This window comes from Charadrius vociferus, unplaced genomic scaffold (genome assembly GCF_000708025.1).
Source record: "Charadrius vociferus isolate BGI_N301 unplaced genomic scaffold, ASM70802v2 scaffold19, whole genome shotgun sequence".
NCBI lineage: Eukaryota > Metazoa > Chordata > Aves > Charadriiformes > Charadriidae > Charadrius > Charadrius vociferus.
In genome coordinates this window covers 1,236,392-1,361,852 of record NW_009650173.1, presented here as the reverse complement: position 1 = coordinate 1,361,852, position 125,461 = coordinate 1,236,392, and the positions used below count along the sequence as shown (strand labels likewise).

The following is a 125,461-nucleotide window of genomic DNA, read 5'->3' as shown; positions in this document are numbered from 1 at the left end:
CAGGAATCAGTCACATAGCAGGAGTGACGGGTGCTTTTGTCTCTAACTAATCATTCTCGTTCTTTAACAATTTTTATTTGTATTTGCTTCATGCATAACAAGCACATCTTGGACTGAGAGTCAGTCTGACTTGCACAAAGGGAAGAAATGGGATACTTTCTTAAGCTTGAAGCACTTATTACACAAACAGCTGATATAGGCAAGGATGAGTAGTGGCCCAATACTTTACTAAGAAACAGAGGCCACTGCAAGAGTTTTTTCAGAAACTCTTTGTGTACCACCCTTTAATTCAAGTATCCTGGGCTGCATCAAAGGAAGTGTGGCAGCAGGTCGAGGGAGGTGATTCTCTCCGTCTACTCTGCTCTCATGAGACCCCACCTGGAGTATTGTGTCCAGCTCTGGAGTGCTCAACATAAGAAGGACATGGACCTGTTGGAGAGGGTCTAGAGGAGGGTCACAAAGATGATCAGAGTGCTGGAGCACCTCTCCTATGAAGACAGGCTGAGAGAGTTGGCATTGTTCAGCCTCTGAAAAGACTCTGGGGAGACCTTATAGAAGCCTTCTAGTATCTGAAGGGGGCCTACAAGAAGGCTGGAGAGGGATTTTTTACAAGGGCATGTAGTGATAGGGCGAGGGGTAATGGCTTCAAAATGGCAGAGGGGAGATTTAGAATAGATATTGGGAAGAAATTGATCACTATGAGGGTGGTGAGGCACTGGAACAGTTTGCCCAGCAAAGTTGTGGATGCCCCGTCCCTGGAAGTGTTCAAGACCAGGCCGGATGGGGCTTTGAGCATCCTGGTGTAATGGGAGGTGTCCCTGTCCATGGCAGGGGGGTTGGAACTAGATGGTCTTTAAGGTCCCTTCCAACCTAAACCATTCTATGATTCTATATAAGGCTTTCATGCTGTGAACTCCACTGAAACAAACCTTTGAGTGGCACAGCCTTGCTGAGGATTGCAGGCTGAACTTCTGCTCAGAGGAGCTCCAGGAAAATAAATACATGCTTCTGAAGTATTCACATACCATAAAGGCCTTCTCCATGATACAATTAATGATGCTAAGGCCACCTGTTGACCAGTGAAGATGTGATAAAGTATTAGAAAGCTTGTGCTTTCAGATGTACCACCAAAACCACTAGCATCCATTTGGAGATTGTACTCTGTAGAATAATGTGTATATATGTGGAACCTAAATTAGGGCTGGGAGGACAGTTTTAATTTAGGCATGCCCTAAGACTAGGTGCTCGGTTCCCAGACTGTAATACCTTATTATAGCTTTTTCCACTGCAGAGCAGTTGGCCCTTCTGCCTGTAGTGTCTTTTGACATACAACTTGCATAAAGTCAGAAAAAAGCCCTGATTTAGAAATGTAATTTTATAACATTTGCACATATGTTTCCACCGAGGGCTTTGAAGCCCAGTAAAATGGATAAGATAGAAAAGAAAAAAGAGACAAAGAAAAAATAACCTGCCTGTAGAAATACGACTAATTCCCAGACCTGTCTGTACTTGTTAAAATGTGCTAGAATTACAATGTTAACAGCTTGGCCAAACATCAGAAAATCACTGCTTCATCTGATGCTATTAGCTGAGTTATTCAGTAAAGGCAGAGTTGGAAAAATAGTGATGCCTCCCTGGGCCTCAGGGTGGAGCAGCAGAGAGATCTCACACGTGTGACTAAGAGATGCTACTGCGATTCTGGCCCCTTATACAAGCTGCCCCACACTGCTGCCACCCTGTCTTGAGTGTCCTGGTACCACACGGCCCAGAAAGCTTGCTGTATGTAAGCAGTCAGAAGGTGTGTAACATGAAGGGCCCTTCCTGGACAGCATTTCAGAAAGAGACAAAAATGCCATTTTATGTTTCACTGTGTAAGACTATGTTCAGGCTGCACAAGAAGTGCCCAGGGTGGGTCACCAGCCACCCTGAGAGTGAGCTGTGTGCCTGATAATCGCTTTCAAATGTCCCACTTCCCTGAGGGTGGGATTTTTTAAGAGAAAGACAAATCCCCATCAGCTTTTGTGGTATAACTTGGACAGATATATTTCTACAGCATTGACACCAACAGTGGGATCTGTCTCTTTGGTGTTTATTTATGCCTGTTCCAAGGCACACCTTTGGGAGGTGAAGGAGTTGGTCTTTGGATTTGTGCCTCACAGTTCTAAAACGCAGTGCACTGCCTTCAGGTTACAGGCCCCATCATGTCTGCCTTCCAGTGAGGCACGACTCTCACCTGCCTGGCTGAGAGAGGGGGAGATCTGCTGGGTTGTGTTTGTGCTAAATCCTGTCTATCCAAGTGTCATCCCCTGAGCAAAAAGTGACGCAGAAGAGGGATACTATGATAAAGCCGGAGGTGCTTTATACCGCAGCTTCGTGTTTCCTGGAAGTGTCTGGAGGAATAAAGCACTTGCTGTAGGCATCTACTTCATTATGTTCTTCATGCAAGGACACACTGAAATTCAGTTCAAAGAGAGAAGAAAAACCATTTTGCAGTAACCAGAGATCAGATTATTTGGTAAGCACAACAGCCTTTTGAGTAATAACTTTCCTGTGGAGAGTCAGATGGTTTCTAAACGCTTAGTAGTCTTAGTTTCCCTTGAACTGCGTAATTCAATCGAGGTGCCTCACTCAGCTTTTAAACCATTTCATGCCAATGTATCACAGTGTAGCTGTATTCGCAGACTGACAAAGCCACTGAGCATCTCTTGCAAGCCCAGTATCTGCAGCGTTTGGCCTTGATCTTCTTTGAGGGTATACAAGGATAATCTAAGTGACTAAAATCCAAGTCTATCTCCTCCACTGACCTACCTTCAACAGTAGTTGGAAGCAAGGCTGGAAGTAAATTGGTGCTTTAAATTTCTGTTTGTACTACTCCAGTGGTACATAGAGGTCTCCAGGAGAGACAGGGCCTCTGTTATTTTATGTGCCATATGACGTAGGGTATCACATAGGCCAGGCGATAGAGAGTTCGGATCCAAGCCAAGAGCATACATGGTTTACTGTATTGGCAGTGATAGAAATACAGAGAAATAAGCAATCGACTTGAAACAGAACTAAAATTAGACGTGCTTTTTTTTTAATGTTAACTTTGCTGTCTCACCAGAAGCCAAGAAGCCAATATGTTACGGTAACTGGTACAGTTTTCCTTCTTTTCAGCAGAGATGAAATGTTTAATTGACTTAGCAACTGAAAGTGACAGGTAGGATGCTGCAGGTACACTGGAGAGCTTTGGAACAGAATGGAAAAGACAATGTATTACATTTGCTTATACATTAGTAGTTCCCTAAAAATACATACAGACTAAGGTAGTAGATACAAGCTATTCCCAAGTACCAAACTGTGTTGCTGAACCAGACTATAGTGAGAAAAGGATGAACAGGTATTTTTTTGTAGTAGTTGTCCAGGTGGATCAAATCTTTCCAACCTTAGTGCCTAATTTATGTTGATGGATAATTTTCTACATTATGTATTCAGACTGTGTGCTAGAGAAGACTGAGAAAATCAAATATCTTACCAAATCCTGCTCACCTTGTGCTGAGGGTCCCACTCAATATTCTGTTTATTAGGCAGGAAGGGATCAGCCCATCTCCAAAGGAGACTCAGAAAGTGTTGCTGTTCATAGTTATTCATGAAGAAAGCTGCAGCTGTTCTTTCTGAACACAGATCCAGAAAGTAAAAGGGAGATGACCTTCGAGATTTACAGCAGATCAAAGGAAGGTCAGTGGCTGGCAGGAATAGGGGAGGGGGTAAGAAAGGTGGAAGGTTCTGTTAAGAAACAACAGTGAATCCCTCTGCCTGCAGGTCACCAGCGTTTTTAAATTGGTAGTTCTTTTCTCTTGTGTTAATTAGTAGGGGCTACAGTCGAAGTGCATATTCTGTCAGCTTAAATTCAGTTAGTCAGGAAGGTAGACTGTGCCTTTTAGGTATTCTTCTAGGGAAAACTCTTACTGTTAGGCACAATATATTATCTAGGGATCCATCCTTCACTCACTTGAGATCATGGAAAACTTCCTATGCCCCAGCTGGGATCACAAGTGCATCCAGAAAGATGAAGAACAGAGGCCTATTGCTTTCCAGGATATACTAGCATTGAGTGCACATGTAAACAGAGCACACTGGACAGATGGGTCATGATTTGTTTGTACTACCTATGTGTCCTATATATCTCTATGTTTCTTATTTATCTTTATATATATTTATTAATTCAAAGACCATTTACAATGATTCCCTTTATTTAAACATCATCTAGATTCTATCTGCTTGTTTGTGCCTCCAGGAAAATCAATCTCTATGGGGTACTGAGCACAACTGTAATAAAGGAGAAAGAAATAAAATAGACAGTGAAATACGATGTGCTCTCTCCAGAAGGGAAAGTAGGAGCCTCAAGCCAAAGTCCAAAGGTTACATACCGTGGTAATGGTCTTATCTAACCTGATTATACCTAGTACTTGCAGGTAAACAGATTGAGACATGCTGCAGTCATGAAATGACTACAGCAAACCTGATGAGACTCACCGTCACCCCACGCTCTGCATTAGACTGCATTGTAGAAGCAAGCAGCAGAATCCTTCAAGATCTCGCTGTTGTCTTAGGGCCATACCCTTCTCTCGGGCACCCCCAAAGATTTGGGCCACTTTGGAGTGGGGTCTGAGGAGAAAATTTGGAATGTGCGTAAGACTCCCGAGCTCCTGGCTGAGGGACTTTGGCAGATGTTCAGATCACAAAGTGATACTTTGTATAAGCACAAACCCCAACTTCATTATCACATGGAGGCTTAAATCCAGTTATTGTAGGGATCGATATAATCTTGAAAGACTTTTTGGGTTGTGTCTTGGTCAGACTTTCAAGCTCTTTTGTTCACTTGCTGGCAGAGAAGTTTCTACTCTTCTGCCTCTTACCATGGCCTCTCTGTATGCCTGGCATTTTCAATATGATGTGGTGCTGTGCACACTTTCAGTACTGAGGCTGTTTCCTAGTTTTCAGCAGAGCTGAGCAGTGCATACTCTGAGCTCGGGGTCCCAGCTTCTCATCAGGTACTTTTTTAATGGCTGAACAGCATCTTTGTGTTTAACCTTTGAACAGAAAGCTTAAATATTATACAGAATTTCCTCTTTTTCTGTTAGTTAAGGAAACTGGACACCCCCCCATGACATGATTACATGCCTGTTTTGGGGGGCTACGAGGGTAGCAAACCATTCACACTGCACAAATTTCTAAATTACATTGTGCGGGTATCAGTGTCCATAGATCTCCTTTGCAATCATGACCATCTCTTACGCATAAATACTCGTCTGTCTTGTCAACAGGCAGCCAAAAACGAGCTTCAGATGACGTGTTGTTTTTTCAGCCATAAGCGTGTGTTTGGAGAGCTGTTAGTCTCACCACTTCCCTGTTCACCCTGTTTTGCAAACACAAGCACACCACACTGGCTCCTACCACCACATGCTCTCCTAGTAAGGAAGAGCTGGTTGCTGGAGATGACGGACCACTTCACAGGTCCATGCTGTGCGGCTCTATCTCCATGGCTTTTATCTCCTCGCTCCCCTTGACCTCCCATCTGCCTCTCTCGCAGGGAACCCGTGGGCAGCCCTGATCGTGAACTCTCTGCCCCCTCCCAGATTTTTCTTATCTGTAAATCTGTCTACTGCTGCATCCACAGCTTTCCCATGCATCTCACAGGCACACCTGAAAAAGCCTAATGTGTGCAGTAACTTCTGACATTGGCAACTGTGACTTGCAACTATCCAGCCATGTGAACACTCAGAGCTCTGCACCTGTTCTTTGAGTATTTCATGGATTATCTGATGTTCTTCTCCCCTTCCACCACTAAGCGGTTCCCTACCAGGTTTTTGGCCATATTAATATGAATTCATATTAATGAGCACACTGTACACTTTCCTTGGTCTGGTCCTCTGGGTTCATTTCTCTTTCTTGGATACTTTTCCAGCTGCTTCCCATTGATTAACACTGACTTTTGTCTCTGCTCTTTTCTGTGTCTGACTGGAGGTAGTAGAAAAGCCTTCTCCTCTGTAGTTCTCTGAAACAGCCTTTACCCTATCTCCTGCTTCATCAGCTTCATCTTTAAATCGTGGCTAATCCCTGTGGCTAATGCTTCCTTTCTGTTAGTATTCAGGTATCTTCAAGCTAACTTTCTCTACTGTGCTTGTACCTGTGCCCTTGGTGTTACAGTTTGAAGGGGTAGTTGCAGTTCCTCCCGAGCTGAGAAACCACACTGGCCTAGAGAGCAGGCACATGGAGAGAGCCTGCCTAACTACCCATGGCTGCCCTGTTTGTCTCCTCTCAGTGGCTCTTGAGCCCTTAGACCTGCTCTCTCAGAGCAGTACCTTTGTACCATTTCCAGTATTGATGTTCTTAATGCGAAGACATCGTGTTTGCACGGAAAAAAATATGTTAAACTGATGCTATAGTGGTGTCTGAGTGCTCTGTGTGCCCTGCAGTGCCTCACCCAGAGGAATTGTGAGCCTGGTGATCCTAGTCTCAAGTAATAGCCTTTGAGAGAAGGGAGCAGTTGGAGAAATATTCTGCAAAAAAGGGGGGGGTCTTAGACCTGGAGACTCCCCCTTCATGTGTTAGTTCACCACCCACATGACATAGTGTCCTTTTGTTGGCTGGGAGACAGGTGAAAGTGGGCAGGAAAGCCAAAAGGTTTGGCGTGTGCTTGTTACTGCACCACATCTACCTGCTCCCTTGTGCTTATCCAGAGCCTATCGCTGGAGAGTCTTGGGGCACCTCCCAAACATTACTCACCACCACCTCCCTCAAAACAGGAGATCATTGGGGGAGATAAAGGAGTGGGAACCCTGCTGAGACTAGTGTTCTGTCTCCCACGTTATTGCCATAAACTCTGGAGGTGAACTGCACTGTTGAGTTTCCACCCATCATGGTGTTCTGATGATAAAGCTTAGATTAAAACATATTAAAAATGCAATATAGTCACATTAAAACCAATACAGATATTTTACAATGAAGCCATCAAATTTTCTGTGCTGTGGAATGGTGTAATACGTGCACAACATGGTTGATTCTAGTGCTTCATTGCCTGAGTTTGTCATATGTGGGTTCAGTTTAAAACTAATGGAAAGGCCAACCATCTCAAAGACACAGGTATTCCCCCCTCATACCCTTCAATTAACGTAGAGCTGCATCAAAAAGGAAGTGTTCTCATACTGTACTGAAGGGGGAACAGTTATAACCTGAATGCTGTTCTTTTACATTTTGCCAAGTGTAATGCTCATTGGGAAGTTCAACATCACAGGTGAAGGGATAAGAAAAGACAAGTATCTTGGAAAAAAAAATTTCCCTGGTAGGTAAAGAATATATGATCTTAGCAGAAAGGAATTTTTAAAAGTCTGGAAAAAATCTTACTCTTTAGGCTCTGCTAACAAAAAATAAATTGAGAAGGATCTTCAAATATGGCTAATAAACTTACATGCTTGGGGCAGAAAAAAAAATCAGTTTGTAGTTTCTTAATCTACTGGCAAAGTCAGCTGCACATGCAGCTCAGTGCTCTGCTCAAACAGAGTATGTCTGAAAGGCACTGCCATGTACTGTCTCTGCTGGCGATCCAGAAAGCAAAGCATTAAGGTGCATTGCAAGGTAAGTATAACTAGCGAACTAATCCCCTCTTTGAACGGTATAAGTGAGAGGAATTAAAAGGGACATGTGCATATTAATCACGGCTCCCGCACCATTTGCTCTGCTGGCACCAATTGCCAGCCTTAGTGGGACATTGACTTTACCGGTTAGGGAAAAGCAGTAACGCGGAAGGCTCCAAAGCTTCTCCCTGTGTGTGGACACCTCTAACAGCTAATAAAGATGTTTGGAAGCAGACTTGCGAAAAACTGGTTGGTTTTTTTTTTTGGCTTTCTGCTCCTATTTAGTACCATCAAGGTTACCTGTTTTTGCTCTCATCTCTAGGATAGAGTAAGGGGCACAGAAAGCAACATTTTTTAAATTCGTCAACCCTAAACCTACAATGGACTCTGCACACGCACCCAAAACCACACATATATGGAAGGAAGATGGCTTGAGAAATCACCAGTGCTGGATAAATTAAGACCAGTCACTTGTACTCAAGCGTCTTTGCTCAGCTGATTGTTTCAGGTACTCTTCTGGCTATTGCTCATTCTCACTCTTGCGCTGTTTTCCAATCAAAACCAGGCTGACAGCTCTTCATCTATCAGCGAGGCTACAGGGTGCCTTGCTGCTGAGATTTTCGGGCTTTATTGATTCTCCGCAGTGAGGCACACAAGAATGGAGGCCTACAGCAACCCTTTCCCTTAAGCTTAAAGAGGATATGTCCAAAACTGGAAAGTTCTAATAAGGCAATACAGGAGAAAAAAAAAAAAGCAATTCTATTCACTGACCTAGAAAGGTGAATGTTTGTCTGTTCTGTTGTAGCCTTTTTCTTAGTCTTAGTTCTCCTTCCCTCTTCTGATGGACTTTGGTGGTGGTGGTCTCCAAATGATCCTTTTCTTCCTATTTTCTCCTGTCCTCAGCTTTTCATTTTCTTTGAAAAGCAATACCCCACTACTCGTTTTTTCACAATCACTTGCACTCTGGGTTTATACAATTTGCCTTTTCCCTCCACTCCTAGTACAGTCTCTCTACCCACTCCCTTCTGCTCTTCCCACCTTCACCAAGTTCCTAGTGTCTCCAGCACAGCTCTAGCTCTTGCAGAACAGCAGCAATCATATAACGATTTACAACCATTAACCAATTAAGTGTCACACCTCTCTACAAGGTAGGCAATTATTCATTAACATTGCTAGCTACCGCTGTTTGGTGTAACAGATTGTTCAGCTGTTTCTGCTCAAAGGGCCTCAGACAACAATAGGAAGGCTGCGAAAGGTCAGGGTTGGGATGAACAGCTAGAGCTGTATGGGGGAACTATAGACATCTGCTAACATACTGCTTAGCACCAAACCCTCCTTTTACTCTTGGGTTTGTGAGCGTTAAATGTGTTCTGTATTTGTAGCATCAATTAGGCTGCACCTTTACAAGAAAAAAAAAAAAATCCACAGAAAAGCCCACGGACCACGTAGAGCTCATCATTTTACACTTCATAAATGGCACAGAGTAACTGGTCTGTCTTCTCCGTTCCCTGCCCGTGTGGCTGCGCTCGCGTAGACCAGACTGTGCCTAGTCAGGGAGAGGCTGTTGCTTCTGCTCAATGCAGCTTGTTAATAAACTGATGGTGTGACGTTACAGGGGGCCTCTCAACCTGAAATGCTGCATGACATTTTTCCCAAAGGTGGAAGATATATGTTTTTTTAACCTAAATTAATTAAGAAGCAGAACCTTAATTAAGAAGCAGGTTGCTTCTGAAACAGCTAACCCACTTCAAAGGGCTGAAGCTGTATACTTAATGGGGAACAAAGAAGAGAAAACAGGGTCAAAACAGACGATGGCTGTGTGTTGTTCTCAACCCATTCATCTTGCACATGGGGGGTGCTCTGCTGGCATTTTAAAAATGGCAGTGGAACATCTGCCACCCAAAAGGAGAATTGGGGTGTGTGGGAGGGACGTGTGGTTTATTCAAAAGCCACTGCTCTCCTTTTGAAGCAGAAGATGAGCCAGATGTACTTTTTTTTTTTTCTCTGTCAAGTCCTGGTCATGTTCCCATTGATTTCAGTTGATCCAGGATATCCCTCTTATTTTCTTTTTTTTTTTCTATTTTTTTCCTACTTAGGTGGTTTCATTTCATGAATGCAGCAGGCAAGTTGATCCTGTTTCATCCTCTCAATCGTACCAGGTACAGCTGCTCACTGAGGGGCAAGTGGTTTGAGAAAAACTAGAAATTGGTCTCTTAAAAATGCCACATTTTTAGGACCTCAGTTCCCACAGAGCTTAGTGTCCTTCTGGAAGAAACACCTCGACCTCAGGTAACTACCATGTTCGTCAGTCAGTTCTAGTTGCCAAGTTAGTGATGTATTTGATACCATTCATTATGTAAGATTTTGAATAGGTCATTCCTTTATAACACGGGATGGGTGGCTTTTCCCATTAAAACAGTATGGTTTAAATGATGCTTCATTAAAATTCACTGTTTCTTTAGGAAGACACACAAGCTAGAGGTAGTCCCCTTTCTTGCTGATAAAATGCCAGAAAGCACATGGACTCATTGTTAAACGTGGTTTCCAGATGTGCCAGCCTTGAGTGACATCCCTACAGGGTTTTTTAAATCCTGCTGGATGTCCATGGCACCTTTAGGGAGGTACACAGATAGTGCTGCAAGTCTGGCCTTGTGCTACTTTGGAAACTGCTTTTGAAAGTTGCACCCAGCAATAAAAAAAGAGATTGATGTAAGAGATTAAGATAAATGCACAAAACACTTTCATTTTCTTTATTTTCAATCGATACTGTATGAATACAAAGTTTCTAGAAAGCTACAAAAATTCTACCACTTTATCAAGAAGGCATCAAAATGTGTCACTTTGCAAAGACATGAAAACACCTGCAGTAACCGACACAAAAATAGCATTTTTAGAGTGATGAAATAATTGCACTTAACTGTCATGGATATTAAAGTTATCACACATATGTACCGCGAAAGCTAGAATACATTTTTTTTTTTTACAAAGCACTTTATAAAAAAATTCTCTGCACACAAAACCTATAATTTTCATATTACTATCATACTAAAGATAAATTCACTTTAAAGCCAACACTTAAAACATTTTAAACAAAAAAAAGGTACCAGTACCTACACACAGACAATAACAAATACAAGAATACTGTACTGCCAAGAGGTTTGACTGAAACTCCTTTTGAAAGCTTCTGCAAATATGTTAAGAAAACATTGGAGAACATTCACTTTTTTCAAAGAGCCTTCCCTCCCTGTCTAACCTAGAGGTACTTTATCATCAAAAGGCAAGTTCTACATCAAAAGTTACCAGCAGCAGTACAATATTAAAGTAACCACTGACCATATATGAATATGCTTAAGTCACAAACCCATTTTATACACATTACACAAATAAACATAAAGTGAGAATTCCATTAAGTCATTTACAAATGTGAACAAATGCACATGGCAAAAAAAACCCAAAACAAAACGAAAACCCAACCTGTTTTACATAAAATGTACTGAAGAATTAAAGGCTATTTAGGCTTTCAATGTTATAAAATTCTTTTGTCTTTTTTTTTTTCAGGCACATATTGTATTTTTTGTCTGCAGTCATGAGCCTGAATCAGAGGCCCATAAAACAAAACATAACGAAAACAAAAACACATATTCTGTAAGGAGGTAACAGGGATCCATCTCCTTTTAGTCAACTGAGTGCATTTAAGATTTAATTTACATGCTAGAACTAATTACATGATCTTAGCAAGAATGACCTGAAAAGTTAAAAGATTAAGATGTCCAAAGTGTTTCTTGTACTTTGACTTAGCCAGCCTCAAGCTTTTTTAGGGGCTAAACATCTCGTTATGAAAGATAAGAAGGGGGAAAAGAGATCATCCTGAGAAAAGTACAAAACTGGACTCTATTATACACATTTGCTGTGTGACTGGGTACTACGTGTAGCAGTATGGGTCAAGTAAAGGGCAGACAAAAGGTTTCTCAGTATGAGTGATGAGTGATCCAGGAAAACTATAAGAGGAACTCTTTCAGAAAGCAAGTATGCCCTAGGACTTGCAGTGGAAAAATAAATAGATATGGATTAGTACGTCAAATGTTGTATCTGCCTTGAACTGGCCAGTTACTTACATTCAACATTAATGTACACCCTTCATTATTTCAAATAGCCTATACCGTGGCGGTTTTAACGGAAGAAGCTACTGCCAAACTTAATGAGCTGTAGCTGCGGCAGAAAGGGAAAGTGAGAAACAGGCATTATATCTGCAATTCCTTCAAAATAGTGGTGCAGTACCTAAATAAAATCATTTTGGAATTCAAGTAAGTAAAACTACATTTGTTAGTAGTAATTTTTAACAGCCCCAAATGGTACCATTATGCTTATTTTAGTATTTTAACCAGACAGAAGTGTAGTCTATTACGATTATTGACTAGCGCAGCTGAAATGTTTGGTAATAACTGAAAATATATGCTCTACTTGTGGGGCAAAAGTGTCTTTTCCCGACCTCAGTCTCATTGAGTTCAACAGGATTGTTTGTGTTAGAGAGGTAAGTGAGATTTAGACCTTGAAGGAATAACAAAAATAATATTTTAGAGACAGGGAACTTGAATTATCACAATATTTACCACACAGTGTCACAATATTTCTATATATAAAAAGTTAATCTTAGTTTTCATCAAATACTTTAAAAATCAAGTTAAAATTGTATTCACAACTATATTATCCCTCTGACAGCTTTTGGTTTTGCTGATATTTGTTCTTTCTTACATCGTTTTCTTAAAATCTTGCTCCTCTTCCCATCAATTTTAGTTCTAGTGTACAGTATGGCCCCCGTTCACAGAAGGTATCAAATACAGACACATTATTAAGAGGAGCTAATTATTATTTTTTTTCCAAGACATCATCTGGGAGAAAAACAAAACAAAACCACCCTGTGTTTTGAATTGTGCTGGCCAGAGTTTCTCTAACAGCACCTTCATCCACAAAGCTCACACTCAACATTTCAATGCTTAAAACCACACGATTGCATTTACCCTAGCTATTGTCTGTTCTCCATTTTCACCTTGTTTTATGCATCTGACTTTCAGCATGCACAACTTTGTAAACAGAATCTTCTGGCTAAACAAAAAAATCTTCACAGATACCGAAATATTATTAGAGGAGAACAATAAAGTCACATTTGTCCACTGTCTGAAATTCTGCAGTATATGGATCTCTCATTATGCAGATGCACAACTGGATGAAGAGAATATAAACGTGAAACATTTTCATTTTCCTATCACAGACAAATCAGTTGCTGGTTTGCAATGCTGTCAGAAATGGCAAACAGTAGATTATTCTTCAGCAGGTGAATCATTAGCAAAATTACTTTGCTATAAATGGTGCTCTTTTGTGAATGGAGGCCTGTAGATTCAACTTATTCCAATAAACCAAAGGCATTACGGTGATAACTAAATATTTTTGGTCTCTCTACAAATTGTCATTATTATGGCAGCACTTTTCTAAGCTGGAATTTCAAACCAAAGGCACTTTCATGCTAGAGTGCAGAAGAGTCACAATTAATTATTTGGTCATGAAATTTAAAAAGGCAGCATTTATTAATACAATTCACTTTTCACGGAGAACTAAGAATCTGTAACCTTTTCTTTTGGTATAGACATTTAACTGTGTAGTAATGGGACTGACTTGTACAGAAGGTTGGTTGAGACCAAGCAGTCAAAGAGCGTTTCTGTGGGAAAAAATACAGATATTTTTAAAAATGGAACCAATTCATAAAACAATATATAAAATTTATGTTAAGAGGCTAAAGGTACTTCTAATATAATGCTAAGGCACTGCATATTGTAATGCTTTGGCAGCTCTCAATTAAAAGGTTCCTACAAAAAAGTAACAGTAACAAGATAAGTACTTCCAGCTTACAAAAGAGCTCACAGTTTACAGGCAGCCTGTTGGACTACACACCCCACACTGAACAGTTGAAGGATTAAGGCTTTTAAGAATTAACATATACAGGGTATGGTTCATTTACAGAAGTGTAAAGAAAAGACGATGGAAGTAGTTTCCCTAATATTACATATGTGAACACCAATAAACATTGTGACTTTTTATACCCTATAGTTATGGCATATGTAGTGTGCCAGATTCTATTAAAAAAATGTACCTGGTTTTGCAAATTGACTTACATACTTTATATGCCTCAAAGAGTTTGCTTGTTATTAAAAAAAAAAATTAAAAAATCACCAAAACCACAATTCAAACCCTAAATAAAAGACAACTTTAGAACAAAATAAAACAAAAAAGTAGTTTTTGACTTGTAACACCAAGTGCTTAGAATAAAGGGCTACCGTTAGGCTGTTACAATGCAGTGCTTTTCCTGATGTGATTGTTAGTGTTAAAAACAAGTGTTAAAAGAGACCTTACCATGGACATATTTCTCTGTTCAGTTCACGGAATATAAACCGAAAGATCATCAGCCCTAATATCCATAAGCAGGTAACAGCTAGACATCACAGCAATCATCCACCTACTAGTGTTAGATCAGAGGAAGGCTAAGGAATTTAAGCAGTCTCCCTTCCCCTTGTGATGTTTTTATCATCCTCTATCTAACCTGAGTCGTCACCAGTGTTAAGGATGAACCTCATCTGATGCAGACGTACAGCAACCCACTACCTTGTCTAGGCTATATTCTAGTCTAGATAATTCAATAATGGGCAATTCTAACAGAGGGTACTATGCAGAAATGTAATATCAAAAAATTAAGACTGGCTTTTTTGAAGACTACAGCACCGTGCCTGGGAGTAAAGCCTAGACTTAACTGTGCATGGGCTCACGTAGGTAAAGGGCAGGGAGGAGGAACCTGCTAAATGTTACCTTCTCTGATTCAGGACTGCAAAAGACCTTCCCAAGAACGCTCTTTACCGATACATTGTGACTGATCTTTAAGTTGGCTTGTGCTTGGCCGGGCAGCCCTCAGCACTTCAGACAAATGTTTCACGTGAGAACCTGCTGCTGGCCCAGCACCTGCTGAAACAACTGCTGCTTGAGCAACTGCGGGGCAGTGCTGGGTGTGCAGCAGAAGAAAAGAAACTGAGCAACGCTCTCTGGTGTAGCCAGGAGGGATGAGACTACTTCTCTCACGTGTGCGTACCTCAGACAATCACTCACACCCACATCCATGGTTTGAATCCTTACAGTATTAAAATATCTCCAGCTGCACTTCACTTCCTGGAGTCTTCCCTGAATATATCAGAAGGATGAATGCTACCACATCTGGATGCAAAAGGACATCAGACCCCACGTGGTACGTACGTGTTTATTTCAGATAACGTCTTCACCAGTCAGAACTGGAGAGACAACTGGGAGAGGTGTAAGAGCACCATGATAAAGAGGAAAAGGAGAAAAAAAATCTCCACTTCCCAATCTTCTTTGCCTGATGTTGGTTGTGATTTTCTAGCGCCTCATAGATATTAAAGCTGTTGATCCTTTCAGAGGTGTACTTCAACACTTCTTCTTTCAAACACATTAGTGTTTTGCTTTCAATTTACAAATTACTCAATGCTGTCGCAATGTCAGTTGTTTCCATTCATCTGTTAATTTCAGAGTTGCAAGTTTTTCGCTCGACTTATTAGAAAACATAGTTGTCCATATAAAATATAACTGCACACACAAGACTACATATAATGCGAGTCTAAATCTTCAGTATTTACCTACTTATTGCAAAATGAGCCATCTTTTTCATTAAATAATCAAATTTTCATATTAGTACAATACAACTTTATACTCTTTTAAAATACACTAGATATGTTAGGGATAAGGGATGATGTTTTCTTTCTCTGCAATACCTGTTTGAAAGTTTAATGGATTAGAAGATTAGTTTTAGTGTTGAGAAAAAAATACAAAATTTGCCTAATTTCAGGACCTGTCTGTTTCTATCAGGCATTTCTTAAGGCTATATTTTTCATTTGGTTTCAAACAGAAAAATGTTTCATTTTAAAAAATAATTTAGTGAATTACATTCGTCCATATCTTCCACCCTAATTAGTTACAAAGATAATTCTATAAAGTTTATTAACTTTGTGTACTCATTTACAGTTATAGCTAAAGGTTCATTTTAATTTCACTTGCATCGTAAAACAAGTATTTCATGTTGGAAAAAAACCCAAAATAAATTCTTATAAATGTTGTCAGTTTTTTCCCATGGCAAATGCTCTGTCATACATTTTTCTATCAGAATTAAAAATAGGCCTCCACAGACAGAGGCATTAGGTTCTTAAATACAGTCTTTCCAAAGAACTGTGGTTTACAAATTTGAAGAACACTTAGTTTTAGAAATAATTTTTACAACTGTACCAGAATTTCACAGCTACAATTATATATGAACACATTAAAAATGACTTCACTAAAACAGGATTTAGAAAAATGTGGGTGAAAGTTGGGCCAGAGGCACTGCCACTTAGTGTTGAGGTTTACAGTCTGTGTTTTGATAAAGAAGTGAAATGAAGTGTATATATAAATAACTGCTCAGTCCTTTACAAGCCTGTAGATGTGATGCTGTGCTCCATGTTCGCTGTTCGACACTTCAAATACACAAGCCATGCAGAGCAGGGTTTCTTGTGTATCCCTGTTTGTTACAACCTGTTTGAGGGGGAGGAAGAGGTAGACAGCGCATTACAAAATTGGAAACACTGGGGCCAAAACAAGAAATGACTGGCTTAGTTAAAGACAATCTTTAGATATGACTGTTTGAAACATGTGTCCTCTGGCTCTCTCTGTGGCAATTTAGCCTGTCGTCAGTGGCTGTGCTCACACACTGCGCTCTGGGGCTGGGCTGCGGGGCTGTTGCTCCCAGCCCACTCTGTGGCTGCTTGACCGTGAGCCGCCCTCATGAGGTCTTGGCTCAGCCTTCCTCAACCTCAGCCGCACTCCAGGAAAGGGAAACCAGCACACCCTTGTCACCTCGTGTTCGCTTGCCAAAAGGCAGCTGAGCGGGGTGCACATGGCTCTGTGCTCACGGCCCTACCTCTTCCGCGTCCCGCCAGCCCTTGGTCCTGCCCGCATCCTATGGTAGCAGCAGTGGTGCATGGCTCTAAGTGCTTGGCTGAGATGCCGCTGCAAAGCCACAGTGAAGACAGACTGTGTAACTGGATGGAACTGGATTGAAGGGTACTATGTGGACCATTCTTCAGGCTTTAGATCACCTGATGGGTGTACCCATTACTGCATGCTGTCCTGGCCCAAGAACTAATTAACACCACTGACATTTGCAGTATTACAACTGGCATCTCAGTAAGAATACATTAGATGAATGGGACTGTTCAAAGTTACTGCCTCAGGCTCACTACAAACACCAAAGAGACATGCATGAAAAAAATAGGGAGAAGTAAGCTGAATTTTTGGAAAGTAGCAAAGATGTTTGTTCATGTTCTCAGCCAGCTTAGCGTTTTCATCCTTAGCGTCTATAGTGCACAATTCCAAGAGTATTACTCTGGAGTCAAGGGGATGATGTGTTTAGTAACTAACATGACTAAGGGATTCGGAAACTGTTTCTAAATATTACAAGTTAAGTAAACCATACAAAGCCTAAGAGTATTTTATAAATGGAAAAATAAAAAAGTGAGTCCATACCAATAAAATTGTAAAATTTTCCAACACGCTGTTCATCATGTATTTCTCTGGTAAATGCTTCAGCTTGTGTATGAAGTTGATCATATATTCACACATTGGAGAGCGATTTATTCTGTACACAAATCGGCCATTCTCAAACCTTGCATATTCAGTCTAAAAAAAAAAAAGAGTATTTAGAATAGGAAGAGTAAGATAATTCAGAAACAGCAAAAAAGTGAATACTAACTCTGTTTTTTTCTTTCTTTGTGTAGACAGAAAAAAGAGAAAGTGGCTCTCAGACACGCCCTCCCCCCCAAAAAAACCCACACTTGATAACTCCCTGCCTGAGCTATGCAGTGCCTTGCTAAAGAAACAAGGGCCCTTAATTATTAAGTTATAATATCATGACTTGTTCTCTAACCTGTGAATTAAAAAGATGAACAGGTGAGGATTACACACAAAGGTAAGTCCAAGTCAAGTAAAAATGAATTAAGCAGAAAACTTTTGTGGTAAGATGATTTTAGTTTTGAGGCAGCTGTCTGCAAAGGGAACAGCAAAAATAAGCTTCTGTATTTATGCACAAATATACACATGTAAACATAGCTATATTATTGCATGATTTAATAGGCAATTTATGAATTACAGAAAGATGCAAGACTACAGTCGGAAGAAAACCAGACTGATTTAGACTGCAGGGTCTCACCAGGGGCTGAAGGAGGGTCAGGCTGTGACTCTCGGACTCCTGCTGCCCCACTACCAATTGCTCAGCTCAGGTACATTCAGCGGTGTGTGGGTTTTTATGGCTTTCTCTAAGCTTGGAACAATGGAAATGATGGAAAACTTTTTTGTGGTCACTATGCACAGAAACCGTATTTAGTATAAGAAGGACATGAACAGTGACCAAGGCATCTGTGAAGGCTCAACCTGCAGCTCTGGGCTAAAATTCCTGTACAAAACCTATATTGCAGATAACGGATGGGGGTGTGGGGGTTAGTACACAGGAGACAAGTTAAATAGCTGCAGGACCATTGTACAATAAAACAACTAGCTACCGGACGATGCAGCTCTGTGCTTAGAGAAGTTAAAAAATTTCACGTTAAGAAAATATATAACTTTGTATTCAAAAGCTGCTGGTGACTGAGGAAAGCATGCCTCTCTGTGCATAAAAGAAGATAAAATAAGCATGGGTATAGATGAAACATAGCACACCATCCAGGGCTTTAAAATGTTTAAAAAAATCTAGATGTAGAGGGTAGCTCGTTAGTGTGGTATGGTTCCAAACAGGCTACGTGGCTGGCCAAGTATTTGGCAATGGGAATAAAAGCATTTTTCATCTCTTTTCTGCCAGGTGATGGAGGAGGCAGCACTGACATTGATTGCAGCTTCTCCACCGAAGGGTGCCAGAGGGAGGGTGCAGGAGGGTCTCCAAAGCAACAGGTAACAAGGTTTTTATTTAACTGTAGTATCACCATTTGCATGGTGATTTAAAATGAACCCAAACACTGCTGGGAAGGAAAATACTCTTTCAGGAAGGATTAGAGGAAGGAAGGAAGGAAAAGACAGATAAGAGCAATGTAAAGACAAGAAAGAGAAAAGCCTAATTAAAATAAAAAGGAACCAGAGAATCATCCCACACATCCCATCACAACACCCACCTCTACTTTTTCTACTACTTGCTTTCCAAATGAGCAGACTTTGGTGGAACAGGTGATTGTCATGTTTTCTGAGCTCTCGTACTGACTAGTGACTCCATAAAACGCTCCTGTATCATCTTGAATGTTGCAGTTTAAGTCAGCCTGTTGGGAAAAGGTAATAGATGTTGAAGATTTTATTTTTGATTTGACAAAATCAGTAGCATAAGCTATAATTAGCTCACCGTTCTCAGAAATAAGAGATGGACGGGGGAGTTTTATAGTGACAACAGTGACAGTGGAAAAAGTTGTCAGCTAAGTACCTGCCTAATTGTTACAGTATAAACCTTAGGGAAGCAGCAATTTCTTCAAACTTTGAACAACAAAAGACAATCCAGTATTTCTCCGGGCTACAGGTGACGTTCTTGCCTGGCAGATAGCTGATGAAGTCCCTGGAGCAAAGGGAATGATCGCCTGTGAGGATCCTGGCTCCAGAGCTGACTCCTCTCAAGGGAACCTGCCCTGTGGCCTCCAATGCAACTGAGCCATCCCGCTCTGGAGGAGCCACAGTTCACTTTCTCCTTTTCCTTTCTTAAAGCAATGAAATCCTCACGGCAAAGGGAGACAGTGGCGCAACATGGGAATCGATCTCTGATAAGACTCTGTGAAGCCATATGGCCTTGATTCAGCAAAATACTTGACTTTGCGGAGCTGTATGACGCAACTTAGGCTTCACATGAGCTGTGCACGCGCAGCGCCGTGCCTACTGCTCCGATAAAATGTTACTGCAAGCATTTGATTTCTTTCAGTATTTCTCTGCAGCCTGAATAACTATCGAGCTGCCTTTTGATATCTAGCAACAGAGATTGAGACTTGCAGGATCAGGAGAGGAACAGTGCTACCTTTAATTATTTATACCCAAATCCAAGTCCTGTGCACAGCATGATTAATGTGGCTACAAAGCAACAGCACAGGTCACATGCTGAATCCGGCCTCCCCAGCAGCATGGAAGCTGTTCTGCCAGTGTGCTCTTTGTCATCATGAATCCATTTTCAAAAGCCCTCAAATTAAAAGAGCACTAATATGGACACAGGCAGAGTCTAGGGATCTCCACAGCTGGATTTGTTGATTCAGGCATTAGTTCTGCTGACATCTTTGGTGCCCAAGGAGAGAGTGGGCAGGGTTTTCTTTTTATGTGGAAATAGCCGATGAGCTACTGCAGCATAACATCTAAGAGTCGTCTGAATTTTTGAGATGAGCATTTTAGCAGGGAAAGGCACTTTTGCAGCTGTTTCACTTGCAAGTCTAGCTCTGCTTGTTTTTATTGCTAACACAGAAATATAACACAAACATTTTGACAGATACTTTCCTGTCTACCTTGAGACTTTTTAAAAAAGCAGTTTACAGGTATGTTTATTCACTAGTTAGTGTGGAACATTTATAATCCTGCTTCCACTATAGTTCAGGTCATTTGTAACTGCTATTTAATTTTTAACTAGGCATCAACTCATTAATTCTACTTAGTGTCTACAGCCCTTATTTGTGGTACAACATTCTGAGGCAATATGCTGATAATAGCACATACTGAGCTAGTTTGTGGTATGGAGAAGACATAGGTCTAAGATTACTTCAGGGCGGCTTTGGTAAATTAATCAGTGGAGAAGTCTCCTGAGGTTTACACACAGTAACACAAACAGCCCTATAGTCACGTATTTTGCATAACAGAAAGAAATCCTATCGCTATTACACCTTGTTTCTTGCACATGTTTTGCATGAGGTCAGCAGTTAATGTTTAATGTACCTCTAAAGCACTGTGTTCACAGTGAGCTGTAAGAAATTGTTCCGAGCTAATAGTAAATAAGCAATTTGCCATCACAGCTGGCTTGCAATCGAAACATGACAAACAGCTAAACATGGCAAACTGTAGCACAGCCATCAGCCATGCCACAGCTGCTCTACCGGAATTTCTGAAGAATATTTAATTTCTGATAAAACAATTGCATTGTTTTTAATAATAACAATAATAATAACAACATCAATAACAACAACAACAATAGTAGTAATAGTAATAATAATATCTTAAAAAGTGATTATTTCTGCTGCTACCACAATTACAATTTTAATATCAAAACATTTTCTTTTTTTTTTTCCTTTCAGATATGGGCAAAATATTTAAGAAATAATAACTAAAACGCTTCTCGCAGTTTCATAGACCTTATATTTCAAGCCACAATAACAATTGTTCATAGAGTTAAAAAATAATAAGTTTTTATCTGCTGTCTTTGGATATTTAAGCCCACTGAAAAAAAAAAATCTAATTGTTGTATTTACATGCTGACATTTAACCTGGAAAAGTAACACATGTGGCCATCTGGCACCCTGTTGATCACTCCCACAGCTCTTCCAACTCTTGCTGAAATCACCAGGAGCCCTGTGTACACAAAAAATACAGGCTGGGGCCCTGATGTTTGAATGAGGAATCCTTGAATTTATCACTCAAATGTCATGATTTACTCTTACGCAATCACGACACTGTTGCAAAAGTCCCATGGTGATAATATAGATGTGAATGATCTTTATTTGCTTCATTTGCGCTTCGATTTTTTTTTGAGTCTAGCACACAACAAATGTGTTTTCAAGGAGAGACAGAATTTTCCTTTTAAACAACAGTTTTCATGTTCAATTACAAACTGCTGAGGGCTGAAGCCTTAGACTCCTCCATAAAGTGTGACACCAACATAAATATCATAAGAGTTGGCAATGACAAATACCCTTAAATGAAGGCTTCACCAAAGCCTCTTTTAATACTGAAAGAATTTTGTCTGTTCTCACACACTAAAACAAATCTTGTCCCTCAGTCTGGGTTGAAATTTTGTCACTAGAGGCCGAGTACATGAACACTAGGAAGGAGCGGGTATAATTGCAAAGAGCAGATTGTCACGTCAAGGAAGTATTCTGAACCAGGTGTTGAAAGCTTTGTTCCACGCTGAATACTTTTAGAAAAGAAGGAAAGACTATCACTTCTGGTAAATACAAGACTTTGGTTAAAAAATGATAGTGAAGGACTTGCTAACTATATTGTTATGGCTTACATAGTAAGGGGTTCGTCTAAACACATATGCCTGAAAACAAAATTGTATTTCTTGAACTGACAAAAGCGGGTCCCAATTAAAAGTCAGGGGATTCCACTCCCCCCTCCCCAAAAAGGTTATGAGACTACAAAAAAAAAAAGCAAAAAAAAAAAAAGCTGTGCTAAAAATGGGCATTGCTGTGGCTATGACAGTTGTACATGTAGCTTTGAGCAGGAATAAGGCGATGTGTTACTCCGGTATTCAGTTTTAGCAGGATCCTTACTACACTATTGATTGCAGTTTTTGTGTCTACATTTTAGAAAGGATGTTGGAAAATTGGAAAGTGTTCAGAAAAGAGTTACAAGAATGATTTCAGGTCTGGAAAACATCCTTTGTAGTGAATGACTAATGAAACTCCATCTACTTACTTTTTCCAAGGGAAGTTTTTCCACGACTTTGTCATAGCCTACAAGTTGCTACATGGGGAAGAGTCTTCTGATAGATTAAATCTTGCAGAAAAGGACATTAAAAGACAGAAAGCTGAAGCTATGCAAAAGCTAAATGAGAAACAAAGCAGAGGTTGGCAACCCTGATGGCAATGAAATGCTGGCATAATTTACAAATGTGGTGGAATCACCATTACTTGGGGTCTTTTTTTAACCAAGCTAAATGTCTAACTAACAGGGGTGCTCTGGTTCAAGCAGGCTTATTGTCTGGGGGCAGACATTACCTGGTGAGATTCACTGCCTGTATTACAGAAGAGGCAAGACTAGATAAATATAATAATAGCAAAATTGAAATATAGGAATTTATCTTATTAACCTCAGTTAACCCTCGCCTTATAATTTCCTTTTCCAATGATCCCTGTGAAAAAAACCCTGTGACAACAGTCAAGCTTCTGGAGCGCTGTGCTTGCAGCCTCTTATGCTGCAACCAGCTTTGTCTCATTATTTCCTTGGTACTCTGGCTCTAGCTGTTCTCTTGCATTTTAGACTTAGATTGAGAGTCTTCCTGGGCTGTAAACCAGCTTTCCCTTCTGTATGGTGTCTCGTGCAACTATGCTCTGACCCGTGGCTCCAGGACTTAGGGCTGATGAGCACTATCATAGCATATACAGTATAATAATCTTTTGAATGGAGGCATGATCACATGTGATAAACAGGAATCCATTTACTCATTGAATTTTAAAATACAAGATGATACAATTTAGGAAAAAAAACCTCCAATTTAAAAAACACAAATGCATTTTTTTTCTTTTTTCCTTTCAAGAGTAAAACCCTAATTTTGATTTATTTCTAAGAGCTGAGATTTATATTAGGCTGAATGCATTTGGAGGTGGGAGAGGCTCTCAGCTTTCTGGCACCCTATCTACAGTGGTTGTGTAAGAGCATGATTAATTCATTAATAAAGCATAGCTTGTCAATGGGTAGCACTGAAAATATTACATATTAAAAGTACGAAGTTTCCGACATGCTACATGAAGAAGCATCTGCCAGTGTGCCAGAGCAGGCACCAAAACAGAGCTGGCTGAAACCAAAATAAAAAGTAAAAATAAATAAAGACAAATAATCTTCACATTCACTTCAGAAGAGCTCTCAGGCTCTGTGTTAAAGGCGGGGGGCAGAGGGTAGAGCGCTTGTGTAATAATAACAGCTTTGGCTAACAAAAAAGCAACTCCAGCAAAAATTGCTGAGAAGACTCTAAATCCTTCCTGCTGAGTAGAAGGAAAACAAAACCTACTGGAAACAGTGGGCTCTGGGGAGGGCCAGAACAATTTACACTGGCATTCGGTAGTTAACATCAAGCACATAAGGTCACTTATTAACAACATATAGGTTTTAACAACTGCTGACTGCAGGGAGGTGTGTTCCTCATATGACAGCACCATGCCTCCCCTCCTCCTCTCCAAAGAGTGATCAAAGAGCGGAGATTCCAAATTGTGAAGCAATTTTTTCCAACGGGAGCATCTGGGTCGTTGGCACGTTTCACCGCGCGTTGCACTGCAGCTCAGGAATTGCGTCCAGCTCTGCCACATGGTTGGGCTTGTGATGGACAGGCCAAGCTGCTCCGGCTTCCCAGCTGCTCGGCCCCGTCCACTCATTATCTAGCCCAACCGCTAATGCCCTTGCATCAATTTGCGAAGGGGTCCCTCCACAAGCACCACGTGAGCTCCCTGTGCCGAGAGGGTTGTGATGGGGAAAAGAAAATGGATGTCTGCTTTCTTCCATATCTAATTTGTTTTGCATACATTTGCATGCTGGCCATAGACCCATTCACATTACGGATCCCATTTGTGAGTTGCAGATCATTTGCCAGTCAAAGCTGGCGAGTGTGTGTGTGTGTCTGAGCGTGTGGAGGGAAATCCAAGATTCTAGATTATGCAATATAAATTGCATGTAAAAATAGAGAGAAAAAAAATAGCAGTAGCCACAATGCTCTGTGCGTGTGAATGAAGGGCACAAAGAATCTCTGCACCTTTTAAGACGGCTGGAGGCACATGGGGATAAATTCAGGAGGGGGTGGGAGGAGCCCACAGGCGCAAGCCATTTCTGAACACTGATTACATGGGTAAATTGTTTGTTCCAGTGTATCACAAAGAGAAGGAGCATTATTTTTCATGCCACAGCTGTTTTGAATAAGAATAGGAATAAACTTAACCATCCTCCTCATGTTACTTACCACTAATTATGGCATATATTTACATCTATAAAACAGTGAAATTTTGGGGGACATAATTTAATGCCCCTTTATTGTGTAGATTCCTTTATTTCCATCCTGCATTTGAATTTCAAAAATGTTTAGGACTTCAAAGCATCTTTAAAAGCTTGCCCTAATTACAATATGCATTACTTTCTAAAACTCCTAGTTTGCATTGCAGATTCCTGCAAATACAAGCATTCATTTTAAACATTAATTAATATCATCTATGCATCTTCAGATGAGTTTGGGTCTTTATTTCAGAGTTGCACTGAGCTCTGACTAAGCTTTCCTCAGTTTGAAGAATAGTTCGAGCTACTGTAAACATTTAAAATTAAGCCAGTGGCTCAGATCAGTAGAAAGCCTGACAGCCCAATATTAATTTATTTCAGCTGTTTTTTTTTCCTGTGCCACTAGTTAGAAAACATCTCTCCTCCTTTCAGATATATTTGCTTCCCATAACTGTTCCTGTAGCTACAGAAGTCAGAGTTCAGGCTTGGCACAGAGCGTTTGGCGGTGTCAGGGACACAAAACCCATGGCCACATCATGGCAAGGTGTGCTCGCACCAGCACTACGGATCCCAAGGGAGGCACGGACCCACTGCACGATACTGCAGGTTACATAGAAAAGTCATGCAAAAAGAGAATCCCTGCCTCAGAATTTGCTGTCGGGGGCCAAGGCAAAACACAAGAGAGAAGTAACTAGCTAAACCAGAAGAATTTAGCCTGGGCTGCAGTGGACAGATACGCACTGCTGAATTAACATCAAAGGTATTCCTAGTAGTGAAAATTGGTTGCCAGCTGAACTATTGCTAGACAGGGGCAAGTTAAGGAGCTAGCAAAGCTAGCAGGGGCGTAAAGGGAGCTGATGTGCTGTGCCTTCCTAGAGCAATTCCCTTGCCAGCGTCAATGGAGATGTATGTGCTCGTAACAGCAGAGTCGAAGTGAACATATTGGCGACGCGGTTGAGAAACACTGGATTCAAAAGGGAGGTGGTGTGAGTGTGACAGACATACCATCAGCTTCCCGCAAGAGAAAGTGGAGAACCAGGGGAGGCAGAGCGCTGGGCAAACGGCACCGAGGGGCAAGAAGGCAAGGGCAGCAATCATGTTTTAGACAGCCATTTTGGGGTAAAGCTGGAGGTGTGATCTATCATTTAGCTTGAACTCTTTCAGGAGGCCTAAGTGTATTATTTAGTATTAGATAATTTAAGAATAGTAGTGAGTAGTCAATGGGGATAGCATTAGATATCAATATGTGTGGAACTTCAACGAATAAAAGAAACCAATAGAGGCAACATGCGTTGACTTACCTTTTAGATAGGCTAATCAGTACTTCAAAGACCAGTAAACTTCGGGCCTTTTCTCAAGTCACAGAAACAGTTCAAGTACAAACTAACCAACAGGTATGTTGCCCTTACTCAGAGTAAGATTAGATGGCATGAATCATACCTGACTGTTTTACATAGATTGGGCTTATTTTGTTAGTGACTGAGGTAACAGAAGCAGGATTGTGCCCTCAACCTGCACCCAGGGAAAGGTTTTGTCTGCAGAAACTCTGCAGCCGTGTCTGAATTCCTCAACAGTGGTCTAGCAAATAACTTTCACATTTATTTAAGAACCTTTATTTTTGTTTTCATTTTATATCCCTGTAATCTCCGGTTTCATATCATTGTCACACAAATTTCCTGTGCCATATCGTTAGTACGTTGTTCCTTATTTACTCATTGTACCAAGTGCACAACATACCAAGTAAAGCTCCTTCTAGCTGCTACCGTAAAAGCCTGTCTCTGGGGTGACTTCCCTGAAGTCTCTGGTTCCCAGTGACTACCTGGGATAGACAGCAGAAAAGCGTCACTGCATTCAAGGTGCAAGACAGGGATCTGGAAACTGCTTTGCAGGGCTATAAGGGTTGGTTGTGTGAGGTGGTGTAACAGGAGAATTCTATTCCTTTTATACCTCCTGCACTGTGTGGCAGGAAGAGACCCAAAAGCGTGACCTCCAGATGTGTCACCAGGACTGAGGCCAGAAGCTCATCCATTCCCAGCATCAGGCTGTATTTCACAGGAGATGATACAATCTGTATGAACCAATAAACCTCTGCAAAGCAAAGCAACACTTTGTTTTGTACTCTGTACCCGTGATGCTTTGCAAAGTCAACTCCACAATTGCCAAATGTCTTCTTGCAAGATCTCAGACCTTTCCCTCCCACTTTTTTGTAATCAAACCTTATTACCTTTATCACAGGTAAAACCAAGCTGCTGAGAAGCCTCAAGCAGAAGCAAACTGGAAAGGGCAAGACAAGTACTCTTTCTGGGTACCAGAGCTAAGCCACTTTCTGCCTTAGTCATCCTCAATGTGAGTGCTTGTCTCTGGTCTTCCCATTTGCCATCTTTCCTTTCCATACTAGATTTACTGTCTAAACAAAATACCCTCTTTGCTGCCTTTAGCGACATGCTGACTTCTCTTTAAATCTGTTTACAGGCTCACTATCCCTTCTGGCATGAAATCCTCACCTTCGCTTTCAAGCTTCCACATGCCTGCTTTCCCTCTCTGGTTTCCCTCGACTCCTTTCACTCTTAGTCCCTGGTTTAGTTTTGTTGATTCTCCTTGCAGTGCTTTCTCACCTGTACTTACTTGCCTAACACAAATTCATATTCCTCTTTTACTCATGTTACAATCAAATTCCACCAACACGTGGACTGTCACTGGACACTGCTGCTAGGGTGCACTCAGTAGCTCACAGCATTGAGCAAACTATCGATGGTAAGAAGATAATGAAAGTAGAAGACAACAGAAAGGATGGGAAATGGTTAAATAAAGTGTGAAAGTATTGTGAGCAAGCAATAACCACGCAACATGAAGAGAACCTGGGAGAAGCTGAACTTTCAGAATAGGAGGAGTTAGCGAATGATAGGGAGAGAGTGGATTCAGACATGGACACTTAATTTAAAAGAAAAGGACAATAATACAAAAATTAATCTATTTTCATATTAATAAGTTTGAAGTTACTAATAGGGTGAAAAAGACTGTAAGTAACCTTTGCCAGCTTTACACTGGTAATATATGACTGTTTAGAACAGATTCTCAACACTCCCCATAAAAATGGGAACAAAGTCTTTTTATCTGAAGAAATGTCCTACTGGGCTGAAAGAAATTAAGAACACTGAGCCGACAGTTTAGGATCTAATTCTCATGACTAATTACACAGCCATCTCTGTTTTTCCTACACATATTTCTAGCTGAGGGGCACTGGTGTGAAGTTTATTACTAGAAGGGCATTCATTGTGACTCTTGCTACACCCAAACACTGCCCCTGGCACCTTTCCCTGCCTCACACACTCGAGGACAGAGAAAATCCAATGGCCTATTTTAAGGTCATGGCTCAGGAAGGCATTCTCACCACATTTTTAATGTATAACTCAGAAGGATGTTAGCACTGTATGTTTTTAATCTCTAAGTTAATACAACACAAGATTGTATTAAAAGACCATTATGTTAGGAGGCACAGTGAGGTTAAGAAACATTGGACTGAAGTTGCCTGCACATCCTGACTCCTGACCAGCATCACGACACAGTCTTTAGCTACACGACCGCACACTTGCCCTCTGAGCATCTACACAATATTTCTTTGTCTCCATTATTCAGTGTGGCCCAGTCCTCATTTCCTGAACACTACTTAAAATCTGTGCTGAACACGGAATTATCAATTTTATAAAGATTTTCTTCATGGCGTTCTCTTGCTTTTTTATAAACGACCATGAGTTTGATTTCTCAATGACCACCTGAGGTGAAGTGATAGTATCACCCCCTATATTACTGATGGGAAACTGAGGCAAGAGTGTTAAAGGTGTGCACTGCCTGTAGGAGATCAAGCAGAGAAGACTGGCACTTGTATTTTCAAAGTCATGAGTACAACACAGACCTTAACGATCCAAAGAAGATCTCTACTGGCTTTAGATACATCTTTGAGCATTCAGCGTGCCTGAAAATCAGTTTCCACATGGAGAAAAAGCAGAACATACAATACATCAATGTCCGTATCACAAATCTCTGCTGCTTCCACGTCTAGTATAAAGCCTGAGGCTTGCCATTCTCTGTGGGAACCGAGAACAGGCAAGTGAGGTGACATTCATTTTGCCAGCGGGTTTTGCAAGCATCTATTATGCAAAGTGGATTGGTGAGATGACGATGACGGTCCTCAGTTCACACCCAAGTTTTGCAAGGAAATATATTTAGTGGTCACAGACCCTTAACCTCCAAGCCCTGTTCCTCTGCAGCCAGATTTCTTCTGCCCTTATGCTTGTCCTGTTCCCACTTCTCACACACCTGTCTCTGCTCTGTGCCTTCATCCCTACATTTCCCTGCAGGCTCCTTATCCCAAACGCTCCCTTTTCCCACTCCTTCCCTCTTTTTGACCCTATGTTCTCATCTCCCTTTTCCAGGCTTCTGGTGCCTGCTGTGTTTCAGCTCCCAGTTCCCTGCTGCCTCCTGTTCCTGGCCTCTTTGCTCAGCCAGCCCTCAAATGCTTGGTCTACAGCTCCCACACCCAGTTTTAAGCTCCATGAATTTCTCAACAGATTCTCAACTTCTGCAGTCCAGCACAGCTCCTGCTCACTGGTTTATCCTTCTACACCCAGATTTGTGAAAAGAGAGTCTCCCTCATTCCCAGCTTCCAGTTCCAAATCTGGTGCCACAGAAACTTTTGGCAAAATATATCTGGGGTATGTACAAGGTGGAGAGTATTTCAGGTCACATAAATAAACTTCAACTGAAAGCAATAAACACCAGGAAATCTGATCATAAGCAGTGATTCCAGATCAACCTTTTCTGGTTTCACCATCAACCTGTCCACCCTGTAATTAGACCCTGAATACGCCCCTTTCACTGACGTATTAAAAGACAAATTTAAAATGTTCAGATGATAACTGTTGCTATGAAAAGGAGTATACCATAAAAAATACTCCACCAAATGAATGAGTAGAAAAAGTTTTCGTATAAGCATAAGGTTCAGCCTGGAGACTGGATGATCTTTTTGGATGAATCTATAGCATTACCAACATGAGATTTTGTAAATGTAATAAGAAAAATCTGATGTATCAATGAAATTTATCACCACTAGATCAATACACAACATCTCAACCTTCTATTCAAATTCTTTTTTCACTCTTGCTTACAGCTGATATGAACTGATATAACTTTTGGGACAGACTCCCATGGCCGACTAACAAAAAGGCAAGGGGAAAGCACACGTGGTCTACCAACCAAAACATGTTTAAGAAAAACCCTGGAACCCTCCCAGGCTCACAGTCGTAGAACTGCACCCTCGGTTCAAATCCTGCTTGGTCCTATCTGTGTATGTGTGGACTGATTGCAGGACTGATACACGAACTATTTGCATTTGGCAAGAGTCCAACATTCAAAACACTAAAAAGCAGTCTCCATTTCTGTGCTTCCCCGTTTTTTCTTGAACCGCTAGATGGCAGTTCCCCATTTACAAACGAGGGCTCTCGTTACCTGTTTGCTCCCGCCCAGCAGCTGTGTCAAGCACAGTTGAGGCACGCATCTGCCTTTGCATGTCGTCTGCAACGCAGACTTCTTGTGGAGCTGTCAACAAGAGTGGCTCTGGGCCAGCATCCTACCTGAAGGATATACAGCTTTGCACTTTCAAATGACGACAGAAGAATTTCCCACAAGCACCCTGAAGGGTGCTAAATACTAAACACAGCCCTTATCAACAAGAGAGGTTCTCCACGTCATGTCTTACTCACCCAGAATTTTACGAGGAAGAAAGCGTTTTGGGGCCCCTTCCCAAAGAGTTCCTTTAGACCACCCTTCTTTTCAGGAAATTTGTCATAAATCTGACGAATGTCCACCGATTCAAGCAATGGGTCACTGTAAGAATGGTTAGCATGTCCAATGTGTACGAAGAGGTGTTTATTGTACTGCAAGAAAGAAAGAGGAAAATCAGTGCTGTACAAAAAGAACACAGGTTTATTAAGGCACGGGTCTGCGTGTGCTCCTGCAGAGGGTAGCGCGCTTTGATGGATTAAATGACTCGCACATTACTCCTGGGACTACGATTTTCTGCAGTATGATTTCCATGAACAACTTAGTGATTGTGTCGTAGCCCCTTGTGAACAAGTGTCAACATCAAAAACCCCGTGTCCCTACTGCAAACCACAAAACATGGTCATCTTCAAGGGAGTAATTTACACTGAAAGACCCAGCGGCAGCACGATGATAAAGAGCTCTTCGCAGAGCATAATAAGATGAATACGCTCATGAGGAAAGCCTATTTCTGCCTCTTTAAACCATGCCTTTTAATGTCCCGTGTCCTCAGAGCCTGAATTTCTGCATGCGCCACAGAGCCCACACCTCCTGTTTGTCTATTAAAAAACCCCAAACCTATATCTATAGCATATGCTAATGCCCCTTAACTAAAAGAGATGGAGGAGATTTTCTTTTAACTCCAGAATGACAATAACAAGAAGGCCAGTTACTCTGTGTTGCTGTTACTATAAAAGTGGTCCTCATGGCACGTCCTCCAGTATTTTGACCCATGTAATATTAAAGAGCCAAACTTTTACCACTTCCCTCGGGAGCTAGCTCTATAGATGATCACCTCTGCCAAAACACATTCAGCTTCAATTTCCTATTTCTTAACTTCATCCCATTGCACCTCATTATAACCACGGGAATCACCTCGGCAACCCCTCTTCTGCCTGGGGGAAATCTTTGGCCCAGTGAAGTCTACAGCAGCCCCCTACTGAGTCCAATAAGGTCTTTTAGGGGCTGCCATTTCTCCAAGACGAGAGCACCTCCCAGCACCTGAAGTGAAAGTGGAAGGACGAACCCCAATGACCCTCCACTAGTCAATCAGCAGCTCAGAGCGTTGTGTGAGCAGAGTGAAGGAGCTCGAGAGTGGCAGGATTAAACATTGGGGTTTTTAACCATGCAGATCACAAAACATTTTGCTAACTCAATTAAAGGAAAGCTGATATGCAGTCAATGAACACTAGAAAACCCTGTCATATTGAACAGATGCTGTATATAAGGGACAATTCCCAAAAGCTAGGCACAAATAAAATATTTAAAACCCCAAAGCAGACCTCATTTAAGCTATTTTGTTTACAATCTACCTGCCGAATGAACAAATTGAAATGACAAATCTAAATTAATTGGACATCCACTCAGAGCTTTCCTTTGGTGTAAGCGGAGTCTTCCCTAGCAGATGTCCAAAACTCCGGGGAAAAGGAAATGGACTGGCTAGATTTCTGCACTTAGGAAATTAAATGTAAATCTATTTAAAAATCATCTAGCACAGTGAAATCTGAATTTAGAATCGCAGAACACTCATCTGTGTATGGGGCTAAAAATGAGACGTGTTCCATGTTTTTTACAGGGTTGTATTTCTTTTTTAATGTTGTGGAAGGAAAAAGGAAAGCCTAACACTTTATTAAGGTGTTTGCACAAGCAAGTCCAAGTCTGAGAGCACTGGTTCCATAGATTTTCCTTGCAGCCCTCTTTCAAAATAATGCCATCCCAGCTGCTTCTATGCACAAGCGGAAAACTTGCCCAGCCTTTACTTAGTGCATGTGGAGCCCCAAAGGGGCAGAGATGATCCAAAGACAGCTGTTTCTACCCTGAAGAGGAAAACAGGCAGAGAAGTAAATGGGTGGTAGGGAGCTGAATGCATGCATGCAGGAGTGAGCGTGCCCATAAACGTGTGCCAGCTAGCCCTCACCCAGCACTGGTCTAGCTTGCACGCTGGTCATTTACAGAGGATACAGGAAATCATACTGGTTGGCAACCATGAGTGACTACCGTAACAGTGCCCATGGTCAGATTTAGCATGTTACTTTACGGTGTAGTGGCAAAAGTAGACTGAGTAGACATTTTTAACATGACAAAATGAACAAAACAAAAAATGTAAAACAATATGAGAAAGCATCATGGCTCCAACTTTTGGGTTTTTTGACACTGTTGTCACATATTTAGTTTGCAGTACTGTGAGTAAATAACTAAAAGTCATGCTGAACAGTTTTCACACATCTTGCTGCTGACTGGAAAACTTTCATCTCAGTAAAGTGTATCAGTGCTCCATATACCTGGAAACTGCCAGGAATCCAAGAAAGGGAGTCCAGAAACCTGCTCCTGCTGCTTCACTAAGCGACCAGGGGTGAAGTGCAGGAGGACAGGGCATGGACTAGGTCATCGAACGTGGCTATCGACAGAAGCCTATCTGCGATGAGGCAATCATCTCCATTTTTCAAGGAGAATGATGAGAATTCCCCAGTAGAGGCAAGCACTTCAGCCTTCTCTGAAAAATTAAACCAAAACATTTCCCTTCCCCCAGCATCCCTGTAGCCTGCCCAGGTGTGCCCAGCAGTTGTGCTCTCCCTGGGGATGTGAGATGCCCCAAAGCATCTCTTTGCTATCCCTCACTCAGAGTAAGGGCTTGAAAAACCATCTCCACCGTTAGTGACCAGTTTATTATTTATTTTGGGATTGTTTCCTCTCGGTCTTCTCTGCTGGAGTTGTTCCAGTTTGTACAAATAACCACATTTTTATAGGACTAGAACCGAGGGGTCAGGTTCTCTTGCACCCAGGAAAGTGTCCTCCCCGAAAGGGTGTCCCTCGCCCAGGCCCAAAGGTGGCTGTGGAGTGAAGGAGGAAGGGAGAGCCGTACTTTACAGTTTGGCAACTGCAAATTCCCAAGACAATTCCCACACTGTACCTTATTCTGCAAACCAGGAAAATACACAAATTGCTCAGTACCCAAACTTTAGTAAAAGCAAACACACTTATAGGAGCGTGGAGCACGAAGTCTTAATACAGTTTAAATATAAACGTAAAGTTAAAGGCAGCTGTAAAGCTACCACAGTTGTCTGTGGTGCTCGCCAAAGTACCAGATGCTGCTGCAGCAAAATTTCCGAGCGAGTACAGTAGGACAGATGGTATGACATCACCTGACAACATTCTTAGGACAGAAATGTTTATTTTGATATTGCAATGTGTGATTATTTTCTCCTTATGTTGCTGCAATTCCTATGCTAAGTACAATCATTACTAACCTAATTAGATATGGCATATTTCTGCGAACTAACAAATGATAATATATTAGGAGCAGGGTAAATGGATACTGGAATGATCCCTGTCGTTTTTATACAAACATACTCCATGACAGGCATTTGTGCATAGATAAAAGCAAAGCAGATAAGTTTTATGCCTATATTTTTGAGCCCATTAGTGTCTGAAAAGCTTAAAAACATCCTCATTGTATTGAGAATTCACTGTTCTTTTAAACTGAGTATTCCAGAGTCATTAAATTACATTAGGTACTGAGGAATTTACTCATGCTACAGCATTTAAAGGATTTTCATCCCGCATTGAGGTATTACCATGCTTTAGGTGCTGTAAACCACCATAGGTCAAATCCTGTATTTTCTCAGGATAAAAACTATGTAAAAATACAGAGAACGTTTGTAGCTACGTCTTCAGTGTCTGCATTACACGACATGCCCTGGAGATGGCTGCCTCTTACTGAGCTCCTTTCCTTAAAAAAATTCTAACTATCCAAGGAATGCAGTAAAGCCATGAAATATGACTGTTGTCAAATAATACCACGAGAAAAATTATAATCCACTTAGGAATTTAAAAGAACCAAGACAAATTGCCAATGGCAGGGGATGCAAGCATTTAAGCTGGTGCAGAACAAAGACAAATCACCTACGTTTGTTTTATCAGCCAGCATATATATTTGCAACAGCTCCTCACCAATTTTGCTCTTATATTCCAAGGCAACAGCCTTTCTGGTCCATGAAACGCAGGTTTGCAAATTGCTACAGCTCTCTCTGCCACATCCCTGAGCTTCCCCACACCTGTGGAGCTACCGCCAAGCCTTGACAAGCCTGTATAAGACAAGTTTTTTATTAAAGAGTGGTGGCCAAGATGCACATGGCAGCAAAGCCAACCCTTCCATGCTCCTGGTGCAGGTGAGCTGGGTAGGCAGAGCTGCTGTGGTACCCACTCCCTTGCTGCTCTGGTCCATCGGGGCTGCACAGCCCTACACAACCATGCTGAGCAGCACGCCGAGGGCGAGTAGCTCCCCCGGGCCCTGCCAAGGCTGGGTGACATGGATGTGGAGCAAGGCGAAAGGCAGGTGGCCTGAGAGAGGGCCCTCGGCAGCTGCTTCTGCGAGGATGACCTCGCTCGCCCTCCCGCTGCACCCAGGGGCACAGCCATGATTTAGCCTCCCCTCGAATCTCACTGGGAGTCATCCCCACACTGGTGTGGGTGGTGTAAGCTCCTCTGCAAGCACCCCTGGCCCTGCAGCAGGACAGCGAGCTGGTGGTTGCAGGACCTCATACACCAGTGGGATGGTTGAGTAGGACAGGGTGGTTGAGTAGGCAGCACCCTGCTGCCTTGTCTGCCCTGCGCCGCCAAATAACAGCACCTTGCTAGCTGGGCTGGTCCATGAGACCTGTAGATTCCTGCAAACTTCAAGCGTAACAGCCACGAGGGTGAGGCTGTCTATATCATTACTTGCAGCAACAAATCCCTATGAAAAAATACCATAGGGAGAGGCTGGCAACTTGAACAGCTCGTAGTCTTGTGTGCCCAAACTCCACCACACAAAGGAGAAGTACATTAAAAAGGCTCTGCTGCAGGTCTTCTCTCTTCCTGACATGGAGGGACAGTCTTTTGGCTCTCTTTGGACCAAGTACGTTCTGTACTGGAGCTCACAAGGACTACTACTGCAGCTCAGGGGGAGAGGTGAGTGGAAGGCAGGTGGGACAGCCTGAGCTTTGGCTGAAATGAGAGAGAAAAGAGCACTGCTTCAGTGCCTGGCACCATGCAGTGATTCCTTCTGCACCTCCACAGACCGGTCCAACACATCTTTTAAAAATGTACCGCTGCCTGTGCAGCAACTGCGCTTTTGGAGGAAAAAGAGCCAGGTGGGTGGATTGATTAAAAAACAATGACTGGTATATCAGCAGTCTACGCGCAGCTCTAACCTGTACCCTACCCAGCCTCAGCTGTGCTGTCTCGCTGTATCTTATAAATCTGAGTAAGAAAATCACTTTGTCTGCCAACAATTTTTCTTATTTCTACCAAAACACTAGTAATTGAATATTTCATTCCTGTTGCTGTTGTCCTCCACTGAAGCAGATTGGGAGTTATATTTATAACATTTTAATGCTATGACTGGAGTCTGTACCAACTCCTGTTATTAAGGTTTTTAACACTTTCATGTGGAATGTTAATCGAACTTTCCATGCTTGTATGCTACGGTACAACCACACAGTCAACCTAGTCTTTCAGGACCTCCACCCTTTCAGACGCCTGCCCGGATCTGCTCAGAGACTTGAAGTAAAAGGACATCTCTGGCTGCTTTATGGTTGCAGAAATCGGGAGGTAGGTGACGAGCGAGGGCAGTGCTCATCCCTGACACAACAGCATGTCCCAGCACTTCCCAGCTACTGTCACAGGAGTCCCAGTGTGAAACTGGGACTTGCTGGTTGGGCAAGGTGCTCACGCTACATTTTCATCAGTTTTCCTGCAACGCGGAAGATGCATCCTTCATTTCTGGCCTGTCTGATTTGAGACCCTGCAGCTCCAATTCCAGAAGTGCTGAGCGCTCAGATGGGAAAATTATGCCTGAATATAGGAAGCTCTCAATAACACTAAGTATTCTGCAAAATCAGGCTCATGACAAATCAAAGTGGACCCTCAAAATCAGTGGGCCATTCATTCTTTTGCACCTGAACTTCTTGGTTTGTCAAATGTGAGTAATAATGCTCCTTCATCTAAAAAATGACTGCACTAATACATCTGTGAAATGCAAATGGGAGGAATTATTAATTCTGTTTGGAGGAGAGGTTAGACAGTGCACAGCGAGCAGGGCACAGGGCCACGCATTTCAACAACAGAAGAAAACAAACTACTGAATAGTTGCTTATCAAAGGAGGGCCATCTACATCTACACTGAAAGAAGCAGGAACAAATAAACATGTGAGCATATAATTAACTGCTGCATTGTAGAGCAGACGCACCAGGATATTTCCCAACTTCTGAGAGCTTGACTTTGCAGCCCAGCTAAGTGATTTTGGGGTAGGTGTAGGGGGTAGGGGAAACTGCAGTGTAATGAGATGGGAAAACGTGGGGCAGAGGCACAGCCAAGGCATGAAGCCCCTTGGGGCGAGTGCGAGGGCGGATGTTTGGGGCTCAGCACACAGGCAGGGCAGGCAGCGCGGGGGAGATGCACAGCCATAGCCCACCGCACTGCTAGTGCCAGCCCAACCCATGCATCCCCCCACTCCTCCTCCCCGCGGGAACAGCACAGCGCTGTGCAAGGCTGTGGGAGGCAGAGGGCCCCCCACTGTGATGACCCCCCCTGATTATACAGCTCTCCCGGGCTCATCGCTGGGGCTGTGTGCCCGGGCTCTGCTCCAGCTACCCCACAACCTCACTCACTCGCTCCTTCCCTCTTCCCCCATTTCCCATTTCCCTGGTCAGACCCGAAGCCCTGTGTAACGCCGGGTAACTACCCCTACCCGGGCTATTTTCCACACCCAGACTCTGCGAGTGTGGGCTGGGAGACGGGCAGGGCCCGGCAGAGGGAGCTACCATGGCTGCTGGCGCCGGCCCTCCTCTTCAGTTATGCAAGAGCAGCACTTTTAATTTTGCTGGGAAATTTCCGGCAGCAGTGGTGGGTTTTGAGAAAAGGGAGAGAGTGTGTGTGCCGGCAGTGGCGAGTGAGCACAGTCAGGGCCCAGTGGTCTTTCCACCCATCCTCAGTGCTTAATGTGAGCCGACTTCAAGGAATAAATTGCGCCCGGTCTGTCTACCCACTCCACTGCGTCTTCACCCCATGACACTCCCGTGAAGAACCCATGTCCTGACCCTACAACTGGGCTGGGGGAGCTGGCGCAGGCTGCCCACCACATCTCCATGTGGTCCTCCCGGGAATGTCACCAGCCGGGAGGTCTGCTGTGATGCTGTGGTTTCAAGATTGGAGCCTGTGTCAATACCGGACCCCCTTAAAGTGGTTTCTTGGCACTTCTAACTACGGACACCTGAATATGAACATTTTACAGAGTACGACATTTGCTTCCCAGGGCCAGCGCGTAGCTCTCCTGCACTGTAAAATAAATGACCCTTGCATTTAGTTAAACTTTGTCTGAATTCAGATTAAAATGACCTCAAATCCTGAGTCTGGCACTCCGAGATGTTCATCCAAACATGGGTTTGCTTCCTTGCACTTTTACATCACAAAGGTGCTAAACCTTACAACTGAAATGCTGAACTGCTTTTTATACTGTTTACAGGGGATACGGAAAGGATAAACAATGCTTGTAACAATGGATTTGTTCAAAGATGGAGGGCTTCTTTTGAAAAGATCTCATTTATTTTTCATCACTTAGGTGGTTTGATTAACTTTGGTGAATTTTACTGCATTTGGCTAATGATGGCAGGCTGTTTTTATGGCCCTTGAGCAATTGCTTTCACTTTCCGGTTCTCAGGCACAATTCTCCCTGGGCTCACAAAGCCCTTTTACAACAACAATAAAACCTGAATTAAAACATAAAGAATATTTTATTTCTTCACCACTTTTAAAAATACATTTTGAAATTTGGACCTAACACAATCTGACAGTTTGGATAGGTGGATTAATACTGAAAAAAGCCATCAGCCATGTTCTTTATAGCCCTATATAGATATTTTCAGATGTAAAGCTGTCTGAAGTGCTTGCAGTCAAAATGAATGTGGCAGCAAGAGTGAGAAACCTCCGAGGAAAAGAAGAAAGGGCTTTTTTTGTTGGGTGGTGGCAGGAGTTTTTTCCTGATTGGAAAGCAAGCTTGAATATACATATTTATATATAGAAATAAAATAATTGAATAATTGAAATTATTATCATTTCAATGTTATAGTCTGTGAATTTTACAGCTACTTGTGTAACAGTCAGTTGCTTAGATCCCTTCTAATTTGCTTGCATACTCAGTTTCTATTTGTTAGGGAACATGGGATTACTTGGTTTAAGCATTTGTCCTGAACTTTCACAGAATCACTACAGTAAAAATGGAAAGCCCCCACCAAGGAAAACCTGTCTTGAAAGCAACAGATGGGTACATAAACTTGTTTATCTGTTGACAATATAGTTATATAGAGTAGGCAATAATTAAACTAAAATGCTGATGCTTCGGCCTACAAGGGCAGCTTCTATGCACCATTTAGGAATTGTACTTGAGCACAAAATGCCACAAAAGGAAAATACAGCTTGACATTTGTAAACTGAATTGATTTTCATGTAAAAGGAGGAGTAATTTTACCCATCCTTAACTGCAGAGTGAGTATTCCAAGATTTTGTAACTGTGCCACCTTATGTCTCCCAGACTATCTTCTGCCATGCAGAGTTACAGTGAGGGCTGCTTATTGTTTCCTTTCTATAATTTTTTCTTTTGTAAATGGAACAATTTTGTAGCTAGGCAAGGGAAAAAAGTCAACAGCCCTCCACAAGTGACAGGACTCTAAGAAGCACATTTCCGACCCACCAGAATGCCCACTCTAAATTAACATAACTGCCTGGTATTGAGGGGCTTTTGTACTTTTAAACACCAATTGCCATTGGAAGAACCCCAGAAATGTTTAAGGCACCACTCCTACAATGAATTCCCTGTGGGAGGACCTTTGTGTCCATGTACAGCCCCATTGAAGTTGCTGGGAGTCACCATGGGCAGACAGACCTAAATTTCTAATTGCTGCACAGGAATATAGACTGCAAGGGGCCTCCCAGGATCATCGAGTCCTGGCCCCAGGTGCCATGTCAAATAAGTCTTTTTCAATAAACTTCCAGCTAACATTTTAAGGTGGACTTGGTCTATTTGCCCCCACTACCATGAGGCTTTCTGCCCTGGGTTTGGGTTGGGAGTGAGGAAGGGTCATCTTTTTTTTTTTTAATAAAATGTTGGAAACCCATTTAATCAAAATAATACTTTATGTCATTTTCTGTAAAAAGTCAGAAGCGTAATGTTGGAAGATACATGAGAACTCTTACACAGCTGTCACGTAGCAGCATATACATATATTCATTTCTGAGGTCAGCAAAGGCACAAAGGCGTACAGGAGATGCTGCAACCACAGCATATGCCTACATGACTTCATATGCACATTGTGCAAAACACACGTCTTGCCTGGCTTGCCGATTTTGTTATTTAAAAAGTAATAAAACCCCATCCTTTCTATGCTGCGCAAACCATATCTGCAATAAAATGTTGCACATGCATGGTCTTCGTGCACCAACACAAAGAAAGATGTACAAAACCACAGGCAGAATTCATATTTTCTTCAACAGCACTAAATGGGGCTGGGGGTTGGCTCTCATCTCCAAGGAGGACTTTCAGGGCTTGCTGGACAAGTCTGTGCACTGGGGACAGGGAAGGCTGGCAGGAGGCAGGGCCCCTCAGAGCCATCCCTGCAGACAGGCGCGCACCAGAGCCTCTGCCCAGCGCCCTTCTGCATTTGCCCTGGGAATGGGTCACGCTGCCTTGGGTTTTTTTCCTATGCCCTTGTTTGAGATCCAGATAATCAAATTTACTTAATTTGATCTAAACGCTTCCCCTTCTCCTCACTCCCCTTTCCTGGGCAGCGGCGGTGACAGGTTGCCCATGGGGACTCATCCCTCGGCTCCCACCTGGCTGGTCTAGGCTGTCCCCACACAGCCCTCGCACAGGACTGCCCCGCTGTGCTTGCAGCATGGGTGTAAAGAATTAGCTGAATTGGGATTTGACTTTTCTTCCTGTCTCATTTCTGCACTGTTACAGCATGCAAGTAACTGGTTTTTTAAAAGCAAGTCTGGGTAGGTTGATGCTCCTTCTCCTCGAGGAAACCTCCTGCATAAATGCCCTGCATTTAAAAGGTAGGTTTCTCAGCGGTATGCTCGCAAGTTGGGACAAGTTCTGGTGGGCCTCGCTGCACCCTCAGAAATTCCCCAAAATATTAGTTTGCTCCAAAAAAAGGTTTTACAGTATTTACGGGGCCACCCTGGGTAACCAAGTTTCTATTCAGGCCTCCACTTTTTCTCTGTCATGCGAATGGATGTGTTGCACTCCCCAGAGCCTGCACCTGCCTGAAAAACGAGAGCCCCAACATGTCCCCAAGCCGCTGGCCCACACACTGTGTGTGAGCACAACTGGCTCTGAGCCGTGCACCACGGTGGAGCGGGACCTGCGGCTCCTTCCCCTGCCAAAGCATCATCTTCTCCTCATTTTCGGTCTGTCAGTCATGTCGCAAATATATTCATGTCACTCAGCTGGTTTCATGTCACAGACACCAGCGGTGTGACGGGCAACCACATGTTATCTGTACTTGGTTTGAGGGAGGTCTTTCTTAGAGGGAAAGATGTAAAAGTTACTTAGTCGCTGAACTCTTGTTCACTCTTTTTTACGTAAAGCCACGCAGATACAGAGAGGCTCTATGCCACATAACCCAATGGGTTTTGCAAATAATTTTGCGTTACAAAAACCTATGGAAAAAGGATTATTAGGTGGTATACTGAAAACAGTAAATCAAAATACACTGAAATGCCATTTCATTCACATACAGCACAGTAACGCTGAGCATTACATGGCCACATCCTGTTTTGCCGATAAACTGGAGGCACAAACATAACATCCTGGTGCGCAGCAATCTGGAGACGGCAGAGCCCATAAATCAGCAGGACACATTACATGGGGTCAGCAAGCCACAGACTCCGAAAGCTGCGTATCGATAAGGCTGCCTGATGAGAAAACCGGGATGTTGTATTTCTGCATCGGAAATACAAACCACTGTCTGGATGTACTCAGGGCTGGGGATGGAGAAGGCATTTCAGTTGTGGACTAGTCCGGAGGACGCTAAGACGAAGCTTTAGCCCACCAGAGCCAGGATTGCCTGGAGAGCGTGGGAATCAGGGCCAGGGGAAGGCAGAGGGATTCCAGGGAAACCACTCAGTATCTAACCGTCAGGTAAGTGCTGAGATAACAGTACCTGCTACCAAACATTTCCTCCCTCAAAGTTAATTCAACCTGGCAAAACGTGACATTTAGCAAACCAACACACTGCCACATATTTAGTATATGAATAGCTGAGATATGGTATATTTTTATTGGGATGTTTCTCCGCCAGGAGCATTCCTCTGTTGTAAGGTTTCTGGGCTATGTCTCCAATCTCCATTATGCAGTGTAAACACTCCCTGGATAACACCCCTGGCCAGAGCCCATAAATGCTATGGTTTCCAGTGCTGAATTACAAAGAGCAAGTGATAGCTTCTTTCTGCTCCAAGCTGCTGTATTTTACCAGGAATCTGAACAAGAATGGCCCATCTATATCATCCATTCATGACAGTATTTGCTTTTCAGAAATTATCTCAGTAAAAATTCTCAGGTTTGAGCTGAAAGAAGCTCTTTTGATGTATTTGCAATGCAGTAGAAACAGTGCTAGGCTACTAACAAATGTTCATGGTAAATATATGATGATTAATATCAAGGTTCAAAGCTAACTGGAATAAATGAAATACTGCAGCCAACTTCATAAACTATCCGAGCAGGTAGAAACAGACTAAAAATCAAAACAAACCCCAAACCTTCCTAAAATAAAAATAAAAATATCCAAACCTTGGATTGGACCCTAAGAGACAATTAAAGATCAAGGAAGACTGAATGATTGGACATTTAGATGGGTAACCTCAATTAAAAAAAAGTAAAATGATACAGTTAAATGGCACATGCTTGGGAGGCTGGAAGCAAAAAGGATAATCCTGATACTCACAGGCTATCCCAAATGTCAGATATTTAAGATTATATGCATAGTTCCTATGCAAGTCCTTAATTTTATTTCTGTTAGGAAACAGATTAGGCTTTAACTTTAAGTACTGAATTATTGCCAAAACCACGATGCAATTTGGTACAACTGCTAAACTAGGTCAACAGTGAGACAGGTGTCATAGCAAACCACACCTGCTTTCAGAGAGGGCTTTCACTTCTGCAAATGGGGAAAAAGAGGGCAAGAAAGGAAAATACTGTACTATGGTGACAGGAATATTACACTGAGCAGTAGCGAATGCAGAAACACCAGGTGTATTCCATCCATCAGGCTCAACCCTGGAAAGCATCCTCAGAGGGTGGGGAGCAACAGAGAAAAGCTGAAGATTAGTGGACATGAGGGCAATACTTACTGATTCGGGATCCCTCTGCTGTTCAAGGAAAGCCGAAAACTCCACCAGCCTGAGCTTGGTCGTACCAATTGATCGACCCTGCCATGCAGGGACTGAGGGAGCTGGAGCTGACGTGGGTTCAAATCCTAAAATAAAGGAACTTCATGAAGAAGTTGATAATTCCTCAGTTTATATTTTCTGAATTAAATATAATCAGGAATTATGCGTGTAGCCCTTGAATGTTAATTTTAGCAAGTAATTAATTCAGAATGAGTTAAAATTAGAAAACCACAGAAAAATATGTATAAAAAGAGGTCCCAACCCAGCAAGCTAACAATGGTGCAAATAAAAGATATACTTCTTTGTTTCCTTGGGGCTGTAACTCACTGTAGAATTTTTGTTTAAATTATATACTAGATTATAGAGATTTATAGAGACTTCAAGTAGACTTACCGCTGACCCTTCCTTGGAAACTGGCAGCAAGACTCACAGGAGATATTACTGCCTTGGGAGTCAAGAGGACTGGCCTCCATTTCTGGCTCCTAATGTGCCGCATGTTACAAGTAAATCACCTGCCTTTTTGCCTATTTCTTCTGCCACTCTCAATTCCCCTCTCCTATTTAGAGTGTAATGTTTCCAAGGAAGGGACTGTCTCTTACTATGTATTTGCACATTGGGTCTTTGACTTCTTTTGGAGCTTTTAGGCAGCATTATATTACAGATAATAATAAATAATTACTGTAGAGAGCTGAATCATACCCTAAAAAGAAAAAGAAGGTTTAAAATTGATAATAAAGAGGGAATGACATGATCTAGAGAGAGAAGAGATGTTAACCACCATCTCTAATTCACCTCAAGAGAAAGAATAAATGCTATCTCTTGCTTCTCGTCGTGGAAAATTAGATGTGAAGGAAACAAAACAGTAAAGGAAAATGGAAAGGCAGCAGCTCGAAGGCAAAACTGATCCTGGGAAAGACGCAGGCACATGGAAGGCAAGGGGCAGGCACCAAAGGTTAGAAATCCTGAATTAGGTTGAGAACCAGGGAGAGATCACAGGTAGTGTGTGTCCACATCCCATAACGGGAGTATGGTACCTGACTCCAACCCTCAAATTTAGGCAATGAAGGTGTGAGGCTTGTATGCAATAGAGAGTTACAAACGTGACTGGTTAGACATGAACAGGAATTCTAATGAAGCAAAAACTCATGCATGAGTTTTGACCAATTTAGAAATACTAATCATCTTATTCTGAGAGAAAACATGGAGGAATAAAAGAACACGATTCAAAATGTCTGCCTCAGAAAATAATGTTACAAATTAGGAACATCAAAAAAAGGAAATAATCAGAAAGATAGCCTTAGTTTTAAGCATTAAATAGCAGCAAGTTAGAAAATTTTTAAAAACTGGGTAAGAGGCAGAAAATTGCAGTTCAAAGAGAGTCAGAAGCATGGGGTCATTTGGCAACAGAGACGTAAAGTTAGTTATCATCTGCAAAGAAATAATGAACTTTCCTGAAATGAGCCATGAAACCAACTTGGGAAAAGGAGTAGGGAAGTAGCCCTGGGAAGGGCTTGATCAATTTGAGCAATGGAAGTCAGACTAAACATTATGTACTTATCAAAGTGGTACCAGGCAGAGCAGGACCTTCAGCAGGGGAAGAGTTATCAACAACCAGATACACAGAGATGTTTTATACTTAAGGCTAAACACATATGCTTTTGGAAGCGTTTTTAGCCTCAGTTTAAAATAAATTAAGGCATATTCTCATTACAGATGGAAGTGAGATTTACCTATTAAAAAAACCCAAAACATGCATCCTATTAGTCATTTCACAAAGCATTTTCTTACAATATGGAATGATGACTGGAGATGACATATGCACTCCTTGCGTATGTATTAGTGCTTCCTACCTGAAATGTAAAAAAAGAACCAAAAAACCCCAACGCAAAACAAACAAAAAAACCTCACAAAAACCCCCAAACCCAATGATTTTCCCTCATGTATAATGAGGTCATAAGACATTGGGACTGGTGTTTGGTTTGGCTACAGGGAATGTCAGATATGGAGTAGCGGCTCTGTCCATCTCAGGAATTAATACATCACATTCAGTACACAATTCAAGTCGTCTTAAAGGAGCGTATAAATGGAAGAATTACCTGAAATGGGAGCTGTGACTGATGGCTGTATAGGATAGGGCTGCTGAACGAATGGCTTTACACTGGAATAAAGAGTTACACAAAAATCATACACAGTAAATTCTGTTAGAGTCACATAGTATAAGAAAATACATAGTTAATGACCTTTACCCGCAAACATATCTCTTCTTTGCATAGCATATTTAACAGACAGACAATAAAGAGGTAATAGAGAGAGAGGTGGATGAGAATTACGCCCAGCATCTTAAAGTGAGGAGCTCATCTGCGCTCAGTCACCCAGCAGGAAACCTGACCCACCCGTTGCAAGTATCGCAGCAGACACGCATGGTGATTGCTTTGACTCCCAATAAATCCAGAGGACACCGAACTACAGAGGCACAAAGAATCCCGTGGACCTCAAGGGAATAGGTGGGGGGAAGCTGCAAAATAAGGCTGGGAAACATTGCTCCAGAGGCCACCGCAGGGCTGAAAACATAACACCTGATAGAGGGGCAAAGGCTTCCTTCTCTATATGGGGCTGTTGCTGCCATGGTGCCGAGAGGCAGTAACCCCACTGACCACTAATGGGCCTCACGTGGTCATCTCCTGCCCTGCAGGAAAATATGTCCCCCTTGCCTCCAGTATTGTTCATATATTTAAAACAGGATGGAAGTAATTGTGCTGGAAACTTATTCACAGGCAAAACCTTACCAGCTGCTTCCTTGGCATTATCATTGCATCTCACCATGCAATGGGAGAAAAAGGAGTGTGCCCATTGGGTATTCAGCTTCAGCTTTCAGGTCTGGGATCCCTTATAACTTTCTGAATGTGAGTTCACATCACTGTAAAGGCTCTTCTTTTCCCTACTACTATCTTTTCCTCCTTTTTAGAAAAATCTGCAAGGTCTTGCCTCATTGATATCCTTTGGCAGCAAAGCGCACAAACCGGCCCCACACCACATATAGAAGCACTTTTTAATTTTCAGACTTACTCTTGTGAGGATCCAGGCTGCCCTGTTTGAATCATGCCCGGCCAAAACTGAAAGAGGAAAAACAAACAAACAGACCCACAATTGTTTTCTTTGTTGAAAGATTTTGGATATTTCTGAACAAGCATGATTCCTTTTGCAAACACAAATGAAAGCATTAATCCATTCATTCAGCCTCAGTTTTCTACTGAACATTGTTAGAGAACACAGAGATTTTTTTTTGGGACTCAGCTAACAACTTACCCCAGGTGCCCCAGGAAATGTAGGACGGGGAATTCCTGGCAGGCCCAGCTTGTTGTGAATAGCAGTAGCTGAGACTATCTGAGCTGATGACATTGCTGCCATGTGCTGGAGTGCTTTGTCCTTTGCTGTCTGATCCTTTAATATGACAATTACAGGAGTCTTAAAACATTTGGCACAACAAATGATGTTAAATAACTGCAGCTACAAGCACATAACTAAAAACTTAAAAAGCCACACAGAAAATGCAAAAATAGCAAACCATGCAGGAAAAAAAAAAATACAGCACGGAGGCTAACACTCAAACTACCTCAAGGCAAAACCTCCTCTCAGACATGCATGGTAGACCTGAATTCTCACAGTCTGCTCTGCCAACACGCAGGAAGCTCTGGGAGACCAAACTACTGCCCACTTGTTTATCTGGGCAAGTTCTGCTGATTTTAAATCAGGCTGGACTAAACACGGTCTGCTGCTAAGGCTCTGCCGGCAGGACAGGGAGCACTGAGATTTGAGCTCTATCATTTAGATCTAAGAGAAGTTTGCCTTTCATATTACACTGTCAAATGAGAACACAGAACTGCGACTAACTCGAAAACAATGACAGATTTTTCTTCATGCTTACAGGTTTAGAAATATTTTGGATTCTGTTTTATGACAAGTATATTGAGAGTTAGATAACAAAAATGTAAATAACATTTTCAACTTCCAATTGTGGTATTTTACTGATTTACAGTGTTCCCAAAGAAAACAATCAGCTATAAAATTTCTGCTGTTTTCAAGCATACAGGAACAAGTTTAGGAAAAGATGGGTTGTTATCGATTACTTGTATTACAGCAGCGCTTGGCGTCCTAGTCACTGCCAGTCACGTATGATCACAGAATGGAAAAGGAAAGCCTCTTAATGCAACAGAGATAACTAAGTGGATATCTTAGGTCAGGTAAAATAAGTAAACAACAGACTGTTACTATCTGGTAAAGTGGGGTTTCTCATCCAGAAGTACTGTATTAATAAGTGCTAATATTTAGGGACGTGACTTAGAATGAAGGAACACAAGCAGTATTAAGCAAGGATTTGGAGTTTTTTTTCTGGTTTTATTTTACAAGCGAAGTAGCAAGCATGCTGGCAAGAGATGCATGCTCTTATATATGATACGACTTTGCACATAAGCTCCCTCTAAAGCTGGTATGTAGTAGTACTATAGGTGAGCGGTTTCTTCCTTTGAATAGCTCCTTTAGAAACAGCAAAGGCTGAAAGTAAAGGAAAAGCTAGCCAAAAATTCTGCCAAGCACAGTTAAGGTACATAATACTTGGTTTAGTTAAAATACTTACCATGCTTGTTACCTGGATACAACAACAAACAGTTTATTAAAATGCTTGTGTAGAATAGCAGATTCTTAGCAAAATATGAACAAAATAGTAAGAGACAAAGGAGGAGCAGTTTGCTCAACATTAAATATCAGGTTTGAACAAATGCATTATTTTCACCAAGGGACTGATTCATTAAAAGAAAAAAAAAAAAAAGGATGAAAAACTAACAACAAAGCACTGGGGGGATATAACCCCCACCTTCCCGTGAGAAAGCTGCAGATACCGACTGAAGGGGATTGTTGCTGAGCTTGTTTCCCTGAGCTGTGCAAGGAGCCCCCGCAGGCACCTCTGTGGGATGCAGCCCGGGAGAGGGGCAGGCGGAGCAGGGGAGTCGCTGCTCCAGCAGCATCCCCCCTCTGCACCTCGCAGGATGCGAGCATGAAGTGCAATCCGCTGCGGTGCTGTCTGCAGCCGCGTGAACACCTGCGGACTCACCTGTGCTGCCTCCTGCACAGTGGCACCGGGCGCTGCTTTCTGACCTGTCCGAGCCCCAGCACCGCCTTGCTGCAGCTGACAGTGCATCTACAGAGCAGCTTCTGAGGGCGGAGGGACATGCTATCCATTGATGCGTGAACAAAACTTGGTCATTTCTCCAACTTGTAGCTTTCCTGTATAACTACGACCAATTCGCTGGCTAAGAGCTGGAAGTCAGCTCTGGCTCTGCTGGCACTCACCTCTGCCTGCCCCAGGGTAGGAGGGTATGCATAAGAGGTTTGTGCACAGCATGGGTGCCTTTGGATGTCTGCAGACCACTGGGCTAAAAAAAAATGCTTTTTTTTTGCTCTTAACCTCTGAAGTTAAGAAGCGGCAGCGTCCTGAGATTCACGCAACTTTCCAAAAAGCTGACCTCTCTACCCTCCTGCGCAGTAAGAAGGACCCTCCGTCATGAAAACAGGAAAGGAAGGAGGTCTCCTTAAGCAATATGGAGGTACTAGCCCCACCAGACTTTTCTGTTCCTTTTACCCCCATTTTTTGTTAGGTGAGCTGGCTTGGAAATGCTACACAATGCAAGCCTCACCTGCAGTCAGCTGAACTGTAACAAAAACAAACTTATAGGGGTTCGATATCCTGTGTGTGAAACGTGTGATTCAAGAGGCGTATGCAACCTCCAAAACTAGCTGAGCACTACGTTTGTGACTACCTTGTTATTCTCCAGAACCGCTGTGGCACTACAGCCTCCTCTCCTGCACTGCCTCCTGACTGCAACCAGCCATACCAGTGCCACCACACGAAGGTGCAGCCAGTGCCTGTGCTCCTGCCAAGTTCCCAAACTCATACTGCTCTGCTGCTGTAAGGCCCTTGCTATTAAGGGGATCTAAACTACAGAAGAATTTAAAAGTAAAAGCTTTGTTAGGGATACGAAAGTCCATATCTGGGAGTTGCATGAGCCCAGGGAAAATGATATATCTATGACATAGTTCATCTCACCTTGCTTTAGCCATCTAAAGTCTCCAGTCTAGGGCAGCCGGCTAACCTCCCGATATTGTTAGCGCAGTAAGCACCTACAATGTATTTCTTCCTTACCAGGTGTCAAAACCAACTGGAGTGCATTGCTTTCTGTAATATTATCACTGACCAAGGACTAGAATAGGAGCCTGGACACCCAACTTCTACATGGCAACAGTTACGGCAGGTAAATTCCGATGAACTAAAGAAAAATTTTCAAAAATTTACACTTCCTTCAAGACTTTCTGTTCACAGAAGGAGGAACACTTAGACTGTTCTGTGGAGCTCTTAGCCTCTATTAGCTGTGAGTCTAATGATCCTTAATTTTAGGAACAGAGATAGGGATTTTTGGAGGGAAAAAACATCTTTTGTTTCATGACATGAGAAGGGATGTGCCTTCCTTCTTGCCAATTGCTGCTTTTCACCCCAAAACGTTGTACACTTTGTGGTTGCCATTCATCTCATCCTCTTTGACTGATTACATTTTCAGGAGGATAGGGAGAAAGCAGAAACATATAGGATGACAACTCAGAAATACAGGCCTTGCAATACAACTAGTCTTGAGGAATTTCAATGACTTCACAAAGTTTCCCAGTGATGACAAATCTGCCAGCTCCACTGGACATCAACTGACTCAGGCCAACGCACATCAATGGAAAATTTCGCCTTTTGTAGGTTTAGGAACACCTGCATAGTTGGAAGATCAGTTTTTCTCAAAGTAATTGTAATTTCACATTCAAACATGAAAGAAATCAAATTCAAAATCAAATACAAGTACATAAGAGGTCCTGACTTCCATTGGCAAAAAAGCACCTTCAGCTCCAGGAACGTTTTGGAGAGCTGCGAGGTGGTGGCCTATGCTTGTATAATCAGGCAGACTTCATAGTCTTCAAAAACAAATGAGAAAACCACATTTTGACACTGTTTATTTTATTTGAAATATTAGCTTGTCCGCCACTTAAAAAAACCCAAGTATACGTTGGGGTTTTTTTAGACTGTAATGGAAAGCACTCATAACCAGGAGGGAATGAGTCTTTCTACCTATCACTGCAATGCGGCCGCTTCTGGGATGAAACTTGGTAACTGATTAATAACACACAATGGTATTACATCACAGTTTAGGCAGCAAGAGAAGTAATATATCCAATTAAAACGGCAGGGGTAATTTAAACAGGCAGATTACAGTAATTACCCAGGTTGGAATTTGGCCAGGACAAATGGGTTAACACCCCTACTCTAAATAGGAATGTTGTGGGATTTTTAATGACCGCAACTAGTTAAGACTTTGATTTCCTATCTTGTCCAAGACAGAAAGGATTTGGTTTTGCTCTTACTTGTGCTGCTGTGTAAAGCTGGAATAAATCCTTTTGGGTCAATGAGGTTTACACTTATGTACGTAAAATAAAAAGTTTGGCCCAGCGTGCTGCAGAGTCCCGTGTTGAGGCTTGGGGGGACAGTATCTCCTACTGAATCATTAAATCCTGCTGGAGCTTAAGGTTTTCCTTAGATAGGTCCTATCTGGCCCTGACCTGGCTTGACCCTACTTAATTTATGAGCTCTGATGGGATTGATGCTGCCCAGGAAAGACACTGTAACAGTAACAGACTGCACTCTTAGACTGCTGCCTTCCCCTCCCTTATAAAAGTCTTCTGTGCTGTGGTACGTAATTAGTAATGAATGTTACTGAGGTGGATTTAGAGTACAATCAGTGGAAATCTGGTCTAGTTCCACTAAACCCCTAAAATGTCATCACTGTAACGGAGATCAGGATCTGCCTCATGTTTTAGCCGACTGCTTCTGGCCGCAGTAGCAAACACTGTTTCTGGAAGGCATAAGCGCTAAGAATCTAATGCAAGGAGACTATACAACTTTTAATGAATCAGGCCCTTGAGGTTTACTTTTCACCCATTAATTTTGGAATGCAAAATACATAGTTAAATTAGATAATAATAATTCCCCAGTATCATCCAATTATAAATCTTAATATCTATAAAAGCCCCACATGAAACAAGAGTTCTACATGACAAGCACAAAAGGATTTGTGCTTGACTTTCTTTTAATCCAACATAAACAGAAGAATAATTCAATCAATCAGTTCAAATGAGTTCTACAGCCAAAAAATAAAAACTGTTATCCTAGAATGATAAATGAGGCTTTGGATACCGTGTTAACTATGACTTTGGCAAAAAAAAAATCTAAGACAGTATGAGGAAAAGTAAGCAAAACAGAACATAGTAGTAATTCAATAAGCCCTAAAATCTGTACGAATATTTAAAATACAAAACTTTTCTTGTAAGGAAAAAAAATATATAAAAGAAGAAACAACAATTTGCTCACAAAATGGATATTACAGTAACACTAACATAAAATAGATTCCTAATAAGCAATTTTGCAGATGTTATTTCTGCTCAGATCTCGTATTGATTCAAATAACCTTTGCAATAATTAGCTGTAGCTCAAAAAAGATAAACAAATCATGAAAATATACAATTGTTCTGGACAAAAGATAGAGAGCACTTCAGTGTTTCTAGCCCTGATCTCCAATTTGCTTATTATTAGAGAAGACAGGAGTAAATACAAAAGCTGGCTATTTCAGCCAGGCAATAGCTAATGCCAAGAAGAGAATGCGCATTCAAAGCTGTCCCAACTTGCTGCCTAATGAGTAGCAATTAATCCATCTTATTGTATTTCAAAATGCTGAAGACTCCATTCACATCAAAGGGAATTTTTCAAGGCTTTTATCATTGTTCATTTAAAAAGTATAGAGCTATCTTTAGCATTTTATAATTGACAACAATATTTTCTTTTTATCCCCCAATGTGGAACGTAGAATAATGGATTTTAAAACATGTAATATGTGTGAACTGTAGGCATTTTAATGTTTCTTTTTGTCTCTGTCTAATTAATCTTGTACTATGAAAAAATATCTGAAATGAAAGTCTAAGATAGATGTATATCCTGCTGTGAAGACCTTTAATCTCTATTTATGCACAACTTCCAATCTGTCTTTTCTTCTGAATGGACGGAGGTGACTTTGGCTCCCTGTCAGTGCAAAGGTGGGAAATGCTGCAACCTAACACTATGGACTGGCGTATTTAACATGTAAATAGAACATTAGAGCGTAAAAATTCTACTTTGCCTCCTCGAGTCTCTGCATGAGAGGAAATGACATGAAGAGGAGATGCCTTTCAGATCTGTCTCCAAGGACAGCTTTGTCTCAGCCTCTCTTTCCATTTTCATGAGACAAAATTTCTCTAACTTCAGGAAGATTTTAATAACCTCAGAAAATTAAGATTAAAATCTCCAAAATAGGAATATTTTCCTGCCATAAAAAGAATTAAAATGTACAACATCCCTGGAAAGGCTGATGGGACGTTCTTTGCCGGTGGTCTCAAAACTCAGCAATAGCATTTACAAGCAAAACTTCTCTGTCTTGCAGGCTAAGGATCCACCTGTCCAGAGCGACTGTAGGCACTTATCATCAAAGAAAAGGGACTTTGCTGGACCAAGTAGACTTTATGGCACACAGGTGAGATTTCAGTCTATTAGGTAAGCTTCAGTAATACTCTTTCCAATGCCATGGGTGCAGATAGCTCTGAAATACGTCCATCCATTTGGGTTTTTGGAGAAGATAAACACAGGAAGATTTGCTCAAATCCTCTCCTCACCATGAACAGGGTTCAGACCAAGGCAAGACAGAACGATCTTTTGGTATAAAATAAACTCAGCAGGTACTTGGAGAACAAGTTATTTGTTTTACCCTTCGTCAAAGTAAGAGACCGGGAACTGAGGTCAATGGGACAGATTGGCCACATCCCAAAAGCTCGATAAGAAATGGCATTATAAAGAAAACTGCTAGCAATGGATGTCAGCTGGGGGACAAGAGCATCCATGCCATGCCCCTGCAATCCTCAAGTGCCTGTAATTATTTCAGCTAAAGCAGGCTGGCACACGGGGAACAACCAGCTTCTCTGCAATACCCTGCCCTGCGTACGTGTGGGAGGTGTGCAGAGGGGACGTCTGGTGGCAAGAGGAAGAAACATGGGAGATGGAGATGGCCTCAGGTCAGAGCTGACTGAACTCGTTGCTATGTACTGGCATGAAGGGTCTCTGCATTAAGCCACAGAGTGATTGCCCCTTATGCTGCAGGTAGGAAACTTGACATCAGATGCACGTGGGTTTTTTTATGTAGTAACTGCTCCCTGGGATGCCACCAATCATAGGTTTTAAAGAGTAATTGCAAGTGCTAGCTCATTGTTACAATGTCGAGATTGGTCCTGGTTGGAAGCAGTACTTCCCTTGGCTGTCTTCTCCTTGGTCACCCCTTTGTCAGTAAAATTGGGCAGCATCCACTCCAGGAGAACAAGAGTCCATCATCTTCCTGAGGAGGCTGATGGGGAAGTTCAAGCTGCTGCCAAAAATGGCCCCTGTTGAAACAATGGGCACTCGTAGATGCCAAGACATGTTCACTTTGTCTTACTTTTCACATCAGTGATATCCTTCTTGGGCAGTTTTCAAAGGAAGGACACTGGACCATACACATGATTCAATACAGGAATAAGAAAAACGGACAGCAGCACTAACAAAATGTCTGAAGCAGCAAAGTTCCTTCTCAGGTTCCAAACCAGTGGTTTCTCCCACTTCTAGGGAGTACTTGCAGCTCCCTGGCAGAAGAAGCGAGGGCTCTCTCTCTCTCATAAAGGCAGCTCTCTTATGGCATCTTCTTGCATCAAAGTTTAATCTCTTCCATGTGGCGAGAAAAAGGTCTGTGGGAAGGCTGCAACTTGCTCTGGCAGAGGCCTGTGCAAGAGGGCTGATGTTGTGCCATGGCACCTCATTCGCTGAGACCAAGAACAGCATGAAAAAGAAGAGGGAGACAGGGAGAACCTGGCTCCTCTGCTTTTTCTGGGCACCCCTCCGGCTGGGAGCTGTGAAGGAGTCACCAGGGCTGTGTCGGGGCTCCCAAGGGAGCTAAATCCTGGGGGCAGCTTGAGTGCCTGGGAGCAGGGGCAGAAGGAGCAGCCCAGGACTCAGTGGCCAGCAAGACATGCTGGCCCGGGGCCAGCAAACCGCTGTCACCAGTGTGCACTTTGTCCTCACCATGTAGTTGTAGAGAGTGGGAGCAAATGCCCCTGTAGAGTGTCAGGGCCATGGAGGTGGAAGACTCTTCCTGAAGCAATCAATTCCTTGCGCCAAAATGGCGGCTCCCCCACTTTCTACTCCACGCGGGGGGAGCTGCAACCCACTTACGGGTGGGAAGGGGCAGCAAGGCCCTGACAAAATAATTTGTTGCCCTAACAGATCTTCCCTTCTTCTGGCAACTCCTTAAAACGAAAAATCCCTCTGGATCTCTATTTACTGCAAATGGCATCTAGGTTAGAAATCTCAAATATTACTAGGGTTTAGCTAGCTTCTTTCTTCTTTGGAAAGCTTCAATAAAAATAAGACAGCAGGTGCAGTACTTAAAAATATTTTTTGCTTTATAAGTGTCCTCGTATTTTAAGCTACTTTGGGTATTCACAAAGGGAAGAATTTTAGAACAGTAAATCCAATATTTTTGTTAGGCTCCTAGGCCCGTATTTTGGCATCTAAGCGGGCTGCCTGATTTTTGTAGCCCTGAGCGCTCACCAGTCCTATAAAACTACTTGAGAGCTGCTGAGCACTTCTGAAAGTAAGGCCACCTATTTACATACTTAATTTTAGGCATCAAGGATTGACAATTTAAGCTTAAAATGCTACATATCTCTGTATTATTGCACCCTTGGTTAAAAAGCAGTATGTTTAAGTTGTCTTAGTTGTTCTTTCCGAACCCCAACTGCTCAGCCAGTGCAGCTAAAAAGCCAGCCACCAACAGCCATACAAGCTTGCCAGCATGCTGCCCACTGCGGACGAAAAACCCAGCGCTTCTGTCAAGGAGGCCTGTTACAAAGCCAGGCTGTTATTCACACGCTGCAGTTCCAGGATCGTGGTAAGCATCCGCAGTGCTCACCGCTTAGTATCGTGAAATGATACTTTCTGAAACATTTTGCTTTTCAGCTAGAACAAAAATTCGATTTCTTCTCATCTGGGGGGAAAAAAAAAATCAACAAAAAGAAAAAAAGGAGGGAAGTACAAGATTTACAGGTTCCTCCACTTTTTATTAAAAAGAAAAAAAAAATCAACAGCAAAAACTGCAAAAAACCCCCTCTTCCACTTTTAAGTAATGTGAAAACAAAACAAAAAGAGTCCCAAGATCTCTGCTGGAAAACTTGAAAAAACAAGCAATCCAAGAAACCTCTATTAAGCATTTCCAAGAGTTTCTTTTTAGCCTTAGAATATATTTTATAGAAACCAAGAAAAAGGGGGACATGTACAATTTATCACGTCAGATTAAGCAAACATACTTAATATTCCCTGAACAGGACTCTGACTGAGGCTCTCCAAAGATTCAATGTCAATATTTTTCTTTAAAAAATAAAATTTCAGGGAATCTTGTAAATAGTACGTAACTTGAGGTGGTACTAGATTGTACTCTAGAAACACCTTATAGTTAGAGCAATCTTGATAAGCTGTGCTCTCTGGCACTTGGAATAAACAATCTATTTTAAGTATTCTTGATAGCATTTCAAAAGTACAGACAAAAAACATTTGGGAATGGAAAACAATTACCCCAATTACCCCTCTGGAAAAAGCAAAAAAGAAAAAGCATCTACACAACTGCATAAAAACCCCGTGTATTTAAATACACTCCTAGCAAATGTTAAAAAAAAAAAAAATAGACTAACAGGTTAAAAATCAGGTTTAGGTGCCGAGCTGTTACAAAGAGTAGTTCACTTTGCATTTGGACAGTGTTAAAACAATGTTTTAATGTGGATGCTAGTGCAGAAACCGGAGATTAAACACAAAGAGACGCAGACAGCTACCACATGCAGAAAAACGAGGTTACAGGCACGGCAGCACCAGGCGCTCGCCCATCACCGCGGGGAGGAGGAAGGGACAGGCATAGCAACCACAAGCCCAAAAGCAGAAAAGCGCATACCTTCAGCTTGGAATGAAAATCACGAGATTTCCTTCTGGCAAGAACCTGAATGTGACTAGACACCTGCAGGGTAGGGGAAGGGAGGAAACAAAGGAAAAGCCTGTAACCATGGAGATGAAAAGCCCCCTACAACTGGGCAAGCCAAACGTACCTTAATGGCGGCTTGAATTTCTCGAACTTTCTTTCTTGCTAAGACCTGTATGTGACTAGACACCTACATTGTTCAGGTTTATAGGAAAAAAAAAACAACAAACAAAAGAAAAACAAAAAGCAAATCAAATTTAAAATGTCTATTTTTTTCTTTAAAAAAAAAAGAAAAACTTTTCTGAGGGGAGGAAGTTATTCGCATCTTCAGTAAGCTCTGCTGTTAAAGATACCACATTCCCAGCCAGATACCAAGCTCTTAGCACCGAGGCTTAACAATACAGGTCATCACTGCAGTGACTTGATTAAGAAAAAAAAAAAAAGAAAAGAAAAAAAAAAAAAGTGTAACCCACCAGGTTGTGCATTCAGCTACAAGATAGAAGATACAGTTCACAGTTGGACGCAGCCCGCGTGCTTTGGTACCGATCCCATCCGTGGCCAGGCCCTGCGCTGTCGCGCTGGGAGCCGACAGGACTTCTACCCCATCTGCTGGGGAAGCAGATGCCTGCTCTGACCATTTGCCACTAGGCTTGACATAACTTGGCACCAAGAAGTTTTATCAATTTTTTATTGTGTTCTGCAGCTCCAATGAGAAGCCTCAGGCTGTGTTTTGACCCCACTGACACGCTCTAAATTCTGGAACAAATGGTAAAACACTGGCTCAACATGGTCCCTGAACCTGTGTTGGTTTCCTCGGCAATCTCAGCATCAAGTCTGCTCACAAAACACTCATGTAAGTGGGCACCAGTAACGTGACATCAGCTTGAGTAATGTCCAGGTTTGGCACATCTTAATGACATTTTGGTAAGAAATTTTTGTAAACCCAGTCCTGCACTAGACCAGTTATTGGTCAGAAGTTGTTGCCTGTGCAGTGAAGGCACTGGGCCCAGATTAACACTCCTGTTTACTCAGGCACGTACTCAAATCCATGCTATTGATGATGAGGGTCTAATAATGCTGCCCAGCATCGCTTGGTAGTGCTCAGCATCCTACAGCCCTCTGTGTGAAGGTTTAAAACCAGCAATGATGGTAAAAAATGCTAAAGAGAAGTCTCATTCTTATTTGACCCAGGGCATACCATATCAAGTGTTGTACATTTTTCCTAAGTTAGTTACAATTCCTGTCTGGGAAAGAACAAAGCAAAAGAAAAGGAGAAACAAAGCTTGATTTCCTCTCTCTATAAGACTATTGCATGACAATAGTACCAAAAAGCCTGTGTTTTTAGTAGGGAAGCAAACAGTAACACATAAATGAGCATAGCCCCTGAAGGCCACCTTCAGAGGCTTCTTTGGGAAGCAGCTAAGGAACCAGTTTGCAGTAATTCAGAGTTATACTATTGCTTACTAAGCAATTTTGTAGTCAAACACGTAGACCAAGTTTTCACACATGTTCATTTGTTTTGCTTTCGGTGGGATATTAGTGGTGTTAAAGGTTATACAAGAAGCACAATCGTAATGTTTAATTGCTCAGTTGAAACTCAAAAGTAACGACAATCAAACTTTTCTAAACGCTCAGTCTGAAGTGATTTATGAACCGCTGTGGAGGGATGTGCAAGTACGGAGGCAGAACTTTGCCATGTGTAAGCCATCACAGCCCTCTTGGTTTCACTGCAGCTCTACCAGCACACGCTGGCCAAGGATCTAGCCTCAAGGTCTGCATTTGGACTCCTGATGCAATTTTAAGATCCCAGCATAACCCGCGACTCCCAGAGCTTGCATGGCCAGAGCAGGGATGCACTTGGGACTTTGTCTTTTGTTTCAGATTTCTTTGCCAATCTTTTGTTTGTTCCTTCTCCATATGCTGCAATTTCTACCCTTTCTCATGTCTTTTTTCATCCCTTGTACATACGTTTTCTTCCTAACTGACAAAGGACACCACCCAGGCCAAATATCACCCAGTCCAAAGTGCTTCATATCCGAGCACTGGCAGCAGGCCATCTTTGTGTGTGCTGAGTCAGCATCACCTTTCCCTGTATTACAAAACATACGTAGCATGCAAGCGTACGAGCCTCTGCCTTCTCCTTCGTCACACACATGAATGGGGAGAAGGAGAATCTCGCACTTGACGTTAGAGAAAGTGAGGGGACTCTGCAATTTGCGAAGCATTTTGAAACAGCGCAAGGGTTTAGTAACCACCACATAAACTACACAGAGCGGGTGCCTTCCGTGAGGCTGCTGATCACCGTGGATATTATAAATTAAAGGATTTAGTCATATGAGATAAGTTAATGGTTATGTGATAATCATCTGAAAAAGACTTAAGACTGGTTAGACATTTATTCTGACTCTTTGAGGAATGAAATCTTACCATGGTCACAGACCAGGAGCCTGAAGGCTCTTAGGCGAATTTTTTTATTATTTTTTCATCCTGTAGCAAGTATTACCCCTGAGCTTGAGAGCATGATTAGGATCAGTCCTGCTAGATAGCTTTTATTTATTTACCTCTCATATCCAAGGATCATAACCTCTATTATATAGGTGAATTGGCTGGACTTTTAGAAGTTCCATTATTCACCATCTCAAAATAATTATTGTATTCTGCAATTGTCCTTATAGACAAATAAGGCACAATGCATTATGCTTCTGCTTTTGAATTTTTTTCCCCAAATACAGAGGATAGTAGCTTCATGTACATAGGTTAATAAACAATGCATCCTCAAACCGCCACTGAAATGATGCACAACATAAAAATAAAAGAGTTTCAAATATTTTCTAAATAGCATGTATTTAACCCGAACAGTGAAGTCAATACATCATCTCATCAGAGCTGAAGCACAGACAGCCACTGCAGCCAAAAATGCCATGTTTTGTCATTCACTGACATGCATACTTCCCCACTGGGTTATTTTACCTGCTTCCTGGTCCGTGTCTTCCCTGTTCTAAGTTTGATGTATCTGGCTATCAATTCATTCCTACCTGAAACAAAGAAAAATTCATTATAAGGGACAAGCAGCACCACATCCATAAACACCATCAAAATACCACATTTAAACTTAGGAGTTCCACGCATGTGAGGCTTATGTTTTCTTACACCCACTCCACTTTTCCTTTACAGACTGTTTATCAATATTTTTCGTAGTTTATCAGTATTTCTCTTCCCTCTCCTTAACAGACGTTTCATGTTCCACATGAACTAAGCTCAGAGGACTATGGGCTCAGTGTTTTCCCACTGAAGTCCTGCAGATGTTTGCAGGCAGAGAGGCACCTCCTCAGTCAGCAGTGGTACCCAGGATAATCCCTCGCTGGAGAATCCCCCCCCATCCCATGACTGGCACAAGGTCTGGGCTCCTCTGGTTTTGATTCTGATTGTGCCAGGTGGTGTTTGTCCCCCCCAGCCCACCTGGACCCCTGCCGGGAGGAACAGCTGCTCTTGAGAAGGTCGTGTGCCACCCGAGTTGAAGCGCCAATCACCCAGATGTTATGGTTTCGCATCAGCTTTTCTCCAAGTTTTATTTCTGCGATGAGGACAGCAAAATCTATCCTCCCTGCCAGAAAGCACTCTGCCTCCTCCACTGATGGAAATCACTGTCCCAGAGCAGCAGGTTATTAATCACACCCTTAAGTCTACGCACAAGAGTGGTCACTCTGCGGTGCCCAAGTTCCTGCTGCAGTGAGGCCGATCAACACGGTGGTTTGTTATTTAGAGCTTTATTTCTCTTGGAAATGTATAGTATTTCCAAGTTTCTAAAATGGCTACTTGACTCTTCTTCAGTCACATATTATGCTACCTAATACAAACTAACATTTTCTTTCCAAATAATTTCCTTCCTAAATATTGCTGACATGGAAGATAACACAGTTTTATGTGGTGCCCTGTTTATTTTTACTGCATATTGTGTTACTTCTCCATGAGTTGTAATAACTTAAACATACTTGTTCAACAAGTTCTAAGTTATGGAGTTATTTGCATTCAGCACAGGGGATAAGAAGCCCATGTGCAGTAAATGGGAAAACTGATTTAGCAGCAAGCTGAAAACTGGGAGGTTAAGAAAATAACTTGTCACCCACCAAGTTATTTTAAAGTGGATGAGAACATAGCTGGGGAGTGCAGAAAGTTATCATATAAGCCAGGGACTCAAACTCTTTCAGTTTGATGTTGCAGGGGACAGACAGGGAAGTTTTGAAGTAGCATGCCTATGTCTGAAGGGTATTTTGTTGACTGGAAGACTGAACACAATTAGTCAAACTGGACCTTCATTTTCCCTTTTTCCTTCTGTCTTCCCCTCTGAGCCTTATTTTACACCCTTTGTTTCAAATGTCTCATGGCTCCTGTTTCTTCCATAGTTTGTTTGCTAAATGGATACTAGCATATGAAATATCAACATGCTTCAGCATAGAGCTGTGTTCTCTCCGATTCCCTTGTTGTGTTGGTCTGGACTATGTGCCAGGTTCCCCGCAACGTGCCACTGTAAGGGTGATGTGAGGTTTGTAACTCTTCAGCAGGTCTCTTCAGGACAAACTTTCAAGAGGCAAATTTTGTGTAAGCAAACAGTTACACAAACAAGCAACATTTCTGCACACAAATGAGGGACTTCTGTATGCAAAAGGAGCAGCTAGTTACCTAGTTTCATGCAAAGACCTTGTCTTTTGGCCGAACAGTAGTTCTGCAACATGTTGTGCCCACAAGGTACTTGCCATTTGCCGTGAACAAAAGCCTTTGTGTTCATGGGGTGAAACCAGGGAATGCTCAATCTCTGTATCTCTCTGTTCTCATGTTCTTTCTCATCATTCAAACAGTTCATTACAAATACAAAGAATTAGTGTTCATAGTGGTGGCTGTCCCCCTCTGTCCTTATACTGTAACAGCAGCTACCTCACAATGACAGGACTGCAAATTTATTTGCAGGTGCTGGGCATGGACAGAAATGGAGCTGCTCTACTCTTCATTAATATTAGATGGAAAAGTTCTACAAAGGAAAAATATCATACAGTTTGGGAAAAGGAACTGGCAGAGAGGTGGAGAGTGTGAGGCCACAGCAATGAGAAGGGAGATGAAAAGCTATGCAACAATGGCACATCATACCAAATGTGCTTTGGACAAGAGTTTTCCAAAATGTTCTTGCTTGGTACTTTTTATGCCTCTGCAGTGTCCCTTTAATGAGTACAAAGCTAGCAGCCAGTAAAGAGGTGCACAAAAATTAAAACAGGAAGATGCATTTCCCCACCTGCCAAGGGGGAGCCCGAAGCGATGGTATCCTGCAAGAGCAGCCCTCTTTGATCTGGTGAGATTGAGAGATCACCATATTACTGCAATCCCAGGTATGATAGGTGGCATGAATGTTTTCATATTTCTAAATGTACATTTTGATTTAATTGGAGAACGTCCTCCTTCCAGAACGTGCTTTCTTTGCATATCTTCAAGTACGTGCATACATTAAGCACCCAGAATAGGTTTTTTTGTGAAAAAAAAAACAAAAAACAAACACATTGTCAGGTTGCCTTTATCAGCAGCTGGTCACTCTGCAAGGTCAATGACTCTATAAGGTGATGTAAAGGAAGCATTGCCATCTCGTGTCCCTCCATCTGTACTGAAGAGGTTTCAGATACATGGTCACAGCACAGGTCACTCCAGCCACCCCTTGCCCATTAAGGCAGTCCTATGTAGCCCTCAGCCATAGCTGCGGAGGGAAGAGTTAAACCTGTTCACGGTTTCACAGTTTTCTTCCCAGTGAAGAGAGCTAAAAAACTATTTTTAAAGGAAAGCTCAGATTCCCAGGCAGCCACTTGACAGGAAAAGCAGCTTTATAAAAAACACCAAGCACTGAAAGTCTAGACTGTATAATTCAAAATACCAGTCGAGTGCCGTCTCCAGTTGAGCCCCAGCCCATCCATGAAGTACTTTGGCTTGAATCAAGGTGGGGTTTCTCTAGCCGCTATCTAGCCTGGCAGGGGTATGACTAAAAGATTGTGGTTTTGCAAAGTGATCGCTTCCCCTTAAGGTGAAGCCTAGCAGGAGCCTAGCTCAAGAAGAGTCAACAGGGTGGAATAACTTAACTTAAAGGGAGGAAGAACTTTACAAGGAACCATACAATGTAGCCAAGGCAACAGCCTTATGTTTTCCTTACAGCCATGTTTTCAACGCAGCAAAGAAACGTGCACCAACCAGGTTTAGACAGAGCAGAAGATACTGTAGCCTCATGAGGTTCACTAAATGTCTTCTGCCCAGCCACAATGATCTGAAAAGACATAACTTCTTTTGGACTACCAAAAAACCATAAACACAAATATAAGGACTGCCTGACATATATAAGATAGATGTCCCAGAGTCAAAGTTTATAGCCTTTATGTTATCTACTATTCTTTACCAACTCTGACAGATACTAACAGAAAAGATCCTATCTCCTGACTGACCAGGGCCCAGGGAGGATTTTAAAGAAAGGAAGGCTGAATAATCCTAAAAACACCCTTTCCTGTTCTTGGGAATGAGAAGAGTCTGAAACAAAAGGAGACTGAAGGAACTTCTTTAACTGGCCATTAGAAACCTTAGGGTGAAAAATGCTCATTAATAAATAGATCTGCTTTTCTCTAAGAAGAGCTCAGCTGTGGAAATAACTTTCCATACACGCCCTCCCTTAAGCTCCTTGTCATATATCTCTGGGAAATTGCCAGGCAGAAGAGGTCAAGTTTATGAACTGTAAATGTTCATCTCCTTCTTGTCATCCACTGTGACAGTCTCCTACTTCGAATGTTTTGGTTCAGGTATCAAAGAGAGGTGTGGGGAGGTCCCCAGTCAGATAAAACATCTTCACAGCCCAGGAATCTTTTTGCAAGGATCTTGAAAGGATCAGGAGAAGACCATAACAAATATTTTACAGATGCTTCTTCTTGTAGTTTTTGGGGTTTTTTTCCTTTTAAATTCAGGCGTTATCTGTCATCCCTTTCTATCCTGTCTGTGCAATTGTAAACTATAATTCTCCCTGGGCCAGCGCTGAGGAAGAACAGAACATCCTTTTTAATAATGTCAGGAAGTAAAAGGGGGGTTCAGATAGAAAAGGGTGCAGGTGCTAGAAAACCTGCGAGGCTTTGCGGGGTGCCAAAGCCTCACTGTGACCCCCTGGGGGAACGGCCGGGCTCCCAGGGCAGCCCTGCTCCTGCCAACCAGCGGGACACGGGCTTCCTCCACCTTCCCAAACTACTGCACCTTCCCTGAGAAGCATCACCCTAAACAAAGGAGGGTGCGGTGATCCCAAACACCTCACAGGCAACATGGAGGACTGACATTTTTGCTCCTCTTGTTCAAAATAAGTAGAAGCAGCTGCAGTGAGGAGGCTCCCACCCGCCTCTCCCTGGGGGAGGCAGTTGTTGCTCTAACAGAGGGCCCTTGTGCGGGGAAGCCTCCCCCACTAATGTTATTTCCAAAAGCAGCCTAAAGCAGCCAAGCATCAGCCCCCACAAAGGTCTCCACAAGGCTCCCGGGTGCCACCCTTGGTGCTGAGGGTGGGGGGTTTGGCCCCACTCACCCAGCATGAGCAAGGCCCCCAAAGGTGAAAATCACCCCCTGGGATGGGAGGACATAACTGGCAACCCCTTTGTGGGCCAAAACTGGCACCACCACCTCTATGCAGGAGCCAACAGGCCACCACAAGCAGCTCTACCAGGACCTTCGTGAGCTGTGGCCATGCCCGCAGCCACATCAGGTGCCTTTCCCTGGGTCCCAGCCACAGGTATCGCTGCTCAAACCTGGTCCCCACCAGCAGCAGGGCAGCGAGCCGATGCATTACGTCCCTGTGGAGCCACCGGCCGCGTGGCGGGCGGCGTCTTTATTTAGAACATTAATGACACAAATTAAACCTCCGCCCTCCCAGCTCTCAGTAATAGGCACTATCTGACTGTGATAAAAATAGACAAGTGTGGGAAATCAAGCCGGTTAGCAATTTGAAAATGAACAGCTAATTTTAAAAAGTTTTCATACTCAGCAAAATAATCCAAGTAATGACCAAGTAGAAAAGCCTATTCTTTTCAGATAATGGCATACTATGAATTTCTCCAAATTCTACGAGACTGTGGCTTGAAATAGTTATTTCACATCCTTAGCACAAAGTCTGGGGACAGACATGCACAAACGTTTCATCTCCCAAATCATGCTCATGCGTGTATTTCTACCATGGCAAAGCTTTTCAGCTGGTTTTGATAAACTCCATTTCTGGTCACCTCTTCTCAAAGGTGCTACGTCAGCCTGGTGATGTCAGCAAAGTGCCGCACGTGTGCCATGGGGCCAAATTTGGAGAGCTAGCGGGAATTTTGCTTGATGAAGAGCCTGCTGATAAGCTCGCTGTACCTCAGGCAAGCGCTCTCCTGGGACAGTCCTTGTGAGCAGCACTGAGCCCTTTGTCTCACTGCTGAGCATGGGCCGGATCCGGATCCCACACGATGTCGCAGGGGCCCATGTGCAGACATCATCAGTGGGGATGGGCTGGTTTGAACGTTTTCCTCAATCAGAAGGTGACCATGGGACCCTCGAGCAGCCGTGCTTGCAGCTTGTGGTGGAAATGCCGCTCTGCCACGGCGCTTAGCCCTGGCGCTTTTCCACTCCTTTTTGCTGGCAGAATATCTGGCTTTGGGAGAGCTCGCCTAAAATTTGCCGGTGCCGCCTTCTGAAGACGTTTTAAAGCTAAATTGGCTAACAAAAAGCCTCTTGTAGATAAAAGAGCTCTGCAAGTCAACAACTGGCTAAGCAGTTTAAACCCCTAAGTAAGGCATCCTCTATTTAAACGTTATAGGCAAATCTAATTTAAGCTTTTAAAAATATTATGGGCAGGTGTTTAAGTCGTCCGCACACTGGGCTTTGCGAGGGCTTCGGAGGGGGCTGGGCGGCGCTTCCCAGGCGGGCAGCATTTTGTTCAGACAAGCTTTCTGCAGAAGGCCACGTGACATAGGCCAAATAAACAGCATCTGGGGATTTTCAATTACAGACCTTCACCCAGCATGCCTGCACTGTAATCTCTACCAGATGAGGCTCAGGCCTCACTATTTTCAATAATTCACACACTGTGTACACATAACATGACAATAAGGGCATTCATGCAACCGCCTGATTCGCACATCAAAGCTCCCAAATGGCCAGCTGTAAGCATGCTTACTGCTGAATAATTCATTCTTTTCACAGGCTTGAAAAAACGCTCAGCGGGAGTTGGCAAGCTTGTGTTCTTTCCTGTGTGGTATGCTAAACTCAAATTTTGAAAGAGGTACAGCCCCACTAAAAAGAGTCAGAGATCCAACTATTTAAATGTGCATTTGCGAGCTTTCGGATGGCTGCTCCCAAAAAAAAAAAAAAAAAAAAAAAAAAGGCAAAAGGAAAAAAAGAAGCGCTATGTTTCCAAGTGGGTAGCAGAGATAAGATGAAATAGCCTACATGTTTTCTGGGGCAGGTGTTTAATAGAAACAAAATGATAAAACTGTTTGCCCGATGGTAAAATATTTTTTACACATATTATTCCTCACTAAATATCTTAGATATACCAGAGGCATAATAGTTAACGAGTTCAGCAAACTTGAAATTTCCACATACTTAGCATAAATTTTCTACTATATGGCAAAGAGGGGTTTAGTTAATACTAACACATATGAAAAAAGCAAACACAGGGACATCAGAGCTAATTCTCTAACTTCTGCTTACTGTTCACACAGATATGGGCTGAATACTAATTTCTAGATGATATTTTAACAACTCCAAATTTGCAGCTGTGTCTCTGAACATTTCGCTTGCAACCGGTGAGTATTCCATATTTTGAAAATACTTTGGCTTTACACAACAGAAGCATAATTTCTTTAAGAAAAAAAAAAAAAGGGGGCGGGTATGAGGGGGAGAAGGCTCTGCTTCATAATATCAAGTTTTCTTGACTGTCAATCAATGCCAGAACCAGCAGGATCAACTAGTCGTGACCTCTCCTTATAGCAAACACATGCTGCTTACCAGCTGTGGACTGTGTTTTTTACACCCTTTTCTCTATCATTCAGAATGGCTTCCTCCTAATCACAATAATCCCAAAAGTGCTAAAACATATCAATCGTCCTTTAAGCCCTGCCTACAAAAGGCCAGCCGTCCAGCCTTTATGGGCTTGTCCAACAGCAGCTGATACTTCATTCAACTACAAATCCAATTTAGCAGTTACAAGAGGTTTAGCATCACTGGAAAAATATTGGTGTTGATCCTGCACTCTTAAGTCAGCAAATATTCCTTTGCCATATTGTTTAGCTTTTTCGGCCATATTTACACTTCTGCTGGATTTCCCTGAATGACTTCAACAACAGCATTTAACCTCTGAACTGGTAATATTTACAGTTGATCAAACAGCGATTTTTAAAATATGTTTACCACAATTACAGAAACATAAGCCTATTTGTATTCCAACTGTTATGACTCTGAAAAAAAACCCAACCAACAACCCTAAAAACAAACACAGTCATTTTATTCAAAACCATAGAGCACACTTTATGTACTAGTTATGCAGGATGTTATTTATTATAGCCCTTTGGGCACGTTCATCGCAATTCTTTCACTTATGTATTTTTAATTGCCGAGTGAGCCAATGCAAACACTACTCCCTTGATCCCCCTCCACCTTTTTTTTTCCTTTTTCTTTTTTCCCTCTTTAAGCAGCGTTACATGTAATGCCTTAAAGTAAAGATGGGCGACCCTATCTAGGGAATTTACTGTTACCCAGCCCAAATCTGCAAAACTGTGGGACCACTCAGCTAAGGCAGCCTTTAATAATGAGAATATAAAGCAGGAGATAATGCTCTCAGCCCTGTGGCAGAGAATGGGAGCTGCTTTTCACTTGCTTTGCAGAGAAAATAATCAGCCTCAAACCTACATCAAGCACAGGATTTCCATCTCCCTGCACCAGCACTTGACGAAGGGCCGGCAGTGCCCAGTTCACCCGCAGCCAAGGACACAGGCAGGTCCCCACAGTCCCCCAGGGAATGGGGTGGGGACAAAACAAATAACCGAGTGTCTTAGATCTGCTGGAGCTTGTTGCTTAACTCTGCACCGAGTCCTCCCAGAGCCAAGGCTCCGGCTCTGAATTTAGGTAGGGACCACGCACAAAAGTGGCCATCCCAGGACAGGACCCGGAGGAGACAAAGACAACAGGGTTCCTAAAATGGGTTATAAGGGCTGCCCGAGTGGGGTGTGTGTATGCAGACACACACACACACAAGATTACAATAAGCCACTTAAGTATTATTATACACAAATTAACTGCTTGCAAAGTGTACTGTAACTGGGTTGCCCAAGAGGACAAGGAAAAGAAAAGATCCAAGAAACAAAATAACCGAAATAATCCCTTTGGATGCTAATGAGTGAACAATTACAATGACTCATTGAAGTTATATCATAATGATAATTCCAAAGAAAAGAACGTTTTGTGTATTGTATTTAAAACAACAACAATAAAATGATCCCAGATTGAAGCAATACCACAATTTAATTTATACAGCAAAAGGGAAATGACCTAATAGTTAAGACGGAAAGATATTCTCTTCATGTCAAATCTTAACCTTTTGGGGTTTATCCCAGCTTCAGTTGTAAAGAAAACAACAAAAAAGACCCATAGGCACATCTGGTTCAAAAGTCTTCATTGACACTAATGCAATGCATTGGATTCTGTTTGGCAGCTCTTCATACTGGGAAATATTCCACATAAGCAATGTTTATTAATTTTCTTCTTCTGAGTTTTTAAAAACACAGACAGAACATATTTCAAAGAGAGAGAAGAGTGATCCAGAGATCTCTCTGAATATTCATTAATTAATATTTTGTCAGTGTCAGTTGTCTCAACAAAAGGTTTTATAATTTACTCTAAGCCCCATTTAATTAAAATTTAAATGTTACAAAAATACATGGAAATTTTTTGGTCCCTTGTAATTATATTATTTTCTACTTACTATAAACTGTATTTTACTGCAACCAAAAATGCATTTCAAAACAAACAGCAATTTTTAGGCTTCAGAATATACAAAGAAATCCCCACAGGAAAAAAAAAATCCCCAAACTTGACCTTTGCCATCTCTCTGGATCAGCTACAGATGTTTAGCAGATTATACAAAAACCTAGATGTCCTCAATCTGACATTGTTGGCTTTTTTTTGTCCCTGCTATGATAGGAACTCTAAGTAACCTATCTGCAAAGACGCCGTGCAACTTCCACCTGCATATGTAATTGCTGTGTGGTTTTCCAAGGTAGCCACAATTTTTCAGCGACATGAGCAGTTCAGAAAGGAGAAGACTCTTACCCAGCGCTTCTGACAGAAAGTCCGATTTGGACAGGAATCCTTCAAATACACAGACAATGGGCTGGCTGACCTGTCATGCATGATGGATGAGTTAAGGGGATTAAAACCACTATTTGCATTAGAATAGATAAAAATTAGCAAAATAGAATTTCTCAGTAGGTGGCTTCAGCTCTGTTTGTTCTCTTAGGCAAAATGAAGTTCATTTTTAAAGGAATTACAATTGTTTAAGTAACACTTATTTGCAGAGGAGAAATTTTGGATGCCAGTTTGCTTTCTATTGTTTATTCTTTAAGAAATCCACTTCAACTATCACTACTACAGTATCATTTTTCCCCATGTTTAATATTAAAACATTACAAAACTACAACGTTGTAACCACTTTAAACTGTGTGTATATCTTAATGTTTGCATGTTTCTAAGCTGCATGTACCCGAAAAAGTGTTTTGAGTTCAGAGAGAGACGATCAAAAAGACCAAAAAATTACTTTAAGTTGTGTACTGATGCTTCACCAAGGTTCTGAGTACAAGCCTGTGACTCAAGAACTGTAAAAGGCAGATGCTTGAAATACTGCACATTTCTTTTGACTAGATTCACATTGCACACAGGGATGGCACTTAAAAGACTCAGAAATGGCTGCACAAAGTAACATAATGAAAGACTCGCCTTACAAAATAGCATTATATTGTTTATACAATATAACTTTGAAAGAAATTTGTATGAACGAGTCGGTGCCCACAAGTAGGCAAACAGATGTAGAAACTCCAGAAACATCCAGGGACCACCTCCCCTCACTCCTGCAGAGAACAATCAAGATTTGTCTGTCAAACAAGAGTTGTAAAAGTAATGGAGGTTCCCCCCTTTGTAAGGCTCACACATCTAATTTGCAGACAGCAAGCAGCCTCCAGAAAATCCAGCATATTTTTAAAATCATCTGTGTACTGCCAAATATGTTTTTGAACTCCTTGCTTGTTTTAACGGTGGACTGCAGTCAAACTGGTGATATATTCCACTATGCCCTATTGCAGCATTAACAGGGAGCAAAGCTGAGGCATTAAGGAGGTAAATTTCTTCCACTGATGACATTACAAATGGGAAAAGCTGTGACATGATTTCTCAACTCGGCATTTACTATAATGAGATTTTAAGAGAGCAGCTCGCTTCTCTCGCTCAGTGATGGGGGTTCTGGCCAGATCCAGAGGCTATCTAAAACAGGTCAATGCCAGAGCCCACAGCCAGGGATGGGGTCCCACCATACGGCTCCCAGGGAGAAGGAGTTCATCTGCAGGCAAGGGAGGACCCCACAAGCTGCCTTCATTTTCACCGCCACAGACCCTGCGCTGGCATTTCATGCAGCTCTTTGCACAAACTGTTTATGTAGCTTATGAATTATTTGGTGTCTGTGTCCCATGCAGTTAAGATGCTTTATTTTCACAGCAGGTGCAAAGAGGTATTTAAATTTGCATTATATCCAGGGTATCTGGACTCAGTTTGTGTTAGATGACAGCTTCTGACAGCAGATGGGCCAAGTGGAGAAACGTTTGACCGGCATATGAAAGAGCTTGGGATGCATCCAACACTAACCTTGGTTTCCAAGTTATTTCACAAGCACAAAGTAACATTTTGTGGAGATTTTATAGCTAACAATGTCATTCTAGCTACAGTACAATAAATATTTTGCTCCAATTACAAACCCACAAGAGAGACCCACACATACTTGAGCTATAGGGTAAGTCATTTCTTGCAAACCCGATCCCAGAACATGCTTAAAATTGGGACTCCTTTAACTCTTTTTTTAGCCTAAAGAAGGACCTGTCCATACTTCCAGGTGTGATACGAACCTGTCCAGATCAGTTGCCTATTCCTGCCTTCCTGTTGATCCCATCTGGGTGACTGACATTCAAGATAAAGTGGAGAAGAACAATAGCCCCACACTTCTGAAGGATCCCCAGGACACCAGCCCATGGGGAGAAAAAGAAACCTTAATGCCATCCTGAACTCAGGTATGAGAACACAAAAGGCTGTTAAAAAATGGAAGATACTGCTGCTTATTTTGAAGCTCAGCTATGAGAGACAGCAATGAAGAGCTGAGTAATCAACTAATACTGCACCTTAGCGTATTTTGTTTGAATTTGGAAGTGTTCCCTGTAACCCACTCATTCATCAGAGTGAAAAATGCCCACCTGACTCTTCCTGCCCCTCTGCCCCAGCCTCCATCGACTCCAGCAGTCCACAGTACATCCCAAGCAGTGTAAATACTGTGTTGCCTATTTCATTATGATGGAAAAGACCCATCTGTGCCTTTCAAAATCTGTAGGATTATCCTGGAAAATCATAAGAAAATTTTGCTTCCAAATCCATGAGAGTCCTAACATTTGTAATTTTCTTTATAAATTATTTTACTTAGTATTTTACAAAGTGGTTGCTTTGGATGATAGGAGGGCTCTTTTAAAAGTAATTTTTAAGGGGTAGGAAATACCAGAGAACCAAAAGAAAATTACAGTTATTTATAATCTTTTTACCACTTCTTTGTTTCTATAGTAAATCACTACTTTCACTTCCCAGCTCATGCGTTTACTTTACATAACATTTACCCAAAAAGTGTACGTTTGGAAACCTTTTCTTTGTTTGTTTTGGATAAATAAGTAATAGAGTACAGACACAGTTTCATGCGTAATTCTTAATCCCACTTTCTTTAGACCTGATGCAGTAGGAGAGAAACTTTACTGTTTTGTGGCTGAGTACCGTTGATGTGGGACTGGGATAGAAGACAGAGCTTCCAGCAGCAGCGCTGCTGTGTTTCCTTGTTGAGTCCCTCTATTCTCTTCAGTTTTTGCCTGTTACAGAGGTTAGTTCTCGTAGAAATCATGGCAAAAAAGTTGCATGAAAGATCAATCCCCACTTTCTACCTAATGAGCCTCCCCTCCACCCACATCCATGCCAGCACAGTTATCATACTGAACAGACTCAGCTGTCAGTGGCTTTCAGTCCTGACAGCAACGATCCACATTTCACAAGGAGCAGAAGGACTTTGCTTCTCAGCTCCAACATGCCTTGCTAGGTGCTGTGGGCCCAGGGCTGGCATTAGGACAAGGACAGAGGGACACGTCCCAGTGCAGTCCCCACAGCTAACACCACCAGACTCACAACTGGTACACTGGCAGAAGCTGTGAGCGTGGCAGCCTCATGCAGCAAAGAAGGAAAGCTTAAATACACACAGGTCTGGAATTGCATTCAACATTTATGAATATCACTCAGAGATATCTACCCCTACCAAGCTCTCAAGTTTGCTCATGTGACTTTATCATCTGTTTAGTCTAACCTGCTGATATGGTAACCTGTAGTCTCTGGCGCTTAAAAGGATTACATTTTTCTTTTGAACGGTGGCTCTTTATGCACTTTTCTCTCCCCTCTTTCAATATGCACTCTCTCCTGTTTCCAGAATAACCCTCCATTCCATATTGGTTCAGCTTTAAAGATCACTGCCTTTCTGCCCAGCCCATACCGTACAGACTCTACCCTAATGAACACGTAGGCTGTCACACACCACAAGAAGGTTACTTTGCAGGCACTTCTTCCTAATGGGCAGAGCCCTCAACAAGACTGCTGCATCTTCCTTCTAACTTGGCCAGTGGTCGGATGGATGCATCCTGACACATTGAAAACTGCAGTATCGAGTGAGGGAGTGTTTCTGAGCATCCCTGGTGCACAGCTGAGACCGACAAATGAAAAAGGGTTTTAAAGTGTTAAATACTGTAGAGCTGGTTTCAACCTTCTGACACTGGTATGAATTTAGATGAGTCCATTGGCAAAAGGGTATTTCAGATCAGTGGCAATGTGATCAGCGTCCCCCCTCCTAATTCACAAGTTTCTGCCTATGCAAGCACAGAAATAGTCATCTGCTATAAAAGACAAAGAAATGGTCATTGGCTCAGCCAAAGAAATTCTACCTGACACCAGGCAGAGCTCTGACATATACACAAACAGATTAAATTAGTGCTGCAAAGACTTATCAAGAGTACTTTCAAGAGTGACATCCCCATCATCTTTTGTGAGATGCATACAAATACATCCGTACTCACCCCTCCAGACACTAAATTGAGCCATAGGCTGATTTTCCCTAAGGACTGGTGGACTTGGCAGTGTTAGGTTAACTGTTGGATTTGATGATCTTAAGGATCTTTTCCAACCTAAATGATTCTATGACATAAGAACAAGAAGTAAAAATATACTTACTTACCTCAGAGGCTCACAAATATTTATATGAAGCTATTAAAAAGCTGAGATTTAAAACAACACATTCATTTAAAAGAAAATGAAAGGTTGTTTCTGGTACGGCTGATGCAGTTACATGTTTTCTGTTGGGGGAAATTTATAGGCACATTATTGCTGTCAAGGAGGGTAGTGAGCCACAAGGATTTCCAGATGCCATGTGTGAAGTTTCTCATTTCCCCTACTATACTAAAGTACATTATCACCCAAATGCAAACAAGCTTTAAAAAGTATCTGTCATTAAAACATGTGTGGCCCCCTTGCCTGGACTTAAGAGATTTGGTTTTTTTCTTTTCCTTTCCTCTCTTTTTAAGCCAGATGGGAGACTGTACTGCAGCACTCCCCAGGGGCCTAATACTGATCATACTGATGTCAACAGTAGTACTATGGGCTGCATCCCTACTGCACTCTGCACCCTGTCAGTGAGAAAACCTGCCACTGCAAACAGTAACATTTCACTTGTAGAAAGTCAAAGGAGTGGAAGAATTGTTGCCACGACATTTCTCAGAACAGCTACGAATGTGAAAACAGGGATTTAAAAGGAACACAGAATATAAAAGGAAAAACATGATCGAGTTCCTCCTGTACCTGTAAATACAACTTGCCGCAGCAGCAGACAGCTGAGGGACCTGTCCTGCTGTATGGGCTCAGTGAGTGGCAGGGACAGCTTCCTGAGCAGAAGACCACCCTCACATCCAGCAGTGTATTCGCAGAGATGGCAACCCCATGCCAAAAGGACATTCAAAGGCAAAGATCACCTCCAGGACAGCTTCGGCAAGCCTGGAGCAGAACAATCTCTCTTACGGCTGTCTGGGATTGCTGTAAGCTCAGACATGAGGTTTTCAAGTGGGAACGGGCACTAAAGAATGCCTTGCAATTAATGACTTTTCCCACTCTTACTAGAACAGTAGAAGAATTATACCTAGAAAATCTTATGCAAGGGAATTAATTTTCATTCCCCGATGGATATGTTTTAAAAAAAGGAAAAACAGAATTTATGCAAAGGCCCAGCACACTGGTGCTGGAAAGAAGACAGAGGTGGAACCGTCAGAAGGTTGATGCTGTACAGTCCCACTGATTTTTCATGTACAGTGAAAGGCACAGTCTCAAAGCAGGTGTTTTGTTAAATGATGTTAACCTGAATGTTTTGCTGAAGATGAAAACTAAATGGGACATGTTGAATCCAAAGCAGAGCTGTCCCTTCTGTCACACATGTGGAAGCACACCAACAACAAGATCTTGGGTAGGACCAAGAAAAACAGTTTTGCTCAAAACCCAGAATGAAACAGAAAGTCTGTTAAGGACACAGGGATATGCCAGCATCCCTCACTCCAGCTGGAGAACTTTCCCACTTCTGCAGGGCCAGAGGCAGAAGGTGGCACCCGTTTCTGAGGTACACTTAACAGAATGAAGGCTGAGCAGAGCACCATGCCAATGGCAACCAAAATGATTGTATGCCAGTTTTATCACATAAGCTTTTGTCCATTATCTCAAGAAATAGTTTCCACATCTTCAAATTTTTCTTATGGTCCTCCCCCAAAGAGGGTATATACAACATAAGCCTCAAATATCAGAAGCACTAGAAGCACTAAAGCAAATCCCTGAAACGATGTTTTCTTAATCACATCAGACACTTGGCTTGCAATTATAGCATTTTCTGAAAGAAACATAGATCTGAGTAATAAAAATGGTCCCTCACTGTTGTGTTCCACATGAATACTTCGGAAGAGAAGAACTGAATCTCTGCTACAACAACCGCTGCAAATAGCTGCAGACTCAAGGTGCAGAGTGTGCACATTTGATGAAACAGAAAACAGCCAAGGCAATTATTTCCATAAATGTACGACAAGTCAATATGGACAAACACCTTTTCAAATCTATACAGGGCAAATCATTGCTTTGCTGTAGTATCATGATTGAAGCTGAACCACCTGAGTCTTCATGACACTCACTTCTAGCTAAAGAAACTCATCCAGAGTGCCTACCGCACCTGTCAGCGCTTGATACTCCAGTCTTGTTAAAACCCAAGTTAATACATTGAAAACAAAAGTGTCATTACAGTGCTTTCAAAACGATCACTCTGGCTTCTCCTTCATCTTTTCATTTCCATGACATTAATTAAAGACTTCAATTAAAATGTAAGCCAATTCATAAAAGTTTTTAAAATTCAGTAACTCAGCTCTTTCCATCCTAGTATTTATTTTCTATTGTAACATCTGCCATTATGGCAGGCTTTTGTTTGTATCTTTTCCCATTCTTACCTGGACAAAAGGGTCTTTTTTATTCTCCAGATTAAAAAAAGTGAAGATGTTAGACATTTCTATGTGCACAAGCAAGGTCTTTCAAGGGTGAATATAAGCTAAACTGCGGCTCTAAAAATTAGTTCACAAACTGTTATGCCTGAATTATTTGCCAATTCTCTGAGCACTGGAAATACTGTGACTTATGCATCTGAGAAAGTGAATCTCCACAGAAATCAGACCTCAGTCTGTCTTCTTTCTGTACCTTCCCAAGCAAGACCCCCAAAGGCTCCTGCCTGCCTGTCAAGAGAAAGGTGTAAATATCCAGGTAATTGCACAAGAGAGAATGCAGTTGGACTCATCTATGTCTACCAGGCAGGCACTTGGTGGTGTATGTACACATGCTGCACAGGGGAGGCACGGGACCATGCTGTGGCAGAATCAAGGTCTCTCACTTGAAAATGCCTTTTCTTAGTCTCTGCCTTTGCTGAAGAGCTGCCGACTGTTATCCTCTGCCCACAGTCCATCCTGCCAGCATTATCTCTTAAATTGAGAGTTGCCCTTGCATTGCTGCCAACAGTAGGTCTGAACAAGTACTTCTGCGAGCAGCAGAACCAAGGAGGCCTGGTTTCCTACGGCTCTGGGTCCTGACAATAAGCTTTTCCATGGATTCTGGTGCCTCGCCTCCCGAGGGCTATGCTCAGCCTTTCCCCAGCAAGATGCTCATAGGATCTCTCTCCCATCTACCCACTTTCCGGTTTTACATTTCCTAAAGAGCATCACGTCTCTCACAGTTCAGTTAATATTGAGCAAAGGATTTGCAGAAATGACTGGAGAGAACTGACAGGCAGACCATTTGTGGACTGCTTTGGAGCTGTGGACAAAAGAAAAGTTTAAGAGAGAGTCGTGTTTCACTGTTGCATTCAAATTTGAATTTAAAGCTCAGCTGATTCGAACATGACTGTAAACAGTGCGTGAATAAAACTCATCTCAGCCGTCTAGATCCTCTATCCTTGTAGTAACCAGTAAAGATCATAAGAAAAGAACAACAGAGACCAAAGTGGATCAAGAAGCTTTCCTCTTCAAAATAATTTTCTCTTCTAAACTTGTAGTTTCATGGCTGCACGTGAGCAAAGATGACAGAAACCTGGGATAAAGCTCTTTATGCTGGAAATATTAGTGGAGAAAAACAATAAATTCAATCCTAGTTCCTACATCTGCTCATTTACATAGCTGATGGTTCACATACTCAATACATACCTCTAACTAAACTTGCATTTGAAGTAGTTTCGGATTAAGTAGAAATTATTAATATTTTACAATGCCAAAATGTTTATGCGTGAAGAGACTGAGATAGTAAAGCTGTTGACCTTATAACTTTAAATAAATGTTTATCTGGCTTTAGGAATGAGTAAATTGCACTAAGTAATATTAAATATTATAATTTGTTCCAATTTGAGAAGCTTAAAACCAGTGCAAATTATATAAATTAGGCATACTAATCCCTGTGCGTAAGCCCCCTTAAAGTCAATCTTGTTCCTTGGAATTTGAAAGGTTTCATTGAAGTTGTTGTCAATGGCATCTTAAGGTGTGCCTATAATGAAGAGCTTGATTTTAAATAGAGGGGGGTGTTAATTGCTGTCATAAAATAAAATACACTTCACAAAATCCTGTTTTCCTTCATAGAAATGTCTTTTCTTTTTCCTAAAATGTGAGAAGTAAAACCATCTCGCATTCAATACTGGTCTCAGTAGAAATCATTGGCCCGAAAGTTCAGCATTGCTTTCTACAACAAAATCCAATACATCCAATAACAGATTACATTAAATTTGACCTAACCAGTGGGCAGGGTTCTTTATCAAGAAATAATACCCTTCTGCACAAAATCAGTGTTTTGAAGGATCATAATCCTAAAGTGACCTATGGAAATACAATGCCTCTCGTATTCCCAAGAAGATTATACTAAACCATGCTTCCATCCAATAAGGCGAGAATACCTACTGAGCCATGTAGGAACAGGCCTCGAGTATAAACACCCAACACTTTTTTCAGGAACAAAGAAACTACGCCACTTCATCTAGGAACAGTCTCATCTGAATGTAGTTCAGTCTGTAAGAACAGAGAAATTGACCCATCTCACAAGAAAAGGACACGTTTCCACAAGACTGTCTTTGGTCAAGATTTTCCCATTTTTCCTTTATCAACCCACTCAACCTGCAACACAAGCGCAGGGTTCAGTTCCAAAAAAAATACCAGCATGCTGAAGGCATCTGGAAGAGCAGTAAATTACTAGTAGATTGGAAAGATTGATTTGTGAAGAAGTTACAACGAAGTGGAGACATCGCAATCAGCATGTACATGGTGTAAAGACCGAGTCTCCCAGCAATCTCTGAATGCCCTCAATTCCCACTCGCAGACTGAAATCAGTGGGAGCCCAGGACATTCAACAATTCATAAAAATTAAAGCAGGGCAACGACTGTTTTTATTGTTTGTTCTTGGCAGTACCCTCTAAGAGCTCGACGCTGAAGGAATGCATGATCTATGTTGTGACAACTTTGCAATTTAGAAAGACTTCAGCAAAAGGGATAGGGTAGTGAAAAGGGGCATAACAAGTGACTAAAGTGATCAAAGCTGATGACGGCTGGCATTCTCTATTAATACAGCAATCTCTGTATTGCGGGTGAGACTATTCCCAAAGCAGCTCAACCTACCTGTTATTGACATACTCATTTCCTACAAATCACGGTAAAAGTCCTTCTTGCGTGCTTCAGAATGCTGTAATCTAGAGGACTGTGGGTATTGTATGTGGAGAGGTTTGCGGGCCAGCTCTGGCACTACATTGCGCTCACGGGGAGAGCGTGCAGCAGAATGTACCCACTGCGGGTGGGAGCGAAAGGGGCTAATCAAGGGACGTGGGGAGAGTGGCCCAGGGGACCAGGGGCTGCTTCGTGGGCATAGCCAAGAATGCTGCAGTATGTGGTGTGGAGGAAGACAGCTGAGTTGCATAAAGACAGAAGAGAAGCAGAAAGAGATTTAATTTATTTTTTTTTTTTACATAATATGTGAGAATATACACAGAGGGATGATCTTAACAAAGCAAAGTTTAAATATTAAGGAAAAAAATACTTCCCAGATTTAAATCAAGCTCCAAAGAATGTCCCATATTGAGGTACTAAAAACTACATTGGGCAATGCACTAGAAAATATACTGAAGAGGAAGAGCCTTCCACCAATTCTTTTTTTTTTTCCCAATGGATGTATATTTAATATTTTCTTTCTGTATGACCTAAAAATCTACACCTATAAAAGAGCCCCAGGTGATAGGCACACCATAAACCATGTGATAGGCCTGCAACACAAATATCCCTGAACTAGCTCAAACTCAAAAACTCTATGGTATCGGTACTGTTACTAACTTTGACTCATATGGTTCAGTTTTAGGTAGCCCTACAAGGAGCTGGGACTCAATGATCTTTGTGGGACCCTTCCAACTCAAGATATTTTACGATTCTATGACTCTTTTCAGTCACATTCCTCTAAGCCTGAGAGTTTAATAGCCACCCCAGAAGGCACTGCTTGCTTATCTGTTTGGTTTTCTTACACAAAACAGAGAGTAAGAAAAGTACAAAGTGATAAATCACTGGATGATTCCTCTTCAAAAATGGCTGCAGCAAGTTAATATTGTATTACTGACATTATTCTTGTATATTTCACTTTTTCTTAACAAATTACACTTTTTATTCAAGCATAGGCTCTGCATTTCTTATATACTTGGAATATGCCAAAATACTTCCACAAGGGAAGTATTCTTTGAGGGAAAGATAAAATAAAATAAGGACCTATGGTAAAAGCAAGGGGCTGTCCCACCTTTAACTTCCTTCTAACGCTTAACACTAGGCTTAAAATTGCACCATATAAACACACAGAAGCTGAAACACCACAAGCAGCCCTTCCATCTACTTTGCTTTACACATTAAACCACGATTCAAACAGAGTCCATTAAGGCATCTAAATGTGACTTACCACATGTGTTAATTGGGTGGGGAGAAAAAAAAGAAAACACAACCCTCGAATGTGGACATTTATGTATTCCCATTATTCAGACCCTCTTGATGCCACAATCTCCCACTTCTATAGTTTATAAATGTTTGATTTAAAATATAGCCATTTTATAATTTGTACCACATTTACCTCATCTTACCGCTGTTCTGACTGGATGAGAAGCTAATGTAGCCTACACTGTCTGGTCAATTATTGCATGGACACCAGGGACCAATTAATGCCATCCATAAAAGCCTGAATCATTCTGTCAATTAACTAGAACTAACTATGTCATCAGATATATTACTGGTGAGCAAGTCTATTTGGTTGCAATATGTCTTGAAGGAGAGCAGTATCAAATGAATCACAATTGACTTGGACAACTGCTAGCATAATTTCAGAAGATGAAAAGACAAATGTGGTAGTTATTAGTGGTCCCCTGAGGAATTACAGCCAAGCAATTGTAATGTGCTAAGACTGTACTAGCAGGTGCCCACAGCACAAATCAGGCAGAGGGTTAAATCAATATTTTCAATTTCTTAGGATCAATCCAGTGTTTGAACAAGATGGAAACTTGTTAGCAATTGGCAGAATGTGTAAATGAAAAGTCAAACTTCTTATTATTTGTTAAAAAGGAATCAGTGCTCTGCATCATGCCCTTGGCACAAGGTAATGCTTTCATGATCCAGTTGCTTGGGCATTCACTAAAAATCTAGCAGTTCTTAAATTTTAATAGAGTGCAAAAGGTTACTTTAATACACGCTGAACATTCAAGATCTTTAAAAATGATTGAAGTGTCAATAGGAAAGTTTTTGAGCTGTGACAGCAGCATAGTTATTAATGATTAGTGCAAGAAGCAGAAGAAACCTTGATCGCTTTAGGAAAGTCTCACCAGGAACGCAGATTGACATCTTTGGTGCAACTTCACATTTATTCTGTTTCATACGGAAGAACCTTAGAATCATTAAGTGATTCTTTACCAATTCAACAAGAAAGAAAAAAGTGACCTTACAAACTGATTTCATTTATCACTGCTGGGTTTAAAGATGCCTGTAGCAGGACTTACAGAATTGGGATCATATTCTTTAGTTTTAACACAAAGGTATCCAATGCACCCTTACGTCTTATTATTGGTTTATAAAAAGAAGTCTCCAGCTACCCTGACAATCAGATGAGGTTTGGATAATACACTTAAATTTGAGAGAGGGAAACATATCTTTAAAATGATACCTTAGACAGAGCGCTGCCAAATCTCTGGGCTTTGGAAGCAAAAAACTGGCAAGTAACACTATTGTACCTGGGAAAAACCAGATGATGCTGTTTCCATGGTGCAAACCTAACTCTTTAAGCCCATTATTTCAAACAGATCAAAACGATGAACGTTTTTCATGTTATAAAACTAAATCAATTTTTATTAGGAAAACAAAAAGAAAGCCCTGGTGGTTAATTAAAAAGAGGAAACACAACAAAACAGTTTTAAAACACATATGCCTAAAGAAAGCACCTATGCTTCAAACATATGTGCTTTCTCTATATGTTTGGTTGGTATAGGAATTCTTTGTATTGTCTTCAGTGTTTGGACTTCAACACATGGGCACAGTCAAGTGAAGACATAGGTGAAGCTCCCCCTTCACAATTGCCAGGGATAGAAATACTGGTTTTAATGCTCTTTGTTGGCTGTTCTTTAATTGTGAAGATAACAATAATTACAAAATTGGGAAAATGTTGCGTCTGACTGGAGTGCTTTTCATCCAAAGGATCTCAGAGCACTCTCAGCAGCAGTGCAGGGAAATGATCTCTCGCTCAGCATATGACGAATTCAACCTGTGAATTCACTGCTACAGAAAGTTATTAGCAACGCCTCTATAGCTGCTGTTTTTTAAATAATAGTTGCAGCCTTCACTGATACAGGCCAAAATAATAAAAAGCACTTGAACTTCAAGAAACTGCAAACCCTTTTAAAGCTTTACATTAGATGCTGCAGATGAAGTAGGAGATATTTCTTCTTTTTCAGCCTTTTCATGGGAAAACAAGGGTGCCAAGCCAAATGAAATAAATAAATAAAACAAAATAATTGAAGCAGATTTACCTATTTTAGAGCTGGCCCAGCTAATCTATTATCAATGTCTAACATACCACAGCTTTGTCTGATTTGCGCAATAAGTTTGTCAAGAAGACAAATATAACAATAACATAACAATATGGGGAGCACTCCACACCACAGAGCATCGGGTCCAAAGTACGCAGATATGCTATCAGTGTAAGACAAGTACGGTAAAACCATGGGAATGCAGAACATCACAGTACTTCCTACTAAATTGGCCCCTATTAATTACCAAAAAATAAGAGAAAGAACTCATTATAGTAATGATATAGTTATTCTTTGAAGAATAATGCAGGGAAGATAAGCCCTTTAATCCAAGATACGCAGCCAATAGATTTTTTTTTTCTTGCCTAACTCCTCTATCTATGCACTGTGTATCAGTAACAACGTGGTTTTGGCTCCCTGTACACACCCCCGGGTGAAAACCATTACTGTGCTTTATGGAGGATGGAGCCTACATGTACTTCCTTGTGTTGGACTGGGGGAGCTTGACGAACCTACACCTTTAAGAAGCACAGCGAACGAGCGCAATCATTTGAAACCAAGGTTCAGCAAATAGGAGACAATAAAATATGGAGTAACTTGAAACCAGCCCACGCACTGCCCAAGAGAAATCTCCAGCTTGTCTCGCTCTCAGACACACCCTTGCAGCTCTTCGGGAAAGCTGTGCCCTGTTTGCAAGACAAGGAGCTAATTGATTCAATCGTCTTCTGTATGCGCAACTATAAAATAAAGTGCATAAAGAACAGTGCGGACATACGGCTCAGCTGACTGCATTAAAAGACTCTGCTGTCTAACAACGCGCTGATCACAGAACAAGCGCCGCAATTGTTCCAGCCAGACGCCACGGGACCAAGAATGCATAATTTCAGTACTTGTGTGTCCAACAGTAGGATATATTGGCAGCAGAATAGCAAACCGGCTTTAAGTTCAGCTATTGTTAACGTTTTTCTCTACCAACTGTGGCGTTACCGAGACAGTATAGAAGAGGGCTGGTCCATCCTCTGCCACCAGCTCACACACCTGCCAGAACACCTCCTCTCCCTGCGCACAGCAACACATTTATGTCTTCACAAAGTGGCCTTTTTTCCCCCCCCCACAGAAAGTATATTCTTTAACTTCCTCTGCAACAACCTTTGAGCTGGGATTTCCACAGTGGGATTTCCACAGTGGGATTTTGAGCTGGGATTTCTCCAGAAACTGGAGAAAACAAAGTCAATCTTTTCAGACTGAAACTGATATACCACTCAGTACCTCCATTTGATTTCTTCTACCGTGTGATTTATTTCACAGACATTCTGGTTCTGACCCAGCAGAACTCACCAGACTGGAGGGAAACTCTTGACACTGGATCTACATGAAAGTTCCCGGCGGTGTGAGGGGAGGGTCGTTTATCACAGACTATCTCTGCCATACTCAGCCCGAGGTGACGAATCTAAGGGCTCTACCATTTCAATTCTGAACTATATGCTTAAAAGCAAAATAGGATGACATGCATTTCAAGCAGAGCAAGGAACGTGCTATCTTTGTATTCATGTGGCAATCTTTCTGCTAAGCAAAGGCATCAATCAATTCCACTAATGATGAAAGGGAGAAATTTTATGTCACGGCCCATTCTGCAAACTCTGAATTCAAACACTGCTCTTGGATCTCAGACATAACAGAACTTGTTATTAATTAAGAATGAGCTATATAAAGCCGGATATTACAGAAGTCTAAAATCACAAGGCTCATGATATCTTTGAAATGTTATTTTTTCTCCAGAAATGACGATCTGAAAAAAATATTTGGAATATATACTTATTTTCTGTATGGAAAAACTGCATAGAAAATTTTGAAAATCCAGGAAAAAACATACAGTAGGAAAACAATTCTAAGGACGTTTCCACACAGTCATCGAGCTTCTCATTATCAGTTCTTGTGGTTTAAATATGCAGTAATTTCACCAAACAGGGCAACAAAGTCAAAGTGATATAAAACTGAGGTCTGTCTGAGGAGAATCAGCTCTAAAGCATTCATCAGATTCCACAGATTTCAGACACATAACTTAAAATTCCCACAAATGCAAGTCAGCGGGGAGCCAGCAGTCCTCTACCAGGTACACAGGAGCTATGATTTTGGTCAAGCTAGAAATTAATTTCCAGGTCTTGGCTAGATAAATTGAGCAAATCAGAAAGATAATAACAAACTAGTGAGCCCGTGAACCTCATGCCCTCTGCTTTCCGACAAAACCAACAAGAAGCAGTATCTGGCCAGGCGTCCCCATGGACTTCCAAGATAGCATTTCACCTCAGGGCCTCAGTTGTCTCTGACCCACAAACGAGCAACTTTTCCTGAAGTCGCCAGCAATGCCATGATTCAATTCAGTCAAATTCTTGCACACGATTAAATTCAGACAAATTCTTTCTGGAATAAAGGCAGGGTTTGAGGATCGCATCGCATCGCATCACATCACAAAATATTTACATGTTGCATCTGATTTCACATTGGTTTAAGTTCACTGAATTCAAAGGATTTAGTGACAGTTTGCTCATAAAAAAGTGACCCTGTGTTTTTCCCTTCCTTACCTCCTTGCTCAAGCCCCAAGCCCTACACTAACGAAAAGTAACGACCCATACAGTCAGCCATACACGTGATACAAGAACTTGAATCTGATCTGCTATTAATGCTCTTGTCCTTACACGTCTTTAGTATTCATTGGTCTTTAACATACCTGAAAGTCTGACTCTCCTTCCATTCCCCCATTTTATGATTCTGTAACTTCGTGATGACTCAGAACACCCATAATGAGACGTCTCCTTCCTGGTCAACCAGCCTTACAGTCTAACTTCTTTTCAGCTCCTCTGATCAACATGATCCATCCTGATCTTGCTACAACATCTTAGTAGCGCGTTTATAGAATAATGAGTCTTGGGGACAGAAAAGGCAGGAAGCAGGATTCTTCTCCAAGGCTAGAGCGTGGCACACCTGCCTTCAACTGCCCCTGATGAGCATCTGAGGTAATGACCCCTTACCCCTCAGGTGAGCAGCTCCTCTCATCAAAATAACCAGCAAATAGGTCTCCACATTAGCACCCAAAAGAACATTTACAAAGAAAATAAAGGCAAGATTCTCAAGTCTGTTGCTACACATAATCTGCCATTTCTCATATTTTATTATTATTATTATTGTTGTTGTTTCAATCATCACCAGTATATTTCTGCCATGTAAAAAATACACTAAAATAAAAAGATTTAAATATTTTCTTTCCAGGATTACGTGCTTTGAAAAGCAAAATCACAACTCTGTACATTCTTTCTTTAACTAGAATTTCTCTCCCATAGTGCTGTGAAGTAGAGTATTTTACCATGATCTGTTAATGTTTTGCTTGGATGTGGTACTGCTGTTAGCCAAAATGGAGGCCGACAATAATCCTGACTGATCATCGCTCCAGAACAGACATGAGAACCAGGAAAATTATTGCAACTAAATAACAATACAAAAATAAACGCAATCACTTTGTGATCATTTTTATGTCATACCTTTAATTAGAATAGTCATAAAATGTATCTGATTATTTACAAATCAAATCTAGCACACAAGGTCAAAATGAAACCTAGTGCATCCTAAAATCTGTTTAAAGAGATAAAAGCAGACCTCTGTAGTTTTGAAATCAATTGGGAAGTGCATAACTTGCTCCTGCATAACTGCTTCTGAACCCTGCACAGTTTTGTTCAAGCAGATATGCTGAACAAAGGCACGCAGTATACAAATGCTGCTTAATACTTATCTTATTCACAAGGCAATGTCAGGTTGAAAAAAAAGTGTTGCAAATTATTCCATGATGTTGATGAAGGTGCTGAACTGCTGCACCATGTTGATGATGTTCTGTAAGACAGATGTGTACAGCCTGCATGATTTAGGGTTAGCATAATAAACGTTATATTTTTATGTTAGATCAGAGTAAATCAGTGAAATCTATTCTAAATCTATCTAGGGCAATGAAGTTGTCTCCCTAGGCTTATTCACAGAAATATGTCCAGTCAATTTTGAACTCATGCAGATTTCACGTTTATACAGAAGAGGTGACTTCTTGCTTAAACTAAACTTTGCATAAGTTAAATCCCTGGGGAAAAAAATCCATAATTATAGGTGCAATATCATTCACTGAAGAACACAGCTTTTCAAATTTAATTATAAACCCTAAACGTACTTAGCTAATCTGATCAATTGCAAGTCACCAGCAAAGCACATTGTCATTTTCAAGACAGATGAAATGTTGCCACCTCTCAGCTGCTGTGAGAGCCAATGTTAGGTGAAAAGTAAGATAAACCAGACAAGCATGTTTTCCAAGCACAACATTGCAGTAAATTTTTATGACTGTGTTTGCAGAGATGTTCCCTGCAGATCTTTGATTTGCTAAGGCTGGTTTTATCTTGCTGAGCCTCTGCTGAGCAGCAACCACCCTTTTGAAGAGGCAACAATCCCTTTTTTGACAGGTCCCATTGTTTTTTCTTGCCCTAGGAATGCTGCGGGCCAGTTCTCAAAACCCACTTTATGAATTTATGGGGGCAAACCTGAACTTCTACATATAGAAACATAGGTGAAATCTCAAAGTAGTTCCTGAGATGTCCTGTGCTAGACCATAATTGCTGAGCTTACCCTGACAGAACTGGAGCAGAGACTGAAGTAAAGTCTTTCTTCAGGCACTCTCTCTACCAGCATGACTTTTCCACCATTCTCCTGCAGCTGAGCTGGGGAGGCTGCAGCATTGGTCCAGCTCTGCAGGATCTCTACTGAATAACCAGCCCCTCACAACAGGAAGGCAGCTGACGTGTTGTGACTCTGGATCATCAAACCCTTCTGGCTTCCTTTATCTTTTCTGTAACACCAACCCATTCTCCTTTCTGCAATGGCAAGTTCTTTCAGACGGAGACCACCTCCTCCTTGTGACTGGGAAGTGGTTAGTATAATGAAAAATAAAGCTTAGAGTACTGCAAGACAATCATATTTTCAATGCTCCAGCTTGGTAACAAGCCATCAGACCCCACGATATATGGCATCTCTCTTCACAGGCCTCTGGTAATTCTGCTTTGGTCGCACATACTGTCATTCATATGAATGGGCTTGAGGGTACTCAGGGCAAAAAATGCAAAATTGAGCCCAAAACAAATGGTTTGCAAATGCTACGATCAATACTCCAGTCAGACTATTGTAAATAGAAGGCAAAAATTAGCATATACAATAACTGCCAGTTTGTTTCATGGTTGCATTTCCTTTTATTGTAAACATCATCTTAAAAGCTCCTGATGACACAGCAGTTGCAAAATGAACTGCTCTAATCACAGCACACTCTCAGGTTGACACAAAGGCACTTTTAAAAGGAATTAGTATCGCATTATAATTACATAGCTATAATATTATTTATTACTTGCAATATTTGCAGTTACTTTGAGGTCTCAATTCCATGGTACTGGCTGTTTAAAAACACAGTTTCTCAAAGAGCTTGCTTAGCACAGGAAATCAGAGACAACAGGTAGATGTAATGGGCAGGAGAAAGGCACAGCAGAGAGGTAAGAATAGCCTGACAGCTGTGCCAAGTAAAGTAACCAGTATTTTCCTCTTTTTAAATACATTTTGGCACACATAGGGGCAGGCAAATCAAAGCAATTCAAACGCTGCCAGAGCCCTATTGACATCTATACAGTGTGCTGCTTCTCTATGAAAAAAAAAGAATTTCCTCTAAAATACTCCACAACCTCCAAGGACAGGGAACGTGCCCCAGCATAACCCTCTCTAATCTCTAACAGGCAGAGGAAATCTGGGCTGGGAGAAAAGCACTGAGAAGCACGAGGATCCCAAGGAAAGACACAAAGGTGGACAATCAGGAGCAGAACATCAAGGAGACCACTGGTTGTACAAGAGAAAACACTGAAGAGATGCGTGACACGGGGTGCTAGGTCTGGCCAAAGCCCAGTGAGGCCAGTGTCTCACCCCTCAATAAAGGAGGGCAACTATGGGGACAGCTCAAGAGAGTTCTCCCAAATTCAAATAACTTGCAGCCCAGTGGTGTCCTGAGCCAGAAGCCGTGCCTCTGAATATAACTTGGGATTTTTCTCCAGTCTGCTTTCTGACCCTACGCAAGCACTTAACTTCTACTGTTTCTTCCAAAGAGTTTCATAGCTGAACCAGATTTTGTATCAAGAGTTTTTGCCTTTTGTTTGTCTTACCACTCTCACCTAAACTTTAAATTACTGCAGAAGAAGCAGTGATCAGCTGCTCCTCATCCACCTTCTCTGTGCAACTCGATTTTACAGACTCAGCCCTATTCCTCTTGAGTCACCTCTTCTGGACTGAAGAGGTGCAGTCCACTGAGTCATTGCTTGTGCTGAAGCTGCTCATAGGGAACTTCTTTGATCCTCCTTGTTACCTTCTTTGAATCTTTTCCAGATCTGCCGCTCTCCTTTTTGAGTGGAGGAACTGAAGTGTGCAGAGTATACAAGGCTGCTCTGGCTTTCAGACCCAGCAAACTTCCTCAATCCTGCATCACCAAGGAAAAGCTGGACTTCTCGAAAAAAAATCCTGGAGTGCTTTGTGCAGTGCTGCCACAAAGATTCTCACTTCTATCACCTAATAAAATTTAAGGCTAAATATCAAATAATCACTTGCCCCTTTTATTTCCCCGCATTTTTTTGCTTACTTGCAAGTATGAGAACATTATCACGGACTGGATTGTTTCGGTTTTTGAAATGTGTAGTCCTCTCACAATATCTTTTGAAGTTTTATGGACCTCCAGACATCCACAGACCGCATGCTGAGTAACACTGCTGTTCAGTGCTTTAACAAACAGCCAAATGGGAGTTAAGGGGACAAAACAAGTTTGACTCAATCTGCCTTCTACGGTACGACTAACTGCTCAGGAATTTTCTGTATGTATTCAAAACCACTTACACATAATCTGATGCTCATTTCCCATGCCATAAATTCACACGTGTACGCTCAAGTGTGGTTCCCTGTTTTGGACCTGAGGCACGACAGAGATTAATGCTTGTTTGGAGGATGCATCTTAATATAGAGGTAAACCCAAGAACCACGGGGTTCATAGTTGAACTAGCTATGAACCCCCAGTCAAAGCACGAAGAATATGGCCAAAACCCTGTAAGAGACATCATGCCTGTGTTTTCAGGGCAAACACTAATAAATGCCAGCTATTTTCTCGCAGTAGCTGACCTATGTGCAATTTTTTTATGACTCACTGAAAACTTGGTACAGCTGTAAGAAATGGTCAGTAAATTTAAGCAAGACGAGAGTGGCTCAGCAATTGTACTGAAACAAAACATTACAAACCTGAGTGATAAATTGCATGAGATGCCCGTAATGGAAGGCTTGAGGCTGCTGTTGCAAAGGATCCCCCATGAAGACAGAATCACTGGACAACAGACAAAGTCAGTATCTTCCTATAGATTTAACCATTGTATTGCTTCTAACTAGCCCTGCCTAACTTTGTAGATCATAAACTGGAAAAATTCTGATTGAAGGAGTGAAAATTTCACATTTTCTTGAATTTATTACTCACTGACATCACAATTCCAGCAATTCATAAATTTCCACACTGGTCAGCAAGCTATGACCTACAGGGAAAATGTCATGCTGACCTCACTGCAACAGCAACGCTAAAACCGAGAAGACACAATCATCAGTATTTTAGCAATGGCGTTTAGATGGATTCTACTAGCTGAAAAACTAGTACGATACTCAAAAGTAAATGTTGAAGCTGTGGCAAAGAAAATGATTGAGTCCATATGTTGTGGAAAAATACATGGGATAACAGCTCCTTGGGAGAAAGGCTGCAGAGACTAAATATGATACTTACAATCTACATATCTAAAGATTATAAATATTTATTTTATACTATTTAGACTTGTTGGTAGATCTAAGGAAGCTGCAAAGAAGTTTATACTGAGAGAAAGTCTGGTGAAGGAAAACAATTCAAACAAAGTCCCAAAACTCTATGATGGAGGAATATAGCAACATGTTTAGCATTTGATATCATGTAGTCGCTTGGAAACATAAGAACTCCTATTCTGCCTCAGTGAGTAGCTCACCTAGTTTAATACCCTGTTTCTATCAGTTACGAGCTTTAGGTGCTCCAAATAAGGTTCAAAAACATGACAGAATAACTTGCCCACAGCTTATTCCCAGTTTGTAACATGAAGAATATAAGTTTATATTCCTTATAAAACGTTTATTTCTTCTAACATAGTTGCACATTCTTACTATCTACATAAATATCTGATCTTCCCTTGTATCTCATGTGCTACAGAGTCATAGCACTGAAGAAAGACCTGCATTTCCCAGGATGTCCACTGGATCTTTTTTAAAGAAAATCTGCTTCCTTCCAGCTCTACAGTTCAGCAGCTACGTCTGAAAGAGTCCCCCAAAAACGTTTATGTGCACATGTGAATTGTTTTCATTAATGACTCACGTATTCCATTCTATAGTTCCATTTTGCACCTACAGATCCAGCTTTACTGACTTGATGGTAATTAATACCAATTCCTGCTTTTTTTTTTCCCCCCTCTTCCCCTCCCCCATTTACTTAACTTGACACATTAAATTCAATGGGGTGACTCTGCTATGGAGCTGTTCTGTTCTGTCTGTCCCAGAGGCACAAGAAGAGAAAATGGGTGAAGGTGCTCAGTTCCTTTAGTCCGTCTCCAGAGCACTGCAGGGAATAGGAAGGAGACTCTCAAGCCTTCCCACCCCAGGGAGCCACTTTGAGTGCTTTATTCCAAGTGCACCCCGACAACCATCAAGCCATAAATAGGGACGATATTTCAAATGAGAACACAGAGGCATGCAGTAACAAAGTAGCCATCCCAAATGACACTTAATTAAACAACACTATCAGAATTGCCTTTGGGGACCAGAGGACACAACCGTCCTCCTGAGCTCCTGGATGTACACAGGGGAGGCTGAGAAGGGAACTGTGGCCCTCTTGCCCCAGTGAGCCAAACCACGGAGGTGCAGAGAGCAGGAGCACCCAGCCTGTGCTCTGGCAGTGCTACGAGTCTCCCATAGTATGCCTGACCCCAGCCTTGACTGCGGGGCTGAGCACCCCACTCCTCTTGCAGGAAGGTTTATGCATGTTTAATTATAAGCATGTGCCAGAAGAGAGCTCAGCATTGAGTCTCCCCCTTTCTTGCCTTGTTATATTGGCAATATTTAATGTTCCATAATTGATTACATGTAATCTGTACCAGCTGTAGCTACAAGGCTACAAGCAGATTCACTTTGGATGTAGAGGCAGTAAAATTAGAAACGCTCTGGCCACCAGTGCAATTCAGTGAATCCGTTTGGCAAGACAGAAACAAAGAATTAGTGCACTGGAGACTAACCTTTCAGGAACAAGACAGGTTTCCTCTGAGCATTAATTCTGAAAGGAATGAGGTTGTGGTTTCAGTTCAGTCTTTAACAGTCTTCATGATAAAAGCACTACAGATAATATCCCATAATCAGTGATTTCTGATCAGTACAGTCCAATAAGCAATCTTCCAGCACACATGGGAACTAAGCTACTGCTGTAGTCTGGAAAAAACAAACAAACCAATGCCCAGTCTACATATATCAACAGAAAACACACACAAAACAATTTAAATGTTTTGGTTGTCAAGCCATTTGAGGGTCTAGCCACATCTTCCATTAAAATTTAGCAGCCAAAACCTCCAGTTCTGCTTTGGAGCGCTCATATTTAGAGTTTTCTTAGTGTGTACAAAAGATCATCTTTTATTGTTGTTTAGCGGTGCCAACTCCCTCCCTACCGGTCTTGATCCAGAAAAGTAAAAGTATCCCAGTTTAATGCAAATTAGTTTCTTATCTGTTTTGTTGGGAAAACTGTTGGAAAAAACAGTTTGAATTAAAATTAATTCATCAGGAAAGTTCAAATTTACATCCCTTCTTTAAAATTAGTGTATATGGTTATTATTAATTTCAGAATCACACCATGTGCTCTTTCCTACAGTAATTGCTAACTGAAGTCAACAGCAGTACTGTCATCCATTTTAATGGGCTGGGATCACGCCACAAGACACAAAATAAAGACACTTCTCGTTTCAAAATGCTTAGGATGAAAACAAGAAAAACACAAGAGACACACTGGGAAACCCAGAGGGATGAATGACTAGGAATTTAATTTCTCATTTATTGCTAATATTATTGTTGACTTGCTTGTTAATGTAACGTAGCACTTACATTAAGGGGTCTGTGTCAGAGTGACCCACTAATGATGATTTGTATCTGCTGCCAGGGTAGGCGGACATAGAATAGACTATTTCGGTGGTGTTCAGGGGCTATTTCCCTGTCATTTAGGGGATTTAAAGCTCTTAAGCAGTTACAGGCTTGTTTATTTTTTAATAATTAGAGCTGGCTGAATTGTAAGTCAAAGAAGACAGAGGCAGGGTAAGGGGCCCCTGCTATCTATAGAGCAATCGCAGCACAAAGGAGAAACCAGGAGCTACAGGGCTGGTTTTCCTCCCCTCCTCACCAGGTGGGGAGGGTGGAAGAGCCTCCTAAATTTTCTCACGCAATGCCCCAGCCAGCACAGCTATGTCCTTCAGCAAGTAAAGGCAGCTCATCACCAGAACAAAACGAAGGACAGGATTTCCTGAGTCACAGCTCTCTCTACGTGTGTGTGACTGGCGTTGATTCCTCACGGAGGACTGACCAGACCTCCCTCCTCCACTTTTTCTGTGCGGCTGCGTTAGGCATCATCACTAGCTGTGTACTTGGCCTCCTCCTCCCAAAGCAACTGAAACAGTCTGCTGGAACTGAGCTGCCAAGGGAGCACACCCTGGAGGAAGAAGCTCCCTGCTTATAAATATTATATTTTTTGGGCCATACTGACACACCATCATGGCTTCCAGGACAGCATGGCCAGCACTCTGGCAGCGGATCAAGGGTGGTTGGGGAAAGGGGCCATGGGGGGAGAGGAGGGAGAAACCTCAACTTTGCCTAACTAAGCTGGATCCAAAATTGGATCTAGAGAAGCCATAACTACCTAGCAAAAAAAGCCCTACAGCAGATACACCTTGTCTAAAGAATAAGCACCCGGCAGTGGCAAATGCCGTCTTCTGCCACAACCTGCATTCCCCACAGAGGGCTCATCAGCACAGCTGTACCAGCAAACCTCTCCTGGTGTACACAAGCCTAAAAGAGTCACAGGGATACACCTCCAGACCAAGCTTTACAAAACACCTTCCACCACATTTATTCTTTATTAGGGGTCACTGATCATGATTGCATAATGAAAATCAAAAGGGAATACACACTTAGAAACGTCAGTTTGTAAGACAAGGAAAAAACAGCTGTTTGTAATGGCAGGCATCGATGGATGGACATGGGAGACTGCCCTAATACCAGTTTGGTTTGGTTTTGTCTGGTTGCTTTTCAATGAAAATGATGATTTTTGTAACCCTTTACTACAGCGAGCATCCATGTACACAAGCGTCCAAGCAGAATAGGCTGATTAAAATAGGCAGAACACAATTAAAAATATTTGAGTGGCAACTAAACAACTGCTGCTTTTAATCATGGGAGATGTTTGTATCTGTGCAAGTGGGTGTAAAATTCTTCTGTTATTAAGGCAAAGCAGTGGGGAACCAAGCCTGTGGCTCACACTGCAAAGGCGATCACGTTATCCTGTCTCCCATCCTTGGCCTCCGCTATGTCTATGAGAACCAATACCAACAATAAATCAATAACTCTCTGCTCTTCACATCTGGGTGTTTGTTTGTTTTTAAATCAGGATCACACAGAAGCCCTCACATATCTATAGCAAACACTGGAAGGAGAACAGGGCAACAGATACTATCCAGGGCCTCGCAAAGCAGATGCAAACCAACACCATTTCTTGCTGTTCTTTCCTTAACTGGGCTGGTGCTTTATCCACTCCATCTATGACTATTTAGACTGCAGGCTCTTCAGGCCAGGGACCACCTACTGTGTGCATGTTTCTACAGTATCCGGAACAAGGCTTCCATTTTTGCCGGTTTTCCCTAGGCTAGACCATAATAAATATGATTATTTTAACAATAACACACATTAATAATCATTAATGCATTGCTTGAATTTTCCTTTGAAATGTAATCTGTGCTCTCCTCCCTCTCAGCAGTTTAATTGCTGGTTGAACTTTTCTCAGTTAACTGAAAATGCCATAGGTAAGATTTTTTCCATTATCAGCACATTTAATCTTTGAGTAATTTAAAGCAAATACATCTTTCTCTGTGATTGCAAATAAGCCCAACTGTTGGGGGTTTTCTTTGTGGGTTTTTTGTTGTTGTTGTTTTTGTTTTGTTTTGGTGGTGTGGTTTTTTTTTTTACTTTTCTGAACTTCTAAGTCATTTTCTAACAGCAACCTGTCTGGCAGCAGTAGCGCAGACATGACATAATGCTGGCTCTTAATGGCTACCTAACCCTGCCTGTTGGCTCCCCCCAGTTCGATGAGTGCTCTCTTGTGCCTACCAAACTCACTGGGCTCCTGGGCTGGGCCAAAGTCCCAGCCCTGTAGAAGACAACCAGCCCGAGTCTTCCGGGACTCAGACACGGGGCTCTACCTTGTTGAAGTGCACCAGGCTGGCTGCTCTTCCACAGGCATCTTCAAGTTCCTGGGGCTGTGGGAGGCTGGACCATTCTCAGCTTTCCAGCATGTCGCTGTGGGAGCGGGGCTGTGCCGGCAGTGCCAAAAAGCATGCGGGGGCATTGGGGAGGGGGGAGCAGCAGGCAACAGCTGCCAGGCGCAGAGTGATCACCTTTCTGGGCGGGCATCAACCGGTCAGAAAAATCTGCGTAAATGTTATGAACTTCGCTGGCAGGCTGAGGAGAGTCAACCAACGCCACCCTGGGCCTGAAAATAACCCCGCTCCCAGGGCTGCTGGTTGGCATCTGGCTCCTGCGTGCCTGGGAAAGAGCACAGCGGTGTCACAGGGCCGGCTGGGTTGTGTCCACGGTCTCCTGCCGGGGCTGCGCTCGCAGGGCACGAGGCTCTGCCATGCCCGTCTGTGCCAGTGACCAGCTGTATGCTAGAAGGAGAAAAGTCCGGTCCTCTCAAGGAGAAAAAAAAGTCCAGCATTCCAGCTGGCTGTTTAGGTTTTAGGGAACTATCTTCCTCACGCAAAGAATTCCTTTCATTTTACTCCACATCAAACACAATTCTGTATAGGAGTGGTCCGTATGACAGAGGGACTGAGGGGCCCCATCACAGACCAAAACCCCCCTGTGCTAAGCGCTGTACAAATACAGAGCGTAGAGATGATCCTTTCCCCAAAGAGCTTACATCTAACCATAAAATGGAAAAATCTCATTATTGACAGATTAATGACAATCTGTCAGAGCAACCATTCCTATTAGGAGTGTCCTGTGCAGAAAAGTAGTGCAGGGCCCTTATAATTAGCTAAGGATAGCTAATTGGATGCAAAAATTGAACAGTTAAGAATTAAGGACTCCCTTCCATGGTAATATTGCATTAAAAATGGTGGCTGTGATACAAGTACACAGAAACATTTTAAAGAGAACATGCAGACGTGTGACTCCCAGGGAAGAGGCCAATGGGTAGATTTTTTTCATGAACTTCATAAAAACATGCAACATGAACGTCCTTAGAACCAGTGTTTTTAAAAAACATCTGTGGATTTTCCTCTTTCAGCCCAGTTCCCTAAGCTAGTTTTCATACTAATGCTACAAAAATAAATCAATCACTTACAGGCTATGGATTGAGGGGTTTTTGCATATTATTGCTACCTTGCATGTATTTGTGAAAAGAAGGTTCTTTTCAAATTACTACTTCTTTGGCTTGATCATCTATAATTCAGTTATTAAATATTGGCCAAACACACTGCTAAACTTCCTGAGTCACATAGCTTTCATAATTACAAGAAGTTAGTACAGAAAAGGTCATTAGTATTTGTTCTGCCTGTACAAATTGCATCCACACACAGGGCTTGCAACAGCCTAAGGACAATTTCACACTACTCTCGTTCAGTCTCACAGTTGCCGTCTTCGATGGAGAAGCCTTTTGATATTCAATACAATATTTGACAGTGTCGGCACGTAGATGGTGTCTAAGTATATGTCAAGAAATACAACTAGAAGGAGCTTGACGAAAAGAGATCTTACATCCTCATGTGGTGTAAATGAGCACGCACTCATGCATGCCAGTGAAAATCATGCTGATTTACATGATGTGAGCATCTGGCTCTTTTCCAAGGGTAAGGACTTACCACCCAAGGGCAAGAAACGGCCCATGACGTTATTTCACGTGGGCACATGATTTTCCCTGCGTTATTACTGGGGAACTCCCACGTGGCTTCTCCCACCCTCAGGAAGGAAAGATTCTGACCTCAACTTCAAATGAAATTATTCTGACCGAAATTACCTTGGCCATAAAATGTTCAGGCCCCAGCTAGGGCCCAACACACTACTGTTGTACCACCAATGACTAACTTGAACATTGGGACTTCTGAATTTTCACCCATTTATTGCGAACAGCCTTGCTATTTACTCCTGTTACATGATCACCAGGATACACGCAGTGCTATCAGGTCTAATACTATAGTCCTGACATTAAAAAACACCCCAGCCACCCAAACCTCAGTTTCAATACTGCATTAAGCCCTTCATTACAGACTTGTAAAAGGTGTCTAAAATCAAATGTCACATCAGCAAGCAAACTCTCTTATACTGAAATGCAAAATACATGCATTTTCAGTAGTTCCATAAGAACAAGACAGTCCTTCCAAAGTGCTTGCTGATCGACAGGATGAAATGACGGTGCTAAATATGAGAAGAGTGAGCTTGGAATTAACTGAAAGCATACGACAGAACATAAACGGGGCAATTCTACTTCTCTAAAATTAAGATGTGTCAAATTTTGAAATGACAGCCATTGGTACTTAAATAAATCTATTTATGGCTTATGCACTACTTTAAGAAACTTCCAAAGATGAAGACGCAACTGTTCCAGACTTCATACAGTTAATGTATTATACCAGAAAATGCCTATTTTTGATGTTTTCATTGACAGACACTGATATACATTATGCCATTTGAAAAAATGGCAGCTTTGTCTGTACGTAATAACTACAAGGCGTGGGTAAGAAACAGCTAAAGCATAAAACCCTAAGGACAAGGCTTCATTGTGAGCATTAAATAATTATTACAATGCAAAATTAGTCAGAGTAAGATCTCTGTTTTACTTCAAGCGACATGAGGTCTGATCCAGAGCTGAATTTACTGTCAACTCTAGTTACTATGGCATTTCACACTGTATTTTTTGCTTATAATTAAAGGGGCAAAATCAATTTTATTTTTTAACCAACCAGTTTCATATATTAAATGAAATTTCTGATAATAATTAGTTTTAAACTTGCCCTGGTTTTACTTGTAAGTATCTGAATTTATTTCTTCTTATGCAAAAAGCTCTTTAACAGAAGAAATTGACTACATAGGGGAGAAACAGTGGGATTTCTGTCTGTCTTTCCCCAAAAGTGACAAATAGATATTATTAGGAATTTTGAAATTAATAATTTTGAGAGGAAAATAATGTTCCTTTAACTGCCATTATAATTTTTACACAATGGATGCAACATAGGGTCTTGCAGTTGGTACTATACTTTCAAATAATGCCTATATTTAAATTCAGTCAGCTTGGTACTATACTTTCAAATAATGCCTGTATTTAAATTCAGTCAGCTTCTATATTTGCCAAAAGAAACCTGGTACATAAATTCTCCTTGGTAAGGAAATGATTCATAAAAAATGCTGCATTAAACTGAACGTTAGCATTAAGAAACCTGTTACATACCTATCTGATTATTATTTATATTGAGTAGCACCCTCCCTTTCAAATCCAAAAGTAGAACCTCGCTGTGCTTGATTTAAAAAAACCTGAATAAATAAATGAATGAATGCACTGCAGCAGGTCCAATTGGCAGGGCCAGCAGGGCGAATCGCCTCCTACTTCTGCCATGGCTATAGAACAAAAAGTGGGGGGGTCTGTCACGTGTGGCCTGCCACCCAAAGCCTACACGGAAGGGTCTTCCCCTCCCACAGCACTTTTCCTTGAGGAGAGGAAACACTTTTTTTTTTTTACTTTTTTTTTTTTTCCTGGAGTGTATGCAGATCCAAACCGACGACAGCTGAAATATATGTCATTCTAATGGGTTCTGTCATAACTGGGCAAAACACAGCAATGTTAGAAAGCATTTATCAAAGATATGACAGGGCTTTCAAATTAGGCTGCCTTTCAACCCACTGCTTAATAAAAATGTGCGAAGTGATAGAACACTTTACCTCGTCAACATCACTAGCAGCGATAGACTTATTTTCTTTGGGAGCAGCTATTCAAAAGTAACTTGACTGAACTTCAGAGTCATAATTATAGAAACTACAGTTGAGGGATTTTAAAAAAAAAAACCCCCACCTGCACGACAAAGTAATTATATAAACGTATTATCTTTAAAAAAAAAACTTTCAGCTCTAATAAAGTTGCTTGCTTTCCTTTCCCAAGATGAGCAAAAATTCCCTTGTTCACATCCGTCCTGCAGCTCCCATGAAAGGGGAGTCTGGCCCGAGCAAGGGCTGCCGCCCGGGCTTCCCACACCTCCGCTGCACTGCGGCCACCTGAAGGACAACTCAGCTGCATAGATGTGGATGGTAGAATTCTCTCAAGCTTTCTACTCTATTCGGTGTTTCTTACATGCTATCTTAATACAAATAAGAGTAAAGAATATATTACCGTATAATTTTCAAAAAAGCTTGCTATGAGGACCACCCCTTATGCCCTCAGAAGTCAAGAGAAGTTTCTGCATTGATTCGAGCGGCATCAGGAGTCGTCAGAGAAGCTCACATCTCACTGAAGACACTAATGAGTTTCCATTCATCTCAGCTACAAAAACAAGCCCCCGTCTTGTGTGACCCTTCAAGCACACACCAAACATGGCTCAGTTTTCACACGTACCCAAGAAACCCCCTCCAAAGTCCACAGATTTCAATGAAACCAGGAGCTCACCAGCAATGTTTAATTTTGATAGAGCAGTTCAAGAAAGTATGCAAGAAGATATCTAGAATTAGTTGCTTGGAAGTTTTCTGGGTGGCTTTTGGGATGTGAAGTGTCCTCAGCTACAACCCTATACATAGCTGTTATTTGTAAAGCTCTGGTTACTGAGGTAGCACGGCAACTTGCTGTGAGCATCTCTGACAGGTACGTCCTTTTTAGTTCGTGCCTGTTTATGGATTTAGACATCTAGATTTAAGCAATCAGTTTTGTGTATTTTGCCTTTTGGGTCTTAATCTGACTCTTATCACAAATATTCACTGTGACCTTAAAGTTATAAGAAATACAGCACATAAAAAATCTGTTTATATCTTAGTTTGTATACATGAAGGACTCCACTGCTTACAAATACACTTATGTTTCCTTATCTAGTAACTTTGCGCATTATGAACATCTTTCCCTCTGTCTGTTTAGTACCAATGTACAGTCAAGAACCCTAACACCAAATTTCCATTGCTTAAGCTCCAAATGGTTTGCATTTCTCTCATGGCCATTTCATTCCCTGTCTTCTACTTACAGCACAAGAAGAGAACCAAATCCAAATTCACCTCAGTTTTTGGAATTTCCTCCATTTCTTTATTTCTACAGTGGTTTTTTTCAGTTTCTTCCTATGTTCCACACCTGGCAAAGCAGCCATTCCTATTTAACCCGCCCTGACTGCTTCCAAACTCCACAAGCCTGGCCCTCACTGCTTACAAGGGAGAGGTGTGACGCTGTCACAGGGCTTTCTGCAGGCATCCGTGTTACCTTGCTGCAGGAGCTCACGTACCGAGCTGCCCAGCATGGGTGTCCCCATCATGGGAAGAGGTGACCTCCCTGCTGTCATGGGTACGCCAGGAGGCCGAAGAGCACAGAATTGTTCTGAGGGGGCAAAATCTGCCCTTTGAACACCCTTTCAGAAAACCGCCAGGAAGCCTAAAATTCCACTGATGACCCAGCAATCTGTGAAGCTGTGAAGGAGAACTCAGGTACTTAAACAGATACCAGTATTACAGGATTTAACTGGACTGGTACTAAACAATATACAGCCTCGCTCTGTTTCTACACATAGTTTTGCATTTCCCTCTAAGTGAAGCACCTGTGCAGCAAACCCAGAAACAGAAACTACGTCCCTCCCTGGGCTGTGATTTCTCCCCAGGTACCAGCCCCTCCTGCCACGGGCTCACCACACTCACAGATCTGCAGATTTTCTTTTTGTCTCACCACACTGCCACACTTCAGCCTCCACCACACTCTCGGTATCTTAGATTATGAATCAAGAGGGCAATGCTGTAAAATAAACTCACCGGTCACGTGCCTCTTCCTTGCTGATTTCTCCCAGAGCTTCGAATAAAACCCATTATGTTAAAACACACACAAAGTGGTCAGGTGCATACAGACATGCACGCACACCCCTATTAATTAGGCAGAGTGGCTTTATATTTCAGGTAGTATATCAGAGCCCTAACCAGATTTTTTTAACTCATGGATTAAACAGTTATTTCTTTGGCAAGAAATTAATTTGAGCCTCCATTTTCAACAAGTTACTGGTTTTGTATGGGTTCTCCAGGGACATTCAGTCTAAACCATGCATGGCACAGGTGTTCAGCCCCAGCTGCCTGAGGGGACCTCCGGCAGAGCAGCGGCTACCCAGACAACAGGATCACTGGGCAAATGGTGCAGAGCGGGTTGGGTTTCTCATGCGTGCAGCACCCTCATATCCACAACCCTAATTTGGCGGGAATACCGTTAAAAATAACCCCTGACCTCAGTTCAACCTTCCATGGCCACACAGTTTTGCCTGAGAGTGGTCTTTTACAATATTCAGTATGTGAAATAAAATCCCTGCCAATTTTCAGCACAACGTGAAATCCTGGCTTGTGACATCCCAAAACTGAACAGTAAGAATATATGCAAAAAAATCCTTGTCAGCGCTCTCCCGACTGCAGTGGCTATGGGCCAGATTTTTCATGATGCAATTTCCCAGAGGAGCTGCTTTTCAGGCCAGAATCTCACCTCGTCTCTGCTGAAGAAACTCCAGTGGAGCTGCACGGGTGAAATCTGGCATTTTATGCGTAACCTGCCATCACATTTTTGTCCAGAGAATTTTGTTCTGTATTTTAGCATCATTCTTCTTAACAACCTGCAAGACAATTTTCTTCAAAGAAAGCTCTTATTAGGCTTTATATCTATGACCTTAGGTTATCTTTTATAGTTTAATCTACACAAGCTTAGAAATCAAGTTTTGCCTGTGGTAGCCAGCCCATCAATTCATTCGATTGTCCAGTACAACTTCCAATTCTCACAAGCAATTTGACAATTGCGAGTATTTCGCACTGCATGTTATGAAGTCTAGTACTGCAAAAATAATGAGACCTGGAATTACACACAGCATTGCAAGTCTACTCATTTAACCATGAATTTTCAAGTAATTTAGATGTTTCGCTAACAGGCATACTATAGGCCAACCTGTCATATTACTCGTATCACAAAAATGTCATGTGCCTGTCTCCTAGCTTGCACACATGCCGACTCTCAGGCTCTCATCGAACCTTCCCTAATTCAAAGGATACATAAGCAAAATACATTATTTTTAATGGATGGTTTCATAAATAGCAGAGCCCTCCAGCCAATAAGTAGCGCTCTCAAGTAATTTACTAAGGTTTGTAATTTATTAATAGGGGATATATGAATCTTCCTTGACAGTAAAGACAGAATAAACCTGGGTCAACTTGGCCCACTAGAGGCACAGAGCCAGACTCTGCTCCTGGTGACTTCTGCGACGAGTAGGCAAGAAGAGGGGCATTCTGCCTTTCCTGCTTGGTCCCGCATGAGAAAGGCCCCTTGCTTGGCTACCCTGGAATCAAACTCCAGTGCAGGCTGGAAAGCTATCACCCATGGCCACCCACTCCAACCCTTTGCCGGGGGGTTAGGACACTTGTCACCAGCTCCTGACAAGCACACTGGCCACAGCATGTCTTGCGCACATCCACTGCTGCAAAAATAACTTCTCGAGGGCAAAGGTGGTCCACGAGGCGTGAGGGGGCAGCAATTGCAGGAATGGCCGGGGCATGAGTCACCATGGCAAGGCAGCAAGCCCCCGCTCCTGCTGGGAACTGGGGAGGAGGCACCTCACCCCCGCTGCCGGGACAGGGTGCCCAGGTGGCCCTGGTGGGACCAGGGCTCCTGGCAGCAATGATGCTGCAAGTGGTGGCATCATAAATAACATAAATCATAACAGATCATAAATCACATGATTTATGGAATGCAAAGAATTTATGAAAAGTCATGCAATTATATGAAATCATAAAATAAATCACAAATAAAAATAAAAATTTAAAAAGGCATCCACCCAGGTCCGGCAGACCAGAGAGCAGTCTGGCCTGGCCGCACCCACGCAGTGATGCCTGCTGTCCCACATCACTAGACACAATTTTTCTCCCACTTTCTCCTCCTTCACCTACTGGCTAAATCACCGCATGCCCCAGTGGGTGGGAGCGGAGACAGGCAGTGTGCCCATAGCTCAGGGCCCGCCCTAGAAATGTGACTTCACAACTGTTTGCATGGCCCAAGTTTAGCAACCTGTAACAATATCTCAAATCCCTCTCACTGCTGTATTTAAAGTTAGCTTTACTTCTTACTGCTTTTATTTCTGCAGTTAATCTGCAGCTTGGAGCCAGTGAACTCCGAAGCCTTACGATATGTTATAGTATGGGGTTAACCTGCAGCGTCTTCTTAAATTACACAGATGGTTTAATTCAAAGAAAAATGAGCAGGTACAGAAAAGCTAGTCTGAAAGCAGATTGTAAACACTGCGTTGCTTTCAGCAAGTTCAATTCACTTCCAATTCTGATCTGATATTTTTATAGATTTAATGAATCCGTCAGGTTGATACCATGCAACGGGATAAGTGAGCAGTCAGCTTTGTTGTTGAAGCTTTGTTTTCACGTTTCCAATTAAAAACAAAAAAACTCAACCAATTAATGGGAAACATTAAAATGTAAGAATGCAACAGCTTTTAAACATATGGGAGCTTTCATCTGAGCAAGAATTTTCCCTGGAAAAGATTGAGGTGAGCTCACAACTTTCAATCAAAGATCTCTCTATTGCTAAAAAACTTAGTCAAGGTTGGTTAAGGTTATCACATAATAGGTGAATTTACACAACTTTAGAGACTGGCTTTACTGGAATGAATTATTGATGTCTTACTTTCATAAGTGAATGACTTGCAAAAACCAGCATACAGTACGTTTCACTGCTGCAAGCTCTGCAGACTTAATGCAGCTCTGAGAAAGCGAGCCAAATTCTTTCTCTGAATTGCATATCAACGAAAACAAGACTGTAAAGGATACAGTTCCTTTGGAAACAGATAAGTCTTTAAAATGTTAAAAACAATTTCTGTACCTGAATCCCATTGATAATTGATGTGGCTTTATAACTGTTTTTCCGGTTTTCAGAAGTTTTTATTCCCTGCTAATTGACAGAAGCTGAACATCTATTTCAGTGGAGCTCTGCCAGTTTATACAAGCTGAGGATGTGGCCCATATTTTTAAAAAGGGAGGTCCTTTCCACTGTTTTGCCATCTGCCAAGCTCTACTTTAAGCTAATTAAATAACACCAAGTTCTAGCAGGCGTTTTCAGGCCATCAGAGTTTTCCATTTCTGGACCCATACAGGTACCTAGCAAGCCTGGCTTGAGGAGAACTGAAGGTTCAAAGGTGCTGACAATGCTAAACACCTTTTTAAAAGCTGGGAAATACCCTGACAGTTTGGACACTCTCTGTGGTTTCCATCCGAAGTGAGCTTGTGTAAGATCTGTGACTGCGAGCAAACAATCTTACCCACTTGGAGTTACTGAGGAATTGCCTTCAAGTATCTGTTTTTTCCTCTGCGTCAGTCACTAAGTCAGATAGCGCAGGAAACAAACCTGTATAATGCCCCATGGTAGACTGAAAGGAACAAACAGCTTGCTCCTGATAAACTGCGAGGCTATTTATCACATTGAATTGTTCCCCCCTCCAGCAGTCCTGGAGTTGCCAACTTTGCCTACCCTTTGGTCCAGCTCCTCCACAAGCTGCTCTACCCACCACCGCTTCCCACCCCGAGCCCTCCAGCTTCCACATGGCACCTGGGAGCCGCCACACTGGCTGCGGGGACCAGCAGCAGCAACCATCCGCGGGGAGAAAGAAAAGCATTTTATTTACCATCTACTCTGGAGTTACAAACGTAACAAACATCGAATGTCTCCGAGATACCTAAGTGAATGGTTACTCCACGTAACCATGGATTTCCTATCATTTGTAGCATTTTCTTTCCCCCTCTGCTATTCATGTGATAAACCCACTTACGCTACTGGTCTTAAAACAGACTGTAAACAGCCAGAGCAGAGATTGTCTCATCTTGTGTGCACTAGACCTACTACAATAGAGCCTTTATCCTGCCTGCAGACTTTCAGCACTGCTATAATTTAAATACTACTAATAATGATAGTGAATGTGGAATAGTACGAGCGAGACATTAACATGAACAGAGAATAACCCTCTATCAACCAGAAGCTCTACAAGAATAATGGAGTATGCCAGCAATACTTGCAGGGTTTGCACGCATCCTGCTTTCTATCCAGAAAGAGCCCAAAACACCTTCTCAAATCTATGGAAGCACTGTTTCAAACACATCACATTGAATGAAGCCTTTTTATCAAGATGCAGTAGCCTCACATGCCATTTGGGGCTAAAAAGGAGAATTATCTTTGGCAGCTAAAACCATCACTGGAAAAGGGAAGGGAGGCCAGTGCATACCAGCATGGCTGAACGATGAGCTCTGGTTTCTGGTCTGCCTAGGATAAAATGAGAATCACCCCAGTCTAAATCAGCCTCTCATCCATTGCACTGCCCACCAAGAAAAAAAAAAAAAACAACCAAAAAAAACCCAAAAAAACCCCAACAAAACAAAATAAAAGAAAAGCCCAACAAACCATGCATTAATAAGCAAGCAAAATGTTCAGCAAATAAGAAAATGGTACTTCTCACATAGCCTCTCATGCCAGGAGCATCCTTGTTTCAGGCCAAACACAAATGTTAGATCAAGACACCAGTAACATTTCACTGTAATTTCAATGACACACTCACACCTTCAATTAAGCCGCTGTAGAAGTGTGTGCATATGCGGACACATCTCTGTATAAACTTCAAACCTGATTTAAGTATGTCATCCAACACTGACAAAGTCGTATTAGTACAAATCCGTGCCTATTGTAACTGTATGAGTCATATGAGTACACGGCAGATATTTTAACACCACTTCAATAGCTAATATAAATAAGCCTGAATCTCCAGCGTACTTTGATTTATATGACCACAATAGCTCTTGTCCTTCCCTTCCTAATTAATCTATCATATGGAACCAGAACTCACAGATTTCCTTTGAAACGACATTAATGTAAAGGAAAACGAATAGGACTACAATGTTCAACCCAGCCGACCGGTGTACAGCAATGTCCTCTTAATGAACAAGCTGGAGCTGCCCAAACCAGCTCAGGTTTGGAGGGGGGCAAGTTTCCTCACGGACCTGGACGAAGGTCTGTGCCTGCGAGGCTCACAGGCTTGACAGCATGTTGAACACGGTGTGGGCTAGGCTGCAAGACGCTGCAAAAAAGGCTCAGAAGTAAAGCAGCATTTTAAAATGCACAGTATTCCTGGCAAGTCACATGCTTTAAAACTGGACGTAAATCATTGCAAACTTCAACTTTTGTTTCCACGGAACTTTTAAAATATTTTTGCTTTCACACATAGGGCCCTGTTCAGCATCTTGCTGCCATGGTGTTTTTCTATCTTGACAATTCACTTCCGTGAGCAGGCATGCAGCCAACTCAAATGAGACTCAACGCAGTGAAAAGCCCTTCAGGTAAACAGTGTGATAAGCTAAACTGCAAAAACGAGACAATGTTTTTGGACTATGAGGCAGTTGCTATGGAGACAGTTGCTAATTAACTGCATTCAGCCAAGAGAACAAAGGGTTTAAGGGCAGACAGGACTCTGTATCTTAGAGTGAGCAATGCAAAACGTCTTATGCAATCTGCACATCTATCATATCTGGAATACCTGAGCCTTTGCTTAGGTTGCAAAATACCTCAAGAAATGACAACAGGGTGGTTTGTTCCTTTAAATTTGAACTAATTTTTAGGTAATTAATGATCTGCCAATATTTAAAAATAAAAATCCATACTTAGAAGTCACAGGTATCATGAATCAATGCATCAAGTCAGGACTGTATTAAACATTGAAATGATTTACTTTCATTCAGAGTTACTGCTTTCACAGCTAATAAAAATGCCATTGAAAAAATCACTTCTAAGACAATATAATGTACCTAATCTATTATTCTCTCTTGCATCTTAAAAATTATTAGCTTTCAATGCTTGGAAAGCTTAGATTAATTAATCCTTCAATTCCTTCCTCAACAAAGTTCTTAGAAATATACCTTAGGCCCAAACACTGTATTTACATTAAAATTGGCTATTCTGAGCAGGCACTGAATTACATTCTTTTAAAGGGTTTATATTTTGGAATTGCTATATATTATGACTCTCTACTATTTCTATAATGCACTGTGGGCCTACAGTAGTAGAAAAAACATAAACTTGCCAGAAGCGACGTAAATCCCAGCGCAGCATAGTTCCAGGTTGTGGAGTCCCCGTGTGTTACTGGGGGAAGTGCCCATGCGCAGCACAGCCCCCTGCAAACCCAAGGGCCAGGGCACTCGCCCAGAGCTGACGAGCCTCACCAGTGGGTGAGAGCTGCACCGGCTGCGCTTGGGTCAGACAAGGCACCTCCGCACGGTATGCGGGCAGATCCCAACTCACTTTTCAGATGAAGACTTCAAAAGTTGACCTCTTTTCCTAAGTGAAAGCTGAGAAAACCAATAAAGAGCCAATTGCTCATTAGAAAGCCCCTTCCGTTAGAGATGAAAAGCCAATGGATAAAATACAACTGTGCTAACACAAGATTTCTTTAGGTCTGGAGAAATAAGGCAACATTTTTCAGTTTTAAGTCCTTAAATATATGACTTAAATAAAAACAAAACAGGGATTTTATTTTTTTTTAATGATTTAGATACTGTTGGGAATTAAAGGGTCACAATCAATTCTGAACTTAAGTCCTTACTAAGGGGAATGGGATGAGTTCACACCTCATATGAGGGTATTACTTCAGCAAAGCTTGCTACACACTGAACCAGAAGTATATTAATTTACTACATGAAGGCCTAAGGTTTGGGGTTTTTTTGACATTTTAAATTATGAGGCATCTGCAAACAGATCCTAAATCTGAATTGCACATGGATTTTCCACACCAGCCAATTCAGATTGCCCCTAGACATCCCCTCCAGCATTAATCACTCACCCACGCTACTGTAGTTCATATTTCTTCTACAGAAACAGAGGTCTGCAAGATTCTTAAACTCTTGCCTAGAAATTAGAAATTATTACTTATGTGGCAAACTAAGTTTTAAACATAAGGGACCCAATTCTGCCTTCAGTTACACTGCCATAAATCTTTAACAACTCCATTAGATTTATAACAGTGTAACTGAGGAGGAAATTGAGCCCAAGATATTTTCTAAATCGGTAATTAAATAGCAGAATTTTAGCTTGGCACAGAGTAAAGACCTCTTAGATTACATCTTTGGATAAGGCTACTTACTTTTTTGTTCCTTGAATAATGATGTTATGAACAAATTAAATCAACTTATTTTCACCAGCCTCTATATTACTCTGTGGAAGGACCATATCATCTCATAGAGCATCAACATGAGACTAAATATTGCCTCACTTTCCCATCCACTTTCTCTCACTCTTCTCCACATAAATGTTAGGCTCTTTATAGCTGTCCATTATTTGTACACGGTATATGGCACCTCAAGGACCTTTTCTTGTTTGGTTTCAAGGAACTACTATATTAAGCAAACATCTAATAATAATAAAATGGCATTTAGCCAGCCCCCTTATTAGAGGTACAAGGCATCCTGTGGTCGCATTATGCAGAGACTGTACTTTCCAGGAGATGCAGCCCTCTCCCAGCACACAGGATGTGGTGCAGGAAACACGGCTTTGCCGCAGTAGCCCTAAGCTCCCCAAGGGTCACTGGATAAACTGTGAAAGGGGCCCCTTCAGCATGGAAACGTAGCTGGCACTGGGGGGAAGAGGCCTCAATTCCCAGCTCTGCTATAAACCTCTTGATGACATCGGACAAGTTATTTAATCTCTCTAGACTTCTTTTCTTCATTGGAGTAAAGGCAGCTTGTAAAACTTCCTGTCTCGTAATTTTAATAGAAGTGGGTTTTTTCATGGCTATTTTACCTCATTTTTATATTTGCTTGGTATTTCCAGTTTCAATGTATCTTTCCTATTATTTACTGCTTTGCTAACCTCATACACCAGAGTCCATGCAGTCCCCACCAGCCCCGCGCATGTCACACTCGCAGGGGTCAGTGGGAGGCTGTAACCTGGGACAACTGTTACCAAATGGGGGCTGAAAGAGATCAATGACCTTTGGGGCAGCCAGGCCAGGCCAAAGGGTTTTCTGAACTGTCCCACCTGCTGATGACACTCCTCTGGCAACACAGCTATAGAGCTCCAATAGTCTTTTTTCACTGCCTGTTGGGATGGAAAATTCTGCGGGTGGCTCCTCCATACGCTATCCCTTACAGTAATTCTTCTCAGCACTTTCACAGCCTCTGGCTATTAGACCTCCTATAGCTAAAAATACACCATGCAGTCTAAATATGTAACAGACAATATAGGCCTGCATACCTCACCTATCTAAATATATGCCTACATACCAACCTAATAACTACTACAAATATGAATCATAATATTTCTTTGCAGATAGCTCTCACAGCAGGTTGTATTCAGTCGCCAAAGCAAAGAAGGAAGGTCACAGCCAAGAGCTAGCCAATTCATTGTGTGTAGACCTCCTTGGTGAGGTCTCTTAAATACATTTTAATTGGCTGGAAGGGAACACATTGTATTCACACGCGCATATTTGCACATATATGTGTGTGCATACATGTATGTAGCTATTAGCAAGCACTTATGTCACCATTAATTGTACTAAAGGGTTTATTGCTGATAGTCTATCCAAGGAAGAACTAAACAAATGAACATGCAATTCTTGTTCAAAGAATTAAATGCTGGTTACCAGATCACATGATGACACCTGTTAAAATGATTCAACGACTACTTTCACTATGGAAAATTATTTTACTACTCATCTACAGTTGTCAACAATACCCACAAACAACAGTAAGCCTGCTGTCACCGACCACCTGAAATTGGAACCATTTGAGTTAACTTTTTTTTTCTCCCAATGTCTAAGGTGGTAGTGTTACCTGTTAGTTTAGGGGTAAAACTGATGCTGAATCCAAGCTGCTGAAGATGCTTTTTTCATCTGTGTTCCCTACTCATTTGCATTACTAGCATGACATAAAAGGCAATTTAAACTGTGATTTCTATTTAAGTAATGCTTTTTTTTCCATGCTAACCAAACACCAGTTGATGTTAAAGTATAAGTAAGCAAAAGTGAAGCAGCTTCAGGCAAATAAACTTGAAATGTTTCAGCTTTGCTGCAATGATTAGGCATGCTGAAAAAGCATTTTGTTCTTTATCTCCAAATGTAGTATAATCTACCTCACCTATGTCCACACAGATCACTGGAATATGCTCCTTAACGCCCCCAGGCATATATTCCGCGCTGCTGTCCCCAAAACTATCAGACATGAAGTCTGATACTGTTGCCTATAGACAAACCAAGACTCAGCCCAAGCCAAATCCATCGTTGCCTGCTTGGTCCCTTGTCCATCCCCTCCAAGGATGGCAACCAAATAAGAAACTGGGTTGATGATCTGATATTTTTTGATGGCTCATACACATGGTAACCTCTGGCAAGTTTACTGCCCCCTTACAAAGGCAGGCCAGATTTTGTGCTAATTCTGTGCCAAGTTCCTAAATTCTATCAGGTTGTGTGGGTGCAAGACAGCCTGATCTCTGGATTTCTTTTTTTTTTATCTTTTTTTCTTTTCTTGTTTTTTTTTTTTTTTTTTTTTTTTTAAACAAGACAGAAAGGAGATCTCAATAAACACATGAAATCTGCCTACATCCAGAAAAATCCTCAGGAGGCTTGACCTAGTTGGAGATGGCTGTTGTAGGAAGGCTGTAATTAAGCAGCTGAGACAGTGGCACTGACTTCTCACACCAGAGAATGCGCGTGTTGACCACAGTTTCTTTTAACAGCGCTTATTTGAGTCCTCTGCAGGTAAAATTGTAACAGTGTTCGACTGACATCCCAGGAACTCCCACGGTATGCAATGCTTTCTCAGGGTTTCAGTTTCCTCATTAATTTGGGATGCACTGTTGTCCCTTTTACAAGAGTCTAACATGCCATGCTACTTCCCTATGTTTAAAAGAGTATACATGCGATAGAATTAGCACATCTATCTTCATCTTTCTCCTCCTTGCCCAATCCGTATTATTTTTGCTTAAAAAAGCATGTCTTTAATTATCCAATGTAAAAATTTTACTATGCCTAGAACAAAACCAGAGCCTTCAGGGGAGCCTTTTTCTATTAGCTAAACCATTACTTCTACTGAGAGTCTGTAAACTTAATCCATTAGTGTCCAATTCCTTAAACTATATGGTCAGACTAAAATCATCTGGAAGCCCAGACTCAAAAGTGTTTCTCTCTGATGTTCCAGACCAAGTGCCCCATATTAAATTATTTGTAGGATAGGAAAATATTCATACAATGGTATGACTACAACTTCTCAAGGGCATCACAAAAAAAATCCTGCATGCATCTATGAGGAAATCCCTGTAAGACACAGTTAAGATACATATTAATTTTGAATAGCATGGCCCTCGGGCAATTGTGTAAGACTCACGTCACAGCAACCACAGCATTTACTCTCCAACAGTTAGCCTGGGCTCACTCCTGTGAGGTGTGGGGTGGGATATAAGCCTACTTCCTGGGAGGCTGCATGTCCCCGGAAAACCAAAAATGCTGTAAAAAGTTCTTTGTGCTGCCACTGCTCCTTGTTCCCTGTAGTACTATTTGTGATCACACCCACACTGAGCAAATCCACTAAGGGAGAAGGGGAACATTAGGATGAAGTTTCCCTCCCAACGTGGTTCAGATGCCTGCCTTTCACCACCCCTCTCACTGGCCCCAGCTCCACCCGGCCTGAACAGCCGGCTAGGAGTCTCCGATTCCAGCAGCTCTTGGATGCTGGTGTGAGCCATGGTGATGGTGCTGACTGGTGGCGGTTAAGGGATGAATTTTTGATTAATTTTTTTCTGTTACTGGTCATGTTAAGACACTCTCTGCACTGTCCAAGTCTCTCTCTTTATAAAACAACAGTTTCTATGTTTTCTTACCTCTTCTGCTTCCATAAGGATGCCCAGAACAGAGTGGTCTAACATGAATATAACTCACCTTCCACATTCTCATATAAGCACTTTACTGGGAATGTGGGTCAATGGGCTGCTGCTATGATTGTGTGAGATAATTCAGCTGGTATTTGAAGCTGGTAAGAAAGGACACACTTCTACCATAATCTCCTACTGGTCTCAAAAAGAGGAATCCAACTTGCACAACAGCACATCATTCCCCCCAAGAGCATGTGGGCCTAACTTGTCTAACCCAAGTTGTCCTCAGATTGTCTAAACCAGAAGGGGTTCACCCTGACATTCTTCTAGGAGGGATCCCAGTTCTGCAAGGCATCAGATCAAATAAATGAGTACATTTTCTTTTACACTATCTACATGCAGGATTTTCAGTTATCTTAAGCTCTCAGTACCGTGCAACCAACTAACACACTACATCAGCCTGATCAAGGCTGTTTTAACTACCTCCTAGTGCGACAACCCTATTTCTTAAGGCTGCAAAACTATGTCTTCTGCAATTATAGGATCACAAGTTCATCTTGTGAAATCAGTGCTGGAAGAAAAATGAACTAATATAAATCAAACTAGACGATCACCTAAACATATCCTGGATGTTCTAGTGAGGTTGCATCACTTCAGTGCTCTCATGTTAACATGTGTCATTTCTAAACAAGGGTTTTACTAGAGGAACAATGTCATAAAGGAAAAACATCCTCTTACTCCGTTTAGTATAGCCAGTTGAATAGGACTAGCCATTAAATGACTCTTAAGTGGTCAAACACCTGATCTGAACCTGCCCTTGTAGCTTCTATTTTGTTCCAGGCAAGAACTAATGTTGCCAGTAACTCCTCTATACAAGGGTACCTACTAAACACTGGGAGACTTGGGCAGCATCCATACAGTTTACTTGACAGTGTTTCCCACGTACAGGCTATATAAACAACTTTCTGCGAGTTCCTCTTTATGTGGATGACTGAAGAGAAGAGAGAGGACAAAACCCAAAATGCTAAAAAGCACTTCCAAAGGATGTCCTGCTTTTTTTGATGCACGATTTTTCAGCAAAACTTTCTAGTATAACTTCTCATTTCCTTTGGAATACATCATTCTCCTGAACCAATACAGCCAAATGGAGCACTTGGTCGCTGTGCCATGTATGACCTGGCACGTTACTCATGCTTTCAGATGTGGTGCTTCCCACAGCCTGCTCTCTTCTGCCTGCTCCCCAGGTATGAGCTGATACCCTTATCATATACAGCTCTTAACAGTCCCACTTAGATTTTCCCTTGAGGATGGCAGCTTATGGCAGAGGGGAAAAACCCAAAGATTCTCTATCTTTGCCACTTTATCCCAAACCATTGACAATTTACTCTTGAAAGCCCAAATAGAAAGATTAAACCCTGTTCCCCCACATTCCAGAAATCCTTGATAACAAGTATAACCAATACCCTTCATTTCTAATGACGGCAGTGCCTCTTGCTTGGCTCACAAAAGTAGATTGCTCCTTGCAAGCACAGCATGCTGATGGCGCAAGAATATCACCAGATTGCAAAAACATTTATAGGCCGATTTGTTCATTATCTGAGTAATTTAAGGAGTAACTTTTGAAACAGACACTGTGTCTTTGAACCTTCGTTTTCTCCACTTTTAACTGATTGCTCAGCACACGCTTGCCACCTGCCTTCATGCATGTACTGTGCCATGACGTAATACAGTGAGCAATCACAGGATTGCAAGAATGTTTCTAGACAGATTTGTTTACAAACTCAGAAACCCAAATAGTAACTTTCATAATAGGAGCCCTATCTCCAGTGCATTTTGTGTATGTTGCTGTGAGACCAAAAATAAAAAAAATAAAAAAAATACAAGAGTGTATCTTTGTACAATGATTGCAATAACAGATGAATAAACATGCAACTTGATACTTCACATCTGGTATTTCACCACTCCAAATACCTTATTCACATTCAAATATATTTAATACTGTGGAAACTTTATAAGGTACTGATGTCTTTATAGAGGCAGTAACTTGCATGGAACTTTTAAAATTAAAAGCAATAGTAAAAATAATTTGTAACATATTACTGTATTCTTCATAAAGCTAGTTACCTCGCAGTTTCCTAATAGAAACCCAAAAAGACACCTAATAATAGCAGTTAGCTACAGAATCACACAAGCCTACAGAATAGGATTTCTTTTGCTGATGTACTAGTTCAAAGTTCAATATTAATATTCAATTTATACAAGGTGCTTTGGAAATGAAGACCATCATTACTCATTGTGCAAAAATTATATCATCTGAGCAGAAATTTTTATGAAAGTATCATTTTCCCTTTACTGTCATGGTAATGCTGGCCAAGAGATTTTATGCATGACCTAATAAACATATACAACAGTTTTGAAAGGCTGCTATGCATCTTCTCACGTTAATTAGCACTCATTCTTCTCTGAATAACTAAACATGCTACGAAAGTTCCTTTTTAAATAATCATCAATACACTCTTAAGTAGTTTTGTTGCAGAGATGAATACCTCCAATGCAAATCACAATGACTAGTTTCATTCATAATTGAAGAGCTGTTTACAGGTCTCAAAAACTAAGATCAAACTATTTTCTTGTCTTAAAGGCAAAAGACATCTTCACTGCCTTGAAGCTAAGTTAGCAATACTGATAGTAACATGTCTGCAGGCGTTACTACACTTGCTAGCAACTTATGTTTCTTTGGCATCGTCCCTGGTGTTGCACTAGTTATGTCTCGCTATAGCTAATTTAAAAAAAAAAAGATGAAAACATGCACACGGGGCCAAATCCGTTCCCGTGGTAACTCCAGTGACTTCAGTGTTACACCAGGGATAAAAGTAGGGCTGCATTTCACAGCAGCTTTCATTCTTGTAATCTTTTCCAAAACACTCTCCCAGGAGCAAAGACAAGCACAGGCAAATATCCTGCCAATAAGTGAGTTCACAGGAATTGCTACGAGTAACTAAACTGTCAGCAGTAAAAGAACAACAATTGGAACAAAGTACAAATACAGGACAGCCAATGCCCTCTAATGGGCTAGAGTTTTACTATGTGCTGGACAAACAAGGACACAGAAATTCATCGCAATTGATCTCTTGAGAGGGGAGGCAAATTACAGGGTGTCCCACTTTGTATTAGTGGATGATATTTGTGTTTTATCAATACTCCTTTTGAAATGATACAGATGAAAAAAATTCTCACCAATACCTTGCAAGGTAAATGAAAATAGGTCTAAGAGTCGAGTCTTTCCTCCATGGGCTACACTCAACTGCTTCCATAAAAAGTGTGAGCATCAATTCATAGATGTGTTCCTCTATCCTCCTTCAAGCTTTCGTATTTATTCCCTCCTCACCTGTGTTTTTATTTTATTTACTACTAGTCAATCCTATACTAGGAGCAAAACCAGAACTGTACGACCATCCCAACCACATAAGCACAGGCACACAGGAAGGGGGGAAAAGGAGTGATGGATAGTGCTTTCCTGCAGAAACCTTATCACTGGTCCCTTGGCCTTACAGCACACTCCCTTTCTCTTAAGAATTTCCAAACTATGGTTCCTGGAATTTGCCCCTCTGAACCAAAACGAGCGCCTTTGCTTCTTACCCAATCATTTCCTATAAATTTAAAAACAAGAGTTTCATTAAGTTTTTATTTTGCTTTCTGAGGTTTTCTTCAAGGAGCTGTAACCCTGTACTGGTGGCAGAGTCGGCAGCAGCCTGAAGTGGTCCTAGCCTCGCACAGGTCACAACTTTGTCCTTACAGCCTCAGGATGCCCCAGGGCCAAAAAAAAAGTCAAGACAATCCCCTTCCCCCTCCCCAGCCACAGGGCGCTGCAACCCTTTTCTGTGGGGGTAGGACTGAAAGTCTCTTGTTCTCATCCTCCTCTGGTGCCGTAAGTTACTTTTTTGGGAAGGCAAGGGGCAAGGAAAAGGCCCTCCCCCTTCCCTTGCCTCCTTCGTCCAAGATCACAGCTGTAGGGGAACAGCTGAAGCAATTCTGGCTGCCCAGAGAGGTCACAGATGTCCCTCAGTACCACTGGGGCTGCTGCTGCCCAGGTGGCACTGCGGGCAGGCGCCCCTCAGCACCCACCCCGCACGCCCCCCGCATTCCAGGCCCCTCACAGCCCTGCTCGAGCAATCCTCCAGGTCCCCTCGAGCCAACCGCCCAGGAGCCTGTACACAGCCCTCTTAGAAACGCCGTTTTTAAGAACGATTTTAGACCACCACAAAGAACAGTGAAGAAACTCTGGCTTCTGCTTACATTAATGTCACAAAGCTCTCATTAAATCAAAGGCAGAGACTTAAAATATTTCTTCAAGCAAAATCTCTGCTCTTCTCAAAGTCTCTCTCCAAAGATAAAAAACTACAATTGCTTAACTTAATCCACACAGAGTGATCATTATATTTGCCTCTGTAAAGATCATATTTGTTCTAGTGCCTATATCTAAAGGTAATTTCAGTTAGAAAATGAAATGGTGCTCTCTTGACCTTTTGTCTTACATGGTTCATGAATTACTGACACATTACAATATCCCCCAACACTATGGAAGCTTAGAGATATTGCAATGTCTCTCTTGTAAGTGAAATAAACTTGGTATGCCACTAAAAGGCATTAAATTATTTTCATTATGCCACACAGAATCTAAAACACTTACACTGTTTTGATTTCAAAATCCTTGGAGAACAATTATGCTCTCAGGGCCATAAGACTCTATTAGAAAGTCCTCAGAAACCTAGCATGGTTTCAATAAATCCTCAAACACTACAAAGCAGTTACTCAGCTTGAAGAATGAAAACATGAGTTCATCCACTGCAAGTCAGGATGTAAATTCTGCTCATACAGTACCCTGCACTTCCTAACACATTTTTTTCTTCCCAAACAGGGCAACGCTTTAAGTCAGGTTTTCAGCATCAAACACGTGTACCTCCTTCTTTGATTGAAAATAAACAATATTTGATTTAGGATAAATATATGGGATGTGCTTACGTGCTTATGGTATTACTAGCTAGCAGTACTTATCAGCAATTAGATATGCATTAATAATTTTATATGTATATAATTTAACAAATGTTAACAATTAGGATTATAGAACCATTAAATAAAATCAGTGATTGTCAAAATGAACGGATAAATGTGTTAATTTCTTTAATTTCTACAACAGCACAACGAATGCTTTAAAACACCAAAAATCAGATTTCAGGGGCAATTATTGTGGTTGCAGGGCTCCTGATTTAAAAAAAGGCAGCCACCCTTATTTTGGCTGATGAGGCTGTTCAAGCCTAAGTAGGGCTTTTGAGCATAAATACACAATAAGCTTGTTTATATATACATGCTTATGTCCCCCTAGAAAGAGCGCAACCTTCTAATTAAGCAAATCATCTCCCCTTTCCAAAGGAAAATAACACCGCCGAAACGCAATCAAACTAGGCAGAGGCGGGCGAGAAGGAGCGGGCGGGAGAAATTATATTCCCCTGTGTAGGGAGAGAAGGGGAAGGGAGGGCGGGGGGGGAGCAAAGGGCCAGGCAGGAACCCGGGGCCGGCAACTTTCGGCCGAGGGCAGCTGAGATGCTTCATCAGAACTCTTTTTCCAGACAGTTTTGTGTGGCCGCCAGGGTCACACGGCAGCTGCAAAGGGACTCGGGTGCGGGGGGAGGGACGGACACGACACACATGGGGGGACCTGGTCCTGCCCGTCCTGACACCCCCCTACTCCCCCCCTCAAGCAGCAGCAGTGTCCCTGTTTCCATGACCTCAGGCGGGGGGACGCGGGGGGAGCACAGCTGGTGGCAGCTGCAGCACCATCTGCTCGGGGCTGCGCCCCCGGGCCGCCCGCTCCGGCACGGCGGGCGACCGACCGACCGCCCTACGAGGAGGTAGAGTGAGGGCTCCTCCACCCGAACCGAGAAGTTTGCAAAATGGGAAAGAAAAAGAGAAGTGGGGGGAGAGAGAGAGCGAGCGCTTGGGGGAGCGGGAGGAAGGCGAAGGAGCCCCGCACAGTACATGCAGATGTCAGTATCCCTCGGCGGAGTGTGTATTTATGGAATGCTGTCAGCACGTCATCTGATTTATAGCAGTTTGCACGGAGGGAAGGGTAAAGGAAAAAAAAAAAAAAGGAAAGGAAAAAAAGAAAGAAAAAAAAAAGAGAAAGAAAGGCACAAAAGCACTCCTAACTCGCCTCGTTCATCGAGAGGCTTCTGAACGCCACAAGAACTTTATCACTTCGCAATTTAATATTGCATATTCTGCCACGTGATCATGCAAGCTGTAGTTCCCGTTTCTGCACCGTTTATTGAAAAATAAAGAAAAAAGCTTACTTCTTTTGTGCTCAAGGAGCAACACATTTAAAAGCTTCTTCTAAACATTCCCATTCAGCCACAGCATAGCACTCATTAAAGACAGTTCCACATCAGTATTGCTTCCCAGTGCCAGCAGGGGAGGGACTGGTTCGGACAGTCCTGGGCAACGCATCAGCCCAGCTGAGCTCCCTCAGCTTCACAGATTTCTTCAAGATTTACTCCATAAGTACCAAAATCAGAGCCAGGGATTTTGTATAAAAACAAGCTGGGCTTTACAGTTCTCACTGGGACAATTATTTCCAAAGGCTAAATGTGTACCACTTACCATACATTTTGCCTTCATCTGATAAGATGATTTTCCTCCTCCCACATGGTGGATAGATAGCTAGGGCCTCCTGAAAGCTCTGTTCAATGTCAGGGCTCCAGACACCTTCTGCATCATTGTCAATAGGTTTATCTGCAGAATCACTCATTCTTTCAATATCTTCGGCAGGACTCTCGCTGCCGCTCCAGCTGCTGGGCTCAATGGTGATGGCTGGGGTCTCCAAGCCTAAGCCTGGAGTCTTAAAGGAAATAAACCTACAAAACAAACAAACAAACAACCCCAAAAGGCATTAAAGACATGGAACTTCAGGCAAACATTTCTGTCTACTTCTGATACTAACAGCAGCTGAGCAGTAATGCCGAGAACACCAGCATGGGAAGCACCCAGAGAAAGTAAAAAAATTAATAACCATTCTACCTCAAATCAGCAGAGGTGGAACGATAAGGTTGTCAGAAGTGGAACTCTTGACCATATTTTCTGTGTGCGATTACATGAAGGCATAGAGCATCGGGTTATTTTTCACAGATAGTCAGAGTGGGTCTTAATACTGGGGAAAACTCCGCAGCGCATGACACATTTCATCTGGCTGAAGACTGGCACCCTTAAAATAATGAGCCCGATCCTCGGGCAGGGGTAATCAGCATACTTCCACTGGCTGGGAGGGAAGCACACCAATTTATGCCACAGCGACCACCAGAGCCTAAAACCACTTAAACCTAAAAAGAAAAGCCAAAAACTATTGTTCACATTCACCCGGATGTCAGTGGAGTAAATGGAATTACACTAGCGATGACACAGCTCAATGTGATTAACTGGAAAAGGCTGTAATTCTCAGATTTTACCCAAATAAATAATACAACCAGAATCTGAGCTACATACAAACAGAAATCTTTAAAACGATAATACCGGAGAAAGGAATTACAAGAAAAGAAATATACTTTGACTGTTTTAAGTCTCTGTCACAGAACCATAGCAGAACAAAAATTACAAGCTTCAAGTTGCTGAATCAATTTAATAAGAAATAATTTAATATAGCTGCACCTGCTCACACCACCAGAGCTGCAGATCTGTCAGTGTTCCTTTTATATTTTTGAGAGAAATACAACTCTGCTATAAAGACTTGCTCCAGGCAAAAAAGCTGCTATACCAGACCAAATTCATCTCTGGTGTAATTCTTCGGGAAGTCTGTGAAATAACACCAGGAACAGATTCGGCTCAACATGTCTAGGCATAATGCAGTTTTATTTTGAAAAACGAAGAAGTTTGGTGACTCTAACTGATCTAAGTGGATGGGAGTGTTCAAACATGTATGCATGAGCTGCGCACGCACTTAAAAATCCTGTTAGTTGGCTAAAAACTCAAAAAACCCTAAACTATAACATTTTTATTTTGGTGGGGGAGATGAAAGCGGGCCCTTCCCGCATACAGGTGAGAGGGGCTTCCCCTTCCGCACACCTCCGTCCTCACGCTGATACACCTCTCAGTGGGGTCTCGGCACATCATAAAATAACAGGTGAAAAGTGGCAGGACGGCATTCACCCCACGGAGAAAGAAGGGGAGGCCATACATTGGAACCCGTGACAGCTCTGACGAAACTCCTTTGGGCTGGAGAACTCCCTGAAAGAAGAAATATTTACAGCAGCCCTCACCTCAACTAACCAATCAACCAATCGCTAGAGATAACCAAAACCTGATAGTCCGGTCCCTCAAAGGCTACAGTGCCTTGCGAAAAAACAGAGCAGAAACTGGGGAAACAGGGAGTAGTCGCTCAATCTCGCTAACCAATGTTACTAGTCTGATGTCCAAAGTATGGGGTAGTTCCACTTCTCCAGGCTCTAACAGGAGCTCAGAGGGATCAGTACGTGCGAAATTCCCAAAAACTTTATTTTCCTTACTTACATGTCTGTTTCTACAAAGAGGCATTTCTTAACTTCACATTGGTTTGAACATTTCAGCACAGTTTATGAAAATGCTTGTGCCTACCCACCAGTAATCTCAAGGCTAATCAGTGTCTCGAACGCCTTTTAATAACTGATAACGAGGGAGCAGATGGATTCACCGGGAACCACATACCAATGATAAGTGGATGGGAAGTCTGGCTAAATACACCACTTACTGTCTGGGAAATCCAAAAATGTACAAAATTTTTAAAGTCTCATCACAGAAAGGGAGATGTAAACCTTTGTAAAATAGCGAAACACCATCATTCATAACTCTCAGAAGGCAGAAGGGCTGATCCAACCCTTCCAAGATCTGGACTGCTAATGCAAGATTTAGCCAAAACATAAACACAGCAATACTGGGGGAAAAAAATACTGACAAAAACAATCGTGTCCACTTAAGCCTTCAAATACAGGGGGAATTTTAGGTAAATGAGAGGTAATTGAATGTTGACTGGGATAATTGGGGGGGTCAGTTTTACTGTCACAGTGCAGGGAAAAGTGGCTATTGGAGAGTTTATCAGCCTCACATGATTGAGACCACAGTTTAGCATTTCACCAGAAGACAGCATGGAGTGGGACTGTTTACTGGGTCAGTTCTTCAAAGGTGACTCAGGGAGGAAATCCTTCCCCTCCTAGATCCCAGGCACAACAGCGTGCAATGCACAGCCCAGCCACGGGCATCTTCTGCTCAGCCCAACCACCCTCTGCTTACAAAATCTGCCACAGTCATAGCCTCAAGTCTTATTATCGTCCTATAAACCAGCCCTTGTTATTACATTATGCTGAAATAATAATTAAAACGCACACAAGGAAAACAGAGAGGCTCTAAAGTAATTAATGTTACTTGATATTCATGTTAGATCTTGCATTGTGTTTACTGGTGAGTTTTCACTAATGTGCTATCTCCCTTGCCATTCCTTTTTACCTACTTGGATATCATCTTAAGGCATGAGTAGCTACTATTCCAGCCTCTAAAATGTAAGACAACCAAGTGTTTCTTCCAGAACATCTGTACAATAGGGGCGAGGGGTAACCTGCTGGGAAAAAAAAAAACAACTCTCATACTGAAGGTTGCTTTTAGTGATTTCCATTTTGGTGAATGCTGACACTGCAGATCAAACCAAGGAGCAAAAACCCTTGTATTACAACCACTAAATGGCTCCCTCTTATTTCAGGAAAATAATGAGCTACTCAGTTAATCACTTCCAGCTCAGCTCTACGTATCAAAAGGCAATTCCACCTCCTTCTTAGCTTGAATTCTAAGGACCCAACTGCGATAAAAAATTTCAGACCTGTTACGCTGGAGTTCAACATGATTATCAAAAGTAATACAAACTGTCAATAGATGAGCTTGTTGCACATTTCTAATGAGCTATCTCACGCAAAAAATGTGGATTTACAGTCCAATTTAAATTTGTAAAAAATTAAAAATAAAAATAAAGAGAAAAGCAAGCTGTCTTTGTATTAGCAATCTCCAAACCTTACAACACCAACTTTCAGTGGAGGAAGAGTTAATCTCCTGGAGGCAATTAACCCCAGCCCAGCCCCCTCCCCAAAAGCAGAGCTTGCACACAAGACAGATCAAGTTGAAGAGTTCCGTATTTGCTTTTTATCACGTTAACTTTTAGAAAACCAATTTCATGCTTGTACTTTCTGTTAACAAAATTAAAACACCTCCACACTACTCAGAAAACCAACCAAAAAACCCCCAAAATCTGTTTTCGTTTGTTGGCTAACCTTTTTGTACTTTCTAAGATTGCTTTAAGCACACTGCTGCAGTTTAGGAGGGCTCTGTACAGTTTCCCTTTTAACACCAATCTCACTCTCTCTTACATATTTCAAGACAGCTTCCCCCGGGCATAAAGCTCTTTTAGTTGCAAACTTGAATGCATCTTTCTTGCAGTTGCTTTCTATGGTCTCCAGTTATGTCAATTCTAAGTGTATCTGTTTTTTTCATGTAGTTATTAAGACACTTTTTCTACGCATGACAGAGGTATGTGCCCCCCTCAAACAACACAACATTACATTCAGCAATGGTGAAACTATTAGAGACAATACTGGATTTTATAAATACATTTTCTAGCCAATTCATTCAGTACAGCTTCATGAGGCACAAGATACGACTTATTTTCATTATTTTCACTTGGTAGAGTAACTCAAAAAGTTATTTTACAAACTCAGAGAAACAAGGATAGCTATTGTCAGAGCTGATCAAACCAATGAATTTAACTAAAACCAAATGATAGTCTGCAACATCTTATCAAGGCAATGACTTCTTTGCTTGCATAAAACATTCTTTTATGCCTTCACTTTATGAGCAATGCAAACCTGGACTTGCCCAGAAAGTTGCTGCTCACAGACCAACAACTGAGATCAATAGCTCTTCACGGGAGTGTAGGGCAAGCGCAGATTTAAGGCCTTGATATGTTTCATGTCCTTTAATACTTGCACGATGAACGAACATGAAAACATTGTCTTTCAGGAGTCATCATCAGAGCTGAATCTTATTTTACAATGTCCAGCAAAAGTTGAACCACTTTTTCTGTTTGTCCAATTAACTTACTTTCTTGAATGTCAGCGTACAGGTGCCGAATGGTGCCTTCACTGAGGTATCACTAGTATATATACATAACCACGGGAAGGGGATTAATATTCTGCAGGTATTGGGGCAGGAACACGAGGCAGACTAAAAACATGCCTCTATTTTGAGAGACGTCTGGGAAAAAATGATTGTCTCCCCAGTCTTCTAAATTGCGTCTGCTTGAAGGGTACAGATATTTTTTAAATAATCTGCAATGGCAGCTGCAAGAATTTGCAGATGAAAAAGCACTGGTGTTATTACCCACACTTATCTTCTAGCTATGAATGGCTGCAGGAGACTACCAAATAATTCTTACAACCAGCCCAATATTCTAAAGCAGGTCTTTCAGAAAAATCTTTATTCTTGAGGTAAAGATTTTGAGTGTTGAAGGGGTAAATTACACTTTTAAGAATACATTTTATTTCTAGTTTGTGAACAACTTCATCTTAGCTTCAGTTATATAGAAACAATGGGACCAGGAATCCAACAACCTTTGTATAAACATCAAGACTATAACGAGCAGATGAGTAAAAACCAACTAATTCTAAATTTGCAGATGGCAAATTTTCTCTCAAGGCTTGAAAAATTACAGGCCCATGGGATTGTCCTTCTGCTTTGTTCAGCGGTGCAAAGCTAAGGCTTCAGGAAAGAACTGCTGGAGGGAATCCAGAGGAAGAAAGTTATCAGATCTAGAAAACATGACCTACCAGGAAAGGAATTAGGTTTGTTTAAGTTTAGAGAAGACTGATGTGCGAAGATAACCACTTTCAAATAAGGAAAAGGTAATAGCAAAGCAGAGAAGCAGCTCTTGGCCATTTCTACCAAGGACAGGACAAGAAGGGAAGAACTTAAGCAAGAAAAAAGTAGGTTGGGCATTTGGAAGACCGTTCTGACCCTACCAACAGTCACACACCAGAAGCAATCAGTCTGGGGTACTGGGGAGCTGCTGAGGGGAGATGTGTTGTTAAGAACAGGTGATACAAATGTTTCTCAGGAATGATGCTTAGCCCTGCCTGCAGTAGAGGAATGAACGAGATGATGCCATGAGACTCCGCAGCCAAGACACAATGCAAAACATCCTTACAGGGGGAAACTGCAGTGGGAGCACATCCTTGACTAGGCATGGGGGAACCCAGATGCCAAAGAGACTTCACAGATGTCCTAGTGACCAGACAGATTTGTCAGCTGCAGAGTAGAAATCCAGGGGAAAACAGGCTTCCTACCACTGATGCCAGTGGAGCTACATGCTCCTTCCCTCCGTGTGGTTTCCTCGCACAGCTGCTGGGCACTCCGCTGCGTGAACGTCACCGGCAAATGCCACCTGTGAAGTAGCTCAAGACAAGCAGGATGGGAGGGAGAGCAAACCACTAGGCTGGGAAGAAGAGGGCTCGTTCTCCTGCTGGTGGTCTCTGTGGGAGTTTTGGGAGATGAGGCTGCCTCATCCCCAGCCATCCCGTTCGCCTTCCAGGTATCTGTCCAACTGCCCGACACCCCTTATCACATCTGGATTTCTCAAGCTCTTTCTGCACTGTTTAAAGTAAATATGGAATTGGTGGAAAGCTTGAATTTTACTAGGATTTTATGTTTTCCCTAACAGAAAGTCAGTTTAACTCCCAGCTACAACAAAACCAGTGCTGCTATTGCTATCAGTACAGAATTCTGCAGGTCTCCATGACTGGTCGATTTACTCCTGAAGGAGGAAATCAGCAGGAGAGTCATGGCATCTCCAAGGGCATACAGAAAACTGCTTCTGACTCTCCCTAACAGAGCACCTCTAGAAAAAATGCCAGATAGGAGCCTTCTCCCAATCTAAAGTAGCATATGGCATTGCTAATTATTAAAAGTGAAGCTTTTGTTAAACTGTACTTTTTCCAAGTAAAACCAAGCTAAAGTTTCTACTTTGCCAGTAAAGGTATCTTTGCAGTATTTATACAAATCAAGTAATATGCTCAAGCCTTTAAAAAATTACTTTTTTTTTTTTAATTTAAAAACAAATTCATCCTCTGTATTCTGTAGCTGTAATGTGTAAGCATGTATGGATTTTTCTGATTCTTTGAGGTGTTCTAATGGCATTACTTTCAGGAAAACACTATCTATATCTCCAAGCCATTTTATATATAATTTAGTTTTATGAGGAAAGGTTATAACACAGTATGAAGAATAAAAATTTAAATCATTTGCAGAGCATGCAATAGCAAAATCATTAGCTTTATGACTTTATATTGTATTTTTGTTACAAGGTCTACTTATCAGCAATTATTCCCTCTAAGAAGAAAGAGCACCAGGAGAGAGAAGCAGCCCATTTCTAGGATAAAGTATTCCTTTAAAACCCAGCCAGACTAATTCAGCCATTCACTTTTGCCATTGAAATGAAATAAAAAGTTTTTTTCTCTGACTGCACGAACGCTTCAGGGAAAAATTCTGATGCTGTGCTTTTTTGGTCATCAAATAGTTGCATGTAATGATGCTTCTATGTATTTCCTATCACTCATATAAACTAGTTCTGTTCTCCCAGGATTAAAGTTACCGTTTCTCCCTTGGGATTCAACCTGTTTCCTAACTGCAAGCTACCTACTTCAGATTTGTCTTTGGGATCTGTGGAGAAATAACATGATCAGTTAACCTACCGCTACAGAGCACCTGTGAAAAGCAGCATGGTATATTTTTCTGAAGCAAGTGCATTATGCAGTGAGTGAATTCTGGCATTACTTTCTTCCCCTCAACTACCGTGCTCAGGGGATGCATAAAAGTAGCAGGAAGACAGACAGTGTCATGCCAGTGTGTAAAATACCAAAAACACGTAACTTAACATCAGTAAAGTGATAGTTTCCTTCAAATATAACTGTGCCCTGCTCATCTGAGAAGATTTACATGTGAATTTTCACAAACTGTGAGGAAACTTACTGAACAAAGAATTACTTGGATCTGCAAGAGTAGGCAGCATATAGGCCTAAATGTGAAATTAGGATTATATGAACTATTTCTAAAAAGAAACCATGCATTCTCCTTTAATTGCTCGTTTTTTGCTTATAGAAACAGATTACTCGGCAAAGAGTGGGCTGATGTTAATATATGGGAATTCTTTGCTTTGCAAACAACTTTCGTCTCTCTGCACTCCTTATGCAACTGAAAAGAGTATTTCGAACCACTCTGAGGGCCCAATTTATTTTTTTTCCCAAACACTGCTTTTGTTGATATATAATTATTGTTGTAAGGATGCTGAGTCATTGACTCCAGCTCAATTTTCTTTTCCATTAGTTTTAATTTCATACAATTAATAAAATGGTTCATCTTCTCAGTGGGGAAACAACTGGATTCTGACTGTGACTCCACCACACTTGCAGGCTCCGTTGGCTTTGTGCTCGCTCACCAGGATGCCTTCTGGGAGCAGCTACAGCTACAAACCATCCACAACATCCAGCAAGTGCCCAGCAATCCAGGGTGCAAAGTGCTTTGTAAGGGGCCACACATTACTCCTGGTCCATGGTCTGCACTTAGTACCAAGTTGTCACCGGGTAGGTGATCTTAACCTGCCAATTGTGAATCCCTGTCTCATCACGGTCACAGCTGTTTGAGAAACAATTCCTTCCTCATGTGATACTGAAGCAGCCACATTCATCCTAGGTGCTAGTGCTCATTTACACCCAGCTGGTTTCAATTATAAGGGTGTTCCTGGGATTTAACCCAGCTCAAATACTGCATTGTGGTGGTAACCAACAAAGATTATTCTAACTATGACTTGGCAGTCAGTGGAATGAAGAATAGTGAGCGTCG

General features: G+C 41.8%; 1 protein-coding gene across 6 annotated transcripts; it reads right to left on the bottom strand.

The window, feature by feature from the left end:
* Positions 1 to 15,545: 15,545 nt before the first annotated feature.
* Positions 15,546 to 117,411, bottom strand: TEAD1 (TEA domain family member 1 (SV40 transcriptional enhancer factor)). Of its 6 annotated transcripts, XM_009892654.1 has the most exons (13): positions 117,164 to 117,392; positions 58,989 to 59,053; positions 56,146 to 56,208; positions 55,995 to 56,057; positions 47,492 to 47,503; positions 46,165 to 46,299; positions 45,925 to 45,971; positions 44,955 to 45,016; positions 42,820 to 42,944; positions 30,374 to 30,547; positions 18,860 to 19,000; positions 17,226 to 17,378; positions 15,546 to 16,235 (listed from the first exon to the last, which is right to left on the bottom strand). In XM_009892654.1, the coding sequence occupies exons 1-13, from the start codon at positions 117,309 to 117,311 to the stop codon at positions 16,122 to 16,124; spliced, it is 1,302 nt and encodes a 433-aa protein (XP_009890956.1). In that variant the 5' UTR covers positions 117,312 to 117,392; the 3' UTR covers positions 15,546 to 16,121. The 6 variants fall into 6 exon arrangements, with proteins under 6 accessions (XP_009890956.1, XP_009890954.1, XP_009890957.1 ...); XM_009892652.1 differs by lacking the exon at positions 56,146 to 56,208 and having other exon boundaries at positions 117,164 to 117,411; XM_009892655.1 differs by lacking the exon at positions 55,995 to 56,057 and having other exon boundaries at positions 117,164 to 117,359.
* Between the last annotated feature and the right edge of the window lie 8,050 nt (positions 117,412 to 125,461).

Bases quoted from the DNA above. Each gene is read 5' to 3' on its own strand.
- TEAD1 (XM_009892654.1), bottom strand. From the start codon at position 117,311: ATGAGTGATTCTGCAGATAAACCTATTGACAATGATGCAGAAGGTGTC. The intron at 56,209-58,988 runs GTAAAATAACCC...TGAACAATGTAG, and splicing joins AGACACGGACCAGGAAGCAG to GTGTCTAGTCACATACAGGT. The intron at 19,001-30,373 runs GTGAGTAAGACA...TTTTCCCAACAG, and splicing joins TCTTCCTCGTAAAATTCTGG to GCTGACTTAAACTGCAACAT.